Source organism: Micromys minutus (genome assembly GCF_963924665.1).
Source record: "Micromys minutus genome assembly, chromosome: 18".
In the NCBI taxonomy this organism is placed as follows: Eukaryota; Metazoa; Chordata; class Mammalia; order Rodentia; family Muridae; genus Micromys; species Micromys minutus.
The window spans coordinates 23,040,325-23,162,220 of NC_137953.1; the positions used below are offsets into that span (position 1 = coordinate 23,040,325).

Consider the following 121,896-nt stretch of genomic DNA (forward strand, 5'->3'; position numbering starts at 1 on the left):
TACATGCAGAAAAAAAATATTTGACACAATTTATAATGTGCATCTAAACGAAGAAAAGACTGTGTAGGTATTAGCCCTCCTAGAGATTGAAAATATTCAAATATTACATGGACAGGATGTAAGGAGTTTGGGTTGCTTTAAAGAAAAGCTAAATTTTGAGCTGAATCTTGAAAGATAATGATAATTGGAATAGAAAGAAAAGACCAGGATACTTTGACTAGGCCTAGTTATGGAGGAAACTGGGGTGAATAGAAAACCAGGAAAAGCTCAAAGGAAGAGGCTGGGTTGTCTAGGAATTTGACTTCTCTATCCTCCATTCTCTAATCTGATGCTTTCTGGTTCCAGGACCTGCAGCAGATGTTGCTGTAAGTGCACAAAGCTCATCAGGCCCCTGTGGTTTTAAACCTCACAGGCTAGTGGTGAAAGCAATGGAGACACACAGGAGAAAACAGCCCCCAGGAAATGGGAATTCCGTACTCAAAGCATCGAAAACTTACAGCACGTTAACAAAAGGCATACTCAACATCACTTTAGTGAAAGAAAATCTTTAGTCTAGTCAGAAGGCCTGGGCTGAATCATGAAGAGTATAACGAGTCTGTGAGGATCAGGGGACCAGATTCCAGTGGAGATCCTACCTGATGAGGAGGAGATGGGGTGTGAGAAGGTAATCGTTGCCCCACAGGTATCAGGAATCAGCAGAGTATGAGCAGGGTAGGGGTGTGATAGGTACCATGGAGAAATGATGTGTTAAGAAACCCCACTAACTAACCTGGGCCCATAGGGACTCAGGAAGACTAAACCAACAATCACGGAGCCTGCGTGGGTCTGACCTAGGTCCTCTGTGTACAGATTATGGTTGGGTAGTTTGGTCTTCTTGAAGAACACTTAACAGTTGGAACTGGTACTATCTGACTCTTTTGCCTGCTTTTTGGACCCTTTTCCTCCTAACGGGTTGTCTTGTCCAGCCTTAATCTTTACAGAGATCTAATTTTATGCCATTTGTAGAGAAGCTTAAGTCGAATACTTGAGGACAACTTCAAAAGTAGGTGTGGACTCCTATTACCTGCAGCTAGAATATAATAACTGTGGTAATTTTTTTGTCATGGAAGACATACCTGAGAGAATCACCTTTTTTTTTTTTTTTTTTTTTTTTGAAACATATCCTTATTATCTGCTAGGAGCCCAGACTTGCATGCCCTCAGTCCTTGGGGAAGGGTGTCTTTGAGAGTGACGGGAGGTCCTGGGTCACAGCTTCCACATCCCATGAAGGCAGGATGCATCCCGATGGGCAGACACAGTGATGGGGCCACCAGGTTCCCAGAAGAGGCAGATAAGCCTGGGATCATCCTGGACTACTGTGCTCTGGGCAAAGCTAAGGAAGGCAGCGCAGAAGTTCATGCACACAGAGGGATTCCAGCCTTCTCGGTCATTCCTGACATTTTCTAACATCTCCATGGTAGGAAAGGTCTTTTAAGAAACAGACGAAACTTCCTGGGTTCCGGAAGCTGACAATAACATGTGGGACCCCTGGGAGGGACGGCTGAGCCCACCATTTCAGCAGCTTGTCCTCCAATGGCCAGGGCTGCGCATCTCCCTGGACGTCTTGATCTCCATGTAGCAGGAGAGAGGTTGTGTGCAAGGAGCCTGGGGGTTTAGGCAGTCTACCTGCCGGGAGAATAGAAGAGGGTGGTTCCCCAAGTGGCTGCGTAGCACAGAGCAGAAGGCCGCATTGCTACTAACTTCCCCAGAGGGGTCTGTGGAGCCTCCAGGTTTGTCTACACACATGTGTTGCTCAAATTTGTAGCCCATGTACATGAGCTCCCTAAGGAGGGGTGGCTTTGGAAGCCTCTGGTCCCAAGCAGCCGGGGTCTCCTACTCACTTAGATTCAGTGTCCCTTGGAACCCGGAGGCTGCCAGCTGCCAGCCCTCAGGCCTCTCATTGTGCGTGGTCAGCAATTTTGTCAGGTGCCCTGGTCATGTCACTGTGGCCCCTGCCAGTCTGGACCCACCTCCAGCTGGTTTCGGTGTTCCAGGACCCAGCGCAGCAAATGGTTCAACCTCTCTTCGACTTCCTCATTCCGGGACTGGTATCAGTCAAAGTGTCCATCTCTGAGGTCAAAGTCTGAGCCTGGGCTGTTGATGGATGGTGGGCTGTAGTAGCAGAGGGCTGGGGCATCTACATGGTGCTGGCTTTGTGCGTCCAGGGAGAAGCAGCCCAGTCCGGAAGGGCTCGGATAGAAAGAGAATGGTCCTGATTACAGAGAGGGCTCTGTGTGCAGTAAGGGTACTGGCCGGGGAAGTTTGTTCCAAGGCTTTGCCACCTCTGTCTTCTCAACTTTTCCCTTGGTCCTGAGGTCCTGGAGTTGTTGCCCCTAATAACGCAATCATCTAGAAATCAACTTTTAAAGAGAAAATTTCCATATTTTAGTTGAAGCCTAGCACTGGGGAAAGCAGAGGTGGGTAGGTCTCTGAGATCTGAGCAAGGTTGGTCCACACAGAAAATTCCAGACAAGCCAGGTTGGTCTACACAGAGAGTTCCAGACAAGACAAGGCTACATAATGACACCTTGTCTCGATAAAAAATTAATTAATAATGAATTAGGGCTGGAGAGCTGACTTAGAGATTGAGAGTACTCATTGTTTTTTCAGAGGACCCGAGTTTGATTTCCTGCACACACAGGATAGCTAACAATTTAAAACAAAGCTCACAGTTTTATTATCGTGAACGAGGCAAAGGAAGACATATACAATACAAAACAGAATATTACTCAACTGTAAAGAATGAAATCTGTCAGAAAATGGATAGACATAGAAAGTAAACTATTAAGTGAGAAAGATACATAACATTTGGATAAAAATGATAAACACATTCTCCCCTCTATATGGACCATAGTCTATAATACATACATTTATATTTGTAAACAAGTATCTGTGTGGCTGATCAGAAAGAACCAAATGCAGGAAAAACACATGTGTGTCATGACAAAGCAAGCTGTTCTCGCTTCAGTTTTCTCATGCTTTTTCTCCTTTGTGCTGATGATTGAATGCAAAAAGTGGAATTATGATGAAAGTATAAAACCTTAAGCCACACTTTGCTTCACAATGGCCATCTGAATTTTCACTAAACTGGGGGCCAGTGTTTGCTAGAGTGGCTACTGAATTCCAGTTCTGTAATTTTATCTGTCTGTGGGTTTGGTACAATAAACTGATTATTTATTTTTTTAAAAAAAAATGGCTAGATAACAGAGACATTTACATGAAAAAGAAGTATAGTGAAATAAAGGTGCTACTAATGTTCCCAGGAGAATGAATAGTACAGCGTGTGGGGGAGCATTCTTTCACATCTATCTGTGCGCTACTAACATGGCTATTGCCAGGAGAGGTCAGAAGTATGTGTTGCATTTCCTGAGGCTGGAGTTACAGACAGTTGTGAGCCATTGCATTGTGTGGGTACTGGGAACAGGCTCAGGCCCTCTGGAGAAACAGCAGGTGTACATCACTGTTGCCACGGGACCGCACAGGTCCAAAAGAGCATGGCTGGCACCTTGTATAACACCACACATCGCTCTCCTCTTTCAGGGGCACTTACAGAGGGGAAGAGGTTGTTGGACAGTTACCTCTTCTAATGCAAAGTAGGGACATCCCAGCATGGCATTCTTAGTCTTTTAAAGGCATGGTGTTAGGAGCAAACAGGGGTGCAATTACCACAAAAACTAGACTGCGGGTGTTAACTAGTGTGTTAAAAAAGAAACAAAAACAAAACAAGAAAAAAACAAACCAACAAAAACATTTCCAACCTTTACAAGCCACATTAGTTTTAAGATCACTGAAATCCCAGCATTGTAAGCTTCGCTAGCTGCAGAGAGGCAGGTGCCTGTGTCACCTTGGAGGAAAGTTTGTCCCTACTCAGAGTGTCACAGAGGGAAAGGGAAGTACTCCTGAAAGGTACTCCTGCTAGAGAGGGAGAAAGGCCCTTTGTCTTGTCACCCTGGAGGGCTTCCAGCAAGAAGCTTCTTGGGCTACAACCAAATGTTATGGGGTGATCAGTATTCCAGGGGACACACAATCAGAACAGCTGCAGAGTGCAAGGAGTGGCAAACACTCTCTCTCTCTCTCTCTCTCTCTCTCTCTCTCACTCATACCACTCACACACACACTCATACACACTCACTCACACACACACTCACACACACTCACATACACACACACACACACACACACACACTCCTGAGACCACTGCTCTTAAGCATAGGATTGGCCTCTGCTCTGCAGGATTAAAGTGAGCTGTGTGGCTTAGGAAAATGTTCTTAGTTCCCGTGGTTTCCCTCCAAGATGAGACATCTGCAGGCACTAAACAAATAGTAGAAGTTTTGTTCTTGGCACTTACAGAGAGATGTCACATCGTGCAGAGTAAATTATTGGAGAGTCTGCCGTGAGTCTCTAGAGTCTAACTTCTTGAGTTCTTTGTATGGTTATTAGTCCTCTGTCAGAAGTAGAATTGGTAAAGATCTTTTCCCGATCTGTTGATTGCCGTTTTACCCTATTGACAGTGTTCTTTGCCTTACAGAAGCTTTGCAATTTTATGAGGTCCCATTTGTCAATTCTTGACACATGTTCCACTATATTTGTAGCAGACTTATTTATATTAGCCAGAAGCTGGAAAGAAACCAGATGTCTTTCAACAAAGGAATAATACAGAGAATATGATGTATTTACATATTTACACAATGGAGTATTACTCAGCTATTAAAAACAATGATTACATAAAATCCTTAGGCAAATGCTTTGAGCTAAAATATATCATCCTGAGTGAAGTAATCTAGTCTTAAAAGAATACACATATGGTATGCACTTACTGATAAGTGGATACTATCCAAAAGCTCTGGATACCCAAGAACCAATTCACAGACCTTATAAAGCTCAAAAAGAAGGAAGACCAAAATGTGGATGTTTCAGCACTTCTTAGAAGGAAAAACAAAATGCTCACTGGGAGAAATACAGAGACAAATAGAAGAGCGGGGACTGAAGAAAAGATCATCCAGAGACTGCCTCACCCAGAGATCCGTCGCATATGCAGCCACCAAACTCAGTCACTGTTCCTAATGCCAAGAAGTACTTGTTGACAGGAGCCTGTCTCCCGAGAAGCTGTGTCAGAGCTTTACTGATACAGATGAGGAGGATTGCAGCTAACCATCAGACTGAGCAGAGACCCCAATGGAGGAGTTAGACAAAGGACTGAAGAAGCTGAAGGTGTTTGAAACCCCGTGGGAAGAACAACAATATCAACCAACCAAACACCCCAGAATTCGCAGAGCCTAAACCACCAACCAACGAGTACACATGGAGAGACCCTTGGCTCCAGGCACATATGTAGCGGAGGATAGCACTGTCTGGAATCATCGGGAGAAGAAGCTTTTGGTCCTGTGAAGACTTGTTTCCCAGTGTAGGGAAATGCCAGGGATGAGGTGGGAGTGGGTGGGTGAGAGTAGGAGCATCTTCATGGAAGCAAGGGGAGGTTGGATAGGCCAGGGGGAAAGAGGAACAACCCCTGAAATGTAAATACATAAAATATCCAATAAAAAAAGATTTTTAAAAAGTAAGAAAAAAAGTCTGTGGTGATAACATGGTAAATAATGATGTTGGAACACCCTCACATAACCCATAAAAATATACATCATACCTTGTTCTTTTTTACTTTCTCACCATTATTTCATCATGGTAGCTGTCTGTGAGTGCTTTGTGGTTTGTGTTCTTGCTTCTCCTAGAAATTCCTTCCATTTCCTCTCCATCCTGCCTCCTTCCTCATCCACCTAATGCTCCTGCTGCATGTTGTTCCTCTTGTGATGAATTCTGTGTCACAAAATACTTTCAAGTCAGTGTCTAGGACCTCAGCACAGATCCAGATCTCCAGTGCTGGGACCACTCCACCTTAGCCTTTATTACATAGCCACCATGCCCAGCATTCTCCCATCTACCAGCCTCGGGGTTTTTACATCACCAGTTCCCAACAGCCCACTGCATTTCCTCTGAGATGTCTCCAACATCCTTCTCCCATTTTCTCCTTATGATCTCAGAGCTAACTCGGGCCTCATCGCCCTTGCAGCTAGATCATTACTGCTCCATTCATTCTCCATGCCCATGTTCCATGTGTCTGTCTTTTACTCACAACTCTACGCACAGGGGTTCCAGCTCTCTGTGTGGATCTTCTCAGTGCTGTCATGGCCCCGGCTCAACGGTGACTCTGCCTAGCAAATGTGAATCTCTAATTTCTCAGAAAGCAACCCCTTCCCTGCCACTTAGCCCTGCTATATCCTCCCATAACCAGCCAATTCCAGAATGTATTTTCTCACTCCCTCTACCTCTGCAGACCCTTGAATTTAAGTATCTCACTCTGATGTGGAAATTTCTGGTTTCTTTGGAGACTCAGTTGTGTCACGTGATGTTTTTCTGGAAGCTGTCTTATGAGAGTATGTATTGCTGATGGAGACACTTGAGGGGACATGTGATGTTTGGAAAGACCATAAGTAGAACCCAGCAGACAGTGAACACTGGTCTTGCATTTGTTCAACTTGCAACGGTTTGCTGCTCTTTGCTGATCTTCTCTTCTCATAGAAGTCATAAAGTGTAATCTGCCAAAGAACTTCTTGTGGTATTCTGGCTGCTTCTTGCCACTTCCACAGACTTCTGCCAATTTGGTGGAGCCTCTTGGTTTCTTCTGGATCAAGCCACTGCTATTGATTTGTGTTTGGTGTTTGCTGTTGGGACTGGACTGCCACTACTGATTCACATTTGATGTTTTTGACTGGACTGCTAGTATCCTGGAAACAGAGATTGGAATTGCCCCACAGAACTAATTCTAAATAGGTCCACATCCCTTTTCTCCCCTGCTTTTAGCCATGACTAGCAGAAAGGTTGAAGTGTTTCAGAACCCTTATTAAAGTAGATTTTAAAAAATCTAAGCCTACATCACTCTTTATTAGAACTGTGTGTACTGCTTGCTCGTATCAGCCTACATGAGACTTCTTGTCCTCTGCTCATGTTTCCAGCCTGCTTTCCCCTAACACACTTCATTGCTGTAACCAATGAATATCTATTTCCCAAGATAATCAGCTGAAAGGAAGAGAACATTCATTTCCTCCCAGACGTTGTTGGCCTCATTCCAAGCCTGTATTTGCATATCATAGTAGGTAATGTGCACTCACCTCAGGAGGCTAAGCAGCACAGAAAGTGGTATTTCCTAATGATTCTCCCACTTGCATGCACTTCCAACATCCTGAGCAACACATGGGCCATTGGGGAGGCTTTGGTTTGTGCCCTTTGTCCATACCCCAACCAACACATACCATAGGCTTCCCAGGACCGAGTTTGTTTCACACATTCCACTCCAAGATCCAATCATCTATCAGATTTTACTCTTTCTAAGTACTGTAATAACTTCTCTGAGCTATATTGTAGCTTTGTCAGACAGCTCAGTAAAACAATAAAGAATTGTTGGTTTCAAGAGTGACACTGGGTGAGGAAGCCATTATTCTTAGGTCACTGTGTTGACATATGTTTATTAAGTTAGGCAACATATCCAGGATGACCTGTTGACAGGCTTGGACTGAGTGTAGGTCTTCTGATAACCTTACAATTATTTATTGCCAGTCTTCTACCTCCAGGTGCTTTATCCCTTTGTGTCTTTATCTTTGGGTCACTGAATCACTCTTGTGTATTTCTTTCATCTCCATAGCAGCAGCTATTGGCACGTTCACTATTGCTGCCAACTTAGTCATTATGGTTGTGATAATATTACATGAGTCCCATTTGGTCTTACGTTCTTCTGCAAGACCAACGTACCTCTGCCTTCATCTCTCAATCCTATTGGCTTTGTAAAAATTGGGCACTGACTTTAAGATGTGAGAACTGTATGTGCTGGTTTCCCAGTGTAGTCCTTGGAACATCCTGACCCAGAGCAATTTTGCTCTATGCAGCTGGTGATACACAGAAGTGTCCATGGTTGTGCCTGCCTTCCCTGCCCAATTAATCCTGAGCCATCGCCTTGCATTTATATCAGTAATCTGCTTTGTATTTACCTGGGTGGATAGGTTTGCAAATATGCATCTACCCACACTGGCAGAAAGTTTTTATCCTGTGATATTTGCCAAGGAATACCTGGTGCTTTATCAGTGAAACTCATAAGTATCTAACTTATGACAAAATTAATGATGAATTAATATTCAACACTAACTATACTCACTTCCTTCAAATTATCTAAACTACCAATTCCCACTATTAAATATGGTATTATTCCTAAGGTCCAGCCAGCAAAACTACAGTCACAATTGTTCTGTATTTGTGCCCTTTAAGAAGGGAACTCAAATTACTGCCTATACATTCATTTGTTCCCTATAGTCTAACTTCATCCTCCATTACCTAAAACCAGGTTTTAATGTTTTAGACTGGATTTCCTCTAGAATTCATCCTACCTGAATCTACCCACGGGACCCATTCCACCATCTACACTAACCCACTTGATATGCAGCCTTCCAACAGCCTCCTCCAGGGTCTAGCAAGTTCCCCAGACCTCTCCACTCATACCTTTTGGTAATCTGTCAAACTTAGCCAGAGCCTTATAACTACTCTGGTTTCTGAATATAATCTAACAGTTTAGCAAGAAAAGGAGAATTGGGGAAGGGCAAGACCTGCCAGTGACATGATTGCCATGGTCAGACCTACTAGATCCCTTCACCTTTCCTTTAGTAGGGGGAGGTTTCCTTCCTTCATTGTGGAGGAGCTTTAGCAAGAATCTTCCCAATATAGTGACCATACCAATAGGACTCTCCTATGACATATACAACCTAAATAAACCCCAATACAGAGAACTTGAAGGAAAAACCATGCACCTTCTCAAGGAATTCAAGAAGTATAAAGACTCAAAGAAAAAGCTCAATGAAATCAAAGAAAAAGAGCTTAAGGAAAATCAGTGTCTAGGTGATGGTCAAGAACTACATACCTAAGGCAGATGGAAATGACAAAGACAATCAAAGCTTTGGAAATGGAACTCAATAAGGAGATAAAAACATGAAGGAGGAGTTGAGGTAAAATGAAAATGGAATTGAAAAACACATTTACCCAACTAGAAAAATCAAAGGAAAAATCTTTCAAGTATATTGAATCAGAATATCTAATATATAATCAGAAATCTGGAAAATAAAAACAAATAATGTAGATAAAATAAGCAAAGCACAAAAAAAAAAAACAGAAAAAAAAACACATACAGGGAAGAAATACACAGGAAATATGAAACAGTAGATATGGCTTTATTGGAGGACATGTGTCACTAGAAGTGGGCCTTGAGGTTCCAAAAGCCCAAGTTGGCCCCCAGTGGCTCTCTCTTCCTGCCGCCTGTGGATCCAGATGTAGAACTTTCAGCCACTTCTTCAGCACCATGTCTGCCTTCACGCCTCCCTCCCATGATAATAACTGACTAAATCTCTGAAACTGTAAGCAAGCCCCAATTAAAAGCTTTCTTTCATAATAGTTGCTGTGATAATGGTCTCTCTTCACAACAATAGAACACTGACTAAGACGATGTGGGAAAAGAATCTCAAATCAATGGTGTAGACCAGATCTTCAATGAAATTACCGAAGAAAAACTTCCCCTCACTAAAGGAAAGGTGAAAGGTACTGGCAGGTCTTGCTCTTCCTGATTCCCTCTACCTTGCTAAACTGTTAGGCTACATTCTGAAAGCTAGCCACAGTGTCTATTCCCTTATTTGGCCACTTCCTCCTCTGGAGACTGACCATCAAGGTACAGCTCTCAAGGTATTGAGGTCCAGCAATCAAAAGCCTCCTTTTGGCTACCCTAATTAACATGCCCAGCTCATCCTAACAGGGGTTTCCCTCTTCCCCTTCCTTCTCTTCCCCTTCCTTAACCATCATTTGCCTATGGGCCATGTCTATCTTCTCTCTACCCAGAGGCAGTCCTTTGGCGCCCCTTGAGCAAATATCCCTTCTCCCTCTTCCTTGTTTTCTTTCCCTTCTTCCTCATCCACTGTCCCCTGTTTTTGTCTCTTATTATAGCCCTATTGCCTTCTGGGACAAATAAATATCCTTTGTGCTGAGGACTTAGTGTGTCCTGTGCCAACTCTAGTGCCTTCAAAAGGCACAACCATACAAATACATGAAGCATACAGAACACCAAAGAGGAAAAATGAAACAGAAGAAACGTCACCATGCATGTCACAGTAAACACTAAGGATGCATAACAAATAAAATGTGTACTGAAGGCTTCAAGAGAAAACAAAAAGCACAAAAACCCCACAAGCCACATGTGAAAGAACAGCCATCAGACTAACAGGTGATTTTCGATGGAATATTGAAAGCTAGAGGAACCTGGAAAATACTAAAGACGATGATAGCCAGCCTAAATTAATATATTCATGGAAACTATTTGCTGATATTCTAAGAGAATGAACATGTTTCTATCATATGAATAGCCTAAGGAGATATAGGACAATTATTTTGGGCCGAAGAAAGGAAAGAGCACAGAAGAGTGAATATAGAGAGAAATTTAAAGTCATACTTATTAAAACACAAAATACCACGGAGAATACAAACGACACCGTCAAAATTCAGCAACACGGGAACCACAGCTAATGTAGACATTTCATTAACAGCTTTAAATATCAGAAGCCTCTCATCTGCCTCATCAAAAGGCATGGACTGAAGGCATGAATCAAGAAAAAGTCCATCTGCCTGTTGCCTATAAGAAACACATCTTAGTTCTGAAGATGCAAACTGTCTTAGAGTTAGATTTATTTTCCACAGAAGCAAAGAGGGCAGAGAATAAGAGACAGAGACAGGGGTTAGAGGATGAAAGAGAAGGGAAAAGGAACAGGAAGGGGGAGACGGGATATTTGCCCAGGAGGATCAAAAGACTGCCTCTGGGTAGAGAAGAGATAAAAGATAGATAACAGTACTCTAATTCAATAGGACCGGGAAGCAAGTAGGCATCACTGTTCTAATAGCTAATAAAATAAATTTCTAACAAAAACAAGGGAGGACATAAGTCAGCAGAATCAGAAATGAGTAAGGAAATACTACGCAGATACCAAAGTAATTTATAATATCAGAAGGTTACGTTTTAAAAACCAGTACTCCATAAAGCTGGAAAAAAATCTAAATGAAATGATGATTTTCTAGATACAGCCAAACCTCCACAATTAAATTAAGAAGTCAGGAACCTAAGAATACCCATAAGAAATTAATACACTGAAATGATAATAAAAGCCTTCCTGAAAGTCCAGGACCAGGCGAATTAACAACTGAATTGTTACAGACACTCAAATATCTGCCACCAGTCCTTCTTATGCTGTTCAAAGAAGTAGAAAAGGTACGCTCAAAGTCCTTCTGTGAGGCTAGTACCATTCTAACACCCAAACCATGTTAAAGACACAACATCAACAATGAGGGAGAGAGAGAGGGAGAGAGAGAGAGAGAGAGAGAGAGAGAGAGAGAATTGCAGGTCCTCAATTTTCCAATCAAAAGACACAGACTACCTGACTGGATCAAGAAATAAAACCCTTAAAAAACAGGCCAATATCCCTAATGAGTACAGGCTCAAAAATACTCAATAAAATACATGCTAACAAAAATAAATTATACAGCATGACCAAGTGGCTTTATTTCTGAAATGCAGGGATTGTTCAATATATTCAAGTCAATAAATATAATAAACTGTATCAATAGACTTAAAGACAAAAATATAATGATTATCTCAATAAATGGTGGAAATTACGTTTAAAATCTAACATGTTTTTGAGACAAAAGACTTTAGGGAGTATAAGCCGAGGTGGACCGTATCTCAACATAGTAAGCACCACATGTGAGAAACCCATAGCCAGCATCGTTCTAAATAGATGAAAACTAGAAGCAGTGGTTTTTAAAAAAATAAATGGAAGTCAGGAACAAGGCATGGATGCCCACTATCTCTAGGTTTATTTTTTTTTGTTTTGTTTTGTTTTGTTTTGTTTTGTTTTTACATGAATACATTATTTACTTTAGGAAAAGAATTTATAAAATGTGACAGAATCAGGAAACAGGCGTTCTGGGAGGTCTAGGTAACAGAGAGCGATTAGGATCCTCTGGAGTTAGCATGAGGGAGAGGCAGAGTTGAGAAAAGTCGAGCAGTGTGTTAATGTCCATGAGATGGGACAGCCAGTGGCGATTTGGGAAAAGAATGGCATCTGCTTCTTGTACGGAAGCCCTTCCAGTCCACTCTGGACCGGTGTGGCATACAGAACTGCCCTTCCAGTTCACCCTGGGCCAATGGCATACGCAACTATTTAATATACTGGGTCCAATTATCTGATGACTTAAAGAAGAGGTTTTGAAAATCAGATCACTTAAACTAGAGATTTTTGACATTTTAAGACTGATACTGTGATTCTCTTTATGTGCTGCTTTTGCTGGGACCCTCCCCTGTGGCTTTGTGTCTGGTGGCAGTTTTAGGGGGTGATTAATTGGCAGCTGGAATGATGGTTATAGGAGAGAGTAAAGACAGACTGTGCTTTCCAAAGAGGTCCTAACCTGGACTGTGAAATCTGTGTGTTCTATGAATAATGGCCATTTTATCCTGTAGCTCATGCATTTCTCATATTTGCAAGTTTAAATAACATGAAGAGGCTTGGGATGTGTGTCCCCAGCCTTTTGGGGGACAGTCATCCAGTGTGACAACAAGCAGTCCAGCAGAATCATCAATACATTGGGATGTGCAATAAAGGAATTTTTCCTTAAAAAAAAAATGCTGGTCCTGATGTATTTGCTGTACATTCCTGTTAAATATTTTAAGAGATCTGAGAGCAATATCACAGGAACTCAGAAAACAGGTAAAAGGGAAATGTCTTTACTCATGTTGTGAGAATCAATTTTGATACTCAAACTGAACCTAACCATTATAAGAAAAATGAGTAGGAGACAGACTGCGAACAGAGTACTAGCCAGACCAATAAGGTACTAGAAGAAAACCAAAGGAATACAAATAGGAAAAAATGAAGACAAATTGTTCCTACCTTCCAATACTATGCTATAGATTTGAAATCTAAAAAATTCTACACTAGAAACTAAAATTTGACAAGATATAGAATCAACTCGAGAAAATCAATACTTTTTTTTTTTACAGGAACAACAAACATACAGGGTAGATCAATGGATTGGTTTTCACAATAGAAAATAGCCTCAAAGAAAATAGACTATCTAGTAATAAACCCAAGTAAGTGAGTGAACAACCCCTACAATGGAAACTTTAAAGCTCTGAAGAAACAGAGAAAGACACTTGAAAATGGAAAAACCTTTCCATGCTCATAGATTGGTGGAATTAACACTGTTAAAAAAAAAAGTATCGTTTATCAAGAGCTATTTTCAGATTCAGTGCAATACCAATAAAAATTCTCACCTTATTTATTGCAGAAGTAGAAAAAAACCTACCCTAAAATTTATATGGGACCATAAAACACCCAAGATAGCCAAAATAATACTAAACAAAAAGAATAATAATAGAGGAATTATCATTTCATATCTTGAGATATATTGTATAACCATAGTAGTAAAAACAATATATTAATGACACAATGGAACAAAATTGAAGGCAAAAATGTGAATATACATAACTCCAGCCATGACAAATATTTCATTGTCAACATGAACTACTAACTAGAGAGAAAAACGTGGACTAGAGAAAAGGCAGCATCTCCAACAAATGGCTCTGGTAAAACTGGATGTCCACATGTAGAAGAAATAAATAGGACATATATCCATTTCCTGTGTATAAAACTAATTCCAAATTGATAAAGGACATAAACATGAAACACTGATACTGTTAGGAGAAAACATCAATAGTCACCTACATGATGTAAGTGTAGGAAAAGACTTTCTGAATAGGACTCAATTTACCTAAAAATTAAGACCAACAATTGATAACTGAGACCTCCTGAAACTAAAAAGCTTCTACACAGAAATAGAATCAAACAACTAGGTGAAAAGAAGCCCACATAATAGGAGACAGTGTTTGCCAGCTATACACCTGACAGAGGTTTAACGTCAGAACTCAAAAAACAGAGGTTTTTTTAAATGATTCAATTAAAAATACACACACACACACACACACACACACACACACACACACACACCTGAGACCAAAGCAGAGTTCTCAGAAGAAGAAAGAAAAGAATTTCTAGGAAATATCTCAAACAATATTCACCATCACTAACAATTAGGGAAATACAAATCAAAACAATTTTGAGATTTTTATCTTACCTCAATCACAATGACAAAGGTCAACGGAACAGCCAACAACAAATTCTGAGGAGATGGAGGAGAAAGGGAACCCTTTTTTTTTTTTTTTTTTTTTTACTGTTAGTGGGATGGCAAACTAATTCAGGCACTACATATACCCGTGTGAAAAATTCTTACAAAGCTAAAATTAAATCTACCATATGACCCAGATATACCACTTCTTGGCATGTGCCCAAGAGACTTCACATACTCTACAGACACTTACTTGGGCATATAAATTCTATTCACACTAGTTAGGAAATAGAAGCAGCCTAAAGTTTCTTCAAGTAGCAACTGAATAATGAAAATGTGGCATATACGCATTATAGAAGAGAATTCAGCATTAAGAGAAAAAAATTAAATCATAATTTCATAGGTAAATGGGTAGAAAGAGAAAGAACAACATTGAGTGAAGTAACCCAGACACAGAAGTATAAATGTTTCATTTTATTGAAAGCTTCCAAGCTCCAAATTTTCAGATCTGAAAACATCCTGTGGTAACCACAGAAGCAAGAAACTAAAAGATGGACCATTGGCAGCATAGGAAGAAATGGAGAGAGGAATCGTAAGGCACAAGTATTCTGATCAAGAAAATAGAACAAAAGGGGGGCTCCTTGGGGAGGCAAATACAGAGGGAGTAGGAAAATAAAGGGGATTAACAGGATACAATTGGTCTGATAGGAGGAAAGGGAAGGTATTGGAGGCTCCATTGGGAAGGACAAGGACTTAAAATATAGGAGAGGGAGACCGGTGGATAAAAACAATTTGGATGGTTGCAAAGGCCTCAGTGCATTGTACTGTTTATTATTTATTTAAAAACTATAATGCACATAATTCAGTGTAAATGCATGTGTATATTGTATGGTTTTAATGAACCTTTCTTCTTTGGGCAGACAATGTTCCTACCAAGAGCTGGAGACCATCTAAGCAAAACCCCAACACCCAACATTGAGAAATCCGTCTTCTGAGGTGTTGTTCAGGGTTGTCTAAGAGATTCCCAGAACATACAGCCTATCCGTGTGTCCCTGGGTCACCCCTCAGAGGTGGAAGACAAATCCTGTGTGACAGGTCCCAGAGGCCTCTGTGCTGGAACTGACTTAAAGGCCTCTTCTCTAAGGACTAGCCTTTGTGATAGCAGAAGGTGCCATGCAAAGGAGAGAGGAAACCAACAGTCCCGCCCAGCTACGACACATGTGAACTATATCAACAAGCAGCAGGTGCAATGGTGGTATACATACCTTAGTGGTAACCAACAGCTCTCTAACTGGACTTAAGACCCATTCAAAAAGGCACATACGGTGTCTGGTACTGGAAACCCACCCAGCTACATTCTGCACCACCATACTCTTCCCTTCCTGCTAGTATCAGCAAACATCACTGCTTGTTTTCACTTGTAGTTGCTTTTTCCTTCTCCAGGACTCTCAAATTTGAAGAAGCTCTCCCATCTACAGCGTTAAGTTAAGTCTATTTAATTTAGTTAATATTCAACATGTTCACATTAGCGTTCTCTCCCCATCCTCCGTGTTCAACAGCGTGAAATTATCAAATCAATGATGACACTTTATATCTTACTGAATGAAAATAATTATGTGTGACAATCATTTGACATTATGGAAAACATCATTTTCCCCTGTGTATTTCCATCTACTGTATTAGAACTTCAAACAAATTATTTCAAATATGTGTTTATACTGTTTTAAATGAAAATGACTTTAATTTAAAGAAGACCTTTGTATATTATTTTTCAAAATGAAGTGAACACTTCTAAATATTTTCCCAGGACTCTGTTAGCTAATAAGTGGAAGGCAGCTGTGTTAAATCTGCTGTGACATCCTTTGTCTTGTAACCTTTGGAAAGTCCCACTACATACTCCTAGGTAAGTCACAATGAACTAAGCAGGGAGCATCTTAGAATCTCTTGGAAAACCTGGGCTTTTCTGAGCACTTAGACCACAGTTCATGAACTACTGCTGCCTAGCATAGCTGAAAGGTATTGCAGAAGACTGAAAATCTCAAGAGGATACATCCTGAGATACCTTTCAAAGTTGTACATGTTTCATGGCCTCATCTTTTCTGAAATGGTGGCAAAATAACTTAAATTGACCAGCACAACCACACCTAAGTATGCAGTTTAATGGTGTTAGGTCCCATCACAATGTCCCGTCTTTTGTAATTATACTTGATTTTTTTTAAGTTAACAGACAGAGTCTAAATACTGGTCACTATAAGTGGTGGTATGTGTCTGACCTTTATCATCCTGTCTGTTTTTAAATGTTCCTTCAATGAACATATGCCATGGAATCTCCAAGACGAAAGGAAAAATTTAATTTTCAAATGAATAAAACAAACGTTTGAAGGAGGAAATGGTACTCGTCATGCCTTAGAGCTCTCTGCTCACAGATAGATAGTCTGCCTCTGAGGAACTCCATTTGGCTTTCAACTATGACTTAACCAAGAAGGAGGTCAAGGGCCTGAATGTGGAGGCAGAATGGCCCCTCTCAAGAAGCTCGGATGCTGGGTTTTACTGTTGATCCAACATGAGAAGTATTGGTTGGGGCATTGTGCCAAGCGAGAAGAGATGCCTGAGAAAAACATTGTGAAGGGCAAGAGCATAGTGGGCTCGACATTCTGTGACAGAGGTGAGATTCTGCTGAGATGATGCAGAACTTAGATTCTAATCATAGGTGGTGAAGAGAAACCAGAGCTCTTCAGTTAATGGTTAAGAAGGTCATTTCTCTACACTCTGGACCTGAAGTGCGAACACCAGGAAAGTCTGTTAGAAAAATCAGTGCTTGAATCCAAAGGTTGAGCAGTAAGAAGGTAAATAGGAGGGGCAAGAGGAGAGGGGAAAATGGGTGCTCTATGATAAAGGGAAAGAGAATTGAATCTCACTCAAGTTTTCATTCATTCATTCATTCATTCATTCATTCATTCATTCATTTATTGGAACCCAGGTTGAGCTTATCCCATACCGTATATCTATCTCATTATACTTCGAAGTCTATGAAGTACTTGGGAATGTTAATTAGGTTGGTTATGTTTTTAAGTTGTCTACCTGAGCCAGAATTTTGGAGAATTAGTTTTCAGGGCAGTTTCTTCTATTCTTTTTTTTTTTTTTTTATGTTGAAGGTATAAAAATCTGATGTTGGGATCTACAGCAAAATGCCTACTACATTTTCTTTAATAGTGAATTAATATTAATACCTAGATGAATAGCCAGTGGTTTTTATTTGTAAGCCCAGTTTTTTTCTAATGATCAGAATTTTTCTTCTTTACATATTTATTAATCAATATTCAATGGAAAAATGATTCATTGTGAATTATAAGTGCTCCATACATAAGTGTCCCTAAGAGGATGCACACACAACTACTTAATACACAGGGTCCAATTATCTGATGGCTTAAAGAAGAGGTTTTGAAAATCAGATCATTTAAAATAAACAAGAGATTTTTGACACTTTAAAGACTGATACTATGATTCTCTCCATGTGAACTATCCTTGGTAACAGAAGTAACAATTAGTTCCCCTTATTTTCCTTTAAAACATGTGTTTGCTTTTTCATTTATCAGGCTCTTTTAGAACAAAACACTGTGCTTTGTGCTAAAATAAGCATCCCCAGGCAGCACGGTGGCGCTGAGAGTATATGCTTCCTCTCAGCATCTCTTGATGGATACATGCAGTATCCATCTATGTGGGCACAGAGGCCCCCTGCCAGGTACCATACTGCACTTCACAGTGTGGAAGTCCTGCCCAGGCTGCTTCTCCTGGCAGAAGTGTCCTTTAACAGAGCGGAAGGTCCCCGGGAGCCTCAAGCAGTGGTCTCAGGTGTAGTAGCAGCTGCTTGGGGGAGGGGAAGGCACTTCTTCATCTGTGAGCACAGAGTCACCATCGTCTGGAGTCAAGAGATGTGCAGTTAGGCCCAAGGAATGTTCCAAGAAAAATGTGCCTGAAGCACTTATTTATTGGCCGTGCTCAGTGACCGAAGTTCTGTCTGGCAAAAGTGTAGATTTTTTTTTTCCCAGAAAGCTGGGGAACAATTATGTAAGTTGTCTCAAAGAATTTATTTTTAAACCCTCTTAATGCATCCCTTGTGTGTTTTTGTTTGTTTGCTTGCTTTTCCAGGATTTAAGTTCCTTCCTTTTCTGCTGAAAACACATACACACAAAGGGGGGAGGGAATATGGCAATGTACAGGAGCATTGTGCTGACACGAAGACTTAAAATTCTACTAAGACTTTAAACGAACAACTAATGTTTGAAGAAAAAAAATAACTACAAGGAGTCGGTCTGGTTGAGTCTCAAACGTCTTGAGTCTCATTAGGTTCAAAAATATAGGGAAACTTTTTTTTTATTTCCATCCACAGCTGTCAGGCAATGCTACCACATATGGACAAGAGAGTCTCTAGAAAGGGTTCTTTCCTTGAGTCGTGGAGAGATCAGCTAGCTGGCTTTGGCAAGCTTACAACGAAGCAGGTTAGTAGCGTATGGTGAAGAGGCATAGGCACCGGGTTTCGTGTCTGCTGCATTCATTGAATCGTGTCATGCGCTAGCATCTTCCATAACGCCGCTAAGCTCCTTCTCCTCCGTTCTTCTTTCTATTGCCTGGCTGGCTTCCTTCACATGGTGGCATTTTCCAGGTGTCCACATCAGCGGGTCTCTTTCTAATCCCGCCGCTCCTTAGCCCTCTTATCTGTGGCCAACAGAAACAGTTCCCGAAAAGCAAGTGCTATCTTTCTCTTTCCTGAAGATGCCACTGATACCTGACCCTCGAATGAAACCGCTTCTCTCAGCTGTTTTTGGTCCTCCTATAGCCCGGACTTCCACACCTCAGCTGACTACCCTCCTCCTCCATCGCTCTCCAGGGAGAAAGTCCTTAACCCTTTTTCTTTGGCAGGTTAATGGGTGTCCAGCTGAAACAAGAGAAGCACCTTGAAACTTGGGCACCTACCCTTTCTGCGTGTCTTTCCTTTTCCTCTCTTTATGTAACTGACATTCTCTGTCCCAAGAATCAAAGAAAGGGCACATCCATGTGTGCCCATTGCAGCCGGGATTGGGGTCTGTAAGGCACCCCGTAATGTAGTACAGCATGAACTCCCCTTAACTAGCGCTTCTCTAGTTCATCATCTAGCGCTTCTCTAGTGGATATTCATCAGTCCCTCATCTTCCTTGCAGAAGTGGTTGACTAACAGACAGTGTCGAGACAAACTAGAAAAGAAGGCTTCACACTTCATACCTTCCAAGACCTTAGCAGGCCAAGTCTAAAATGGTTTGATCAAATCAAAGGGTTTGATCCTTTGCTGCCTTGTTGGACTCTAGCTTTCGGATTCATGGTCTCCATTTCCGAATTGAATCCAGGTGGTTTCACAAGAGATTTCTTGAACTGGATGAGCCGCTTTCAGGAATTCTAGGGTCAGGTCCCCATGACCTGAATTTTACTACAGCATTTTCTCAAGCTCCTCAATGTGCTCTTTACTGTAGTTCTTTTTATTTTTTAGGACACAGGTCTTGCACACTGTTTGGTTTGCAGGACAGGAATCTGCAGGTCTCTGGAGATCTTGGGCACAGATCTGAATGGAAGGTAACAAGTCAGTCTCCTTACGACTCAGATGGTATCTACTAGGGGTTTATTAGTAAGGGGCGAGGATATATTTCCTATCCTGTTGGTGTCACTCATCGGCAAGAGAATGAAAGGCAGCTGCTCTGGTGACCTGGATCAGGGATGTCTTCACAGGTCGTCCTGCTTCTGTGAGAGGAGTCTTCTTTAACCTCCATCTTTCCCCTGGTACTGCTTGTATCCCTTTCCCTTCCCCAACTCTTCCTCCTCAGTGATAGGTTATTTGTCTGCAGGTAAAATGAACCAGTTCAAGCCAGATTAGATTCTATTAAAGGCCTGTTTCTTTGGAAGCTGCTCTTAGGCAGGTGAGTTCATTGGCCCCAAGGACTGAAGCCAGGGAAGTCACCGTGGCGGGGGAGGGGAAGGAAGAGAGAAAGATAGAAAGGGCTCCTGGGCAGAGAGAGAACGGAGAAGAGGAGGAGGGGGAGGAGGGAAGTGAAGTGAAGGAGAATGAGAAATAGGGCATCTGGGTTATATGGGAGGAGGCTCTAGAGGAAGTACCTCGGCTGAAAAGTTCAAGGTAGGGTCCAGGGTGTGCCTGGAAATGCTGAGGGATGCTAAGAGAGCCTGGAGGTCAGGTTGACTTTGATGTCTAAAATAATCTACTTCAGTCCCTTGTGCCCAGGATGTGAAATCAAACAGTATTTTTCTAGAACTGTCTGTCTTGCAAGTGAAATACTAGGCACAGTGTGTCTCTCTTTGGCTTTCTTTTTCATTCTCTTATGGTTTCTTTCTAGGAGAGACTTATATGTTTTTGGAAGGTGGAAGTTTGCTGATGCCTCATGGGGTAGTACATATTTTTGCTTTCATTCCAACGTGATTTTTTTTCTCTTTCTGCTCCAAATCCTGAGCACAGGTCCTAATGCATCTGTGAGGCTAAACCCTTGTATTTTCTGATCAAGCTCCTCAGCATCCAGGGATGAAGGCTCATTTGCTGAAGTGGGATGTTTGCGTTTTTAGAGTAAGTGCTGTCAAAGGTTTTCCATGGTGTGACACAATCTTACTGAAGATTCACGTCCTTAAGGAAGCTTTGTCCTGCAAAGGTTCTCTTACTCCATTTTGTACAAGAAACTTATTCCCCAAATTGGCTTCTCCCTTAAACCCAGAGTTGCATTTTTCAGCATATCCCTCAGCATCCACACATGAAAAATTGATGAAATCTGTAAAGATACCAAAGGAGTGAAAAGTTAACACCTTCCCCACATGCACGCCAGTCCAGAAGAGCTGGTTTTCCCCAGTGTTTGTCACATTGTTCTCAGAAAGTCACCTGGAACTGACCTGATTCTCCAGTCCACCTCCTACAGCCTTGAGTTTCAGTGAAGACTCTTCTGAATTCCTGAAGTCTCGTAGATACTTCTTATTAAGAGCCTGACTTTCTATTTCCCGTTCCCAGGAGGATTCTTGCACCCACTCCTAAGCCCTCCTTGTCCCTTATCCTCTTGTTTTTAACAGCCAAGTAATACTCCACTGTGGAAATGTGCCACAGTTTTCAAACCCATTGTTCAGTTCAGGGACATCTGGCTCTTAGGAATAAAGCTGCAGTGAACACAGCTGGGCAAATGTCCTTCTGATAGGATGAAGCATTCTTTGTTTTTTTCAGGTGGACTGGGGACAGGTGGGGCTGGTCATAGGAGGAGTCAGGCTGCTGGGGGTGGGTAGAGGGAGACATTACTGAAAGAGACAACTGGAATCAGGGCATTTCGAGGGTGAGGTAGAAACTAGTGCAATGGGAACGCCATGTAATCTTGAGGGTGACAGTAGCAAGGAGAAGCCAGGGACACTACCGTAACAGGGAACATAGAGCCCAAACAGGCCACATCCTCTGCAACCAGGCAAGGCCAACCCAGCCACTAAACCTCTGACCTACAGTTTGTCATGCCTGCAGCATGTGCTGGGACCAGAGCCCAGCAGAACCGTCATCAGAGAGACTTTATCGAGCAACTGATGGGAACAGATGCACAGTCCCACAGCCAAACATCAGGCGGAGCTTGGAGAGTCCTGTGGGGAATGGAGAGAATGGTTGGGGAAACCAGCGGGCACAAAAGAACACAGAATCAACTGACCAGAACACAGTGGGCTCACGGAGTATGGGTCCGATCTAGATCTTCTGCATGTATGGAATGGCGGTGTAGTTCAGTGCTCTTATGGGACTCCTAACAGTGGGAAAATAGCCGTCTCCTGCTCGTTGGCCTGCCTTTTGGGACCCTTTCTTCCAAGGTTGGCTCATCCAACCTTAATGTGAGAATAGTGCCTGATCTTACTGTGTAGCTCATTATGCTGCATTTTGGTTGACCTCCCTGGAAGACTTTCTATCTTCTGTGGGAAGGTGAATAGGGGGATGGGTTTGAAGAAAGGGGGAGATGGGAAGAGAGACTGGGGGTAGGTGGGAGAGAGAATGTAATAGATGAGAGAAGACTGAATAAGTAAGAAGGAAAAAAGAAAAGGCAGCCTACACTTACCTTGCCACAGTCTCTCTCTCTCTCTCTCTCTCTCTCTCTCTCTCTCTCTCTCTGTGTGTGTGTGTGTGTGTGTGTGTGTGTGTGTGTGTGTGTATGTGTGTGTGTGCGCGCATGCATGCACGCGCGTGCTCGCTTTTGTGAGCACCCTCTATCTCATTAACTCTTCTGTTCACTCTGTCTGTACGGCTGTACTGCTTTACCTTCATGATTTGCCGGCAGTCCTTAGTGTTCAAAGTCCTCAGCCGTCAGGGAAATGTAAATCGGAACATCTCTGAGATTCCATCGCATACCCACTGCAATAGCTAAGATCAAAAACTCAGGAGATGGGACATGCTGGTGAGGATGAAGCAAGGGGAATATTCCTCCACTGCTGATGGGTTGCAACGTTTTACAACCACTTTGGAAATCATTTGGGCAGTTTCTCAGAAAACTGAGATTAGTTCTACCTGAAGACCTAGTTATAACCCTTCAGGGTCTACCCAAACGATGCTCCAACATCCCACAAAGACACTTGCTCAACTAAGTTTATGGCAGCTTTATTCGTAAAAGCCAGAAACCAGAGACAACCTAGGTGTCCCTCACCTGAAGAATGGATTTTAAAAGTGTGGTACATCTACACAGTGAAATACTGTTCTGCTATGGAAAACAAATGCATGACAAATTTTGCAAGCAAATAGAACCTGAACATATCATTCTGAGTGAGGTAACCCAGTCCTGAAAGGACATGTGTGGTATGCACTCATTTACAAGTGGATATTAGCCATAAGAGGTAGGTGCTATGTTACACTCCACAGAGCCAAAGAAGCTAAACATGAAGAATGGCCCAATCAAGGAAGCTTCTGTTTTTCTGTTTTGAATCCTACTCTGTGCAGTGATGAGACTAAGAGGCAGAGGTGCTGCATGGAGTGTGGGGACAGGATTTCAGTGCTCCAGTCTCCACAGCTGGTCCCTCACAGCCACCTTCTCCTCCTCTTCTTCCTGGCAGCCCCTTTGGGACTTTCGAACTTGAACAATTAAGCCGTGTGAGACGTCCAAAAGCCCAGCAGGTCTGTTCAGGCATATTCTTATACTTCAAGAAATACCCAGGTTTATTCCCATGAAGCAATTCGCAGTCCACCTACCACTGTGCATGCATTTGAAAGGGGAATGGCATTTTAAAAAATGAAAATAAATAAATGTGACGCTGCGGAGATTGTTCCCAGGTAAGAATGCACACTGCTCTTACCAAAGATTTATTCCCAGCACCCATATCAGGAAGCTCACAGTGGTCCGTGACTCCAGATCCATGAGAATCCCACCTCTGTATTCCAAGGGCACTTGTGCTCACATGAACAAACCCAGCCTTGAGCATGAGCTTACAGACAGACAGACAGACAGACAGACAGACACACACACACACATACACACACATACACACCATATCTCAGAGCACAGTGTTAACTCACAGTAGCACATGTCCATTGAGGAACTGTGAATGTTTTCATATTGAGACAGTCACTAAAAGACTACACAGTTTTTATTTAATATATTATCTTTAAGTCTTCTAAATGTAAAGTTCACACGAGAAGAAAGGATCCATTACAGCTTTTACAGTTGTTTGACATTGTGTAGGAAGCTAGATGAATGGATGGAAGGATGGATATAGAGGTATGTGGAGGTAAACATAATGCTTTACAATTTTAAATGGCTGTGCAATTGGTGGAAAGCTGTGGAAATTGGCATTCAAATAATGAGTTCGTGTCAGCCACTTGCTAGCTGAGCTTTATATCTTCATTTCTACGTCTATTACAATGAACACAGCATGCGTTCTCAGTACATCCTAGCTACCTTTTAAACCTTTTAATACCACCAAACTTCTTCTCTCCATCTTTTATTGAGGGTTTGTCAGTAATAGTGAGGATGATGATGATGATGGTGGTGGTGGTGATCATGATGTTGATGGTGGTGGCATTGTCCTAATCAACTCCAAAACCCACTAGTGGTCCAATAGAAACTGCTAGAGAACTAGTTTTATAAGGGCCTGTACAGCAAGCTTCCAAATTCCTCCAACTACTCATACCCTAAAATGTCAGCCTTGGCCTACTTTTTATATCTCCTGTCAGATTTATTCATTTAGACACACTATGTGAGTATATTGTAGAGAGCATTTCTTTTTAGTTTTTTTTTTTATTATTATTATTCAAAGACTAATTTTAGGATGTTTGTAGGGGACAAGTCTCCCTGAAAAAAAAAAAACAAAACAAATAAACCTTCCTTACCAAACCTCCAATAAAATAATTCATTTTAATATACTGAACATCATAAAGTCTGATTCTGAGGTGATATTTGAAAACAAGCTAATGTAGCCAAGAAATGTTCCTGGCTCCTTAAGTTGTTTTTAATTGATGTTGAAATTAAAGCAAATGTAGCCACATCATTGTTGGAACACTTGTTGATCTTGATAGCACAAGGGCAAACACAGATATTGCTAAATAGTTGGACTCTGCTGGGGAAAAAAAAAGCACTGGAAAAAAAGAAGACATTTGCAGGCCATGTGAAGTGTGGAGAAGCAGACAGGCAGTCGGGGAGAGCTCGGAAGTGAGGGAGCTTGAGGGGGTCCAGAGGTTTCACCCAGCATCTCACTTATTCATCTTCATCCCTGAACTACAGCATGCAAATCATTAACTTACTTCTCAATTACTGGTGGTCCTGAGGGTGATATGCAGAGTCTAATAATTATTAAACACTGTGGAAAGGTGCATGTATCACTGCGCTGGCCTAAATGCGTTCAGGGGCTAAAGAGGTTTCGTCTACTGAGCTGTGTGTGGATGAACTCTGAGTAAAAATTTGCTCAGAGGGAAGAGAACTGAAGAGGAGTGGTCCTAGCTAAAGGTAAGCTTAGAACAAGTTTGAAAACAGTGACCAGGGATAAGTAAGTGGTTTTTTTTTTTGTTGTTGTTGTTGTTGTTTTTTTGTTTTTTTTTTTTTTTTTTTTTTTGAAGAGGTAAAGAAAACTGAACTGGAGGTCAATGGTCAGCTGAGAGTCCTAAATGCCATATTAAAAACATTGGGCTTTAAGTGAAAGGTTGTTGTGAGCTCCTTTGAGTGGTGGCATGAGTGAGCTGTTTAGTCTGGCGAGGAAACGTAGGCTCTGGAGTTACAGTGGACAAGGGAGAAAGACAGGGATCATACTGGGACCAGTTACATGGGCAGACTAAGTAGACCTCGCAGTGGATTGGGCTAAATGGAAGAGTTAAGTTGATTGTGGCTTGACCATGCCTGGGAGAACAGAGACTGATAATCAGAAAAGCAGGAGCAACTGGAGATCAGACGATGGGAGGGCTCGAATGTTTTGGCTGGGATGTTAATAAAATCAGTGTGTGCTGACCCTCTGCCCCACAGTGTCTGTGTTTTTTATGTGTGTGGCCCTACTGCTTCTCCAAGCAACCTCACTACTTCAAGACAAGCCTTTTGGAGCTTGTAGAACCCACAGTGATAGCAACCAAACCAGAATCCGATGCCCCCGGGACAGAACGCCAGGACCCAGGTTGTGGAATAAACCTAAATGAGTTGAGCTTGGAGGCACAGATAAACAGAGAAGGAAGGACAGATGAAATGAATGAACAAGGACTATAAGGAGGTTTTGAGAAATCCCAGGAAAGACTATACAGAAACACAAACCATTCCGGAGAGAAGATCATGTGTCTGTGACAAGATGATAGAGTGCCAGGGGCTTAGTGGCCTAGGAGATTGTTTTTAGGCTAAGGGACACTTACTAATTCCACTTGCAAATGACTGACAAACTTAGAGTGTAGTAGACACCAGGCTTCTCCCTAGAGAACGTGCTTGGGACCAAATGCCCATATGGAGGAGCTGTCCCTGGTGCCTCTTCTTACCTCCTTACCTCCTTACCATTCTCTCTCTAAGTTGTATCCGAGTTTACCATGGCTGCCGGGGGAACCACATAGGAAGGAAGCCAAGAAGACCAAAGGCAACTTGCCCCTACTTAATGATCTAGAGTTTCTCAATTAGGAAGAGGTTGACTGTATGACAACACTTGAAGACGGTGTCACTGGAGAAGAGCCACACACAGCACAGCACAAATCTCTAGTCTAAGTAGCTGCCAGCAGACTGAACATTTCTTTTACATTATTTAGCTATCTGACAAGACCGGGCTGGCAAGCCGGACTTATTGGGGTGAAAGGGCAGAGAGTGCCAGCGAATTCACTTTTAAAACAATAAATGCTGAGGAGAACCAGGAAGTATTTTTGGTTGTTTGGTTGGTTAGTTAGTTAGTTGGTTGGTTGGTTGGTTTTTGCTTTTTATTTTTTGAGACAGGGTTTCTTTGTGTAGCCCTGGCTTTTCTGGAGTTAGCTCTGTAAACCAGGCTAACCTCAAACTAACAGAGATCTGCCTGCCTCTGCCTCCTGAGTGCTCCGACTAAAAGCATGTGCCACTACTGTGCTTTTTAAGGTTGCGTTGCACTCCGTGAGGGTGCAGGTTGAGCTTTACAAACACTTCAGAACAGTAGGAGCTGGTTGGGGCTACGTAAAAAAAGCAGAGGGACCAAGACAGAGGGACACGTGTGGAGAAGTCTGTAGGAGAAGATGCAATCTTTGAGAATTTAGAAGGAACAGCAGACTGAATGGTGCTCTGGCCAGAGTCTGTGGGACCCTGTGCAAAGGGAATTAGATGTTAGAAAGACAAACAATGACAATAGTTAAACAGTACTTGGTAGAGAAAGCAGGAAAGGCTGTGAGAAGGTACTGACCATCACAAGTAATGTCTACAAAATATCCCCAAAAAGAAAGGCTAACACATAAACCGGAAAAAAATGTGAAATGCATGTAATTACCAAGTGCGGATGTGTGTAGACTTTTAAGAAAAACAGCCAACCACTGTAGGATACAAGTGTTAAAAGAATGTTGTTGGGAAGACAGTTTGCCAAAAAGCATACTGAGAACACACAGTAAACGACCTCACACTTTTGTAGAATGTATTTGGAACTTATTGAACATAAATTCTAGTTTAATTTTAAGAATTTTCTAATGCTGGAATTTTTCAATTATTAACCTTTTATGTTAGATTTTTTTAAAATATTGATTAAGTGTGCATGTGTGTGCGTGGATGCGTGTGTGCTCACACACTAGTGTACATGTGCATATGGAAAGCAGAGGACAGTGCTTGGGAGTTGGTTCCATTGTGTGGGGCCTTGAAATCAATCCTAGATTGTAAGGCTTGGAATCAAACAGCATTACCCCTGAGCCATCTTTCCAGCCCTCCTGTTTTATCTAGATGGTATTGATGCCTTCATGAAAAAAAAAATAGGAAAATATTCTAGCAATAAATCTTAACTATTTTTTAAAATATTGGTGTCTTACAAAGTGCTTTAAAAACTTATAAAGGGCTTGGGCTTCCTGGGTTTCCCTCTGCTTTGTGGAGGGTCTTTTTCTCTTTATGTGTTTGTTGTATGTATATATATTCTTGTTCCTAATAAAACTCTTTGTTCAGTTGATTATATCTTTTGTGTTCAAGAATGTCTTTACTGCTACATACATGTCTGGCTCAGACTTTTTTTTCTTTATTTTTATTTTTTTTCCCAGAAAAAAATTTTATTGGAAATTCTTTGCATTTACATTTCAGATTTTATTCCTTTCCCACAACCCCATCACCCCTCCCCATCCCATTGCCTCCATGAAAGTGCTCCCTCTCCCAGCCATGCTCTCCCCCCTCATTCATTGCCTTGGCATTCCCCTACACTGGGAAAATGAGCCTTTTATTTTTTTAACTGGCAGGAAAAAAAAACAAAACAAAACTTAAAAAAACAAGCAAACAAAAAAACTAATTTGATTATGACTCCTAGACAGTAGCATTTTGGGGACATCTCTTGAGTTTTTTTCCAAGGACCCATTCATAATGATGAGTACAATAAACCAGGCCCAACCATGAAAAAAATCAGGTTATAAAGCATGACTGTTGAAGCCACCAGCAGCCACTTCCTCTGTCCTAGAATGGACACCTGTCTTTCTAACCCTAATGGCTGTGTGTCCTAGGAAGCATGTTAAACCGTTGATGACTAACAGACATGTGAGCAGACACTAAAATGCACCACTAACCTAGGGCTGGGCTCCATGGTGAGGTTATCTCTCTCAACTTATGGTGAAACCCAATCCACACACTAGAAGAGAGACATTTTAAGCGTGTTTAGGAAGTTATAGACACATCTTTGCATTTTCCAAAGCTCTACTTTTCCCTGTTTTCCCTACTCTTCTCTTATCCCTTTAGCCACCCTGAGAGATAGACTCACTGTTGATTTGAATTAAAATGAGATGATGGTTAAACCTCTCTCCATCTCTCTAGAGCCTATGAGAGCCTCAAATTCACTCTGGCTACATATATACAGTTCCCTGTAGCTGTGACCATGCAATTTTTCCCTTTGTTTTGTTATTGCTATTTTTGGTGGTGATAGTAGTAGTAGTAGTTGTTGTTGTTGTTATTTGAGGGGAGATGGCTACTTCTATTTCTACACCCCTGTTAACCTAAATAAAGTGTCTTTTTTTTTAAAAAAAAAAAGAAAAGGATGTAACAGTCTCCAATAACGAGATGTGTGGATCCCTCATGGACTTGAGCCCGGATGGGGACTGGGCTTACCCTGACCAGAAAGCAACCATACAGTTTATCACTTTCTTTGCAGGTTATAAAATAAATGGTTGCCTCATTAGGATGGAGGCCACTATGTGGTTTGGTCCACATCCTGCTAATTACCTCATAAAGAGTGCAAATGCCAGTGACTCCACTGACATCTCGGTTAATAAAACCATGTGACATCACCCATAAAACTTTCTGATCTCACTGAGCCCTCTGGAGATCACTGCATTTATTTTCATATTAGACTAGGGAGATAGCATCAGATTTCCAAGGTGATTTATTTTATATTTTATGTTTTGTTTTGTTTTAGTCATAGCACATTGTTTTACATGTCATGTTTGCTGGTTTCTAGAGGAGACCTAAGAGTTTTTCCAACCACATGCCTCCAGCACTGGCTTCCTACAAAGGGACCTGTCACTGAAAGTTGTGGCTATAGGCTTAGAATTTTCAACATCTCTTTTATTTAGGGTTCTTAAATGTTTCAACTTCCCTTCTAGCCCACCAATGTAAGGTAAAGGAGAGAGATGATAAATACGACAAAGGGGTTGTGGATCATCTAGAAGTGGCTCTCTGGGACAATTCCAAACACTAGTCAGCAGTGACAGTCCAGTCCAGTCACCAAACACCAAACTCAAATCAATATCAGTGGTTCTATGCAGAAAAAATCTCGAACCTTGACCAAATTGAGTCCACAGAAGGAGAAAAAGCAGTCAGAACACCACGACAAGTTCTTTGGTGTGTTATCCTCTACAAAGTCATGACAAGTAAAGATCAGCAAAGACCAGCAAAGCATTGCAAAGTGTATTAGTTCAAGAGCATAATCAATGAAGATCAGAGAAACATTGAAAGGTGAACCAATGCAAGAGCATTGTTCACTGTCTGTTGGGTTACACTTATGTTTTTTTTTTTTTTTTTTTTCAACATCATGTGTCTTCTCAAGTGTCTGCCTCAGCAAAACATTCTCAAAAGACAGCTTCTAGAAAATCATCATATGACCTAACTGGTTATCCAAAGAAACCAGAAATTTTCCACTTCATTTGGTGGTCTAGGGTAGATTATGAGTAAAGCATAAAATCCAACAGAAACTCAAGGAATACATTTCTACCCGCTAGACAGGCTGCAGTCAGTGGGGACTTGCCTGCTTGGAGACAGGAGAATGGATAATGCAGATGTAGGCTCTGCTGTGCCTTGTGCCTGCTCTCTCTGCCTGGCATCTCTAGGTCCATTTTCCTCTGACAGAGAATGTTCTTCCTTCCCATACCCCAACATTGCTTTGCTTCATGCTGATGTGCTCTCGTTTCAGTCCCATGGCACTGTGGGTACCCTTACTTTTGCTGTTGCCTCTCAGTTGTAGTCGGAGGGATGAGTTAAGAAGAAAAGAACAGCTTAAGTCATCACCTTCTGTGGCTTGTTGATTTCTGTTCCCAAAGAGTGACCCAGCAGATACAATTTATTTGGACAACTCTATACAGGTTGATAAGGAACACAGGTACCTTTGGTCCAGACAAATTGTGCTATGACCCAACAGCAAATTTACTGGCCTAAGAGAAGAGACTTAGATTTTAGATTCAAGCATGCTTATCTCAATGTCCTCCCAAATCCCTGCCTGGGTCACACTGGCCCCTGACTCGGTGATAAGGAAAAGGAGAAAAACAACACAGCTCAAGAGTCAAGTCATTGTATCTTTAATGACAGCTAAGGGGTGACTTATTTCCAGCATGGGTTACTATTACTTATTTAATGACATAGAGATATGAATGGTGAAGACAGCTGATGAGATGCTCATCTATGAAGAGAACAAAGAGGATGTTCTTTGTAGAAGTCTTCAACCAATAACTCCAGTATTATAGTTCTGACGGGCTTCCTTAGCCAATCTCTAGGGGAGGTTGTACACGTGGGTTTGAGAATATTTTGCTGAGCTCCAGTTTGTCTACTTACATGAATTCAAAACCAAAACATGATCATTTTTCTTGACTATGAAATTATAAAATAACAACAACAACAACAAAGGCTAGTCCTTTTAGCCTTTGAAAATTAAAAGAGTCAGGAGTGCTTTTTATTGGGTCCCACCAGAAACCCTTAATAGATTTCAGAGTAGGACTAGAGAGAAAGAAAATGGATTTCCTAGCCATGGGCTTTACACTAAGTTATCCTAGTTAAATAGAGGAAATGCATGTCCTCTCTTATCTAAGACTATAATAGTTACAAGATAAACATGTAAGGATTTTTGGCTGTTTGTTTGTGCGTGCATGCATGCGTGTGTGTGTGTGTGTGTGTGTGTGTGTGTGTGTGTGTTTCTGCCTTTTGTTATTTGCAGAGGGTATGCCTCCATGTCAAGGTTATTTTAATAAATTATCAAAACTTTGCTAAAATGTCAATATTTTATATAGGCACAGGTAATCGTTATTTGTAATATATCTTAGTTAGGGCTTCTATTGTTGCAATGAAACATCATGACCAAAACAGCAGATTGGGGGAGGGGTTCATTTGGCTTATACTTGCACATTGAATTCATTATTGAAAGACACATGGCAGGAACTCCAAGAGGGCAAGAACCTAGAAGAAGGAGCTGGTCCATGGAACAATGCTGCTTACTGGCTTGCTCATCATGACTTGCTTACCCTGATTTTTTATAGAACCTGGGACCACCAGCCCAGAGTGGCACCATCTCAACAACGGCCTTCCCCATCCAATTGCTAATTAAGAAAATGTCTTAAAGCCAGATCATATAGAGGCTATTCTCAACTGAGATTCTTTCCTTCCATGTAACTCTAGCTTGTATCAGGTTCACATAAGACTAGGCAAAATATTATACTATTTTTACATGTAGTTCGGATTTAGTTTTTCTTTATTAAAGAGATTGCACACAGTGTTTGTCTTCCAAGCTGAACAACTACCATTTTTATGAGTTCGGAAGCACCTGGTTTCAAAAATCCGACACATCAGAACTTTCTGATTGTGTTGTTTTACAGAAGAATAGGGTCACTGTATCCCTACGTGGGTATTCAACCACTCCTCTCAGCCAGCATGTAATTATGCCTTCATTGCACATGGCTCAGTGGTCTTGAGGGTAGGGAAAGGAGGCATCACCTATGCAGTTGTGGGAAAACCACCATCAGTACTAACTACAGACTTTCCAGTGTGGTAGATCTCAGGATGCTCCTGTGAATAACTTCGTACTTGTGTTCTGTAAATAAACCTTACACATTCCCTGGTCTTTCAGGATGAACTTTGGTAAAACCAGAACTTCAGTTTGTCATTGGAGTCTTTTGAAGAAGGGATAGACATTGATTAATTCACACACACACAAACACACACACACAAATTCTTACAACACATGTTTGTTTTATTTGTCGATGTTACTATGTCTCATGGTACTTTAAAAAATAATACTAAGATGTTAGAGTATAAAAAAAACATTCTTAGTCAAAGAAACATATCTAAAGATGAAAGTAGATAGAGATTATTTTTCAAACTAGGAAAAAAACTGAAACGTTTAAAGAAGTTACGTGTGTCCGAATAAGTTACTTAGGGTATGTAAAAGACAAAAGAAATAGGGTACTGGCTTAGTGTACTTAGTTTACTTAAAGTGTTTGATTTCAGTTCAAGCTTTATCTAAATATTGCACAACAATAAAAATAGCAGACTGGTGTAACTAATGAGTGTTCCCAGACTTTTTACCTTACACTGATGTAGTCAAAGTGATTAAAGAGAGACTACCTTCCCCCTTACCGTCCAAAGTCACCTTAGTTCTAGTGAGCTGTGGGGCATCTCTCGAAAGACTGTGGCGAGAGTCACCTGTTCTTTTGTTCAGGGAGGCCATGGAAATACCACTGTGTGGACTCTTACAGTGTTTACAAAGAGGAGGGTCGGCAAGGACAAAATACCTCCCTCACATTTTCAAATGAAATAAAGGTCAAAGGAAGCCTTTGACGTCTCATCTCATAGGTGGACTATCTGGCAAAAGAAAGGCAAGAGGAATCAGAGTTTCCTGCCAAGTCCAGGAAACACATAAGAACCAGATGTTTGACTGACCTTGACATTAAAAAGAAAATGGTTCATTTGAGCCACCTACCTGGTCTTCAGCACCAAGCAGAAAGGCGTAGCCATGATGAAAATGATGAGTAGGTTTCTTTAATAATCCTCAAACATGATACTTTAACCCTATGGGACGATATCTGGAGAACTCTTTGTCATTAATGTGTTTTCTCAATAAAAGACAAAAGGCTACCCAGATATGACCTTACCTCAGTTTAACCCTATGGTGACTATCTGAAACTGAGAAAAAATGAGTCTATATTCTTAAATGCCAAGACCAAATATAAAAGTTATGTTTTTACTGACTGTTAACAGTCTCTTTTTAGAAGAGGGCTTCTAACAACTGTGATATGTCCTGCACCCTAAGCACTCAAGTTTCACAATTTTAAAAGATTCGGTGGTTTTAATGAGAATGACTACTATAGGTTATATATTTGAATGCTTGGTTCCCTGTTGGTGGAATTATTTATAAAAGATTAGGAGGAGTCTCTTTGTTTGAGAAGTTGTGTCATTGGGAATGGGTTTTAATATTTGAAAACCCACACTAGGGCTAGCTGTCTCCCTCCCTCCCTCTCTCCCTCCCTCCCTCCCTTCTTCCCTTCTTTTCTCTTTCTCTCTCCTTCCCCCTCCCCCTCCCCCTCCCTCTCCCTCTCTCCTAGTTCCAAATTTCAGATAAGATGTTGTCTCTCAGCTACTATAACATGCCTGTTGTCATTCTGTGATGGTCATGGACTAAATTCTGAAACTGAAAGCAAGCTCCCAATTAAATGATTTCTTTTAAAAAATTGTCCTGGTCATAATAATGTCTCTTCACAGCAAAAGAAAAGTAACTGAGACATCAAGACTGTTCAAAAATATGATGATGTTGATAATGAGGTTGGTTCTAGGAATAGAAGTGATAATTTAAAAGCAAAAAAGTGTATATATATATATATATATATATATATAATCAAAAGAGAATATAGTGACAATTTCGACTTCCTGAGTGGTCTGAAAAAACAAAGCAAGTTGATAAAAACTACAGGAAAGCCTTTGTGCTGGCATAGTTTTTGAATGTCATTGACTGGGTCTCTGTTCTTTCTTGTAAGGGGCTGCAGCCAACGCCCTGCAAAGATGGCGCTGGTTTCCGGGGCCGTGAGTCAGCTAAAACTGACAAACAACCTAAAAGCGCATGCGTGAAGAGCAAGGCGAGCCAAAGTCACAGCCCATCTCGGGGCGTAATCATCAGACCACCAGCGAGCAGCCAATCAGGTAGAGACACGCTTCCCCCGTCTCCCTCAAGGGTATAAAACTGGGTGCTTTTCCGCCCTTCGGAGTCTTCCTCCATTAAAGTTTTGCTGCAGAAGGATCCTTGTGTACCGCGTCTCGTCCGTTCTTGCTGGCGAGACGGTGGCGGGGAACACTTTCTGCTGCTAAAAGTAATGATTGTGACTGTTAGAACTTGTTCAACTTGCATAATGTGAAATACATGATATGTTTCTTGCATTGTGTGAAACCTATGGCTTGCAATTACTTTCCTAGAAATAGTGCTCCCGAAGAAATAACAGGGGCTGGAGCACTGGCTGCTCTTCCGGAGATCCCAGGTTTGGTTCCAGGCATTGCAACTTAGCCACTTACAACTCTAGTTCCAGAGGATCCTATGCCCCCTTCTGGCCCCCTCTGGCAATAGTCACACATATGGTACATATGTGCTTACGCAGGCAAACATGCATATATACATCTGAAATACAAAATTACAAAAGACAATTGACAAGCACTTTAAAAAACTTTATTGGGAAATTGGTTTTGTAAAACAGAAGGCTGTCATTAAACAAGTCTCTTCCAGGTGCAGTTGACATGTTGGGTAGAAAAAAAAACAATATGCAAGTAGCTACATTAACTCCATATGAATGAAATGTAAACACAACAAAGGGAAGGGTCTGTGGTAGTAGACATTTTGATCTCCTGAGAACCTGAGCCCTCTTAGGGCACCTTGTCCTCCTCCCCTTGAGTGATGTCACCAGGAACTGCTCCCAGCCTAATGTAAATAAGTATCTAGGGAAGAAAATGTGGGTAGGGCAAGGGTCCGGGTTCTTTCCTCTGGAAAAGCCTGGAAAAATCTGGAAAAGCCTTTTCTGGCTACTGTTTGGGTAGCTTTTATTAGTTTGTTTATTTTAGGAAAACAAGGTGCAGTCCAACTCTTCCCTTGGGCTTCAAAAACAGGACCTTAAGGGACGCTGTCTGTCCTTGACAACGCATTTCCTTGCTGGCTTTCTTGCACTTTGAGCCCTGCAGCACTGGGTTCCCCCTGCAGTTACTGGTTGCTCTTCCGCAGACTGACAGACTTGTCTGGAGCCTCTCAGAGGAAAGTTTCAGGTTGCTAGGGCTTGCCAAGCCCACTAAGCAGCAAGCCGAGCAAAGAGGGGTGGGGACACAAGGAGGAGCGGGAGAAGCAGGAGGAGGAGCAGGAGGAGGAGCAGCCGTTCACACTCCACGGCTCCTCCTCTGATTGGCTCTGGCTTTCAGCTGCTTTACTGGAACAAAAGGTCAAAGTGGACTGCAGTGTAAATGTGGAGGCAGCCGATAAATACCCTTGCCTGCAGCTGGAGGTGGAGAGGCAGTGTCAGCTGCAGCAGGTTGTGTGTTCCGCGGGTCCTGCACACAGGGCTCGGCTGGAGGACACTCGGGGATCCCGTGCAGATTCACACCCGAGGATGGCTTGTGAAATCATGCCGCTGAGAAGGTAGTGTTCCCCCCGCTTCTGCTGTTTGGTGTTTTCTGGGCAGCGTACTTGGCCAGTGCTCGGCATCATTAGTAACAGGCTGCAAACCTTGCAGTCTGTTCTGCGCTGTGCTCTTTCCTCAGACCAGATAGAAACATTTGAATAGTGCACTTCTCTTTCACTGACACTTTTGTGTAGTTGCTCATGACTATTGGGTTCAGTTCTATCCTCTTTTAAGGGAAGCGTATTTAAAACAATACCTCTGCAACCCGAAGCAAAGCAAACTGAATGGGCTCCCTCCCCGCCTCCTCCCCCGGATCTCCAGGCTGTTAGGGCACTTCATTTGGGCTCAATAGATGGGTCTGATTGTCTGCTCTGTAGGCAAGGTTCTCTCTTCAAATATATGGTTGTCAACGGAATAAAGGTTTAGGACAATGTTTTTCCTAGGTAGATTCGTTACCCAAATGACGCTTGGGAAAAAAATAACAGAAAACAAAACAACAAAAACGAAGTCCTCCCTCCTCCCAAAATGCTGTGTAAGAGTGATCACAGGGATCTATCTGACTTTGCTGCTGGGGACTGTGATGGGGGGGGGGGTCTCTCTGAGTTTTATAAAAATGAAGAAAGGTAACTAACTGTAAATGGCCCTGGCTGTTAGGAAGCGTGCTGCTGGTTAAGTGCACAGAAGTGCTGTGTCCTGGTATGTTAAAGCCACCACAGAAATGACTGAATCCTGATCCCACAGAAAGTCTGAGCCGCCCAAGGTCACAGTGCATAGGTTAAAAACTTACTTTTGCTTATTACGTGCTCACATCTGAATCGCAGTTATTTAGGGAGTGTGATATTTGACTCTCTCTCTATATATATATATGTGTGTGTGTGTGTGTGTGTGTGTGTGTATGTAATTTAGTTTTCTATGTAAAATGATATTTTCAAAAATCAGACAATGAAGACAAGTTACTGAAAAAACTTAGCTAAAATAAACTTACTTAAAAAAAAAACACTCCCATGGATATTTTGTTTATGCTTTAGCTGCAGAAGTGTGGTGGGAAAAGTAACATTTATGTTAAAAGGGTTCCTGCAGACTGGCTGTGGTGAGAGCCCGAGTGGTCGTTTTTTCTTCTGCTGTCCTGACATGTCCACTGGAATAGGAACTGGATGTGGTATTCAGAGTACCTTATCAGAGAATTGGTACTTAATGCAGGAGGAAGTGTTGTGTAGAGTAATCAATAATTCTATATTGATTTGGTGGAAAAGTCTCCATGCCTGAAATTTCTAAGAAAGCAAAACTAAGGCACACTTTTTTTTGGAGTTTTAATATCTAACTTTCAGGTTGGGAACTTTTCTCCTTACAATGATGTCTGTCCTGAAGAGCTCTAAGCAGGTTGTGTTTTAGATAAGAAGTGTGAGGGCCATTACTAAACTCTGCTGTAGCTTTGTGGGAATAGTAGAATGCTTGCTAATGCAGAGCGGTAAAAAAAGCCCATGTGGTTTCCTGAAAATTATTTTACATTGTTGGTCACTATAGTGAACCTAGAAATACCTCGGTGTGCATTCAAGAATGCTGAGTCACGACTTTTGTCTCTCTGTCACTCCTACCAGCTCACTGTGCACCCAATGTCCCCTACGTCTAAGCTCGGGGAGAGGGGTGATGAATCTTCCCTGTGCAGTTTATTTCTTCTCCTTTTGCTCATAAGCTTCGTGAAGTGGGCAGGTGTGTGTGATGAGGCTCTCTGCACGGAGGTCCCTTGTGGCCTAAGTGTTTATGCCAACTCCACCATCCTCCTGCAGAGTGCGCCTTCAACTCTGAGGCTTTAGCTCATGTTATCTGTCTGTTGCAGAAAGGATACCCATTGCTGAGGATCCCATCCTCAATCTACCCAGAGGAGACTGTGTATAGACTCATGCAGGGTTTCCGGGTGCCCGGGTACTTGGAAGTGAATTGAAATAAATAGGTAAAATACCAGCTTTAAACAACAAATAAAGCAGCTCATGCCGAATATTGCATTGAAAATACTGGTGTAAATTCTAGTTAATGATTATAGCGTGTAGAAAGCTATTGGCAGCTAGTCCGTGTAGTAATCTAACACTGCCTACACTGGCACATAGCACATTTAATATCATGGCCTCATGGGAGATATTCTTTTCAGTTTTGCCTGTTCAAACAAAACTTACCACATTGTTTAATGTTTTCTCCTTGATCAAACACTGCTGCCCTGCCAGTGAGGTAAATTAAGACACAGGTTCTGCTGTCCCACACTGGGGAGGATGCAGAAGTGTCACCAGGCAACTGCAATGCCATGTGGTAAATTCTGCAACACACAACAAGATTAGAGTGATAACAGATTCACCTAGATGGATACGTTTTACCCTGTGTTTTATTCAACCTCATCTACGCGTCTGATGTTATTAGAGGGTACACATGAACTGTAATGCCTACCTAACTTATAATTTTCATAGATGACATTTTAGCCTTCCTTGGTGTACCTTCAAATGGTGTGGAAGATATTTTGGTACTACTAATTTATAACTGAGATGAGATTGCACACTGAGTTACTAAGTGAGAATGATTTAAAGCGCCTCCATTCTCTTGCCAGTCTTCTGGTTTTTGTGGGTTTTTGGCATGGGCTTGACTCAGACATACATGGGCTCTGGTGAAGCCTGTGCGGAGACTGCGTGTTCAAGTTCTGTCCCTTGGTAAACTTCTCATTTCCTACAGTTCATTTCAAATGACCTAAATTGAAAACGGAGTCTTATTAAGTCCTAAAAAAAAATAATTAAAGAGTCTCACATTTTTATTTTTTAAAAATTTCTATTTATACCCCAATTGTGTGGGGACAGAGGTAAGCATGTACCTTTGGTGGTCAAAAAACAAAAACACTGGATCCCCTGGGGCTGGAGTTGCATGTGATTAGGAGCTGATAACTGAACTCTAATCCTCTACAACCTCTTCCCCAGTTATGTTTAAAAATTCTAAAATATGTAAGTCATTCTTACAGTTCATGATAAACAACACACTTCATGGTCTTCCCTATCTGTACGAGTCCCTGACTCATACATAATACGAGGGGGAGTAAGAATTGAGAAGCAAGTGAAATTTTTTTTCACCTTTAGTGACTACTGTGGTTGCATTTTTATCAGATCCCAGGTCAGCTGACAACTCAGCTCTTTGAGTGATTTACCTTCTGTTGGTGTTGCTGTCCCTGCAACAAGTAGCTACGGATCTCCACTGACATATTTCCTGAGAGAGGTACTCCAGTAGCAGGCCCAGAGAGCAAGGCGTTGTCTAGCCCTTGACAGCATCAGCGTTCAGAGCAGTACTTTGATTTGCTAGATCAACTTCCCAGTAGCCCCCTAAGTCAGCTTATCTTCAGAAAGGGTGATGCGGCAGACCTTGAGTGCTAGGATTTAGCTTCCTCTTTTAAATGCACAGGCATCTTCATGCCTGGATAAACATTGAGTGTTGACCTTGTTGATATACTAAGTGAGAAGCAGAGGTTCATGATGTCTGTGGAAGCCTCTTTTTTTCATCATTTTATCCAGAACATAATAGCTAATGTTCTGGAATATTACTTTTCCGATGGTGAAGCACGTAAGAACTCCAAACATCAGTGGACTTCAGTGAAGACTTGGTTAATTAGCATGTACCAATGATGCAACATTTACAAATTTGCTGAAACATCCTATTGGCGGAACATATCTGGCCTGCAAGTGTTGGTCTTAAGAGTATCCTTCAGCAAGGGCATCATCGTTGACAATGGGATGATGCTTGAGTTCACTGGTGGAAACCTAAGTCACATGGGTCTTCCTGCTCCTGGGCTGCTGTGTGGTGTTAGAGAGCCCCCTGCTGCTTGTGGAGGTGATGCCTTACGTGGCTGGTATTACCGCCCTGCCTGCCAGCACAGTATAAGGAGTTAAAGGCCACCACACATCAGACCTGGGTGGGTTGTATATCTGAATTTATTCTTTATTGATGATATTGCCTGTATTTGATAGTGACGAACCTGAAAGAAAAACAGACCTATTCTCACTGTGTGGTGACTTTCTTACCTGTAGAGCAGACATATTTGCCAATTACTCATGTAAAGAAGGTAATTTGGCCACACATAGTGGTACATACCTTTAATCCCAGTACTTGGGAGGTAGAGACGGGAGGGTCTCTGTGAGTTCAAGGCCACCCCGGTCTGGAAAGTGAGCTCCGGGGCACACAGAGATATTAGTGAGATATTTGGACCCTTTCTCAGAAAACAAAACACCTAAAGCAAGGATGTTTTGTTTCAAGGCGTGTTGAGAAGGTGGGGGTATTGAGCATTTAGTGTTGGGCTTCTGCAAGTATGAGGACCTGAGTTAGGAATCTCAGTATTCGTGTTTAAAACAGGGCATGGCAGTGTGTGCACGTAACCCAGGCACTGGCAAATTCTGAGACCCTGATGGCCAGCTAGCTTAATCAAAAACAACCATCTACAGGCCAAGTAAGAAACTCTGCCTCAAAGCAGTAAGTCAGAAAGCGCTGTTGCTACACCCTCACACTCAGCCTCTCTTTCTCTGTCTCTCCTTTCTTTCTGTCTTTGTCTCTGTCACTGTATCTGTCTCTCTCTGTCACACACACATACACACACACACATACACACAAATAACATTAAACTAAATTCATTCCCATGCACATATATTGGCATGTGGCAATGAGAATCAACTGATAATAGTCTGCACTATATGGAAACTTCTTAATGAACTACTAGTCTTTCCCTTAAGAAGAACTAGGGAAAAAAAAAATTAAAGGAGCTAAAAAGAACCTTCAGTCAGATTTGTTAATATAACACTTGCATATCACACGTTTTACCCATCTAGAGCAAGTGACTCGGGAGCTTTCAGCATATCCGCAGAATTGTGCATCAGCTGGAGACATTTTCATCATCTAGAAAGAGACCCACTGCTTAGCTTCAGCCTCATCTTCGTGCTAGGTGCCTTCTCATATCCTTGTTTCTGTGGTCCTCTCTTCTATGGCACATGGACAGCATGGAATGCCTGCATCACCTGTAGCATCATCTTCCTGGCTTCTTTCCCTTCAGTGTTTTCAAACATCATCCACATTATGTATGGCAGGTGCTAGCTCTTAGTTCCTTTTTCTGGCTGAATATTATTCTGCTATGTAGATATATCAAATTTTGATAATCTGTTCTGTAGTTCATGAACCTTTTCTCCCTTTTTTTTAATGTTTAAACACTTATGTTTTAACTATTTGACAGTTTCATATATTTGTATAACAAATTTTACTCATACGCAGAAGTAGCTTAGGAGAATTCGGAAAATGCAGTCTCTACTTTAGGGACAAAGGGATCCTTAGGGGTTTTCTAAATCTCTTTCATTTCCCATGTGGCAAACTCAAACCCATGGAAACAAAATAGTTGCCTAGTCAAAGACATAAAAACAAATGCAAAATTCTTGCCCGGATATGTAAATAAAAATCATTTCCATACAAAACTAATGATTATGGTGTGTGGGGGACTAATACCAGAGTTAAGGGGAGTGGGGAACATTGTTAGCCAAAAGAGAAGACCCACTAAGCAATAAAGGAAAGTGACCTGCTAACCGTGTTCCTGGAAGCTTGTAAGTCTGTGAGACAGACACTCTCTAGACTACTGAGACTGAAAGTAACTCTGGCCATAAATGACTCCCTGTGCCATGCTCAATAAACACTTGAACTAAAGACCATTTTAGTAGATGCATCAGAACATGGTTTTCCACATAATTCCAAATGGTTTTCATCACAAAGGATAGGAATACACCAAACATGTTGCAAATACTGCATTCATTTAATTGTCACGTGCATATACAGGACAAAGGAAAAGCAGTGGAAGGTCACCTCTGTTAGGATGCTCCGGTGTTTTCCTCAGCAGTTTTTAGCCCAGGTCCTATAGCTATTATAACCCTTGATTTAAGAAAAACAAAAGCACCATTTTTACATGCTGATCAAAATGTGAAGTTCTCTTCTAGTTCTTTCTATGTTATAAGATAACAGTGAGTGGCCTTGTGTGGTAGCCAGCCACCTGGAATTATGTGTACCTTGTTGGGTTTTAACATGAAGAAGACTTGTTCAAAAGAGTGAATGAGTGTGAAGGAGCACTTAGAGTCTCTAAATCCTAGTACAGAAGCACTGTTTGGTATTGGGAGAAACTCTTCTTGTCCACATGAATAATCAAGGACAGACCAGGGGACTCTCTGGAGCTGGGTTTCATTTGGACTTCATTCATTCTCCTCAATAGTTGCATCAGACTCCTAATTCCAAATTGTATGAAGTGTTTTCAGAGTGCATACGCAACCTGGTAGGGGTTCACTGGAAGAGACTGCAGCATTCATTTTATGCATAAAGATGACAGATGAACTTTATTGGGACTATGTATATATTCCTACACTTTAAAAGCTCTGAATGATTCTCTTGAGCTAAGAGGGTTTTTGTTGTTGTTGCTTTGCTTATTTTGTTTTTTTGTTTTTGTTTTCTGGTATAGATTTGCTGTATGTCCTCACATTTTATATTTCTTCCAAACCCCACATTGTCACTTTGAGACTACACTCTAAAACCAGTTCGGTTTCCTTCATCGACAACAGATTTATAATTATTACTACCAAACCAGCAAATACTGTATCCCAGGAACAAAAGCAACCATTTCTCAGTAAGACCAGATCTGTTATAATCTCACACAAATCTTCTCCAACACAAGTTGTTTTAGGCTCAGCTTTAAAAGGTGGGTTCATGGGGAGAGTGGGCCTGGTTAACTCTAGTTAAAAGGAGGAACGGAAGCCTTAGAGGGTTGTTTCTTAAGTTAGAGCACCAATGTGATTAAATGGGGATAGAGAGCGGCAGGGGTTGAGAGCTGAGGAGAACTAAAGCAGAAATAAAGAATAAAACTCAGAAACCAGCTTTACCAAGAACTAACATGAAGGGCTGGACAGACCCGGTCACAGCCCACGGAGTGAACGGAGCTAAAGCAAAGGGCAAAAGGCCTTGCAAAGGCGGTGGGCAAAATGGGGGAGTTCCTGTGCTGTCATGGTGAAAAGGAGCCCTGAAACCAACTTAGGAACCAGACGGTGGCCAGCGCATAGCACTCACACCCTCACACGTGGTGCAGAAGGCATGCCCACTGTGGTGTTTTTCTTCCTGACTTTCATTCATTTTCATCTCCTTCACTTAACAACAGTTTAGGTGCTTGTCTCCCATAGGCATCTGCTGCCACTGCCCCAGGCTGTCAGCACTAAACTGCTTCCTTTTGTTGTGGGGGGAACCCATTATCTTGCCACCATGTGAGTCTTTTCCTTCTAGCCACCCCCATTCCCCCTCTGAAGCCTAGGTGGTCATTGGAATTCAGTGTGGCTTGCTTCACAGATCCCACCAAACCTGCCAGGTCACACCGTGCTACAGAGTCCAAGGGTTAGAGACAGGCAGCATCTGAGCTTTCACAGCCTACTGGCCTTCCTTGGCTGAGTTTCTGTCATTTGACTCTGATTGATTTGTGGCAGATCACTCATATTTTCCTTTGAGTATGGCTGAGGATGGAAGGAGACAGTATGTCTAAACTCTTAGCACAAAAGCCTGGCCCGTGATGAGCTTACCGTCAGCAGGAGTGGTTTATCCCTGTCTGCGGAATCGGAGAGGTTGGCCCTTATATCTTAGTAGCCTGTGTGTCTCTAGCACTTGTCAGGGGTTCTAGCAAACAGTGGTCTTTTGGAGTGAGTGCCTGTGCAGGTCAGAGGCACTCCCCTGTGCTGCTCGCCACCTAAACTAGTACAGAATCACAGCAGTGCTTCACATTACCCGGGTGGTCCTCCCCGGGAGGGAGAAGCAGTGGAGGGGTGAGGGATGAGGGGGGCGGCAGTTGGAAAATGATTGGCAGTACCTTCTGCACATCGATCATCATCTCCAAAACTCCTACATGCAGATTTTACCATTTGGGAGATTATATGCCTATTAAAACACTGGTAACAAATCACTCAAGTTTTGTACTAATAGTGAATGTCGGAAGAACCTAGTTACTCTTTCTGTCTTCTCTCTGAAGAATATCTACCTACTGTTTTGTTTCAGTGACCAGAGTTGAATACATTTAACTTAATAACTAACGTAACCAAAAATATGTTTCCATCAACTAAGCTCGGCTGTTGATGATGAACCAGCTACTGGGTTTTGTATTCTGGATGACTGCCTCGCTGAGGGGATCTTCTCCAGAAGAGCAGTAGCCATCGCATGCCTAGATGAGGCCTCAGTAGCACATAAGACCCTCTAGCTGCATTGAAAATCAGTTTGAAATAAACAAAGAATTTCTTTAAGTTCCAAACAACCTTTGGATTTTCAGTGAAGTGAAGTCATTTTCTTTTCCTGTTCTCAAGCCAAAACAAACACCGGTGAGGCCATAGTCAAACATCGCCTTGCCTGAATATACCCTCTTCTGTGTTCTTCACACAGCACAGGGTGTTTACATTACAGGTGTAATGGCAGAACTCCGGCCTCTAATTGTGCAGTTGGAGAAAAGACACTGGATTCTTTTCCTGAAGTAAGAATGGAAGGAAACCAAACTATAGTCCAATCCCACTGACTTTTGTAAAGAAAAAGACGAGATCGTTTAAAGTAGTCAGCCTACAGTTTTCCTGCAAGTGTTCTAATTGTCTAAATTGATCTTAAAAATATTTAACGAAAGTGTTGTTCGAACACTTGGCAAAGTCTTGATGGTCTTTCTATTCTGCAGCCAGTTGCTGGGCACAAAAGGTATAGGAGGGACCTGGCTAGGTGCTGGGGCACCCAGATAAAGCATCTCCTTTTTGAGACAAACTTGAGAACCGACTTACACCACTGTGCACAGCCGTGAAGCTCTGAGCTGTGTCTGGGAACCTGGAGCTGAAGAAGCAGCTCCCTTTCCAGGGGCCTGGCAAAGCCTGTCCAGATTGCGAAATAAGACTCAAAACTTTTACTTAGCAGAGAGAGGTGTGAGGTGGGAGGGAGAAATAATGTGTGCAAGAGGAGAAGGTTACAAAGTCCTGTGAGAGAAGTCTTGCTCCCGAAGCACGTGATGGGGGTGGGGGCGGGGGGAGGCTGAAGTGGGAGGGGTTCAATGTACCAGGCTTCCGCTTTCGGATTTTACCCAAATGCAGAGGGCAATGAGAAATGGCTGAGGGTGGGTTAGTGTGGACAGCAGGAACTGAGCAGTGCCACCATGGTAGAGTGTTGCAGTGAGTCAGGAACAGACAGAAGCAAAAGACATGGAGAGGCGTTCCGAGGAGGGGCGCATGCATGAAGCTTAGGGGCTGAACAAAGAGAGGGGAAAGAGAAACTTGGAAAAGAACATTTGGCGTGTTGATGTGATCTAAAGACTGTACCTAGCGTGAGGGGCCCTGTTGTGTTGTGGCTTCTAAACAAATCTTAGTGCAGACGCCTGGGAGAAAAGAGTGTCAACCAAGTTAGCAGGTGGCTGTGGTTTACTTTCCACCTTCTGGCCGGAAGACCGGAGAAGACAGTTATACCTCCCCACGCCTGGAGAAGAGCTCCACTCCCTTCTCGTCACCCTAACTACCCTCAACCAGCTCAGTTTATTCGACGGTTCAAGGTGTTAAACAGACAACCAGAGCTGAACAGATTGTGTGGGGGATAGAATAGAACCGGAATAGAATGAGACGATTCTTAGTTCCTTATAGAAGTAATAAATAGTTCTTTGATCTTTTCTTTAATGCAACATAACCTGTTGCCCAAGCTGCCCTCAGACCTCTTAGGCAGGACAGTCTTGAGCTGCTGATCCTGACTACGGGTTCCACAGTCATGGAATCGCAGGCCTGTGCTCTCTGTCACACCTGGCTTTGTTCGAGGCCAGGAACTGAACCCCAAGCTTTGTACATGCTAGTCAAGCACTCTACGGACTGAGCCCCATTTCTAACTTGATGGCAGAAGACAGACAGTTTATATAGAATGGTGCAGACATTGAGTAAGGAGTTCCTAAGAAGCACACGAAAGGGCCTCCTTCACGGGCTTCTGAGTCATGCTCCTAACAGTCTTGTGTGCAGTCAAGAGGCTACCGAGAGACTTGGAGTCATCCTGTCTGTCCCCGTGGCCTTCCATAACTATGTCATTATGCTTGCCACTGGGTATATTTGGGCCAGTTTTCTACACTTCTCCTCTCCCTCCATATCCAGTCAACAAATGCTGTTTTGGTTTTTTTTGGCTCAGGATGGTTCTGGCTGAGGGGCTGACAAGGAAGGTGACTTTATGAGCACATTCAGGAGCCTTCCCTTAATGTGCACCCTGCTGGAAAACCTTTCCACACCACGTTTCAAGTGCTTTCAAGTCACATAGTACACAAGGGACCACAGCCTTTCAGAACTTTAGTTCTCTACTCCCAGTCCTAACCCGACAGCACGCATGAGGCCAGTTAACAGGTTAGGATGCTCATTTGCATTCTTCTATTTTATATTTGGGCAACTATTTTACAGCCCATCAACAGGAAACGTCCAGGCAAAGCAACAGCAACCTGATGACTGTTTTGTGCCAGTGTGTGTCTGTGAATCCGTAACAGTAGGAGACGCATAAGAGTAGTTCAGTAGAGGGAGCACTTGGTTGGGGTCTGAAGTACGTGCTTGGAAAAGAAATCTGGTGTCTGCGTGAGCCCATGGAAAGCTATGGTTGTCTTCTAGGGCTGACCTTTTGCAAAGTTGGGCATGTTCAAATTAAGAAGAACTTAAAAACAAACAAGCAAACAAAAAGGACAAAGATTTTTAGTTAGTGTATAGGTGTTTGCAGACTGGCATAACTATCACAGCCCCCCAGGAGCTTAGCAGAACAGAAGTGGATTATCCTAGAGTTGGAAAGATCTGTAGACCTGGGCTTTGCTGGCCTTTCTCTCTGCAGAAGCGAGGCAGTGATGTATGCTGGGTCCTTCTTCCTTACTGCAGGACAACTTCCACATCATGTTTCCAAGTGTTTTCATATCTCCGTTCATATTTCCCCCTCTTTCATAATGACACTGTCATGCTGACTCAAGGCTTAACAACTGTATTTCAGCTTGATTGCCTTCTAATGTCCCAGTTCCTACACATGGTCACATCCTGAAGTTCAGGGGTGTTCGACCTCTGTGTGTATTTTTCAAGTAGTGAATTATGCACACACACACACACACACACACACACACACAAATACCTATAAGATTTCCACTTACAGTAAAGAAAATGGGTCTCTCTCCTTGGAGCTTAGTTAACTGGCAGAGTGCTTTCTGAAATCAGGAACCAAGTTTCTGGGTTTAGATGGAGTACCACCACCAGGAAAGGCAGGGAGAAGGATTAGGGGGAAAGAAAGAGGGGGAAAAAAGATGACTATGAGGAGAAAAAAAAAGAAGAGGAGAAGGAAGAGAAGGAGAAGAAAGTCTTTCTTATGATAATGGAATTTAAAACAAAATCTTAAATGTTGGGACAGTGTTTGTCTCTCCATTTGGCTAGACAGATAATACTATTCAACATTGGTTAAGCTCTTGAATATTTACATCTCTCCTTTGGTCAGAGAAAGCCATTTCTCCTTGGAAGAAGGTAACTTGTGTTTCTAAGGGCTGTGTGTTGCATTCTTAGCAACAAACACAGGCGGAAAATTGCAAAGCAGCTGCTTAGGCTTATAAGACAGAATTGTAAATAGCTCCTCAAATTACAGCCACCAACATTTAGCTACAAACTGATTGTAAACTTTTACACTCATTTTCCAAAAAGCATAGGGGCTTGTGTGTGTGCTTTTGTGTTGTTTGTTTTCTGTTCCTGAGTGGATCAACCACAAAATCTAAACATCAGAACAACACTGGGCGCCTTGCCGCCTGGTTGTCATGGCCCGTGGTCAGAGGACACACAGAGGCCACTCAAGTAAGGACAGCACTTCATAAGAGGATGGAGAGGACTCTAGCATCACTTCCTTCCTGTTCTCAAAGAAGACTTCTAGGACTAGCATTTCGTGCTGTGCTGAGCCTTTGGGAGAATCAGAGTTCCTGAAAGATTTGCTTAGCTCTCTGTTTTCAGTTGTGGCTTGGTTTCTTCCACCTTTGTCCTCACAAAGGTTTTCCTCATTTCTAGAAAGAATGGAACCCAATTTTTATGATTTACTGATTTTTTTTTTGTATTTTCCATATCCAAGAAACACCTTTAAAAAAAAAGTCTTCTGCCTTCAATTTAATTGAGACTACATTTAAAGTGTGAAGATGAATATGTAAATTATGTTAATTTTTTGGTAATCAACCACTTTAAGGGATTAGCAAGTAGAATATATTGGATTGCTTATATTAACTTTCAATTTTGCCATTGAATGGGCCAGCAGTTTGAAACTACATTTGAGTACCCTGTTCTGGGAATGCTCCCAACAGCTTTTAGGTTTTGGTTTGGCTTCTTTATTTGTTTGCTTAGTTTGATTTTGGTTTATTTGTCTGCTTGCTTCCCACATAAAACACCACACTTTTTCTGTTTCTAGTTAGCTTGCTGTAGTGATCTGGATAGGCACTGTACTCTGTGGCTCCAAAGCTCATGAAAAGATTCCAAGGGAAGGTGCCATTTATGTCTAGGATTTATCAATGCTTGCAGTGTTGAGTCCAGAATTATCCGCTAAAACCCTGATATCTAAGTCATTGCTACTTCACTTGTATTAGATGTGGACTTTGGGGGTCTGTGACAAACATTCTTCCCACAGCAGTTGGTTCCAGTTGGTACACACCTCAAGCACCGCCTTGTGTTACATGAGTAGTTAAAACAAAGAGACAAAAAAGCCCAAATGAATCCCAAACACTTAACAGTTTGTCACTGCCCAGATCTCTCTTCTTCGTCCACAGTGGCGTATGTGCTTGCTTTTCAAACTTAAAAGTGAATCAGAATTCTAAGTTTAGAATCCAGGCAAAAGATTATACTTAATTTAGAACTTAAGTGAAGTCATTCAGTGTCTTTGGACATGACGAAGACTGTCTGAAAATGAGCATCAGTCAAAACTAATCTCAGTAGTTTGGGGCCAGGGACATAAATGTATTTGTTTTGACAACTATATAGAAATAATTATCTTTAGAATGTTTCCCATTCTGAACTGTAAATTTTTTGAACCAGTTCATTTTCTTGGTGCTGTTAAAAAGCACTGTCCTGGTGATGTTTGACTTAGAGTGACTTCCAAAATCAACATAGCTAATTATTCTTCACTGTTAACTGATTTGATAATTTAAAATCTGTACTTTGGTTGTTTCAAATCTACAACTTTATCAAAAAAAATCATAAAACTATGTCCCAGGCAAGAGCACTTCTAAATAATGAAAAGGAAGAAATATGTCCATTATTTAATCAATTTGATTTATTTACCCTTATTTTCCTTTTATATTTTGTTTTTCCATACACGGATTCCATTCTGATGTATACTTATTATCCATAAAATGTCATATAAAGTCTACTTCATTTTATTTAAATTTCTGTGTTTTTTTAATAGAACACTTAAAACTGATCAAAATGACAGAGTTATGGTTTGTAGTTTCTGATTTCATGCCTCATTGATGAATTTATCAATTTATCTCTGTGCCAACACAGACTAAAACGATGTTCATTTATGATCTAAACTTGGGTTTTCATCAAGAGACATTCTTGGACCGCCATGATAGTCCACACCTTTAATCTCAGCTCCAGGCAGACATTCAAACATCCAAACCACATCCCTGTCTCATGACAAACTATTTTGATAATTAAAATTAGTTAGAAGGCAATTAAAAACCAAATCAGAATGTGATATAAAAATAAATTGTACTCAGCCCCAGCCAGTTAATGATACGGTAATATTGGGGTGTCTTTGAGAACAGCAAGGTCTTTCTCAAATTCCAGGATCCCAGAAATCAGAATGACCACGTAAGTGGCCCAGGGCTTTCAGGTTCTTGTCTACACACTTCAAAGAATGAACTTTGAGAACCATGGAGGGTAAGTTTTAGAGAGAAGTTTTTAGAGATTCATAGTAGGCACTTAAGAGAACGTGAAAGCAGAGTTGCCGTAAGCAGAAAGAATCTCTGAGCATGGGACACCATCAAGCTGCTAGTTCTGGGGACATCTTTAAAGATCCTATGGTAGACACCAGGCTGAACCATAGGAGAGAATGAACTAGTCAGTCCTGATGACCCAGCATGAGGTTGTGCCGAGTTCTAGTAACATTCTTACATACAGCTTCCAGCCAAGAGATAAAGACAACAAGGAGCCAAGAACTAGGCACCCACCGGAGGACAGTCTCTGCACAGCTGGTTTGGGGTCTTTTCTCTATCTGAGCAGTTTCCATTTCTGTTTTCATCATTGCCTAGATGAGTTATGTCTCTACTTTGAGCCTACTTTTCTGGATAAATAAGGGCAAGTACATAAAGAGTCTCTCTAAGGATCCAAAGGCAATAAGTAATCCATTGTATTTGTGTGGGAGGCATGTACAGGAGGAAAAAGAAGGAGGGAGAGAGAGAGAGGGGAGGGGAAGGAAGAGGAAGAGTAGAAGGAGGAGGAGGAGGAGGAGAAGAAGAAAAAGAAGAAAGAAGGTGGTTTCTGTTTGCTACAAAGTAGTGGTATAGCACTCACCTAACTGCAAAAACATTAGTGAAAGGCACAGGAAGACAACTCTGGCAACATTGCCCAGCACAGCTATGAATGTGGCTGAAAACCAAATCATAAACGTAATTGAGTTTTTCGGTGATGGCTATTTTAACTCCAATGCATTGTTCTTGTGTGAACTTGTAGATGATAGTGTCATAGAGCATTGTCAGAAGGTTTGACATGCCTGCAAACTCTTAGCACTTAAAAAACCAAATATGACTGATTTAATGCCCACAAAAGTACAGCTAACTACACATGTTAATTCACTATAAGTTGTTCTATGCTAGTGTTACAACCTTCACTTTACAACACAAGGCAATATTCCTCATGAAATCATTGCAGGTTTATACTAATAGCTTTCTTGACACAACATTGGCCATACTATGTCTTTGATATAGAGCTCTTGATTAGAGAACAAGCCCAATACATTTGTCAAGTATATTCTAGTAATACTTTGAAACCAAACATTTAAGTTTCTTGTGTGAAGTTAGATTAAAGTAGTTGTTCCCTAGTAAACCATTGCTTCAGATAGTTTTACCCCAGCCATCCCGAATATTTCTCAGAAGTGGTCACCTCTAACTCTTAAATGTTACAGCTAAATGGTACCAGCTTTGCCCTAGCCCATTGACATTTAGTCTGTCATAAAGTGATAGTTCTTCCTCATATGGGAAGAATTAGCATAACTAATTTATGCCTGTACACATAAAGCACAAAGATTCTATGAACATCAGGTATCATTGACAACATGGGCAAAAAGAGGTGAAGAAGATTAAGATTGCAAACCAAAAAAACCACAGGAGATTGAAAAATACTGTGTCAAATTGTATATGCCCAAGTCTAGCTGGAGTGTAACGTTTTTCAACTCGTAGGACAATGTGTGTGTTTGAGTTCATGAGTGTGTGTGTGTGTGTGTGTGTGTGTGTGTGTGTGTGTGTGAGAGGGAGAGAGAGAGAAAGAGAGAGAGAGAGTCAAACAGACTGTGTGCATGAAAGACAGACGGTGTGTGTGTGTGTGTGTGTGTGTGTGAGAGAGAGAGAGAGAGAGAGAGAGAGAGAGAGAGAGAGAGAAGTGTGTATGTGAGAGAGATTATGTCACTGAAGTAAGATCTTGTTTACTTCCTGTTTAATATTGCCACTTGAATCCAACATTTTCATTTCCATGAATTATGCTTAAGAAATTGAGTTAGCAGGAGAAACTCACTTTGTGCTTTTATAATTAAAGGTAGATTATTAGAAGAGAAACATGTTAAAGATAATGTTTGTATGTATTTTACATTTAAATTAAATGTCTTTATATTGAGCTTGCTGTTATCTCCGTGTAGTTTGAGGGACTTGAACTGTGCTGTAGCTACGTCCTCTCTTGTTATCCATAGCAGATTATAGTTGTGGGTCTGAGTCCCACCTCACCACTGGGCATGGCCTCTGGGGAGGCTAAACGGGAGAGTTTGACTGTGCTTAGTCCAAGCCGCCAACAGCCAGGTGCTGGGCTTCAGGGAAGCACCAAGAAACTGCTCCTCTGGGGTGGAAAAATGCAGTCTGAAATGTCACAAAGCCGAAAGCCCTGACTTCTGGGCCCCCAGTCACTGCTCAAGAATGAAATGTTGTGGGGCCACGGGCCCTCTTCAAGGCTGGGACTAGGTGCTCCCAAACTCCTGGACATTCATGCTCCACTGAGTCTCAAGGAGAGTCGGAGGCCCTAGCCCAGGGCTAGAAGTGAGGGGTTGGGGGACGGAATAGGAGCTCTATCTTCACTCATCAGTGAAGGTCCTTAGCTTGACTGCAGTTACGGCTAGGAGCACAGATCTGTCTTCTAAGGAAGATGTAGGCAGCAGCTCTGAAAGCAAAGAACCCCATGGCGGTTCTCAATAAAAGAGACAGTCCTTGGTTCCAAACTGTTTATTGACTATTCATCATGGAACATGGATGCTTACTGCACCAATTTCTCAGGGTGGATTTATTGATTGATTGATTGATTGTGCCTTAATTTAGTCTTTTGGGCTTATCTGAGAATACATTTGATGACCTGGTTTATTTGAAGAAGTTATTGATGTAACATCACTAGGAAGAGTGATTTGTTAACTTGTCTCTAATATAAGATCAGCAGTAATATGTTGAAATTTGTGACAGGTAGAACAGGGTTCTAGTAAAATATAAATATATTAAGAGAAATTCTAATTATTCACGTGTTTTTCCTTTTAGCTCACAAGAAGATGAAAGACCTTTGTCACCTTTCTATCTAAGGTATTTATCGATTGATTGATTGATTGATTGTTCTTAATTTTGATCTGCTGTAAAACATAGAAGTGACTTAAGATTCCTTTGGGATTATTTGCCCAGTTTCTCTTTCTTTCTTTTGTTTTCCTTTCTTTTTTCTTTTCTCTTTGAGACAGCCTGATATGTGCCAGGTTGTTCTACAGCTTACTGTGAAGCTGAAGGTAACCTTAAACTTTTGGTCTTCCTGCTTTTATCTCTGGAGTTCCAAGATCACAAGCACACACCATCACATTCAGTTATAAATGGTGCTTGAGGAGTGTTGTTGTTGTTGTTGTTGTTGTTGTTGTTTTGTTTTGATTTGATTTTTGGTATTTAATACAATTGAAAGACTAAAATGAGACCTTCTGATTTTAAATTCAGAATTTAATTCAACTAATCGATTAGTGGTAGCAACAGGTCAAGTTGACAGACTTCAGGAAAGAAGTTAGTGGAGGTCACGAGTGACTGGGCACCTGCCATGCCCTTGGGATGTTTTTTATTTTCTGTCTGAGCCACCTGACTGAAATCTAGAACTAAGTTTGTTGGGAATCTGTAAGCCCCACCCCTCAGTTACCTGGCAGTAGCCAGGTATACTCCGCCCCCAATGACCTGACACTGTAAAAGAGGCTGCTTGCCCCTCCTCTCTCTATTGCCTCTCTAGGCCTCTCTAGACCTCTTGCAGCACTGCTCTCCCACCCCTACCCCTCCTCTTCTCTTTCCCTTCCCCCCTCTCCCTTCATGTGTTCATGGCCGGCCTCTTCTCCTCTACTCCTCTACTTCTCTACTCCTCTCTTTCTCTCTCTGCCTCTACTACCCTCTTAACTCTCCCATGGCCTGAATAAACTTCATTCTGTACTATACTGTCGTGTGGCTGGTCCCTCAGGGGGAAGGGATTCCCAACATGGGCCCCTCAGAGGCATCTCCCTGCCCCCAGGCCTCACTGCACCTCCATGGGCCATATGCCCGCACCACTTTCTTCCTTCTTTTCCCTAACAAAGTCTTCCTTAGTGCATTTTTTTTCTACACACCCTCCCACTTCAAAGGCCTCTAAAATATGCTAGAACAGTGATTCCCCACATCCCTAATGCTACAACTCTTTAATACAGTTCTTCATGTTGTGGTGACCCCAACCATAAAATTATTTTGTCGCTACTTTATAACAGTTTTCTTCATTTTGCTACTGTTTTGGCTAATGTATCATGTATATATGAATGAATGCATAGTGAATATCGAATAATGTCGATATCGGACAAGTGATCCCTGTGAAAGGGTCATTTGACCCCCAAAGGGGTTTTAAACCATAAATTGAGAACAACTGTAACAAAATATCATGCAACCACACAAACGAAAAATCGTGTCCCTTTTAATCTTGCCTTAATTTTAAAATCTACATTTTTTTTTTAAAAATGAGGACACATAAAACATAGGTTATATTTGTTTACTACTTATTTACCTAGACTAATCTTTTGCAGTGATCACAGAGTTAGAATTTGACTTTATTTTACCACGGAGAGTTTAGAAATGTGGCACAGAATGACTACTTTCCCCAGTGTTCAGCCCTTGATACACTGTGTAGCAGGTTTCAGGCTGAGAGAGCCTAGCAGTCTGTTGTTGTTACTACTTTGTTTTTAAATCCTGGTTTTGTCCAAACTGAAACTGCACATTCTGATCATGGTTAATCTCAGCTGTCGATCACTGTGACCACCATAGGCTTTCCTCCCAGAGTCCATAGCGACTCTGCGATCACTATGTAAACATGGGTGGTGACATCAAAGAAGTGACTGCTGTCTAGCAAGGAAAACTAAGTTTTACGGAGGACAGGACTGAATCTCCTATGCCCCCTTTCTCTGAGTGTCTCGGTTTTGTAACTCTGAGTGAGAATCATCTGTGTTTTAAGTAGTATTTAGTGATATGTTTCATGCCTATTTTATGTAAGGTAAATAGCAAAAATGGGTTGACGTCTTCAAAGATATATACTAGTGTTTGCAATATAAAGCTGTGGACTTTTCTCTCATTATCTGGACTATAATATTTAATACTGTCTGTAAAAAGGAATTTTATATTGGTAGACTGAAGGTAAAATAAAGGGGCTGGGAAGGTGACTTAGTGGTCAAGAGCACTGGCTGCCCTTCCAGAGGGCCTGAGTCTGACTCCGGAGTCTGCATTATGGTTTCAAACAGTCTGTACCCCAATTGCAAGGCACTAGATAACTCCTACTGGCCTCCCAGGGCGCCAGGCATGGGACAGAAACATAAATATGTTTAGGCAAAACATTTACACACATAAACATAAATCCAAAGTGAAAACTTTTAGAAAGAAAGTAAATGAGAGTAAAGGAAAGTTCCTGGTGTATTTGCAGGACTGTCAGTGGACGCTGCTTCCTCTGTTCCATATTAGGAACACAAACACTAAGGCATGAGAACATTGGGAATAAAGCATAAGGCGTGAGGACACTAGGAATAGAGCATGACTGGGCAGAGGCTTGGCTCAGCAGGTAAAAGCTCTTGTTGTGCTTTTGGAGGACCTGAGTTCAGTTCCCATCCCCCACATTAAGGGGCTCAGAACCTCCTGCAACTCCCTTACCAGGGGTTCTGAGGCCTTCTCCTCACCTTCTTCACACACACACACACACACACACACACACACACACACACACACACACACACACTACATCACATGCACATATATATATATATATATATATATATATATATACATGCACACACACACATACACACACAACATCACATACACACACACACACACACACACAAACACAGACACACCACAACATCACATGCATATATATATATATATATATATATATATACACACACATACATAAATACACAAATAATAAAAATAAATCTTCAAGAATGACTATTCCTACAAGACTACATTCACAGTAGAGAAGGAAGACTTAGGTGTGGCTGCTATTTTCAGAAAATGAAAGTTCAAAGTAAGTGGAGCTGTTGTTTCATGGAAGCAAAAATAGTAATTATTTAACCTGTTAATTAAAATTCCAAAAGTATTTTTTTCCTGAGTAACATGATGTGATAGCCTCAAAAATGATATAAGAATTAGTTTGGTATGAGTTTATTTTAACTTTGTTTTACTTTATCACTTGATATGAAACTAAAAAAAAAAAAAACTATTGAGGAAAAATGGACCTACCCCATAATTATTTGCATAGCTAGTTTGGAATCAACTTTGTTGCTGATCTAACAAAGAGTTTAAGTAGGAGAAAGGAAAGAGATTGCCAATTATTATTCATCTCTGCTGGGTATTTTTAGCTAGAAATGCGCCCTAGCTACTCAAGGACAGTTTATAAGTAAGTATACATATTTTTGTGTTATGTCTAGCAAGAGAGACTTGCTTAGCCGTTTTCAATATATCTTCATGCATCTACAACTGCCATTTTTGCTATCATTCTATTACTCAAGAATCCTTTGATTCAATCCCCAAAACAGAGCTATTACAAGACTCCTAAATTCCTCACTGATTTTTTTAAAATATGATTAAAATTTATACTCATTCCTTTACATTGAAAGTAGCACTTTCTGGCTTGATAGTTATGACCTGCTACTTTCCAAAATTGTAAACTTGGGGTACTGAATGCTATATCCTAGATGTTACTGGTATGAATTCACTAGAGTTTTCTTAACAGACCCAACCAATAGCTAAGACATGCCCGCCGAGATAGGTACACTGCACAAGCAGCTCCCTCTTTAAGGAACCAGGCAAAGTGGTTAAGGATGAACAACTGGTCATTAAGTTGGATTGGTTCTGGGAGAGTAGCATAAAGTGGGACAGAAAAGTCAACTGGCTGCAGTCTAGAAGAGGGGTCAGGACAGATGGAAGACAGAGCAAAGCAGTCCTCTGTCTGCAAAGGAAAGGGAGTAGATGATCGACAGAGGCAGATCCCACAGAAAGTCACTGCTGCTCAGCCAGCCGGTGAGGCAGGAGAGTGGATGGAAGGCCTGGAAGGAGGCTGCTGCACACCAATGGAGACCTCGGAGTCTGGATTTAGATGGAGGACAGGGGTTGAGTGCAGGGGCCAAGAAACAAAACAGGCCCACATTCCTCACCTCAGTGCTTCCGCACTCTGAGGTAGAATTTCATCTTCTTTGGCTTCTTGTTCTCCTCACAGTCAGGCTGTGCCCTGTATTTCTCTCTTGTATTTCTTCAGATGTTTCTGCACTGAAGTGGGACTGTTAGCACCCTGGGTCTGAGTAAATACCTTCTGTGGTAACGGGTCAGCCGTCCACTGCAGTCCTTCACCAGCCTGCCCTAAGTCAACAGAGAGCCAGGTGTCTTCCTTTGAAGGGAAAGGAAATAATAGCCCCAGAGCAACACGTGCTCTGTCTCTGGGTCAAGTTTACTGCCCTTACAGTAGCTCAGATAATAGGTGTCATTGTTCTGCAGATTGCTCCCTTGGGATTCACCAGCCCTGCAGAAACAATTAAGGGAACAGAAAGTGAAGCAAAACTTTGGTGAGGCTGAAGCAAAACAAACACAGGCCTGTGCACGTTCCACAGGAAGGTCCTTGGCAAGCAGGTCCATACTCTGTTCTCTTTCAGACTCTAGACTGGAATCCAAACACAGGAACCCCCCCCCCAAGTCCATTGATCAGATTCACATCAAAGCAACTCGCTCTTGTTGGTCTCCCATGCCCCTCTGCCTGTTGCTGTCTGTGTTCTTCCTCCTGGCATCCGCTCAGGTCTGGCTGGGATCTTTGACTAGTTTGTTTCCATCTGTCTGAGTTCTCACTGTCTACAAACCTGGCTTTGGGCTTCTCGAACTGATTTCCACCTGAACCAGAGCTCGCTGCCTTCTCTTTCATCTCCTCGTCTCCTCCTGCTCAACCCCTACCCACCTTCAGGCAACCAGGTGCCTTTCCAACAGATTTTATGCTTGAGTTCCACACAGATTCCTGGACTGCCTGTGTGGCCTGTGTTTCATCAGGTCTGAGCTGTTTGCTTAAGGTCTACCAAGCTGTAGCCAGTCTTACTGAGCTGTTTCCGGCATCTTGGGTTCTCAGGCTTGCACCTGATAAGCAAACTCAACCTGTTTCTAGCAAAGGTCCACTTCTTCCTAGTTTCCCAGCATGGTACAAAGCAAAGCTAAAGTACTGTCTTCAAGTGTGGACTTGCTTAAGTCAGGGTCAGGGTTTTATCTGCCGTCTAATTGTCCTGGGAGGATATTTGATAGATTTAGTTCCTGGTTAGGTCTTTGGGATGCAAGATCGTTCTTTAGGATTTTGTCCATTGATAATTGGTGGAGCCATAAACCTATCATCTTATGAGGCTACATATGTTGCTTAATAGAAAAACGAGAAAAGCCCTGGGTTTGATTTTCTGTACCACAAAAGGAGAGAAATCTAGAAATTATATCATATCATTTCTATCTTTGTCTGTAGAAAACATTAAAACCATCTGTAGACAGATTTTTTTTATGGGAGGGGGAATACCTTCTTAAACAATCTATGCTATAATTTGTATGTTTCTAATGTTTCTGTTATATTTCTTTAATTTTAAATTTTTATTGTTATTAGTTTGATTTTTGCCTTTGAAAGATATGTTTTCAAAAACTCCTTGTTATCGGCCAGGTATGGTGGTGCATGCCTTTAATCCCAGCACTCAGGAGGCAAAGACAAGCTGATATCTGTAAGTTCAAGACCAGCCTGCTTTACACACTGAGTTCCAGGACAGTCAGAGCTACATAGTGAGACCCGTTTCAAAACAAACAAACAAACAAACAAACGAGCTGATTATCATGAAATGATTTACAGAAGTGTGTACCGCATATATTTTACTCGTGACTAAGTTTGTTACAGGTTGTTGAGGTGAACAAACAAGCTGTTTATTTAGTGTATACTTAATTTTTTAACCAGATGAGAAATCGTGTTTGGACAGTTTAAAGTTTTTGAACATTAACTCCTTCTTGACTGGAATAGTGTTTCTAAGATGAACACTATGAAATTAAAATGCTGTGTGTGTGTGTGTGTGTGTGAGAGAGAGAGAGAGAGAGAGAGAGAGAGAGAGAGAGAGAGAGAGAGGGAGGGAGAGAGGGAGGGAGGGAGGGAGGGAAGGAGAGAGAGAGAGAGAGAGAGAGAGAGAGAGAGGAAGAGGGAGAGGGCTTTTTTTCTTCTTCTTGACTGGAATAGTATTCTAAGATGAAGAGACACTATGGAGTTCAGCCTCTCTCTCTCTCTCTCTCTCTCTCTCTCTGTGTGTGTGTGTGTGTGTGTGTGTGTGTGTAATGCTGATAACAAATCAACTTTATTTATTTGTGATGTTTTATAAAAAAATATATAAGTTGAAATTTGCGATTTCCACCATCTTAAATGTACAGTTCAGTGATTGTTTTAAACACATATTCTGTTGGTAGATATCTGTCACTGACATCCATTACTAGAACCGCTTCAGAACTTACAGTATTAAATTAGCTCATGACCCATTAACTCCTCATCTCTTGTTTTTGAAGGCAGGTCCCAAGGAGTGAATTTAGGTCATCAGGCTTGGTAGTAAATGCCTTGACTAGTTAAGCTAACTCACTGGCTCTGGCTATTGTAAACAATCTAAGTTGTGAGTATGATGGGTGTTTAAATTGCCAGCTCAAACCCCTGCTTTTAATTCTATTACATATAGAATTGTAGGCTTTATTTTTGATACTTCCATACTGTTTTGCATACTAGCAGCACCAATTTAGATTTCCAATAATCACAAATTAGAGTTTAGAATTTTTCCATCTTCACTGACAATCATTAATTTTCGTTTCTAATAATATCTATAGATTTGGAATATAGTAGGAATCTTCAGATATTGCTACTTGCTAATTAAGAATCCAAATCTTAATTGGAGGCCAGCCTGGTCTACAGAGGTAGATCCATGGCAACCAAGGCTACACAAAGATACACTGTCTCAAAAATCCAAAACAAAACAAAAAATAAAATAAAAATAAAAAGGAATCTGAATCTTATGTAGGATTGGATGTCTATTTTTGAAATGTGTCATAAGAGATTTTCATATGCATACATAAATATAAACCAGACAGCCAGTCTGATGACCATCAATGAGAAACTAATACTACTCAACAGTTTTTGAGAGACTTCCACCTCAGTTCTTCATATATTTGCATCCTTGCTCAGACTTTTTTGCATAGTAAGGGGTAACTATAGAATCTGAGCTCAAGTCTCTCAATGTTAATAAAACATTAGGCTTTGTGTTCAGTCTTTACTGAACAGGATAGATCCTGCAAAATGTTAGTGCTTCTCTCCCTTGCCTCTTCTTTAGCATACTAAAGCAAAGGTGTGTAAAACAGATACTTTTATACTACTGTGCCTAAATCTCTTACCATTCTGTTCTTCTGCTCCATGATTTCATATTGGCTTCTCTCTGTAGGAGCTTCTGATTGGAATACAATCTGAACACTTGCAGTTAAACAGGTGACTGATGACCTTTCCTGATATTATTACCCCCAAATTTCTTTCTTCCATTCCAAAGATGTTAGAACAGCAGTACACTTAGAGCTAGTGCTTCAAAGAAAGCCAGGGTGTCAAAGACTGCCCATTAATATGTTCCCTGAGGTCTTCTTGTGCTATCTTCTGGTCAAACAGGGATACCCAGAAAAAGAAGAAGAAGAAAAAGCCATTTGAGAAAGGGCAGAATTAGCTTCTTTCTATTTTCTGCTTCACTGACCAGACAAGCAATTGACACTCCCCAAATGGAGCTGAGACTTGAGTCATCAGAACAGAGCTGTGTATTCTTTTCCACCTCTCTGCCCTACTGGCTTCTTAATTTCACTATCTATTCAGAGACTAAAGTACTTAGACTACCAAACAATAGAAAGGAGAGAGGATACCCCTGGGATATTAGCTACTTAACCAAAGCATTTGAAAAAAAAATGGCCTTAAGGGCAGGGGGATTATGGGATTCAGTGTACATCTCAAAGTATATATTGCATATAAACAAACTAATTTTGTATTTGGTTCTCCAGTTTACTTTTTATATTTGAGCAAACATCAAGTCTGCTCGAGAAAGCTTAGCACATGTACTATGGTGGATTCATGCATTGGCTATAGTTACCAAAAGCATTTGCCCACAACTACTTGGACAGTGTTATAAATTAAGAACTAATCTATTCACCCAGCTTATTTGGTGATGACTTCTTGATTCATTGCTGCCCCTTAAGAATGGTTTGACATGAAGAAATGATTTGAGATTTACATAACAAAATTACACAATAAAGGTAAAGATGATCTTCTCTGAATTTTTCATATAAAAACAACTTTTTCTGAGTAAGAGGAAAACTTTATAAGTAATATTTTTATTATCCTCAAACAATTCTCAAAGATCTGACCAACCTCTTTGAAATATTAGCAAGACTGTTGGAAACATGTTTAGATGTGAAATGAAAGATGGAGATGTATAAGAAGAGTACTAGATTAAAACCACTTTAGTCAGTTAATTAAACTGGCATTAGATGTGCATTAAAAAACCGTGAGAAGCAGTGGAGAGCAGATACTTTAGTAAATCAAGTATAAGACATGATCCAACAGATACCCTGGTTCTCTGGCTCTTACAGTCTTCTTACCCGTCTTTCACAACCCTGAGCCTTAGATATAATGATGGAATCATAAATATATCAACTAGAACTGGGCATTTCATGGTCACTTTGTCTTGGCATTTTTAACAACTTATGGATCTCTATAACAGTCTCCATTTGTTGCAAAAAGTTTTGGGTTTGTTTTGGTTTTGTTGTCTGCTTCTCCATTTGTTTGTTTCTTTGTTTTTAATGAAGGATGAAAGTTACACTTTCCTGTGGGTATAAGGTTTAGAATACAGTTTAGGAAATTGGTAGTATCAGGTTCTCCTCCATCCCTAGGTAGTTGATTAGGTTTACAGTACTAGGCATTAATTCTCTGATGTTAAGCAGGGTCTTAAGACCACTTAGATAGCTGTTGGTTACCCTTAGGATAACAGTGTCATTACTGCACCACTGGAGACAGTTTGCTGGGCTGGTCACGATGCACTCACGTAATCTCACCATCATGGTTGCCTAAACAAGACTGTATAATGACAACGCAAGTTGACATGATAATGTAGACAAGAGGAAATTCACAAAGTCCTGGCCCCCCAGATGAATAGCTACAGAGAATCAATGGCTGCTAAGAGAGGGAGAATCAGTTTCTGTAGGATTGAGATTACCGGTGAGTTATCCAATACCAAGTGGTCAGCCCTAGGCAAGTGTTCATAGGGACAACACTAAATGGAGTCATGGGGCTCCAGTTCTGTGAGATCCAGCACCTGATTCTGACGTCCAGAAGGACGAGGCAAGCAAGTGCTGTACATGGAGGCAAACGATCATACACATGAAATAAAATAAAATAAAGAAATCTTTAAGATAATTAAAGAAGAGGTCAGAAATTTGGGGAGAAGTTGAGGGTAATGGGAGGAGGTGGCACGGGGTGGAAATGATGTAACTACAGTACTCATGTATGGAATTCTCAACAAAGAAAGCTGGAGAGATGGCTCAGTGCCTCAAAGTAGTTGCTACTCTTGTAGAGGACCTGGGTTCAGTCCTCAGCACCCACGGGAGGGCTAGCAGCTGCTTGTGACTCCAGTTCCAGGCAATCTCACACCTCTTCTGACCTCTCTGGGTTTCTATATTCATGTAGTACACATGCATTCATTCAGGCACACAAACCCAAGTATAAGTAATATAATATCATTCATACATTTAATCATATATTCAAAAACATATACTAAAATTTAAAGTTGGATATAGAATAAAAATGAGATTTGGGAAATCTTGCCATAATGGAAAAGGAAATAAAAATTAAAACTATGGAAGAAGTAAATATTAGAAGTAATGGTTATAGCTGAAAACTGTAGGGATTCTGAGAAAGAAATCACATTATTGAAGACTGAGCTAGAATATAAAGTTAGTACATAGCCATCTCAATGAGAAGCACATCAAAGATAAAGCAAATGGACCAGGAATAGCCTATTCAGGATGTGAAAGATGCAAACGACTCTGTGTTAAATAACATGGTATCAAAGCATGTCAACTCTTAAAAAACAGTGATGGATTTTTAAGTACGTGGAAACATGGACGCTGTATATAGAGCAATATGTCAGACACAACATTTGCAGAGACGCACTCAGAGAGAAAAGGCACAGACCCTGAACCTCCCCCCTGCAAGTATCTCCAATAATCATGCTTTTACTGCTTCTTGCAAAACACCTCAATCCTCATAAGCATTGTAGAAATATGTTCTAATGGAATTATTATTAATAGATGCATTTGCAGAATTCTCTAGAAATAGCAGATTATTTGAGAATAATGTGTATCTGTACTGAGGACACTACGAAGCCAGACTATTCAGAGTGAGAACAGCATCTCTGAACACTAGTTTCCAATCTGAAAAAAAAAGGGGGGGTTCAGTATTTAATGACCCATCTGTTACATCTAATAATTTTGCCTAATTATGACCTAGTATAAAAACTAGAAAGTTCTAAATTTTTAAAGCACAAATATACTGAGTAAAACTGAGCATTCTTAAAAGAAACCCAAAAGGGAGCTGAACAAAAGACAAGTCTGCTGACTGTTGAGTACTGAGTGGAATACCAAGGTAAAACTGTAAAGAAAATACTCTCTCTTTACATTAGGCCCCTTGAAATTATGCTTAATGTGCAGAAGGATATTAGTGTGACATTGGGGAAACAGAAAGATAAGTATTTTCTTCCTACACAGTAGTATGTACTCCATGTAGTGAGTACAGCATTGTGTATACCACTTTTAAAATCAAATTTGTCTAAAATGTTAATAATGTCAACCATATGCAAATGATTCAGACAATAGCAAAGTTTATTGTCCATAAAGATGCCACAGGAACCCCGTGCATGTGATCACCATGTCTAAATGCACAACAGAGGAAATAAACTTAAGGATGGAATGTGTAAAAGTAAAGACACGAAGTTGGGATAGATCTGACTAAAAATAAATATAGCCAAACATTTCAGAAGGTGTGTTGTGTTACAATTTGTTCATTCACTTTTGTATCCTGGGAAGAAATCCCTATGCCTGGCTCAGATGGCTCAGGGAATTTTTCTTTTAAGTTGTGAAGAAGACCTTAACTGATTTTCATTCAAGAGCGGCATAAGCTAGGCCCTTTAATACATGGTCTCCAGAGGCAGAGGCAGGCAGACCTCTGTGAATTAGAAGCCAGTCTGATTCGCAGAGCAAGTTCTAGGACTGCTAAGGCTATAGAGAGAGACCTGCTGCGGAAAAACAAAACAAAGAAGCAAACAAACAAAAAATAACAAAAAGATTGCCATTTTACATCTTCATTAATTTGTTTACACTGTTTAAAATAGTTACTGTGCTACCTTGATAATAAAATTCTAAAGAAGTTTAGTACAAGGAGGGTAAAGAACCTCCTCAATATATCTTTTACCGGCCCACGATGGCATGGGAGTGACCAGGGAATTCATGAAAACTGCAGTGCAGCTAAGACTTGACAGTAGAGCTTTTGACTAGTTCTACAAAGCAAATTTTAGCACCCCTTCCCCTGGGCCAGATGAATCACCTGTTCTAACAAGGCTTTGGGTCATTCTTGTGCGTGTTGAGGCTCTATTTAGAGAGTTAGAAATGTCAATGTCAAAACTTCCTCTTTTGTTTTTGTGGGGTTCCCCCCTCATGATTTGCTTCTCCTTACACTGGGGAAAAAAAACAAAAGAACATAAAAATACCAGTCTGGAGTTGGACCAGTAGCTGAGTGGAAGGGCAGAGCCTGGCATGTGTCAGACCGTTTATTTTATTCCAACACCACAAAACAAACAAGCAACTGCATCCTCTCCCTTAAGAGGCAAAGAGAACAGCACTACGAACCACATGCATAAGAGAGGAAAGGTAATCTCTCTCCTTCTGGAACCAGCAGCCAGATTGGTTGGCCGTCTGTCTTTGGAATGTTCTTTAGCATTTAGCACATCCGACGCTTTGCTTTTCTAGGTGTTTCCTTAGTCTTTTCATTATGGCTCCCCAAACTGAGATTGTGTAACTGCATTGAGGAACATAGGAGTTAATTATACAGTGTTGGATTTATGGAGGGTTAGCCACAAAACATCCCAAGGGGGACTGCCTGTTCCAGTTCAGGACAGATGCAGCAACAGTTCTTGTTGGTCACAGAGCCTGGGAACCACTGGGAATAACAGGCACTGTAGCCAAAACCCAAAGTCAAATGCTAAGCCTCACCTCTCTGTGCAAAAGTGCCCCAGTCTACATGGTAATGAGCCCAAGTTCAGAGCTGAAATCTTCCTAGCCCTGCCTCATCTGCGACTAGCCTCAGGAGCCATTGTTACAGGGCCTAACCTCTTCACTGGAGACAGGAAAGACAACACACACCTATCAGGTATACATTCTAAGTGAGAAAAATACAAGCAAAAACTACTTAGCACAGTATCTGAAAACAGTAAGCGCCCAGGGTCTTTACTAATGTGTGTGCGCATTTATGTGTTCATGTTTTCATTTTCTTATTCACATCAGTGTTTCTTTGCACAGTGGAATGGTTTGGGAGGGGAGGGGTACCCTATCTGTAGGTATCATTTAGAACTTCACCTCAACTGATGGAAACTAACTGGGAAAGAAGTGTAATTACTGACTCCCTCTGGGATAAGGACTTCCACATAATGGAGTGGTGGGTGGGTGGTGGTGTGTGGGTGGTATGGGTGGTGGATGGTGGTGGGCGGTGGTGGGTAGGTGGTGGTGGGTAGTGTTGGTGGCAGGCAGGTGGTGGGTGGGTGGTGTGGGTGGTGGTGGATGGTGGTAGGTGGGCGGTGGTGGTGGTGGGTGGTGGTGGGTGGGTGGTGGTGGTGGGTGGATGGTGGTAGTGGGTGGTGGGTGGGTAGTAGTGGTGGCAGGTGGTGGTGGCGGGTGATGGTGGGTGGTGATGGTAATGGTGGTGGTGGTGGTGGTGGTAAGGGGTAGAATCTTTCAAGAGGTAGATCCTGACATGAGGCCACTGAAATGCATTATTACACAGGAACAGAAGCTAGCAGATGATGCTGATGTGGTACATACATGTGCTAAGATGGCACCAGATGAATTAGCATTTAGGTTAGTTGAAGTGTAGAGCCACTGGTAAGTGATCTCTTAGACACCTTCATCCTCTTCCTTCATCCTCTTCTTGTGTGTTCTGCAAAGCAGGAAGAAAAAGAAAGGCTATTTTATTAAATCTAGCTTAATACACTTAAAAATCTGCTCAATGCTTAATTTCCTTTTTGGGCACAGGAACGTCAATCTTGACTAAGCTCGGAGTTGGGGGCGGGAGGACTGTGAGAAAGTAGAGACAGGTAGTTTTAAATATCTAAACCTGGACCCTCACCTGGGTTTGTGAGTATAGAGCTCTCCCAGGCGGAAGGAAGTTCTGACGGGGGCAAATCAGTGGGGTGGAATAAGTTTTAATTATTTCAAAAGAATCGGGCTTTATAGGAAATAGAAGAAGCTTATATACATTCAGCCAAAGGCACTAAACCACATGTTACACTGAGCTATCCCAAAGCTTGACAGTCTCCATCTTGGGAGGAAAACTGTGCTGTGGAAATGACCGGTTGGAAATGCCTATGCAGGGAGTTGTGCCTGTTCCTTGGTCTCTGTCCCCTCTGGTCCCTGCTGACCTCCATGAGTTCTGAGCAGCTTAAGAAACATGCCTGGGCCTGCAGGCCTGGGACAACGGATGATAGACTGTCAGCAGCCATCATATTAGCTCTGTGAAGGACGGAAAAGGTCACCAGCTCTGGATGCAGCCTCAGGCTTAGAGCTCGAAGGTGGTTTCTAAGGTCATTGTTCAAAGCAGTAAACAAGCCACCTCTATGTGCTACACAGTGGAAGGACTCCGGCCCTGGTTGGTGATCAAGGATGTAGTGGGACCCGGCTCACTCTTCCTTACCAGCATCCCTTCAGATGTTGATTCCTTTTCTCTGACCCCTCAGCCAACCTCATTATTTTCTCTCTCTGCTTCTTTTCACAGTGCTCATGTATCCCAAGTCAAGGTTTCAACAACTGGAGAGTAAGTCGTTTGTTTTTATAATTTACAGCATGTTATGCCTTTTCCCAATTATTAATATAAAAAAAAACCCCACAATTCTTATGTTGTGAAGAAGTGGGAGACTAGGATAATAAATAACCATTTTTAAGATGCTCATATCCAGAAAGTAGGTATGTCTGTGATTATACACAACCCTCCTCCCCATTTGAAACGACCAAGTGGATTCTTTGTTACTCTCAATGTGTATATTAGGTTAGCCTTAGTTTACTATGTACTTCAGACTCGCCTTTATTTCACAATCTCCTGCCCCAGTGCTAGGGTAACAGGTGTGTTTGCCACTGTGGCTGGCGCTATTAGTTTTTTGTTTATTTAAAATCAATGTCAGGGTGGGTTAATGTTTGCAAAGCTGACTGTTCCCTGGAGGCATCTTGTCATGGAAAAATAAAATAAAATAAAGGCTAAAAAACATTAGCCATGACTTTTCTTCTTGTTTTGTGTCTTTATTGACAGTGTGCCACACACCATTTTAAGTGTGTGATGTTCAATGAGTCTTGGCTCCACCTTTGTGGAATTGTTTGTTGTTGCTGTTTGTTTTTTTTTTTTTTTTGCAGACTTTTTGATTTTGTTGTTATAGGGATGTAGAAAAGAAAGCAAAGCCCTGGTAGCACCAAGTCCTTTCTCCTTACAGCAGTCCTGAGTTACTTCTATCTGGCACATGCTTTTTCCCCCAGAAGCTTCCAGATACATAAAGACTAAGCATAGCCCTGGTTTTCACCCTGCCCGGGGTCTGGGCTTTCTGCAGTTCCTTGCCTCTCTGACCACACTGTGCTTTTGTGTTTGAGCACTTGACTTTGTTGCTGAGATCCCCTTGGCTGTGCCCCAACCAGCCAGCATGTTCATGGTCTGATTTATTCCTTCTAGGAATTGCTTCCTGGCCCATCATCAGACTGCACACTGCCACTCTGTCCTGCCCCATTCGAATGCAAACTCCCCAAGCACAGGATCTTTTCTGCCAAGTTCATAGCTGTCCCCCTGGTGCCATATGAGACATGTATTAGGCGCTATCTGGAGAGTCTTCACTTCGATAGATAAATATGGCCTAAGGCCTTTCTGTCTTCCCTACTGTTTTCTTCTGGAGCTTAGGAAGCCTTTTTATAGCCTGTTCCCTGGGCAATAATCAAGTGTTAGGGACGGGGAAGGTATGGTATGAAGGAAAGAACTTGAAGGAGAAGCCCTGACAGGACAGAACTGGAATCTCAAATGATGGAGTGGGGTTCTTTCCATTAGTTTAGGAAGCAAACAAGGACAGAACTAGCTTTCCTTGGCTTCATCAACTGTAAACATTCCAGAACTGAACCAAGACGGGCCGGTTCTCGCCTTGTAGTGTCTGGTAATCTTTCTTCATGTAGTTGGGAACACTGCGGTTGCTCAGTGTTTTATGCTCATACATTTACACTCTCCTATGCCAGTTAGTCACTAGGGACACAGAAAACAGACCACGCCAATTAGGCTATACTTGCCCCTTGTCTTCAAATAATTTTAATAAAGTATTTTAATAAAATTAATTTAAAAATTTAGTAAAACTGTGTCAATCTGGAAAACTTGAAGTTGAAAATTTAAAGGACTATTTGATGAAACTTGGGCTGGTAGTTTCATAAGATTGTAGGTTTGAGAGTTGTCTATGCTATATAGCAAAACTGTCTCAAAACAAAACAAATACAAACCATTTATTTAATAAAAGATACCTTTCTCTAGATGTTATTTTAAAAAGTGTATGAATCTTTTTCAAGTAAAGAAAAACCTGCTTTGGGGAATATAAATTAAGAATTTTCCATACCAGCTTATTCAGAGTTGAACTGAATGGCAGTTGATTACTTAAATACGCTGAAAGGTTCTGCCGCTGTAAACTGGCATGTCTGTGAGAGACAGACAAAGCAGTGCCAAGAGGCAAAGAGGTGTTATTTGGCATCTTGGTTAAAAACACGCCACCAAGTTAATGAAGCAATCAAAATTACCAGTGATTGTCTTTAAAATATACCCATATTCCAGAAGTCTCTCTATTTCCCATTATTTAGTACTTCATGAACAAAACCAGAAAGGTAGGTTCATCTAAAATAGTTGTGTATTGCATTAAAAACTTGAGTTAAATTACACCAATTTATTTGTTTTGCTTTGTAAACTTATTAAAATTACTTGAAGACAAGAGGAATGTATAGCCTAAGTAAGGTAGTCACTGTGACTTTCATTTTCTGTGTCCCAGCACAGAGAATTTAAATATGTAAATACAGAGCAACTTACAGTTTTACCTACTACACAAAGAAAAGTTATCGGGCAACACAAGGCAAGAACATGCCTGCCCATCTTGGCACTCCTTTGGCCAAGTTTTAATTTATAAATTATACTTTAATTAGAAATGTCAAAATATTATGCTATGGTATTATGAATTATAGTTGTTCTTGTGAGCTGTTAACCCTTACCCCCCAAGAAAAAAATTGGTATTAATTTTTATATAACTTTATCTTAATGAGATTCTAAATATATAGCAGATATTCTAAAATATTTGTGCTTTGTAAATGAGACTGTCATCTTCTTCAGGACTGGTATAAAACCTGGAGACATCAGTCTTGGTAAAGATATTTAATTGTTACTTTATAATGAAAACATTTCTCGTGCCACCTTATGTCAAGTGGCCCTGACTTCCTGACTACCTCACAGTCGTTGCTAGATTTGCTTTGAAAGCTTCAGTCGCTACAGACTCACAAAATGGGACAGATAGCCTGGTATAATTTAACTCAATTTGTTTTTGATATAAAATACAAGTATTTTAGATGAACGTACATACCATTCTGTCTTTGCTTGTTAAGTAGTTTAAAGGCAATCACTGGTAACTTTGATTGCTTCATTAACTTGGTGCTTGCTTTTAACTAGACTCTTAGAAAGAACCATCAGGTCAGCCGTGGAAGAGCATCTTTTTGACGTCAACAGTTCTGGAGATCAAAGTTCAGAGGACTCAGAACCTGGACCATCATCCGCATCTTCTGCTCCCACGAGGCAGCGAGGGCATCAGTTTAAGAAGCAGGATGATGTTTGGCATGGTCGAGACAAGTAAGCTATCACAGGCTCTTACTGCTTGAGGTTTTCTGATTTCGAGTCGGTCACCACATTACAGGAATACCTGCTCCTCTCATTTCATTATCTAGATTAAAACTTACATGTTTTCATTATGATCATTCTTAGCTTAGCAGGCATTCAGGCACACCTATGTGACTTACTGTCTTAGCTAGGCTTTCCATTGCTGTGAAGAGATATCATGATCAAGGCAACTCTTATAAAGAACAACATTTCATTGGGGCTGGCTTACAGGTTCAGAGGTTCAGTTCATTATGATCTTGGTGGGAAGCATGGCAGTGTCCAGATGGGGATGGTGCTGGAGGAGCTGAGAGCTCTACATCTTGTTCTGAAGGCAACTAGGAGATTGGCACCTGCAGGCAGCTAGGAAGAAGCTCTTCCATATTCGATGGACCATGACCATAGGACGTCCAATGTCCACCCCCACAGTGACACGCTTCCTCCAACAAGGTCACACCGAATAACAGTACCACTCCCTATGGGCCAACCATATTCGAATCACCACACTTTGTAGCTCTATTTCATCTGGATCTAGAACACTGATATTTTGAGGGGGAAAGCCAAGTCTTCATTTATATATTCCATAACTTCCTGTTAAATAACTTGTTGAGAGAAATCTCATCCAGAGGCATTTTCTTCTGTATATGTCAACATTTAGTTGATTTATGCAGGCAACATTACATTAGCTTAGTCAGCAGAGTCCCCCCCCCCCACTTTGTTAACAACTAGAGCATCCTTGCAATAACTCTGGTTATGTTTTAGTATTTCTAAAAGTTGAACTTTTTAATTAAAAGAAGAAAAGCTTAAGTTCATGTTATAACATTACCTAACTTTGGTCCTCTCTGATGTCCGTAGGAGAGCCGATAGTATTTTATAGATCGCAAGGACACCAGGGCTCATCACTATAGCCTGTAGGATGTATCTTATTCTAGAATTTAGTTATAACTTATTAAATTAATTAGCTAAGATATGTATCAGGCTTTACCCTTTTTTTAAAAAAAGGAACAATTAGTCTGGATGTTGTACTATTTCACTCCAAACATTAGCCTCTTGGAATCATCACAAAGTACTTAATTACGTTGCTTTACACATCACTACTCACAGCTGTGACAGTTAAGTACTGTCCCCAGCCAGTGATGGTCCGATTGTAGGTATTTCACTGAGGCTGGTGTGAGTTTTTCATATAAGTAACACTGAGCATAAATAAAGACTATGAGTTATCCATCTTCCTGAATATGATTGCTGTTTTTTTTTCAAATTTACAAGAAAAAAATCAAACTCAGACAACTGGTTGCTATAATAAAAGTATAAATGTTTAAGGAATATATTTAGTATATGTTTCAGTCTGATTTGTGTGCTTAATGAATCTGATGACTATCAGGTAAATAGCAGATGCATGTTTATCTCTAGTTCATTATTTTTGAATAGCAATGTATCATTTTTATGTAAAATAGTTTAAACCTTCCTAAACACAATGACCTGGAAATTTAATCCCCATCTTTGTCATATAAATGTTATTTTAAAGGCCCACTGTAAACTAAAAAGGAAAGTATGCTCAGTTGCAAGAATAATAAATTTGACTATTATTAGAATATAATGTATACATGAAGAAGGAAGAAAGAAACGTGGGGGTGAAGGGAACAACCTAGGAAAAGATTTAAGTAATCAAAAGAAAAGGCTCAGAGCTCTAAGTCCAGGTAAATTTTAAACCATGTCAAATATGTCTGTGATGTGTTGTGTGTCTAGGAAAGGAGTGAGTTTCTGTGTTTCACACCCTAACTGTGCAGGTGATAAGGAAAGACAAGATCTGCCTCTGGACAGCTGGTACACGTGAGCACAGCCGTATGCCCATCTTGATACCTATCGCTTTCATCAGTTTCTTCTGCTTATTTTCTCATTGTTCCAAATGACTAAGTAAATCCAGCCTTCGGACTTGATTCTGAAAATATTCTTCAGCTTCTATATTAGTCTCCTGGGCTCCCACAACAAAGTACATAGAAGACTGTCTTAAACAACTGTGTTTATTCATTCACACATCTAGGGGGCTGGCAGGTCTATGAACAAGATGCAGACAGGGCAGGTTTCAGGCACGATCACTGTCCTGGGTCTGCACACGACTGTCTTCTCAGTGTCTTAATGTGATCTTCCTTCAATGTAAGCTTTCCTGATGTCTGTTGCATGGACAGAGCTCACACTGGACATCCTGCTATAATGACCTCCATTTGACTAGATTATTCCCGAGAAGCCTTTCTCTCACTTTGCATATTTGGTATCAGAACATTGACACTGGAACAGTGAAGGGTTACAGATGAGTCTTACCAAACATGACTGAGCTTCCACTAAAAATTATGATTGACACGTCGTAGCTTTGGGAAATGTGCAGGATAAGAAGCAGAATTTGAGGGATCAATCATATTTTGGATTTCCAACCAACCCCCTGCAGCCAGTCACAGAAGACACTGTGCATGGGTGTGACATCTGGATGCTACACCCTCCACTTCCTCTCTCCACTTGGCTTGTCCTTAAGGTGTTTCTGGTAAATGTGTGTAAATCTTCACACAACTTTAATGCACGCACACATACAATGGAGAAAATATATGTATATTCTAAAAATGAACAAATGTTACAGCACTAAAAATACCTAAAAATAGCAAAAGTTTGGAAATAAGATGGCCTCTTAATTCATAATTTTCTTTCTGTTGTGATCTAAAGATATAAATGTATCGCAGAATAAATATTTAATGCTGTCTTTCACCAGGGGTTGTGGTGAAGCTGACAGTAAGATATAGTGTCTGTTTTTAATGGTTCAACTCATTTATTCTCAGAGGCAGTTTTAGGGTTAGGGAGTTACACTAACTCAGCTATGGTGTGGGACTCAATCGTTTCTTACTTACAAAACCTAGTGCTGTGTTGGCAGCTTAATCTGATCCATAATATAGATTAAACCAAAACTTCGAGAAGTCAGTTCTGTGAAAAGTTTGTAGAGTTTAAAATACCAGTGCTTTGAAAGTACAAGTTAATGAAAGCCTGTGATGCTGACATCCCTGAGTGTAAGACATGATACAGTGACTGTATTTAAACGTTTTCCCTTTACGTGTTAAAATTAAATGGTTTCCTTTTCCATTTCAGGGAGCTTATCAATAAGGAGAATATTCCCTATGGCTTCAGCAGTTGTGATGAGTGTCTTTTGAATGGCCAGGAAGCAGAGAGATCGCAGGATGATGTTTGCGAATACGTTGGGGGAAGAAGCAAACCCAAGCGTCAGAGACCCAGTACCAGGCTTGCAGAATTCGGGGAAAACCACGATGGCTTCCTGGTGAGTGAGGGTTTTAGTAAGGTTTCTACTTAAGCCTGTAAAGAAATATTTTTTCTCTTTACTATAGAAAAAAAATGGAGTGCCACAAAATTACAGGAGTTCTGAAAGAGACTACTGGCCCAGAAAGAGCATGAGCTTATATCTCTTTTTAATAAATTTAGTGATTAAGGTAGAGAACCGGGACATTCTGCCCAAAGAGCAGGAGACAGCACTTCGGTGTTGCTTAAACTGGTTTTTAATCTAATTTGTAAGCATCTTTACTTTCTTTGGAACACACAGTCCCTTTCTTTTATCAGTCTTATTTATCCCTGCCCATATGAAGCTTAAACTGGGTGAACCCAAAGCGAGATGGGGAAGGTAGCCGGAGAGGCCTCTATGCTGTGCTCGGGAACCTTTTCCTGTTTGTTGGCATCAAGCCTAAACTCATGCAGTACTCCCCTCCACATTAATCACAAGCAAAAAGGTATCAGTGGCCAACACAGTTACTCATTAGCAGAACTTTGAGACCTTAACTTGATATCTAAGTTTTTGCATTTCTTTCAGCCGGTGGTAATGTCTTTGTAACTAGTTAATGTTCATCTCCCATTTTTACTTATGCTACAACTTCTCTGAAAAAAGAAATGCAGAATCGACTAATTCTTTTAGATATCGTTACTTTTAGTAAAAAAAAAATTAAAAATAACAACCCTGCGGATAAACGATAACAGAACTGTAGTCTGCAGTGGAAAGAGAGATGGTGGGTCTATCAAAAGCTTCATGCTGGAATGTCTATACATTTACTCAATCTACAGATTGGCTCTTTTCCCATTGTTAATTTCTATATGTGCTTAGAAAAAAAATCTACATTTTCCCCTAAGTAAAAGATGCGCACTGCAAACTAGAAAGTTATGTCTGATAGTGTTTTCAAAACAAAGAATCAGGTCACAGTGACTGCTTTTTTTTTTTACATTATTTTTCTATTTTTAACAACTTTATTTTACAAAACAAAGATAAATGTACAGATTTTAAGCATTTTTGCATAAAATTATACAATACATTTTTGTCAGTACTGCTTTTTAAAGTCAACGTTTTCTTTCTTTGTAAAACTGTGTGTGTGTGTGTGTGTGAGAGAGAGAGAGAGAGAGAGAGAGAGAGAGAGAGACAGAGAGACAGAGAGACAGAGAGACAGAGAGAGAGAGAAGGGGGATGGGGGAGGAAGAGAGAAAATGGGACAGTAATAGGACAATGTGTGTATGAGAGAGACAGACAGAGACAGACAGAGACAGAAACAGAGGCAAAGAGACAGAGACAAACAAGGCATTTAACTCAGGCATGTGTTACTACTAACCTACCTCTTTAGCCCCTAGGGAGTAATAATTAAATAAAGTAATCCCGTTAACTCTTTAGTTGACCCGTGATTTGCTTATCTGCCAGAGAGATTCATGGTGATTCAAAGTCTGAAGCTTAGCTTTCTAGCTTGGAAAGAATACACTTCTTAGTTAAAATTGTTTTCTAAAAACATGAGTCGACCCCTCAACTTTCCCACAGGGAATGTTGCTGTGAAGTTTCTAGATGGTAACTAGAAAGAGACGTAGAAAGGAACAATCATTTCTTAAAACACCTGTTTGAACTTCCCATGAAAACATGTCAGTGGGAGGCTCCTTGTTCTAATTCATGTATGGTATGTGAAAGAATTTGCCACTTGGCAGTCACCAGCCTCTGCATGCTAGGACTGCATATGGCATTCACACAAACAATCTCAGTGAACTTTGTTTGCAAAGGACAACTTAATTTATTCTGCCAGCAAGCTTGGCAGGTACACTTGCTCTTCTACAAAGTGGTGGAATTCTCAAAGACCTTTGATTTTTTTTTTTGTATGTGTGTTCTGTAAATTTTAAAGTTTTATTATTATTATTATTTCTAATTATGTGTAGGCGTATGTTTCTGAGGGTAGGTATGTGCTCATGAGTTCAGGTGCCTGTGGAAGCCTGAGGCATTGGATCCACCTAGAGATGGAGCTTTTGATGGTTGTGAGCTGCCTGGTGTGGCTGTTAGGATTTGAACCTCAGTCCTCTGGAAGATCAGCAAATGCTCTTAACTGCTGAGAAATCTATTTACCTGAGAGCCAAAACCGGGACATTAGAAATTTTGGAGGCCAGAGTGTACAATTACAGTAGGAGCTGGACAAGGATCTCCCGTCAGAACATTTTGAGATAAACTTCAGACCTGTATCTCAAGAAATGAGTGTTCCTTTCCACTGCTACTCATGTACTCATAACACTGTTTCCAGTGAGAAAGCTGGTAGTCTAAACTCACGTTTTTAAAACGGTTTTCCAACTTAAAAGTATATTCTAAGCTAGAAAGCCAAGCTTTCTGCTTTGAAACATCATAAATCTCTTTGGCAGTGGTGAGAAAGACCTCCCTTCTACTGTGACTTTGCTTATAAAAATCAGAGGCAATAAAACATGGCATCTAAGTGAAACTACAGGTACAAAGACCCCCACCCCCACCCCCAGCCAGTCGTTTATCTGGTAAGAGGAATTGTGGAGAGCCCCTGTAGAAGAATCTCAGATTGAGCAGCCGTGTGATGAGGGAACAGATTGACTGGATTCTCAAACATTGTCAGATTGTCAGGAGGGTTGACTTTATACTGGGTAAGATGAGAAACCACAGGAATGTCCTTCGCAGAGATGCGGACTGCTTAGATTTGGTGTTGCTGCAATATTGATCATGACACATGTGATCAAGGGCAGAAGCTGGGTCAGCAGTGAGCAGCCCTGGCTGTAATCCCGGTCCTTGATGAGAGTTTAGACTAAGATGATACCAAAGGCCACATACATGGCCTTGCTGGAGACTGGCAAGGCCGAGAAGACACTAACTTTAGGAATGATATCCTAGGCTCCCCTCGAGGAATGATAAAAAATGGGTGCCCTGTTAGATATGACAGAGCAGTAATCAAAGAGGTAATTGCATATCTGGTCCTGGAGTTCAGGCAGGGTGTCTTAGCTAGAGACATGTGTGACAGTTGTCAGAATCAGAGATACTTAAGTGAGGCATTAGCCACACTTCGACAATGGGAAAACATACCCATAAAAAAGCAGCCAGAAAGTAGAGGGAAAATGAACAAGTTCGATGTCTTACAAACCAGGCAACTGTCTTAAGGAGACAAAAGTCAGAGTTGAGGCCAAGAGAGGACCAGATCTGGCCATCTGCATTCGCAAAGCTAAGTTCACTGTTGACCTTAAGAAGAGGCACTCTGGTAGAAATGGAAGCCCTTCTCAAGAGAGAATGGGAGGAGATTAACTACAGGGTAAGCACCAGATCAGCCTAAGAGAAGGACCACGTGCAGAGCTCACCATGCCCTCACAAGCTTGTTGTCCATACAGTAGGAGTGCCTGGGGCTTGGCTGGTGCTGTTGCCTCTCTAGGATGTGATGATGCCACAGAGCTCATCAGAGTCTAGGGTTCAGAGGCAGTGAGCTGACAAGCAGTGTTAGGTTGCTGGGCTCCAGCTCCATGTCACCCGCAGGGATCTTTTCCCTTCCTCCTTGGCTGTAGCTCTATCTGTACCCTCAGTTTCTTTCAGATAAAAAGATAAGCCCTGCTTTATTTAAAGAGCTGGGACAGTGAACTGCTATCCCTACTCTAATCTAAAACAATTCTAAATCTCCAGACATCCCATCTTCTTACCTCAGTCAATGACAAGTGTTTTATTTGTTGCTGTTTTGTTTTCTAATTCTAAGGTTACGTTGTAAGGCACACACACACACACACACACACACACACACACACACACAACTTTTGGAAAAATCATTACTAAGCCCCTTCTGCCTGCTGCACATGGGTAGAATGGATACAGACTATCTCTTATACTCATGGTTTTCATAAACTCCTTTCTATAGGCCTAGAAAATAGTCTCTTTAGTCCCCAAAATGTTCTTTCTGGAGCACAGCCTAACAGTGTAAAGAGAGAGCCACTCTGATACTAACTCACGCATCTTCCTTCTAACCTTGGGGTTAAAAAAATTTAAAAAAACAAACAAACAAGCAAACAAGTAAAAACACAATAGCTTATGTACTGATTTTATCATAAACCTATCATGGAGAATTAGAAGCAAGTTTATTATTTAAAAATATAAGATCAAAGAGATAAGTTATACCTGGATGTGGGGTCAGTAAGATACAATACAAGAAAACCAATACAATATGAATGCCTGGTAATTGTATTGGAAGTAAAGTTATCATTTTAACCCTTCCAGTAGGTAGAAGCACGTTATTAACTTCATTTTAAATACAAAGGCATATAACATTGGTGATTAAATACCTAGGACACAAGTAAGTAAGCTATGGTGTGCATGTGCGTGTGTGTATGTGTGTGTGTGTGTGTGTGTGTGTGTGTGTGTGTGTGTATGAGAGAGAGACAGAGACAGAAACAGACACAGAGATGTGTGTGTAATCCATTCCTAGGATAAATACTGAAAGAAAATTTGTTTGCCCAAAATGTTTACCAGAAAGTGATTGTATAATGCAATGGTATTACTAAAATTAATTGTTACTCTTTAATTTTCTCAATACATCCTATCAGAATATATAATTCTATAGTAAACATTATGTTTAAACTATAAAGCAAAAGACAAGATCCAGTAAATCTCATCTCTGTGAAGAGCTTCCACTTAATGCCTGGACTCTCAGCTGAGGTTCCCAAGAGGAGAATGTGTCTTGCAGTTACTTATATCTTGATATCAGTTTTAGTTTCGTCATTATATATAGTGAGGCAAGTGAGAAGGGTAACTAAAGCTCAATTCTAAAGCACCTGGCTCTCACAGGTGAGGTCCAAAGTTCAATTCCCGGCACTACTGAAGCAAACAGCCACAAGGTCGGTATGTCATGAAGCTTTAGTTACTACCCATGGAAAAGAAAGATGTTGATATCTCTTCTGGCTCTTTAAGTTCTAAATGCAGATAAATGTGTTAAAAGTACGGGTAAAAGTGAGCTCAGTAAAGGCTTTCACTGCAGAGTGTCCCCTGTGTTTGATGCCTCATCTCTGGTTAGAATTGAAACACTTCAGCCACCTATACATGTTAGCCGTGTCCTTTACCTGTCCATCCCTGTAGTCAAACGCACACCTTTCTGCTCTGCAGAAATTCATATTTTGTGTTATGAACTGGCCCTTTAAGACCCCTCTGCTGTGACTTACTATGGTCCTGTATTTCACACACACACACACACACACACACACACACACACACACAGACACACACAGTCTACTATACTAAATATGTGTCTAACTTATAGTCTGTTCTCATAATTATTATAAAGTTTAATGTCAGATACTGTGGGAAAGGTGGGTTAACTCCTCTGCCTTTTATGGATATTTTCAAGTTAGATACAATTGGAAATATAACCTTCAGCGGAAATGAACAAATGTCTTGATACAGCTAGATTTGGACTGGAAATTCTTTTAGATCCCCCTCTGCCCAGCGTTGTCATTGAAAACTAGACACAAAACCTGTTTGACCACAGACTGATGCACTTAGACATTGGAGGAAAATGACTCGGTCTTCAAAAGCTATTCATGCTGACAGAGCCTTTTAGAGGACAAGGGCAGAAGGCCTCCTGTGAATAAACAGGTCACCCTGAAGGTCAGGGCAGTGCTGCCAGTCAAAACAAGTCTATGATTCTGACCTTGAGTTACAGGAAGGAACTGAGATATGGCCTCATTAGTAAAGGATCAGAGGCAGGTTGAAATCCCTTTTTTGTCACTCTTGTAGACTTTATGTTTTATTGCTTAAAATATATTACCTAGAGATAGCAATATAGAACAATAGGTATACACACACTGGCAACCTAAGTGATTACTGAATCTTGAAATATGGCAAAAGAAATCAAGTTATCCTTTAAATTCACACTTATGCATGCACATGTGCATCCTTGTACACATGTCTATACACAGACATGCGCACACACACACACACACACACACACACACACACAGAACTACTGATACCAACATGAGGCCCCATGAAGCACTAGCTCTTCCCATCTTCATCCTTTTCTTCCAGTCATGAAGTAGCCATATACCTAGTACCAGCTCAGTATCCGGTCTCTCTCCTGCTGAAATGTGAGAAGTGAAGTGTGTGGCTTGCAGTCCTGGTTGGTGAGATGTCCCGTTTACTCCCTCCTCCTGTGAGTTGGAATGAAGAAGAAAACTCCCAGGGCATGACTAGAGAGCTTTGTGCTGAAGATAGCAGCTCTTCTGTGCTCCTGTATATCTCCTTCTCCAGCTCTTTGTCTCTCTGTCTCTCTGTCTCTCTCTCTCTCTCTCTCTCTCTCTCTCTCTCTCTCTCTCTCTCTCTCTCTCTCTCTTTCTCTCTCTGTCTCTCTCTCTCTGTCTCTCTCTCTCTCCACTTCTTTGTGTCATTGGGTTTGAGTTCCATGTTAGGGCATCAACTCTCTTGCAAAGTAGCACATTGATAACTCACACTGAGCTATCCTGGGCACCAGTATCCCAGCAGCAAATGTGGCCCAAACACACTTTGTCACAGTGTTTATAATACCTTTGTTTCTATCTTAGGTTTTGAATAGGAAAGTTAAACATTAATTGCCAAGACACATAATTTGGAAGCCAATGCTTTTTTTTTTTTCTGTGTTCAATGGTACAGCAAACAAAAGGAACCTTAGGTTTGTTTATAAACATGGCAAGCCTTGTTGAAAAACCAGAAGTTACTAGCTGTTTTTCAGATGAAAGGTAAGCTGTAGCCCACTTACAAGGATGGTACCGAGGAGAAGCTGCCCAAATTTCTTGTGATGTGGCCTTGGTACTGTGGTGTCTTCTCCATCTCCCTCCTTCCTTTTGCCCTCCACTCCTGTACCCTCCTGTGCACTTTGACGTCACATGACTCCTTTGCTTGCCCCCACTTTCTTCACACTTCTTATTCTCCTCTTGTGGTTTCCTGTCTACTTTCAAAATCTGCACCTACTCTCCAAACTCCTTACTTACTATACACAGATATTTTGTTAGCAGCTGACTAGAATTCCACTGTGTGTACCCCATTCGTTCTCACTATCCGTTCTTCTGTTGTTGGATGTCTACGCTGGCTTCGTAGTCTTGTATCACTGAATCGTGCAGCAACAAACATGAATGTGCAAGTGTCTCTATGGTGGGATATGGAGTACTTTGGTTGTATGGCCAGTGTTAATATAGCTTAGACATCATTGCTCTATTTTTAAGTCTTTAAGAAACTTCCACACTGATTTCCATTGAGGTTACACGAGTTAGCACTGCCCCCAGTAGCAGATCAGTGATGCACAGAACACTTCCTTTCTTCCTTTATGCAGGAAATTGAATCCAGGGCCTTGCTCAAGCTAGGTAGGTGTTCTACTGCTGAACTACATGGCAGCCCATGACATAGACTTTGGACAAATTTGATTTATAATCACACCATTCTTCTCATCCTTGCCTATCCTTTACTCAAGGCCATATTAGCATCATATTCCACAATGGTAATAAATTAAGAAGGTGTGAGGGCACACTGCTGTAACCTATCCCTCTCCTGACGGAGGCGTAAGAATCACCTCAGGGTCGTCCTCCATCCCATGAGACTCTGCCTCAAAAAACAACAAAGATCAAAAAGGAAAAATATAGAATGAGCAGCAACTGAAAGATCAATTTGAAGATCACCCCTTCTCTGTATTTCCCAGCCATCCTGATTTTCTGGCAGTCTGAGTTGTGCATGCTAGACATAAATGCCTTTTTTAGCTAGTGATGGTGTTATGGTGGTCTGGTTCTATGATGCCAGTTGTCTTTGTGAAAGGGATGATAGGGTTCAATATACCTTTCTGCCAATAGTCATTATTTCAACAAACAGGACTGTGTTGCTATCTGTACATCCCCCGATTTGTCTGTTTTAAAGAACGGATAATGTGCTGTTGAGCTTTTCTTTTCCTGCCTCATAGCAACCAACATTTGTGTTCCAGATCACGGAAGAAAGTCTCAGTTCCATGCAGTCTCAAGAGACACCTGAACCTGAAGCTGCTGAACCGATTTCTTCTGAAAGGTAATTTGAGAATTTTCTTCTCACTCTATTTTTTTTAAGGGCATGGAAGATTTTCTTCACCAGGGCAATGTGAGATATAAGAACTAAAAAAAAAAAAAAAAAAAAAAAAAAATAGGAAAAAGATAGGATTGTGTGTGGCCAGAAGTATTTATTATAAGGAGAAAATTTGGGGTGCAGACTCTACACTTTCTACCTGTCCAACTTCATGTTCACCCTTTTATAAAAGACAGACAAGCCCTCGTGTGTTGTCTAAACACTCTTGGTGTGGGAACTACCAGGGAGTGTGGATCACGTCCTTAGATAAAACACTCTTCTCCTTCCAGCTATTGAATTCAGTAGCTTCCTGCTACTCCTGGGACTCGTGCCCCAAACCACTGAAAGCTGGGATTGCATCTGGCTTGAGCATGCGCAGATCTTGTGCATACAGTCACAGTTTGAGCATGCGCAGATCTTGTGCATACAGTCACAGCTGCTACTAGTGCACGTGTGCTACTATCGCTAACATATTAATGCATTTCCTGGGTTCTTTATTACACTTTTAACTTTATGTCGATTTCGTTTTTCTAATTTGCTAAGAATCTGGTTCAGAGATACTCTGACCGCTTGTAAAATAAATAAAATTATAATGTGAATGGATAAGAGAGATTATAAAATGGAAAGGACTGTTCATGTATTTGTTTTTCTTGTTGATAGCAAAGAAACCGAAAGAGGCGGTAGAGACACTCCGCGTTATGAGGTGAGTAGCTAACTAAAGCGGAAGTGGTGGTCAGACTTTGCCCTTGTTGCAGAGTGTGCCTGGCAAATGGTAGTAACCTGTTGGTAAGAGCCAGTGAGGTAACAGACAGGACTGTGATTTGGAAAGGAGGGTAGATAATTTTACCCCTTGTAAAGATAAATTGTAATAGCATAATGATACTGCTCTGGGTTTTCCATTAAGTCACTAGGATGCCCCTTCTATGACTTGATGCATCTTTTAAGTGTATGAAACATAAGCAGTGAGTTTCAACTTCTCCGTTACAAGGATTGCCTAATTCCTTTCAAATGAGCATAAATTCCCATTAAGCTACTTAATGGAGTTCCTTTTGTTTCAGACCAGGTGAACCACTCCCCTCCCCAACGGCCATGTCTTTTCAGTTTCATTCATCTTCCTGCCTTTGTGTATGTCATCTTGGTGGTACCCCGTTGACTCAAGTGCTCAATATCTCTTGGGCCTGTTTCTGGTTCAGCTTACTGTCTGAATTTATATATGTATATCACATCTCCTACATCTAAATGCTTCCAGGTCCAGTGCCAACTTAGTATGTTTCCGGAAAGAATTAATGCTTTTCTCAGAACACTGTTAAATGTAGATATGTTAATAACAGAGAGAGAAGTGTCTTTGTAGATGAGCAGTTATTAACACTTACTGAGTAGTGACCCAGTTTATTAATGGAGTTATTTAATAATGTCTATTAAATTATCTTACGAATGTTCTATTCTCAGAGCATCTAGTGACAGCCAGAAGCACGGCCCCCAAAGAGCACAGAGTCTAGCAGGATCAGGAATCTAAACACTGTACTGGGTAGTAGTGAGTGGTATGGCTGAGTGACCACAGGGTGTGGATAGTATGTAGAAAGCCTTACATACTATCTCTATCAGTGAAAATACAAGGAATCGGAAAACTTGGGACCTTTCTCCTTCGAAAAGTGTACACTCATACAAATCAACTATAAATTAATGAAAACCTCCCCACTAATACTATAGCTTTCTTATATTTTTTTTTTCTGTCTAATTTCTTGTCATGTATAATTCATCAACCTCGACAGAGAGCTGGATATGGTGTCTTGTGCCTGGAACCCCAGCACCCAGGAGGCTAAAACACCAAGAATGACAGTCTGGCTACATAGCAAGACACTGTCTCTCCTCATAAAAAAAAAAAAACTTAGGTAGAAACTGCATTATTTTTCGTCTTGACTTCAAGCTTCTGCCTCTTTATAACTTTTTCATGTTTTATTTTCAACTCAAGTGTCCTTCCTTCCATAGGACCAAAGCAACAGGCTGGGCTGCTGGGCTTCCCTTGTCTCTTAGGGAGACCTCTTAGGGTTCATGTTTCGTCTGTTCTCTGCCATCTTTCTTGGCTCACAGAAAGCCCTTTGACATTGGGCATAAGCTTAAATCTTGCCAGCCTCCTGGAAACGTCTTCTCGCCTTTTCTGGGATAAAGTGGAGCAGAGTAGTCTTGTCAATGGCCTTCATAATAGTAAATCGTAATCCCAAATGGCACTCAAACTCAAAGTGGCCTCCCCGTGTCTATAGTTCAGAGCACAATCATTGGGACAGATCCTAAATTTTTCTCATGAGTGTCAGGTCTGCTTCTTACATGCGCCAATCAGCAACCGACTCACTGTGAGCGTTCACCGTCATGGTCACTTGAGTTAGGAGAAGAAATTAAATGGTGAATGCTGACTGTCCTTTATCATAGCTGCACCGATGTAGAAAAGGATACCCCTTCACAAGATTGGGCTTACAACTATTCAAGGGACTAGTTTTAATACTATTCATTAAAGAATGGGAGATTTGTTTCCCTTTAGTTTTTGTTTTCCATTTTTAACATACTCTCCCATATTTCAGGATGATTTTGCTTTTTCAAATATCAGTTGGCTGCTTTAAATGTACCTCGGGCCGACGACACCTGTTTTCAAAGTGATAATGACCCTACACCTTCACTGCATGTCTTCTTCATTTTTTTTTTTTAATTTTAAAAAGAGAATCTCTGAGAGTCTTGAGTAGGTACCATTCACCATAAGTTACACATTCCTTTCTTCAGAGGTTTGAATTAAAATTTATTTAATGGCACACAATGAAAAAAGTTCAAAGTCACTTGAAAATGTCACAATGAAGTAGCATTCCCTGTGGTGGGCATTGGCGAGGTTGGCACTTTAATAAAAATATTTTCCCTGGGCCGTATGAACAGAGATAACTTAAGAAAGAGATGTTCTATCATACATGGAGCATAGAGTGTTTGCTCTTTCTTTCTGAAACTCATTTAAAATCACAGGTCCTAGAAGAGGAAAGCCTCCTTCCCAATTATGTGTCCCCCTTCTAAGATGCATGACTGAAAATACATTTTCAGAGTTGTGCTTACTAAGGAGGTGTAAGTATTCTTACTTCAGATCTTTCTAGAGTTGGGCTTACTAAGCAGGTGTAAGTATTCTTACTTCAGATCCTTCTAGAAGCTAAGCATTTTTCTTTAAAGGTTTACATGTACTGCTTTATTTATACATATGCTACACATATGTGTGTATCTGCATGTGAGTCTAGATCCCCGTGGAAGCCACAGACATCAGATCTCCCTCCCTACAGATACAGTTACAGGCAGTTGTGCACTGTCTGATGTGAGTACTGGAAACTGAACTTGGGTCCCCTGTAAGAGTCCTAAGCGCTCTAAATCACTGAACCATCTCTCCAAACCCAAGCCAAGGAATTTTACATTGTGAAAATATGTCGCACTTCATGTAAAGTTTAGACTACTCAAACAATAAACTTATGAATCTTCTTGCCACGGAAGAAAGTCAAGTAAAAAAATCATTAGTTGTATGAAAAGGCATTGAATGACCAGAGAGAAATTATTTGATTTCAGAATTCTAAGCCAGGGAAGTGTTAAATTTTCATGTTCTCTATGCCTTGTAAGCCCACCAATTAAGACTGATTGAAAGCATACCTTTGATAACAAACGGGACATTTATCATAAAAGCCTATATGCCTTTTTCTCATCCTGCTTCAGAAAACAGAAAAGTAATTAAGTGAAAGAAAGAAAAGAAAATGAGGAGAAAGGGAGACGTTAAGGCTTGCTATGTAAGACTGAGACTTGATTGTCCCACAGTCTGAAGGCCAAGCTCTCTGTGACCCTGAGAAACAGGACTGTCCTGCTCAGAGCACACTGCTGGAGCCAGTGCACACTTGAACCTTGGGACTGTGTTATGTCTACACCCCTTCATTATCAGGTTAAACAGTACGTGTTGGTGCTTTTCTGTGTCTTCAGCTAATACTGCTTCTTCCTAGGATCGTGGCATTGCCCAGTAGCCTTGAGTATTGCCATTTCCCATTCTAAGTCCTCAGCCACTTAATCTCAGTTCTGTATAGGGAATGGCTCATGAATTCACCTAATGCCCAAAGCCAAGGAAGGGGACAGATTAAAGAAAAGCGGGCTCAGCTGGAGAGGTGCAAGGCTTGGCAGTGAAGAGACTAAGAGACTGAAGGTAATAGTTTGAACCTACAGGTGGAATGTCACCTGAGGCCCAGGTGGGACAAGCTGCCTCCAGCACTCAGATATTCAAAGTTTCTCTTCCACCCAGAATCCTATACCTTATGCATTTGTGAAGTCTACAGCTCAGAACATGCTACATGCTCAGTGAGCCTTTGCTGAAGGAATGGGGAAGGGAGTAGAGGGATAAAGAGAAATCTATGTACTCTTCATGTGAGCAATGTGCTGTATATGTTTTGGATTTGTACCTCAGATTTGTACCTTAAGATGTCTCGATCCAGTATTAGAAAAAGGGAAGCTAATGTTCAAAGGAACTGATCCACAGATCTGAACAAAACAAAGCTGCTCTTACACTCAAGCCTCTACTTCCAGAACCCATCCTTACCTGCCTCCTATACATGAGCCATTCCACCAAGCAAAGGTTCTTTGCATTATCATTTTGACAGAGGCTCCCCGTACTCCACATCACAGCAGGAAAGAGTTCTGAGGTAGAAATTATGCTTTTTGAACTCTCAAGATATTAGATGTGTAAACAACAAAAGTTTAAACCAAAAATATTTCTGTATGTGAGGATGCCCTTGACAACTTGACCTAAATGATCAAAGGGGAGAAACAGACGAGCAAAAGGGAAGTATTTGCCGTGTCTGTAATAAGCATCCCTAGAAAGTATGGACTGCCTAGCCAGGTGCCTCAGCTGAGGCGCCTCTGGGCAGGAAGCACAGTTTGTCTTCTTGAACATGGCTGCAGAGCCTGAGAAGCCACCGAGGAGCAACCCACCCTCATTGTCACCTCCTTTCCAATAGACAGTTGTGCAATCCAAGTCCAGGAAAGACACCAGCTTTATAGACCAACTGGGGCAAAATTAGGACTGAGGCTACTAAGATCAGAGGACAGGTAGAACACCAACTTCAGGGATGGATAAGAGCCTAGCAGGACATTGCCACATTGTGCCTGAGTGCCACTGAAACAGAGCATGCTCAGTGTGCACGTTGGTCCCTGCTTGTACAAGCTGGGGTAGGTTTAGGAAGGAGGGATGTGCCCATTGTTGTTCCAAGAGTCAGCTTCAGTTAACTTAGGGTTCACTATGCAGGATGTCCCGTTCAACACCAAATGGTGCCCACCCTGGTGGCCTGTCCTTACCAGATTTCAGATGCAGTGACAGCTTGCTATGCCTAAACCACATGAAAAACAAGCCAACAGAAAAAAAAAAAAGGCAAGGCTTCATTGAACCAAGCTTCTTCCTTCCTGCAATGTTCTTCGCAGTGACAGCCCATTCCCTCCTTCCTTCACACCTCTGCCCATGTGTCATTATGAAAAGAAGCCATCCAGTCCACAGCCATTCAATATAAAACAAGACACCTCACCCGCTGTCACCAGTCTTTCCTTGTTTTATCTCCACACACTTAATGATGTCTTTATTTCCAAAAGGTATAATGACTTGTTTATTTTTATTTTATATGTAAGGGTGTTTTGGCCACACATATGTCGGTGTACTAAGTGTATGAAGTTCCTATGGAGGTCAGTCCCCTGGAACTGGGTTTACAGACAGTGGGAGCTTCCATGTAGGTTCAGAGAATAGAACCTGGCTTCTCTGCAAGAGCAACAGTGCTTTTGACCAGAGTCTTCTTCCTAGTCCTGCAATAATTTATTTACTGATTCTAGCGTGTAACCCTCACAGGACATTTTGTTTTGTCTAAGGAAATTTTTCTAGTGCCTAAGAAACACCACACTAGACAGCATCTCTGATGTGTGGTAGCCAGCACTGTGGTACACTTAATTGTGCAGAGCTTAGCTTAGCATCTGGGGTTTGTCACCCTTGCCTCTGCTTCTAGCACCCTCATCACCTGCCTTTCCTCTTCCCAATCCCAGTACTGCCCCCTGGAACCCCTTCTCCCACTGTAGCCAGGGTACTCCATGGCTTGCTTGCCTTCACACTAGCCATTTTCTCCTATGCCTAGGTGGTAAGACCTCCTTCTTCTACAAACTCTCTACCCACACCTGCTGCCTGGGTCACCTACTACTTCTGACCGATATCAAGCACACTCGTGGCTGTTTGCTTTCTTTGTTTTCCCCCATGAAGCATAAACACGTCTCATGTTTCCATGTAGTGTGTTTCACCTTCAATCTAGTCATATGTTCTGCGTCTCCTAGTCCTCTTGCTACCAGTTTGGAGACCTGGAATATTACCCATTGGTCTTCACATGGTACCATATACCAACAGAAGGAATGGTGGCTTCCGCTTGGCTGTCTCTCTTTTTTGTGTTGCAGGCCTGCAGGCTTTGGCTATTATGTCTTAGATCTTCACAAGAACTTTAAAAGATTGTTGAGAAATTTGCTATACGTATGTCCATTTCTCTGTCTTACACAATTATAATCATATAAGCCCATACATTCACACACACACACACACACACACACACACACACACACACACACACACACACACACAATTGACTGATTGTCCCTAAAATATCTAAAATCTGAGTAGCAGGTTAAAGCTTCCATCCCTGGTCCACTTAAGGCTAAATTCAAGGAACCAGTTGCTGATGTAATATGACTGTTTCCCAATAGACTGATAACATATTCAGCATATCCTAGAACAGCCCTTGGGGTCATCAGATGTTTACATTATGATTCATAACAGCAGCAAAAATTACAGATAGGAAGTAGTAACAAAATAATGCTGTGGTAGGGGGTCACCACAGTGTGGGGAACTGTACTAAAGGGTCACAGCATCAGGAAGGCTGAGAACCTCTGTCCTAGAGTATAAGGCCTGGGTGTTTCTTGTGATGCTACCGTTCATCAAGAGCAAACTGAAGTTTTGTTTTGTTCCCAATGTTAAAAACCTCCAGTCTTCATGCCTTGCTCAAGAGAAAGAGTAGCAAAAGGGCACCAAGAATTCCCCTGGTGATCTCCAAGTGGGTCGGACAGCTACTGAAAGGAGCTGGGAGGCTTAAAAAGCACTTTAAGTATAATAACATCACCTTCATTAATGAATTCACTTATGGTTTCCAGATGTTCTTGGGTTTTGTGTTGTTGTTAATTAATAATAGGATAACTAAAAATAAATGTCCCTTTACCCCCAAAGAAAATATTTTGCACAGATCTGTGCTTCTTGAAAAGTACATTTTCAAATAAAAATATTGAAGCCTGGTCATTTATGATTTCATGAAAGCTGGAAAGGATATAACAACTTAATTTATAATATGCCAAGAGAACAAGTTAAAAAGACTATTTTATTGCAAAAGGCATAGACACACACACACACACACACACACACACACACTCACTCACTCACACAAACAAGCACTTAGCTTAAATATTTTCATTTTAAGGAAGGTTTTTCCCTTCCACTATTTCCTAGCCAGGTATGGGTGTTACCAATGGCAGAGCCAAATGCAACTTTAGTATTCAAGGTAACTAAAAATGAAAAAGTAAAACAATGACAACTGCATATTTTTAGGCTAAAATTCCGAATCGCCAACTTGCCAGCTCTTACTTTTACTGGGAGGGAAGATTGTTCTCCCTGTATTCTTGGCTTGTTTTCAGGGTCTGTTTCTCACAGCTAGCTGAGATGAAACACCAAACCAGAGCCTTCTGAATTTGCGCAACAATGTTTTAATACCCAGAGTGCCTCCATAAATAGCCTGTTCTCCCCACACTCTAGAGAAAAAAAAAAAAAAAAAAAAAAAAAAAAACCGGCCCCATTTTAATCGATCTAAGCCTCGAGGCTCAGAGGAGTGTGGTGTCCCCAGCCTCTCCCTGCCCTTGCAGGAATGTTTACCTAAGCGGCAAAGACACTGCTTGCCAGACACACCATGTTGCTGCAGCAGCCTTAGCAACCGCCGCCAGCTTTTTGTTGTTGTTTACAGTCCGATGGGCCATGCTCCTTTAAGAAACATAAACTCCTTCTCCTTCCTCCCGGTCTTAAGTCAGTAATCACTCAAGACCTTTCAGCTGCCTGGAGTTATCTGGAGTTGCAGCCTAAAGAAATCATCTTGGCTCTCCCCTCCAAGGAAGAAAAAAGTTAAAGGCTGGCAGATGGACGGTGGCTATGTGCATGAGAGTGGCCAGATAGTGCCCAGGAGGCATGAAGCCCTGGTTTTTATTTCTGCAGTGGAAATGTTAGCAGCTGTGGCTTGGGAGGTTGCATTCAAAAGGCGTGGGACCGGCGCAAAATGTTTTTTACATTTTGGTGAACAGTAGCTATTAGGAACACTGTGCTGTTATTGCAGAACCCCAAGATGAAGATTCAGGAGCATCCCAGTATATCTGACACCAAACAACAGAGGACTCAAGATGCTGAGGATCAGCAGGAGAGCTTTGTCCCAGATATGCCCCAGTTGGACCTGACAGTCTTGTGTGATGAGAAGACCTGGGAAGGTAGGTGATCATCTGCCATTTGGGTTTTTTGCATTGAAAAAAAAAAAAGCATATATGACTAAGTATATGCAAGGCATGTGACCGCATGCCTGTGCAGATTGGAGTATGAGCCATGCATGCAGAAGAAACTGGGTTTCTGTTAATAATAATTTTTTTTTTCAAAAAAGACAAAATCCTCTCCTAGGCATAGGAACATGCCATTTAGTGTTGCCAGGGGTAGTTGCAATACAAGAAAGAAAAATAGGGATGTTCTTTGTCCTAGTGTCACCTGGCAGTGTATTTTTAACCCACCAAGCCCTCCCTGCTTGTGGTATGCTGCAGAAAGCCAGCTAGCTCCCCACCAGCTCATCCACTACCCCTCATGACTTAGCTACCCCCTGCTACCTGGCTGCCACTCCACTAGATTACCCATTTCCTGCAGTATTCATTCCAAGTTTTTAAGAAAGATATTTTTCTTGGCTTCTCTTCTATCTTTTAATATGTACATAAAAAGAAAAGAAATCCGGTCAACACACCATTGGGAAAATTGGTTGAAAGCATTTCTTGGCTGGAGACCTCCGGCAAGGTTTTCTCTTGTTCTTCTCTGGAGCCTTCTGGTGAAAAGATCAGAAATTGCCTTTGAGGAAGGGAGGACTCGAGCTGCCTCCTTTATCCCTCTGCCTACACTCAAACCTGTGTCATTCTGCACAGCGTGTGTCTGAAGTCCGAAGGCCATAGTCAGGGAGAAATGGGCTCCTGGCTTGAGTAAAGCAGCAGAAGGTGACATGACTTGGCAGAGTCACAGCTCTGACAAGCAGCCCTGCTTGTGTGGGTATGCCCTGTCCCTGTGCTGACCCAGCCCTCGGTTCCCATCTCATGATCAAAAGTCCATGTGAAGAGCCCACTTGGTGAAAGGCTATTCTGCTTACTGTGCTGACCTACCAGCCTCTGAGAGAACAAACCACTTAATTTTCAGTTCTTCCCCCTATAATCTAAGGAAACTATTCTTGATTGTTTTCATATAATGAGGCAGCAGATCTAAACTGTTCTCAGATCATTCCAGCTCACAATATTCAGAGGACAAAAGAGGACATGGGTTGACTTGCTTCATGTCAAATTTAACTGAACTATTTCTGGGTATCTACTGGCTTGCCTTTTTTTTTTTTCTTTTTCTTTTTTCTTTTTGGCCATTATTTGAAATAATCATATGTCTTTTTAATCTATAAATTGTCAACAATCTGGCTTCTCTACCCTTAGGAGTCTCAGAGAGGTCACGGTTGCCCAAATTAAAGCAAAAGCAAAAAAGATAAATACTATGTTTGAGTTTCAATGATATGGGCTATCCATGTAGCTTTTAAATAAATTAAAAAAAAAAATCTGGAGCCAAAAATTCAAATGAGCTACAGTCTCTTCCTTGCTCCTCCCCTGAAATAGACTCAGTTTGATTATTTCTCTTGGTTAATCACAAATGTGAATTTCTCTCTCAACACACATAACCTAAAATAATGCTGAGCAAGCTCTCCAGAGCCGTGAGAAGACAATGAAGAGTTTCGTAGAAAACATTCCATTAAAGAATTTTTCTGCAGAGAACAAAAAGTGTGGAGACAGCAGCATTTTATTTAGAAGGCTGGGCAGGATGTTTTCCAAAGGGTTAGAAAAATACACTTTATGGGCTGGCTTGGGCATGCGCCTTGCATTGGCAAATTGCTGTGACTATTCTTTTTTTTTTCCCCCATTACATTTGCATTTCTTGTTAAACTTCTACGGCTCTAAAACTGACAGGGATTTTATTTTTCAAAGTCATGTCGGCTGTTTGGTTCTGCTTTCAGTAAACTTTTATATATCTCATGTGTTTTCATTTCAAACGTGCTTTAGAATAGGAACATGGCCATACGCATAGTCAAAATAAAGGAGCCAGTGCGCACAGCTAGGTTAGATGACAATCAGTTAGATGGCTGGAGTATTATCCGTAGCTTCTGTAAGAAATGGAAAGGTGTTTTTCTAGTAGCCAATGAAATTCACACTACTTTAAACGGTGCCCAGAGAAGCGACAACAAAATACAAAAATGGAAGCAAGAATCAGGAGACTGTACAGACCGGTATCTACCTCAGCCTCCATCCCACGCCAAGCCAGTGCAGAGGGACACTCTGGGGGTGCATGCCTGCTCCTTGGCCTGTGCCATCGATCACAATCTGACGTGGAGCCAGGAAGGGTCACCTGATGTGGGGAGGCCTGCAGGCTATGTTCTCCAAGTTCTTAGGCTTAGGAAAAAGGAAACAATGGAAGGGATTGAAATGGTAAGTAGATTCCATGGTCTAGAGGGGAGCCCCTGAAGAGGAAACACAGGCTCCCTCTCATCCTGCTAGCTGGCCTGCAGTCCACAGCACCTTCACATTTCAAGGCACATTATGTAATCTGTCATGCTGGTAAGCTTTTGGGTGTTAGGGTTTCAACTCTAACAAATGAAAGGCATCGTTCTGATATTGAAAGGTGATTAAAATTGGATAAATAAAATGTTACCACATCCATGCATGTTAATGTGTATGATGTTTAATCGTAACTATATTTTATTTGGCCTGAAATTAGGCTTACAGAGCACTTAGACCTGGGAATGGAAGCTCACACATATAATCCCAGTGTGGGGTGGCTTTTTAATCCCAATATGTGTGAGGCAGCAGAATTACCGTAACTTAGGAAAACATCTTTCCATTTCTTAAAGACACTTACAGAGACTCTAACCCAGGCTGGCTTTGGGATTACCAGTGTGAGCCTCCACAATCAGCTAACAGAACATTCTTTTAAAGGTCCCCAAATGCTTAATTTTTTTTCTCAGTTGTTACTTACAATGGACAACAATTTTGGAGAGAAATTGTGTTTAAGAACCATGAAGAGAAGTTAGTGAGATGGCAGGTACTGTTCATGCCAAGGACCTGAGTTCAACACCCAGCATTCACATCAGACAGCTGACAACTGCTTGCAATCCCGGCTCCAGGGGATGCCCCCTAACCTCAGGCATATGCACACACACACACACACACACACACACACACACACACACACACACACACGTACATGTAAGTAAATAATTTTTTAAAATTTAAAGAATTATGGAGAGGTGCTGGCAAGAAGAAAGGGCAGTTCTCACCCAAGTCTGCCAATCTGAGCTCAGTCCCCAGAAATTACATTGCAGGAGTAGAAAAATAACTGTCACAAGTTGGTCTCTGCCCACCACATGTGCACCAAGGCACACACAAACACAATCAATCAATCAGCCAACCTATCACTTGATCAATATAAAAAATGTATTTTAAGAGAATCACAGAGAAGTGGTCTTAAAAGATCTTCAATTAACCCATCCCATCATATAATTAAGAAAGCCGAGCATCTCCTAATTTCTAGCTCATGGTCTAAACAAGAAAATCAGGCATCCCATCAAACAGGGTAGATAAGAACCAAACTCGTGGGTTCAAATCCTGGCTCCGCTAATTGATACGATCTATCAGAAAATTAAGAAATCTGTCTCCATTTGGCCTTGATTACATTGTCTTTCGATGGGTATAACAAAAACAGCAAATACTACACAATAAATATAATCATTGTTTATCAAGGATCAAATGAATTAATATCTGCTGTCTTCCACATTCTATGGTCACCATGAGTGTTACTGCTTTTCTCTCCCACAAATATCTCTAAATATAGTTTGGGGGAAAATTCAGCAAATATGTTGCATAAAATTCTCAATGAATTAATCATTTTTTAAAGAAAATCAATAATAACTAGCCAGGCCCTCCATATATTTGCCAAGTGTTTTCCATTCATGCCAACTTCTAGTCTTCTTTTTTGTACTAGGCTAGACCTTGGATTGGGAAATGCAGCACTTGAAGGAGAGCAGCTGACCTCCTAGCAGGGTCTTCATGATAGCTTTCTCTAAGACATGTGAGGAATAGGAGACGGGCAGAATAATACATAGTAACTGATTAAGAAACTATGTGTACACCTGCAAGCCCATGGGTCAGGGTCACCTCAAATGGCATTTGTTCTTTTTGGTTGAAGTCAACAGCCCTACTGTGTTCCACACCTTTATCCATAATTCAAGCAGACCTACTTTGCAGAGAGAGGCAAAGAAGATATTGAAGGCTTAAAAATTAAACATGGGATTGATAAAGCTGACTGCTAAGGTTCCTTATAAATTTGGTGGTTTGCAAGACTTTTTTTTTAAACAACTTAGTAAGAGATGAATATTGTTCTAAGGTTGAATTTTGGAATAGAGGAAGAAAGAATTTATGAAAGTGATCCCTCCAGTTTGGCCTCTAACTTTCCATGTCTGGGATGTTCTAGCACCTCTTCGAACAGCTGAGAAGACAGTTATGACATTATGCCAAGCAGTAATGGCTCTAAATAACATAGTTGGGGAAGAACTCTGGAAAACATCATCTCCCTTGATTTTATCCAGTTTCTTATCAAAGACTCACATCAGTAACCACTTTCTTCTATACAGCCAATGGTTGCAGCCCGATACGCAGAGCACCACTGTCTCCATACCCTGTGTCAGCCCTGCTGCAGATGAACTCCCTGTGCTGGCTTGATTCCCTTTAGGACCCTGTGTAATGTGGTGTCTGAATTAAGCTCCCTCAAAACTTATATTTATCAGTCACATAAAAGGAACACAGATTTTAGATTGGTCATTTCTGCTATGGTGTCAAATGATCTAAGTGAATTAATTTTTAATAATAAATCACCTGGTAATATCTAGAGTTCCTTGTGAGTGTACTTCAGGATTCTTATTTGAAAATCACAATGTGCTTCTTTTGTGTCCTGCAGTAGGGGTACAATGTAGTGTGGATCCTTGTGGCTTTTCTGATGTCCCCTTGAATATTTTTCTTGCAGTATTCTTGTTTCAGTGCTCTCGAGTTACTGAACTCAAATACAAACCATTTTTCAGGTATCTCTTTGAAATGGCTGGCAATACATCCTTAAAACTGGTCTCTACAAAGCAATGGAATGTTGTCTCCCGTGTGTCCTTGGTTTCCTAGTAGAATGACAGTAAGCCAATGTAAACCAGGCTGTTTCAGACTAAAACCTGGAAGGGTTGTATTGACTCTTTCGTATGGGAGATGTGCACTGCATGTTAGTTTGTGACTTTCTTAATGGAGTCCTTTAGGTCTGAGAGTGAATAGAAGGGAAAAGGGGGGGGCAACTTGCCTAAGTGTTCCACATTACAGAACTGGAAGCCATCATTTCTGCTCTACCTGTGGGACAGTGATGGAAACGTTGCTCTTTATTTTGTTAGCACTAAAATGCACAATGACTTTATATCACTTACCTTTCAAGAATGGATTCATAGTCCCGACCTACATGGTTTAGTAGGGAAATGCTAGAATTTTCTGAGCTGTCTTATTTCCTATTCAACACTTGGAATACTAGGAAAGGAGCCATTAGGGTGTTTTGTTTGGTTTTTGTTTGTTTGTTTGCCATGGAAATGATTGGTCCAGGACAGAGACAAAATAAAACTGTATTAAACAAGATAGTGGATAGATAGAGTCAGGGTACCTACCAAGACTCTTTTAGTCTTTTTATAATGAGTTCATGACCAATAAAGACCAAATATTTGAAAACTCAAAGATGTTTTCACTTTAGAAAACATATTCTGCTGGATTAAAATTTAAATTGAGGGTGTCAAGATGAAACGTAAGATGTTTTCAAACTATATTTCTTTTTCCTTGATGGATAGAAATCTCAAGCTAACCAGCATGCCCTTGTGCCAATATCTACATCATACTTCATCTTGTCAGATCTTTGGGTCCCCTCCCCTTAGTTGTTCACTCATCTGTAGAAGGGGCCATGGCCAGCAGTGCAGATGCTTAGGCCATCTTAACTCTTTCTCAGTCTGCCTGAGTTGATTTTTGTCTTAGGAAATAGATGTGATCTGGTCAGTCTAACAACCTCATTTTCTACAACGTAACATGGAAGTTTATATTTGTCCCAGAGACTCCTTTCTCCTGCCTCCCTTCTTTCCTGGTGATTTTCATTCTTTCGTGTTGGCAGAGCCTAGCTGCTCAGTTCTAAAGCTGCTACTTAGCACACACGGACAGATACCCTTAGTCCAAAGAATGAGATGTTTGTCTCCAGGCTCAGCCGCGTGCATTGCCCATGTTTTGAGCCTCAATAAATGAGACTTTTTTTCTCCCTTGATCATTTTTATTTTCAAAATATTTATCTATGTTCCCAGATAACGAGTTCCTTTAAACTCTGCAACCCTTCTTCTTTATGGTTTAATATATTAAATGAACGTGTTTGTCTTCTTATTGTCCTGTGAAGTTTTTCCAGTTTTTCGGTAGTTGTCACTGATTTTGTAGCTCTGGCACATTCTAAAGCAAAACATAGAGAAGTTAGAAGGCACAGAGCAGACCCTCTCTTCTCTCACTGACTGACACTTGTTCTTAACTTTCTCACATCTCAGTGACCTTATCTCTTAGCAGCCTGGGATCAGTAGTTCTCAAAGCTGACAATCTTGTGTGCACTTGAACCATGTGGGTAGCTTCTAAGTATGTGCACACTGGTGTGTGTACGTGTAGGTATACATGTGTGTACATTTTTTTTGCCTTCCTGTTAATTATATCTGGACCTTCATTTAGATATACAGTATGTGGGGTAGATTAGGATTTGTGTGTTGATACTTGTTGCTAGTTTCCCTGGGTTACTCTAAGAATGTACCAAGGGGGAGAGGTCTTAAAAGCCTCTGATAGTGTAGGATTATAATCTGGTCTTTCTAGATACAAAGCTTAAGCCCATTTATTCTATAGAGCTATAGACCATTTTACACTTCAGACTGAAGAAGCAACTAGGAGTTCTGTGATTTAGACTTCAAGAATCTCAGAGCCTAGAATCAGAGCAAGTACTAGACGTATGGAAATCATTAATTGGCAAGTGCACTCAAAGACTTCAGTGCAGACTATGGCATGGCATGGAAAACTGTGTGCCATCTGAGATCTACTTTGAAGTCTTTTAGGTAGAGTTGTGAAGCTCTTCTTCACGTTCATTTCGTTATGTCTGATGAGGGGATGTTGCACCTGTGCCACAGTGAATCTGTGGAGCTGAGGAGTTGGTTCTCTCCTCCCAACTTGTGAGTTTCAGGCACTGAGTTCAGGTCATCAGACTTGGTGACAAGGACTTTTACCCACTGAGGTATTTTGCCAGCCCAGTACTTGTTGTTATTTTCCAACTAAGGAAGGGAGTATTTTGAAATGTGGCTTGTGATGAATAGAAATAAATACCACCTACTGGCCTCGTAAAATAAAAGGTCAGGGTTTTATGCTTCTCTCCCCCCCCCCCCCCCCGCTGATTATCTAAAAATAATTTGTATGGGTTTGGCTCTATAAGGCTCTATTTCCTCTCTTCATAATTTATGTGTGCTCCTTCCACCTGCTCTTGGGCAGCTTCTGAAATTACAAGTGCAGAGCACAGTCAGAAGCGTGCTAATCCTGTGTACTCAGCAGAGGGCACAGTCAGAAGCGTGCTTAGGCTGTGTACTAGGCAGAGAGGCTTGCACAGTCAGAAGCGTGCTAATCCTGTATACTAAGCAGAGGCACAGGGAGAAGCATTCTAATCCTACGCACTAGGCAGAGAGGCTTGCACAGTCAGAAGCAAGCTAACCCTGTCTACTAGGCAGAGAGAAACAGGGAGAAATGCTAATCCCATATGCTAGGCAGAGGCACAGGGAGAAGTCTTACTAAATTACCCACACACAAGTTGTACACCCTTAGGAAATAGGGTCTCACAGATCTAACATGGCTCCTTTGTTGTCAGAATAGTCATAGTGCTATGTGCATGCACCTTTCCCCCAAACACTCATGGTTGGAAAGTCGTGCTGCGGCTTGGAAAGGTTTCTATCACTTCTCTATGGGGAAACTGGAATTAGACACAATTGGATATGTGTGGACCTTCCAGGGTATTCCTTGGGGCAGCCCTAGCAAATTTTGGTTTGAAAGCAATTGAGAAAAGAGATAAAGTTAAGTGGTGGCCATGAGATACAATGGTGACTTCAGTTAGATATAATGTCTACTCTGGACCTTAGATATGAAGTAAGAAAAGACTCAACGGGCAATGACCTAAACCATTCAGGAAACAAGGGTGATGATGCTTTCGAGAACAATATTAACCTCTTAAACTGTATCTATTTTCCAGAACCCATCCCTTCCTGGCAGCTAGAGAATGTAGACTCTGATGAAGCCCGCCTCTCCCCACAGGCGGGGCGCCTGATTCACCAGCTTCTGGATGAGGACAGCGACCCCATGCTGTCCCCCAGGTTCTATGCCTACGGGCAGAGCAGGCAGTACCTGGATGACACAGAAGTGCCTCCTTCTCCCCCGAACTCCCACTCTTTCATGAGGTACGTTCTGTGGTATTGATAAGCACCAGCCACATAGCATCAGAACAGACAGAATGGCACTGGTAGCCCAATAAGTAAAAAAACTAAGTTGGGATTTGTGGGGAGCCACACCTAAAGTTCTCCATCCTAGTATGCTGGCTGTGTTGGAGTTTCCACTTGAGCTGTTGCCCAACAGTGGATCTCATTTTGAATTCCAGTTAGCACCTCCTTCCTGAAGCTCTGTGAAATATACCCATCTCAAATTGTTTCGATAATGTAAGTGGAAGTGGAAAAAAAAAACACAAACTTATTTAATAGGTGGCATATACAGAGCTCAGATGCACTCAGAAAATGCATCCATCACTCGGGTTTAATCAAAGGGGCAGGGATGTTTTCACTCCTCTGTGCCGTATACTCTCTTAGCCTGAAGGACCTCCCCCTGGTTATTGGGCATTCATAGAGTGGCTAACCCAGGATATGCTTTTGCAGACGACGAAGCTCCTCCCTGGGGTCCTATGATGATGAGCAAGAGGACCTGACACCCGTGCAACTTACCAGAAGGATCCAGACCCTTAAAAAGAAGATCCGGAAGTTTGAGGACAGGTTTGAAGAAGAAAGAAAGTACAGAGTGAGTTTCCATTAGGATCTCCTCACCCCAGTATACCCTTCGGCTTGTAGAGTTGTTGGTCTCAACCTGTGGGTCTCATGACAGATACCCTGTGTATCTGATATTTATATTATATTTCATACCAGCAGCAAAATTATAGTTATGGCATATCAACAAAATAATTTTATGGTTGAGGGGGTCACTATAACATGAGGAACTGTATTAAAGGGTCACAGCATTAGGAAGGTTGAGAAGCATTGATTTAGAGAATACCAGAAGCTGATTACAGAAGGGAGTTTTATTTATTGGGCCTAATTTTGATTGAAGATTATTTTCTACAGTTTCCTCTATACTGGGTTCCTTCCAGCTTGTTGGCCGTGTCTTAGTTTCCCAAGCCAGTGTCAAGAGGATGTTTTACTTGATGGCTGCAATATTAGCCATAATCTCTTCCACTTCCTGCTTCATTAACTGAAACATAAAAATAGTAGGAAAGGGGATGTGGACCCCACAGAAGTCCATGATCATAAAGATCTAGTATTTTGCTCTTAAGGAAATCGGTGTGAGTATCAGAAATAAGCAGTAAAATATTTACTGTAGAGAGCTGGAGAGATGGCTCAGTAGTTAAGAGCAACATCTGCTCTTCCAAAGGACCTGGGTTCAATTCCCAGTACCCACATGGCAGCTTACAAACTGTCTGTATCTCCAGTCCCAAGGGATCTGGTACTCTCACACCAATGCACATAGAATAAAGTTAAATAAGTCAGTTAAAAAAATACTTACTGTAGACTTTCTTTTCCTAGCCCTCCCACAGTGATAAGGCAGCCAACCCTGAGGTTCTGAAGTGGACAAATGACTTGGCCAAATTCCGGAAACAGCTTAAAGGCAAGTGAAGTTGTGAACTTACTGGGTAGCCTGTGTGTAAGAAACCAGGAGCCAAATCCCTTGTGTCCTGCTGAGCATCAACAGAGTGTCACCAGTCAGGGCTTACCAGGCCTGGAGACACTTCCCAGTCACTCAGTTCTTTTTGGAACACCATCCCAAGACTTTGGAGAGTCTGTGAGATATGAAATGAATTCCTCAACATGCCTCTATTCCCACACACTCCTACAAAGATGGCCTCACATCAGTACTCTTTTCACATGTTTGTTCTCAAGTTGCACATGTGGAGTGTTAGAAGGGATTTCTCAGAGATGAATCTGAAATGGTTAGGCTACCTCCCCTTGAACAGCTTTAGGGATAATCACAGAAACAATTTAACAGAATGAAAATTGGGTATGCAGGAGATTGGACGGAATGCCGTGGTTGGTGTCTGACTTTAGATCAGCACATCTATACGCACCAAGTGCCTTTGAAATACTTCTGCCCATTTCTGACATCAGATCCCAAGCCAAGGGGACCAAAAGTCAGGCGCTAAAAGCTAACATTTTCCCCATTATTAGAGTTTGGGAAATATTCTAAAGATCTAGAAACAATCTATTACAGATTGGTTTATGTGAGGATCCAGGGATTTCCATTTACACTATGTTTTTGTTAGGGTTTTACTGCTGTGAAGAGATACCATGACCAAGGCAACTCTTATAAGGAAAACATTTAGTTGGGGCTGGCTTACAGGTTCCAGGGTTCGGTTCATTATCATTAAATCGAGAACATGGCCACATCCGGGCAGGCATGGTGCAAGAGGAAGGCTGCTAGCATAATACTAACTTCTAAGCCACTAGGAGTAGGTTCTTAAAGCCCATGCCCACGTTGAATCACCTACTTCAACAGGGGTACACCTCCAAATAGTGCTACTGCCTGGGCCCAGCATATACAAACCATCACACACTATAATTCAATTCTCTCTGGGGGGAAAAAGGCCTAGTTAAGTAGGTATTGGCATGACGAAGAAATCTAGGTTCAGCAGACCCCAGTCTCATGGATCTATGTATCCAAATCTAATCGTCTAGAGTCAAAACTGAAGATCTCCGAAGAGGACCTCACCCCCAGGACACGACAACGAAGCAACACACTCCCCAAGAGTTTTGGCTCGCAGCTAGAGAAAGAGGACGAGAAGAAGCAAGAACTGGTGGATAAAGCCCTCAGGCCCAGTGTCGAAGCCACACTGGAAGGGATACTGCGGAAACTCCAAGAGAAGCGAGTGGAGTCCAGCCGTCCTGAGGACATTAAGGTGGGATGCTGTTAGAGAGCCGGAGGGAGTTGCATGGTAAATGCAGGCCATGCCAAGTGAAGTTGGTACCTTTGCCACACTTACTAGCATCTACTCAGCTCGATCTCCAGTCAGGAGACACTCAGCTCTGCTGTCTCTGGGCATTATACTAAGCCAGGTGAAAAGGGGGAAGAGGACAAGGAACATGAGTCACTACAAGTACAATGATACCTTTTAAAGCTCTCACAAGTATAGAGGGGCATTTGAAAAGCTGCAACGTTTTATCTGTAGTACTCTGTTACTGATGGAAAGTTTATTTTGCTAATGTAGAATAACCTTACTGAAGTTAATAGATGGTTTGACTCTCTGAGTTGAGGGATTGCAGGCAAACCTTTAGGAGTGTGCACCCTGTATCTGGAGTATTTCTGGGTCCATTAAGCTCAACCTGTGTCTTCAGTGTGCCTTACCTTCCATGTGGGTGTTCCAGGTAGCTGATGGCAATTCTGTGCTTCTGGTGGGAGGTCAAGAGGCTCTCATTGCTGTGTGAACTTTGAACCCTCTCGTTGGACGAGGCTGACTACATAAAGGAGTTGGAATGTCCACAAATGTTCTCCCCGAATTTCCTTTCTTACCATAGGATATGACCAAGGACCAGATTGCTAATGAGAAAGTGGCTCTGCAGAAAGCCCTGCTATACTACGAAAGCATCCATGGGCGGCCGGTATGTGATTCACCAAACCGTCTCATTGGGGTCAGTTGTCTGGTTCTAGAAAGGTTCTACAGTTCTGTTTTATCCAGGAACTAGGGCCACTGATATATGCTCTATTCTCTAGTACAAGGAAGGGAGCTTAATGAGCATTCACATCATTGCTAAGCGTTTGGAAGGCATGGCCAGTTGACCTTGAACATATCTGAGTTCCAACAAAAGTTAGACTGCAACTAAGCTTAAGTTGCTAGTGTCCTACTGAAAGGGAGGAGAGGTAACAGAGAGGGGAGATCTTATATAGAGTTCATAAAATTTTTAAGTTAGTAGATCTCCTGCCCAAATCAGTTCCCATAAGCTGTAGCTGGCTCTAGGCTTCCATGGGCTTATTATGCAAGGACTGAGCTTGAATGATGGATCATAAACCAGTCACTCTGCATTTCAGGACACCGCCAGCGTTTGGAAAGGACTTATAGTGGCATGTAGCACCCACATTTATGACATGCAAAATGTAGCTCTGCCTTCTTACCAAACTAGTAAGCACCTGAAGTGATCTGGTATCTAACAAGCACATGGGGAATCTTTCTTGATAGCTTTAAGGAAACCAGTAGTGAGACAGGATTCTTTCTGCTCTCTTCTTTGAGGAGCCTAGCCATCCTTGCTGCTTATGACTCTTCATAGTCTCCTGTTCAGATAGTTGACAAGAAAAAAACAATATCACAACAACAGCAATTGCTACAGAAAGTATACAAACGTATGATATTTAGAATCATAGATTTTTATGAAGCCCCCAATACAGGGCTTTTCCACTGTGTTGTAACTATTTATTTGACCAATTAATGCTCTTCAATATAGAAGCTTCCAGAATGATATATAAAACTCCTTTTAAACAAGACACAGAATGAAGCTGTTTTGGGAGGTGGGGAAGCTAGGCAAATGCTCTACCACAGAACTATCACTCCAGTCATGGGTTTTGAGGGGGGGTGAGGATTCTGGGTATTGTTGACCTAATAGTGAACCCAGTCCTCAGTGGCTGGCACAAACCCTGCCATACCGTGTAAGCCCAGGGAATCTCCACAGAAGGCATCCTCTAGTTCTCTCTCTCTCTCTCTCTCTTTTTTTTTTTTTTTTTTTTTTCTTCGAAAAAGTCTGCCCCTGGTGCTAATTCATTTTGCTGGACTCTTTCTACAGTGGAAAAGTACTAGAACTCTGGGAACATGTTCATGCGTCAGCCAAGTTTTGCTTCTTCTCCTCCCCCCCCCCTTAGGCACTGACCCAAATAGTAAGTGCTCCAGAGTTCAAAGATTGTGAAATTTTGTCTTTCTGTTATGGAGTATTCAGGACTGGGGAGACAGAGCTGTTGTGAACAGTGAGACGTCCCTTTGCCACAGAAGTTTGGAGTTCTAAGTGTAGACTGTGTGGTCACCAGGATGCTCTGATGACCCCGTTTCCCCTTCTGCACAGTTCTGCCCTCCACATGGGTTCTAGTTGGAATATGGACAGACGCCTTCCAGGGCTCCCTGGCCTGTGCTTCCCACCCAGGCTGCCTTCCAAGTGATCAGAGTTCATTGCTGGTTCGCCGAGTTGTGTGGTGGAGGTTTGGGGTTTGTTGTTGTGTTTTTAGTTTTTGCTTTTGGGGTGTGTGTGTGTGTGTGTGTGTGTGTGTGTGTGTGTCTTTAAGTTGGCAAGATTTTTTAAAACATCTGTACTTTGCTCCATGGTGCAGACAATGCATGTCTCAGAGTTGTAGGAACTCAGCTTGGCAGACCTGGGACTGCTTAAGTTACCACTTGAACTCTAGGTACTTGGTTGATATTATGGGTTGTCATGGCAGTAAAAAGAAATTATCGACACACAGAGACACTTAGACATATAGTGATGTGTAAGCTCAAAACAGAGGAAGTAAATGCCAGCTCTGGGCTGCCTAGTGAATGACAGGCCTCACCACCGCTACAGTCACATGTTCTCCCTCCTGCCTGCTTGACAACAGATGGTTACAGTGGAGCAAAGAGTGACATCCTTTTACCTGTGTGTTACTAAGAGTACAAAGTATTAGTCCTTTGTCTTGCTTTATTCCCTCAGACAGGTCAAGATTTAAGCATCTCACAGGGTAGTGAACAAGTTGAGAATCAAATATTAGTGACATTTGCTATCAGTCTCAGGTCTTTCTGCCCTTCTCTCTCTAAGGCACAATGGTCTAACCTCCTCAAAAAAAAGCATACTTCCCCTGATAGATGGCCAGTCTGAATATCAAACAAACTAAACTTTGTTTTAACTTTGTTTTTAGATCTGTATTATAATCAACCCCAAACCATAAGAAATATTAGACCAAAAATCATTTCCAATACTAAACTGTCATTCCAAGTCCCTTCACCTCATAAAGCTCAGGACTCATGAGTTTTTCTACACATTCCAATTTAACAGGCTGTTAACCATCATGGTCATAGCTAAACAGTCATTTGCTACACAGTTCTCAGCCAAGTTGTTTGCTTTCATGGAGCACTCTAGATGGACGTGTGTGACATACAGAAACAAGTGGGTTCACCATTCTCTGTGGGCAATTATTTACGTGTATCCTCGCCAGCAAGAGTGTTGACCATCTTTAAAAATGTCACGGCAAAATATAGCAAATGGTTGAAGGCCCACATATCAGCATTCATAATATACCACCATTTCTAATTAAGTGTGCGGGTGGGGGGGGGGGGAGTAGCTTGCTTCTGCCTTCTTCGTATTTCTTTCCCATGCTGGTACATTTTAGTTCTGTGTTTCAAAGCCATGTTGACTAACACAGCATTAATTATAGCCATGTTAACATTTAAATTACATAACCATGTATAAACACTATCCTCTGGTTAGCTGTTGTCTTAGACCTTCTGATCTTTACACAAACATCCTACGGTTCTCATAAAAGAGTTGCCGTTTTCTAAATTAATGGAAGCAGAGTTCAGCAGTTCAAATAACCCACCATCACACTGCTAGGTCCAGCTTCATTCAGGTTTGACTTCTGTGAACAGAAAGAAACCTGGGCCTGGGAGTCAATACATGCACTTCTCATCTGAGCTCTCTTGCCTTGGGAAATGATTACTCTCTCAGTGCTTCAGCCCCTGAAGAATAAGGCTTGTCTAGCTCTCGAAGTCTATGGCTTTAATTTTATCTTTATCATCAAAGTAAATATGTCACCACTTTTGGCATTCCTTTACATCCAGGTAACATCAACCAAATTGCAGAAAAGTTTTGCTGGAGGCTAACAGAAAACCCCTCACAACGTAAGGTCAGACACATGAGGCTGTTTAATCTGGGCTTCATTTCTACCAAGAATTTGCCTCTAGGAATAATTATTGGATAGTGCCTCCTTCTTGAATATTTTATTGTGAGTAATCAAAAGCAGGGTAGTGTCAGTAGAAGTGTCTCTGTGTTGTATTGAACACCACAGTGGGATGCTGCTATACCCCTGATCTTCCCATATCAAGTTTATGGTTTTTTATTTATTTGTTCTGTTTTGAGACAGGGTCTTACTATGAAACCCTACCTGCCTCTGCCTCTCTGCATCTCTGCCTCTCTGCGTTGGCAAGTTCTGGAATATAAAGGCATCTGCCACCATATTGGTGAATATTGCTTTGCATTAAAGAAGTATACCAATAAGAACTCCATTTCCACACACCCAAAGTCATTCAGTACTACCAACTGAATTAAAACTAAGGTTTTGAAAGAGGGGGGAAAGGATTTTGAAGAGATAGAATATACATGTTTTGGCTGAATTTTCAAGTAATTATAGATCAGCTGCTTTCTAAACCAACTTTCTTAGCTTACCTTCAGAAAGTATCACACAGAGGATTCTGGTGGTTTGTTTATTCAGCACATACATGTTTAGGAGTGTGGCTAATGAGCCATAAATTCACTCATGTGCCAAATGGCTCACCAGAATGCACTTACCAGCATCAGAACTGTCATGTTAGCTATTGTGATAAGATTGTGGTAGTCACGTGAAATGACTTCTGATTCACCTTGCTGTCCTAACAGCCATTTTTAACAAAGTAACCAATTGTAAATGAAATGACCAATTTTAAAATTCCATTTCATATGACACATCCTAAAAGCAGAAGCATTTCTGTCCCCCTTACAACTACAATAATGAAGATGAATGAAAAGGCCGTTATTACTGCCAACAGCAGGAAGTAGTGCCCTGTCAGCTTGCAAAAGCTATCCAAAGTGACTCACTGTTGATCATATGGAGAAAGGCAGATGCAAAAGCCATGCAGGACAACATACTGACATAATCCAGAACTGTCTTCGAAGGTGAATCTTCCAAAACCTTTGAGAGAAAAGGTAAAGCCACATGTGTTACAGCAGTCCCTACCTGAGAAACTCTTGCTTTCTCATTCATTGGAATGGTAATTGAATGCAGGAGTATAGCATCTAAGTCTAAAAAGTAAAGTGTTTCCTCATTGTACACTAAGGTAGCCAAAGAAAATACATGCAAACCTATCTGTTGGGCATTCCTAGATAGGTTTAAAATATTCATTGGCTAACATTGCAAATATATATAGGATGTTCCCACTGGTACTTAAGATATGAAAATAGAAGCCCCTGAGTTCAAAGGTTATATTGTAAATCAGAAGATACATATGTGAACATGTATGATACAATGTAAAAGTATTTGAAATTTCAAAGCATTACAAACACAGGTCATGCTGTCTTAGCCTTTCTATTGCTATGATTAATACCAGGACCAAAAGCAACTTGGGAAAGAAGTGGTTTATTTCATTCTATAGCTTAGTCCATCATGAAGGAAGGCACAGCAGGAACCTGGAGGCAGGAGCTAGTGCAGAGACCATGGAGAAATGCCGCTTACTGACTTACTCATCATGAATTACTTAGCCTAGTTTCATATAGCACCAGTGACCACTAGACCAGGGGTGATGTTACCAACAACAAGTTGGCCCTCTGTATTAGTTAAGGTTTTATTTCTGTGAAGAAACACCATGACAATGGCAACTCCTATAAAGGAAAACATTTAGTTGGGGTTGGATTACAGTTTAGAGGTTTAAACTATTATTTTCATGGCAGGAAGCATTGTATTTGCTTGCAGACATGGTGCTGGAAAGATAGCTAAAAGTTTTACATCTGGATCCACAGTCAGCAAGAAGAGAATGCCACACTAGACCTGGCTTGAGCATCGAAGACCTCAAAGCCCACCTCCAGTGACACACTGTCTCCAACAAGGCCACACCTATTCCATCAAGGCTGTATTTCCTAATGGTGCCACTCACTATGAGCATATAGGGGCCATTTTCTTTCATATGCCCATAACTGCCCACATTAATCATCAAGAAAATGTACCACAGGCTTGCCCACATACCAATCTGATGGGGGAATTTTCTCAACTTAGTATCTCTCTTCCAAAACAACAGTGGTTTATGTCAAACCGACATAAAACTAGTTTTATGTCACAGGTGGTGGTGTGCAGGACAGGATCACTTTCGAGTTGGGGCACAAGGAAAAGGGGCTGTGCCAAGCTGCCTTCTGGTCAGCTTCCAAACAAAGCCATTTCAATGCAGAGGGCATCATGCAGAGCAGTACAGTGGGAAGGGGAGATGTCGTGAATGACAAAGGGTTTCAGATCCTGCACAAGGAAACTAAGCTGCATTCCTCCCTGCCGCTTAGAGAGTCTGAGCCTGTTTGCCAGATGAAAATAATGAGGTTGGATCATCCAATGGATTCCAGCAACAAATGTTCCTTAAATACTCCCTATCTGCCAGAATCGTAAGAGGGAACAGTTTCATGTGGGAGAAATTCATCCAAACAAGTTGATTACAGTACCATGTAATAAGCATCATAGTTATAATATAAATGTTGCCTCATCCTTTGTGCCCTTCCTTTCCTTGGAATTTTTTTTTCTCCTTCTACTACCATATGGGGTCATAAGGCTTGGCAAATAAGCAACTTTACCTGCTGAGCCCTCACGCATTGACGAGTTGTTTGTTTCGGAGTGGAAAGTCATTTTAAGTTTCATTTACTTATTTTTATGTGCGTGGGTATTTTGCCTGCATGGATGTTTGTATGCAATGTGGATACCAGGAGTCCACAGAAGCCAAAAGTTGGATCGCCTGTAACTGGCTAAGGTGATTATGATCTATATAGGTATGCTAGGAATTGTGCCCGACTCCTCTAAACCTGCAGTCGGTGTTTTAAACCAACGAGCCATCTCTACTCCCACCCACCCACCCCCTTAGTTTTAAATAGCAGTTTTAGTATTACCGAGTAGGCTAAGGACATAGCACATTATCCAGGTCTAGAAGAAGGTACACTAGTAGGGTGTTCTGTAGTGTAAAGCTGCAGTGTTTTTAGTAATTGACTAAATATTACTATCAGTTTAAATAAGTTTTGTAAAATTGTCCCACTATCTCTGTGTATTCCCATGAGCCATAAAAGCCTAGAGCATGCTGGGGACAACAGCATGACCTGGGAACCAGCTTCTCACTTGTCCTGTTCTTGCTTTTCAGGTGACAAAGACTGAGCGTCAAATTATGAAGCCGCTTTATGATCGGTACCGACTGGTCAAACAGATCCTGTCCCGGGCCAGCACAGTCCCCATCATCGTGAGTACAGTCTTCCCATTCTGTTGGCAGCCCCTGGTTATGCTACAAGCACTTGTCCTTGTTAGATTTCATCTACTGCTATGATGAACACATGACCAGAAAAGCTACTTGGGGAAGAAAGGGTTTATTTCAGTTCATAGTTTTTACAGTGTGTCTTGAAGGGAGGTTGGGCAAGGGATGCACGGGAGGAACCTGGAGGCAAGAATTGGTACAGAGGCCATAGTGGAACTCTGCTTATTGACACGTTTTCCATGAGTTAGTTAGTCTGCTTTCTTATACAACCCAGGACCAAGCTGCCCAAGAGTAATACTTCCCACAATGGCCTACTTTCTCCCACAACAATCAAGAAAATGCCTCCCAGATATGTTCCCAGCCAATCAAATGAGGTGGTTTCTCAATTGAGGTACCCTCTGCTCAGGTGACTCTAAATTGTGTCAAGTTGACAAAATCTCATCAGCCCAGGGCCTTAACCAGTACCTTACTCACAATTGTGAGTATAACCTTTACTTTCTTTTGGAGGAGCCTCGCCTATGCTAATAGGATCCTAACCTGCATCCTCATCAAAGATCAGGTTGTGGTAGTTGCACCAACCATTCATATCCGTGCCCCATGGCTTGAGGAGTGACTTGATCATATATACATTTTTCTGGAACACACAGGGCCAACACCTAAACCTATTCCTTAGAGGCAGAGCTCAAGTCGTAGGGATGGATTTTCATTCCAAAGAGTGCCTCTCTGGTGCTATCTGTTTATGCTCTCTCCCCACTCCCTAAGACTGCTCCCTAAGAAGATGGCCCAAAGAGGATCCTATAAGTGGGAAGGTCATTATTTTGGAGGCTGTGAGGGTAGAGAGGTAGTGTCAAGTAGTTGGGGAAGCTAGTGGTTGGAAAGCTGCCTGGCCATGACCCACATCCTGGGATATAACAGCTGTTAGCATCTGGATTTCATCTTGTCAAGGGGAATAACAGTTTGTCTTTGGTTGTAGGCAGTATTTTAACACTGGCAGAGCTCTACCTACAGCTCAAAAATTTGCTTCCTGGACTCAATATAGTTAAGATATTGGTGCCTGTTCAGCTCTAAGAGAAGCATTACATGATGTAGTTCCCTTATCTTCTCTGCTGTCACAGCCTTGATTTGATATCACTCGTAGGACATTTACTCTCTATAGCTGCTGCTCTTGTCTAGCACTGCACTAAATCTTATGGCTCATTTTTTTATTTCCATGTATGAAGTGTGCCCCCTCATTTTTCACACTTCTTTTAATAATGAACTTATTTTTTTTTTTTTTTTTTTGAATCAGAGACAATCCAGAGACTCTAGGCAGGTGTAATTAAGGAATGTTCCTCTTCTGCAAATTTTCTGCAGAACAGAGTAATAATACGTCATTGCCTTCTACCAGTTAGGAATACTCAGAGTTCCTAAATAGGATGGATGCAGAACAGATAAGTTCATTTAACCTTTACTTGTTTGTTTGAACTTGGGCTTCTTTCTTTTGCTCATCACAAATTGGTGTACATGCTGAGTCTAGGGAGGAGGGTGTGGGAATCAGTGCTTTCCTTAGGAAATTCCTGAGAGCTTGGTTTAAAACAAAATTTCGGGCAAAGAGCCTACTGTGTGCTTTTCCCTTCAGGTTAATGTCGCCATTTTAGCATCATGGCTGAAATCTTACTCTGTACTCTGATTTGTTGGTGTGGGCTTGGAAGGGAAAATGTGTTAGTTTTGGGAGGAGCTTTTTGGTGGGAAATAATTATAAGATATAGTTAAGATAAAGTAGTGAGTATTGACAAGGTCAAAGAGACCAGGAGCTATAAGGCAAGGAGAGAGGCTTTATAATAACCTGTTTGTTAACGCTTGTCACAGGGTTCCCCTTCCAGCAAACGAAGAAGCCCTTCACTGCAGCCGATCATTGAGGGAGAAACAGCTTCCTTCTTCAAGGAGATAAAGGTGAAGAGCTTGGTGCTAACGCTACCTCTCTAAACCCCTTGTCATCCTGCAGGACAGCCCTTGGGGAGCAGTTCTAGTAGAGTTTCCTACAGACCAGTAACTACCTGAGCCAGCTATGGGCAGTCATGGTCTTGTCATCTTTTAACCTAAGTCCCTTTCGTTCCGTGTTGATTTGTTCAGTTCTGCTTTTCCCTTGATTACAGAGACTTGTTTCTCACCTCACCTTGTTTTGTTTTGTTTTTTTTTTTTTAAGTCATGATTACTTTTTAGGAGTTATTTGGAGCCAAAGAGAAAAACTAAGCCCAAAGCAGAAGAAAGTTTTAAAAGAGTCCTTTTGTATTCCTGTGACATTCTAAGCTGATAGTGGTCATTTAGTCCCTATAGTTAGGAAAGATTATCTCAGTAAAACCTATTGAGGCTGACCAATTGAAAGCTTCATTCTCTTGCCTGAGGTAAGGTAAACCACACTACAATACCCAATTTTGATGTATTAGACAGACTGTGCTTGATAATCACGTTGCTAAATAGACTCCGAATTATGAGTACGGCGCTAGAACATTGGGGCTACTGTGCTATATTATAGTTCTTAAAATTACAGCTATTTTCTTACAATGTGCTTTGATATCAGTGAAAGGCAACACGCTTTGTCTGGTAGTTTTACAGATGAACTGAATGTTGATAATTGAAGAAATTTGGATAGTTTGTATATGAAAATTAGCAGGCTTTTCTCAGCAGCATATAATAGACTTATTACCAGGTAAAAAAACATTCTCTTGACTACATGTAGGATGTGACACTTAATAATTGCCTCACTGAATGAATGGTAGATGTCCTAATGATGTTTTTCTTGGATGAGGACATTCTTTCTCCTCATTCTTATTCTTTTCCATTTTTTTTAAGAAGATTTTTTTTTTTTGTTGTTGTGGCTTATTACCCACTGGCTCACATCATGGTCAAAATTACAAGTAATTTTGCAGTGGTTACATTGCTTTTGTAAATGCTGCTGTCTTTTGGTTCGTTTTGTTCTAATAGGGCAAAGTTATTAACGTGCTCTAGATGTGCGGCTAACACAGTAGTTCTAACACAATTCACAACTTTGTGTGTTTGGAGATTAATAAAGACCAACTCTATGTGCTTTCTTTAAAACTTATCCCTCATTCTACTTGCTTTATTTTTTTTTTATTTTATTTTTTTGAAGAAACCAGATTACATGAAATGGAACTAGTTGGAGTTTTGAAGGTTCTGAAGGCCTTCAACCCAAAATAAGCCCAGAGAATCCTCTAATACACTGTGGAATAGGCTTCTCTCCAGACTGAGACTTTCAGAGCAGTGAGTTGTGAGGCTGCCTATTCCCTGAGCTGCGTGTCAGAAGCAGCTAACATCTTAGCAGTACCCCAACCAGCTTTCATGACAATCTAGAACACAATTAATTATAAAGCATATACTTTTAGAATGTTTTGGCTTGGTAAATGCAAAAACAATCACAATGAGAACATTTTGTAGCTGTGTAGCATTGTATAGCTCATCACACACACACACACACACACACACACACACACACACACGGCTTTACTGCCTGGAAGGCCAAGGAACATACATATGGCTTCTTCCCTTTATAGCTCTATCACACATTTATAGGTACATGCCATTTCCATCCCCCTCCCCCCATTCCCATCCCCCATCCTTGCTTAGAAACCTTTTCTTCAAGCTCCTACTGTTCCTGGTGAAATGTGGGTTTCAGGCTCTTCTTCGGCCACTGGCTCTGCTGAAAATGCACAAGTCAGTTTATCTGTTTCTCTCCAGAACTAGGTTTTTTCTTAGCTGTGTCTTAGCCAGGACAGTAGACAAAGCGCCAGGCCTTACTTTACGGGATGGCAGAGGTCCTCTCAGTGTGACTGTCGGTCTACGGCCAGTTCATTTTAGACTTTCACTGGGCAGACTCTCACCTTAACATGTTGGCACTGTATCAGGATAAGTGCTGTGGGATGTTTCCTAGCATTCCTGGCCTCCGCTCACCACTAACTGCCATCCCCTATGTAGTTGTGACCGCCCCAAATGTCTCTAGATATTGCAGATACCTAGGGTATAAAGTCACCCCATTGAGACCTACTGTTCATGACCCACCTCTATGATTTCCACTGTGCTGAGTGGTCATGCAATCTCTTGATGCCTTTTGACCATCTACCCAGTTTTTTTTCCCTTTTCTTACCTTACTTGTAGAAACTTTCCAACTGCTTTTTATACTGCTATCAAGCTATATGAAATAAGCGAAACACAGAGTCATATTCCAGCAACCTAAATATCTTTATCCACTTTGTGATCGGTGAATGTGGTGAACACCCCCTTTATATGACTAATAACATTAATTGGTAGTTTCAGGCAAAGAGCCTACTGTGTGCTTTTTCCTTCAGGTTCATGTCGCCATTTTAGCATCATGGCAGAAATTTTGATAGTCACCTTTCCATTTAATGGATCTGTTTACCTTGTTCTTTATAAAAATCCAGATGTAATAGTTGTTCTCTAGAGGAAAGAAAACTAGTTGATGAAGGAGCCAGCACTAGGGAATTAATCACTGGTCCTTTCCCAACTGCTCTTATCTTGTCTATGCATTATTTGGGGACTATACTCAGTATCTTCTATTTATGATCTTATTTTACATCTGTGTCTGGTATTTCATTTTTTCCCCATGATTTTCCAAGGCCACTGAAAACAGGTTCATCTGAAAACAGTATCATAGTGCTTCATATTCTCTCCAGACATTGGAATGTAGTCAGCCTGTAGAGATTTTATTTACTTTTATTTTATGTATATGAGAGTTTACTGTAATGTATGTCTGTGTACTGTTTGTGTGCAGTGTCTTTGGAGGCCAGAAGGGGACATAGGGTCTCTGAGGACTCATTACCGATGTTTGTGCGCTGATATGTGGGTACTAGGAATTGAACATGGGTGCTCTGGAAGAAGAGCCAATGCTCTTATTCACAGAGCCATCTCTCCAGCCCATTAGTAGAATATTTAAATGAAGAGATGTTACATTCTTATTTGTAGCTTTCTTTGGTATTGTTTGCCAGCTGTGAAATGTTCGTTCACAACCTTCTTTAAAACCTGAATTGCTGCATTGTTCATCAGGTTTGTGGAGAAACAGCACGATACAGGTCCAAGCTCTGCCTGGGCTTCGAGTCTTCGAGAGGGAGGCTAACAGCTGCTGCCTGCCAGCTGTGTCTCCCCAAGTTCCGGCTGTGTGCCATCTCACTTGAGTTTTATAAAAATGACATTGGTGCCGATGTTACCTCTACTTATAAAATGAAACTTTAAAATTGTTGGCTGAAAAATCAACTGTTGTCTGGAGTTTTAAAGTAATTTACGTTGAGAAGAGCACTGAAGCCCTGTTTCTTTGGGCCAAGCAGAGATTAAAAATGTAAAGCAGTGAAGGTAGGAAGTGCCTCCTGGCTTGGTCCAGCTTTGCCTTCCATACTTTGTCTTGTAGTGCCATCATGTTAATAAAAGAGAAGAGAAACCATGTGAATCTGGTTAATTGGGTGCTTGTAAGGGAAGCATTCTCCAAAATATGCTCAGAGTCTTACCGGGGTTGCCATGTGTCTCCAGGAACAAGAGGAGGGGTCAGAAGATGACGGCTGCACAAAGCCAGACTTTACCGTCACTTTGAAAACAGACTGCAGTGCACATTGCTTTCTGGACCAACTTGAGGATGATGCTGATGGATTTATTTCACCAATGGATGATAAGATGCCATCGAAATGCAGCCAGGACTCAGACCTCTCAAACCTCCACTCTGCGTCTATGTACGTTGTTTGGGCAGTGGCATTAAAGTGGTTCAGTTCAAAAAACAGAACAACAACATGAGGGTTAGGTTAGCCAAAAAGCCACAAGTAGCTTACCTATGGTATGTGTGTATAGAGAAAATAATGATTTAAACTAATGAGACAGGCCTAGTGGCTAAATCATAAGGGGTGAGTAAGCTTGAGGCCTGCCTGAGCTAGAGTGAATTCTAGGTCAGTGTAGAGCTATGGAGTACCAGGTGAGGGGTAGGGATAATCAGGGGACAGTCTAGTGGGAGAGGGAGATGGAGAGAGTGTGAAGGAAGGAAGAGAGGGTGGAGGAGAGAAAGGGAGAGGAAAAAGTGCAACGTGCTCATTAGTTTTCTCATGTATTTTAATCCCAGATTTTTTGAGAAGTTTTGAGATCTTGCCTGAACAAGCATAAGGTCTCTGAATGATGCTGGGGCACTTCCCATCACAGCTCAGTTAACCCCGAGTACAGATGTCACTTTGCTTTTTCTGAGAAAGATGTGACAAGGCACCCTGGGCTTCATAAACACCTAATCCCCTAGGAGCCCCTAGAGCCTCACCAGCTTTCAGCATATGGGCAGTCAAGAGAGAGCACCCACAGTGGCTTTTCGATTGCTTTGGTTTCTTTCTCCACAACTGCTATCAAATCACATGCTACTTACATGTAAAACAATCCAATTTCTTTTTTCATTTACCGTTTTTTTAGACCTGAACTCTTAGAATACCTTCAGGAAATGAGAGAAGAAAAGAAAATAATTCGAAAGAAACTTCATGACTTTGAAGACAATTTTTTCAGACAGAATGGGAGGTATGTGTGTGTCTCCCTGTCCCTCGTTCCTCATTTCACATGCCCAGCCCTCTGTTACTGCTCCATCTGTGAGGTGCTTCCAAAGTGGGACATTTGCTACATTCTCCCTGTAGGTCCTCTGGCTTGTGCCCAGGGACTTTAAGAGATTTTCAGTGAGACCGTGAGATGTATAGATAGATGTAGATGCAGATGCAGATGATATAGATAACGATATAGATATCTAAGAAGACCTTCTTGTACAGTGTCCATGCCCTATACTGAGTCTGCTGATAGGCAAAACTAACCCGTCACATCTAATTCTCAGCTAAAATGAGTAGGCTTGGAACTGAGTTTCAAATTGACAGCATCGAGTTTCTTCTCAGGAAGCAAGAGGGAGTAAAATGATACTAGGGGACTTAGTGACAGTTAAAAATCCAAAGCTGGACTGGGGATATGGCTCTGTTTGTACAAAGTCCTAGGTTCACACACACAGGCACTATAAGAACAACCTAAAACAACTAAGATGCTAGTGGCCAAGTCTGAATGAAAATCATGTATGAGAAGCAGTGTTGAATGTATCTGTCTGGTGGATACCTTTTTTTATCCAGTGACGTTTAAGGTGCAAATTGGAGATCTGTTCACTGAATTTGCCTTTGTCACCGAGTCCTGCTCAGATCCTATCTGGAGCTCAGGGACAGGAGCAGAAGTAGATCTGTGTCTGTCTCTCATCCTAAACTTGTTTTACAGTGATCCAAATTAGGTAAAATCTATGTAGTTTCTTTCATGCCCTGGGGTGTAAGGAAATACAAGAACTAGAGCAGTTAACTTTGACACTGGGACTGTGTTACATCCCAAAGTAGTTGAAAGATTACATAAATGTATTTTCTGGATTTCTGACTTGGATCTACTGTAAGGTATATTTCTAAAGAGTTTTTTACACATTTATAGTTAAATGTGTATTTTGTACCTAAATGTGCATTGATATCTAAATGTGTATTTATATCTAAATGTGTATTTATACCTAAATTTGCACGTATACCTAAATGTGTTTGCATTTTCCCTCACCACACACCTACAGACTGTTGAGAAACTTTGGCTGAGAAGACAACAGAAATAATCCTTAAAATAACAATAACCCACAATAGAGTCAATTTAATATTGTTCCGGTGTTGATGTTTCTATCCATAGGCCTTTCATTTTCATCTTATTCTCACATGCTGTGCGTAGAATTCTACACATGAACTATATATTGTGGAGCATAAAGAAGGCTTAAGAAAGTCTAAATTGTGTTGGTGCCACACTGATTTTTTAAAACAAAAAAAACTGTCTTACAGTGGCTTAACCCAAGAGTGAGCACAACTTTGAATTCTCCACTCTTCCCCTTGTTAAGGGCTTTGCTCTATGTTTGCTGAATAGCCCAGAAAATCTGGCATCAGAAGGGGACACTGACTCACTAGTCTTTTTTTTTTTAACTATATAATTATATTGTATATATATTTATAAATACTATGCATACTTCTTTTTTTAAACGACTTTATTTTACAAAACAAAGATAAATGTACAGACATTTTTTGCTTAAAATTATACATTTTTGTCAGTACTGTTTTTTCAGATATTAAAATAATTTTTACATAAAACTATGTGAATATATTTTTTAGTCAGTACTTGATTTTTTCAAGGGCTTGACAGTATGCATTGAAAACCTAATAGTTACAATAAGCGTAAAGTACATGCAAAACAAAACGCAACATGGAAATAGTCAAAGTCTTCTTGTTTTGTAAATATATTTTTTTTTGTTTTCTTTATTTCTTGGACTTCATACAGTCTGTGAGTTGTTTCTGGGGGAGTGCAAGCCTCTGGGGTTAGCATCCCAATATCAGTGACTGCATATTATGTCTGTTCTTTTGTGACTGGGTTATCTCACTCAGGATGACTCACTAGTCTTAATCAATTTTGCATTATAGATTACAAGGGAACAATTTACTCTATGAACCCTAGTGACCCAGAATAGTAATCAAATCCACAAACAGATATTATTATACCCACATATTGATGCCAGTATTTATGGTAGATGCTTGTTTTCCTCAAGTTTGCTTTCAACCTATTGGCTGCTTTCAGTCAATGATTCCCATCACACCCACACAATCACTCGCAAACACACACACTCACACACTCACACATGCACACATAGACACACATTCAGACACACATACAATTCTGAGTTGGGATGGAGAACACACAATTTAAGATTAAAGCTGTGCCTTTGGCTTCTTGTGTAAAAGCTGACTAAGAGGGATCTGCAAGGCACGGTTAGTTTAAAGACTTAATGCTTTCTTAAGGGGAAGTTAAACTTAAAACAGACTGAATTCACTGTAGGGAACCAGATGGAGAACAGTGTTTTAAATGGCCTCAGGGCATACCATTAACTTGCAAATCTGGCCAAAGTTCGGCTTCTGAAGGCTCGAGGCATTTTTAGAAAAAGCTATTTTCACAATGAACGGTAGAAATTGACCAGTCGTCACACCAAGTTCAGAGCAATGAAGGCCTAATCAAAGCCCCTCACAGAGCAAGATGGTGAGTGGGTGGAGATATTCTTCTTAGGCCTCATTCCTGCCTTCTTCTGAAGAGCTACTTAAAACCCTTCAGCAAAGCAAGGCAGACAAGAATGAAACCAGTTCTGTTTGTTAATGAAGCCTCCTGATGACACCCTTGCCCATTATTTTTCTCTGTTATGAAGAGAAAAGGAAGCATGGTGTTGGAATGCTTGCTCTATGTATTCTATAGTGGTCACTGGTCTAGAGAGGTCATTCTTCCCGGACTGTCACTGCCTGCCCTGACGACATCATGTATACAAGAATATAGACAGTAGATCCTTGTGGTCCAGCTGTTGTGAGAGGTGTGTTTGATCATGGCTATAAAGTATCGTGGACCTCACAGCAAGCTTTAAACTAATACTATTGCATGTGAGTTTGCATGTACAATTACCTCTCAAACTACAAATGCTTAGCACCGTGTGACCAGTTGCTGCATTTCCAAAGCAAGTATTTAAGTAGGGATATTAACTCTTCTCGAAATCTCTGAAAATTGTGGGTGTGTTGATTGCTGATTGGACATTTAATTGGGTGAGCAGTTAAGGGCACTGGCTGCCTTTGCAGAGGACTCAGGTCTGGTTCCCACATGGCAGCTCATAATCATCCATAATCCCAGTTGTAGGGGACTCAGCTTCCTCTTCTGGCCTCTGTGCATACTGAGCATGCAGGTGGGTGTACTCGTTCATATACATACACAGGCAAAACACTGATGCATGTAAAATAAAAATCAATAACCCTTAAAATAAGAGAATTTCGTGGTTTATTGGATAGAAGATATACAAATAAGGAAATATTAAGAATTGTGTGGCTTAGTGTCATGTCAACTTGTTACAAGCTAAAGTCATTTGAGATGAGAGATCCTCAGTTGAGAAAATGCCCCCACCAGACCTGTAAACATGCTTGCATTTTCTTGATTGATGATTGGTATGGAAGGGTCCAGCCCAATATGGGCATGATGCCCCTGGGCTAATGGTTCTGGGTATTATAAGATACCAGTTGAGCAAGCCAAGAAGAGCAAGCTACTAAGTTCAGTCCTTCCTGGATGGCCTCTTTAATTCCTACCTCTGTTCTTGCCTTTACTCCCTACCCTTAGTCCCTACCCTGACTTCCCTTCATGATGGGCTGAAATAAAACTTTTTCTCTCCAAGTTGCTTTTGGTCATAGTGTTTTATCACATCAATAGAGATTCTAATTAATCCCCAAGTAAGTCAAGAATGAAATATTTTTTGTTTATTCTGAATAAACTATTACTGTGAGATCATACTTTAAAATCAATAGAAAATTCCTGAATTTCTTAGTCATTTGTGATCTCCTAGTAGATCCTAGATTAACTTTATAGGATCCCCCGAATTGCATGGCATCCCTAGAAAAGAACCTCTTTACACTTGTCTGCATCCAGCCTTAGATACCAAGAGCCAATTATCAGCACTGACTTTAGGTTGATAGAATATGTAATTTCCAAATGATGATTCTTGATGCATAATATCCTTTAGAACCGGCAGAAAGTGATCCTCGGTTTCTCTTTCCTTTGTCTCCCCTAGAAATGTCCAGAAGGAGGACCGTGCTCCACTGGCTGAAGAATACACTGAATACAAGCACATCAAGGCGAAGCTGCGTTTGCTGGAGGTGCTCATCAGCAAACGAGATGCTGATTCCAAATCCATGTGAAGGGCTGGCGGTGTGGAGGACAGTTCTCCCAGGAAAGAAGAGCTCTGGAAGGCAGCCCTGGAGCTGTACTTACAAAGCAGGCAATCCCCTGCCTCTGACCCATTAGATTATCTCCTGCTTCCACTGCCTGCCTTAGAAACTGCCTGCATGGAAGATGCCAGTGTGACCTGACTCTAGGGTCTTGTGCTGGGCGAGTCCAGAACTCCTACACATGTCAACACACACTGCAGTAGGAGCGTCACTGACATGAGCAGTGATTAGACATCAGACTCGGCAGATGAACTGCTGTTCTTCCCTGACAGCTGAGAAACATGAGGCCGTTCTAAAACTGTGACAGACACAAGCTCAGGACTTCCCTTGCAGAACCTGCTTGTCGTGGAGGTCTGTGTTCTCCCGGGACCCCACCACAGGGTTGACCATGCGTTGGCACATTGTTTGCCGCCTTGGCCATTCTCCAAGCTGTACCTACCCCCGCATATCCATTTTCCCACTAGCTCTCAGGTAGACAGAGGCTGCATCCGCCCAGTGACAGGGCAGTCATTTTGTTGATCCGATCTGTCAGCTGACAGACGTTAAGTCCCTGCCTCATACCTGTGTATGCTGAGGACAGAGTGCCTATACAAGTAGCTATGCAGATGGTATTCTAAAATCAGGGGGCAGCAGAAGAGTCTGAAAACTCTTCAAGACACTGACTGCACTTTCCAGTCTCAGACTTCGATGTCGAACACAGAATGAGGCTGGCTTTCCTATGATAACCTGTTTAGGGCTCGATTTTCTTGTTGCACTAGCCAAACACAGGAGTCTTGCTTCATTATTAGACTAGGTATAGAGCATCGTGGGAGAGGGGAGCCTGTATCAGTCTCCTAAACTTACCAGAGCATAATTTTTCTACGAAAGTAAATCTGCACTAAAAAAAAAAAAAAAAAAAAAAAAAAAAAAAAAAAAAAAAAAAAATCCCTAAATGGGTGGGTAACATGTAGCCCTAAGAGCTCAGCTCATTCACAAGGCAGAATCTAGATCACCCTGTTTTCAAGGTGATACATAAAATGGTGTGTGGCCAATTTTGATGCTGTGGTTTGGTTTATTTTTTTTTCCCAAAACTATGTCATGAAGCTGTCTATATTAGACATTTTGGAGGGACCAGGGAACTTAAGACGCCCCTCCCTCATCATTCATCTCTTCTGTGTGCTTGCTGTCACTTTTGTGATGTGTTCTTTGTTTTCATCTACCATGTCTGCCTGAAAGACTGCAGTGTGGGCTGGGCAGACAGCAGGGGGCCCCTGTTCTGTTTGGAGCATCACCTACCTCATCACCTCCGACAGGGCATGGTGTTGATGAGGGGAATGGAAAACTGTATCACCAGTTGCAATGATAAAATAGGTTTGGGGGTCTCCAGTCAGGTAATTTTCAGCATTGCTCCCCCACGGTGACTCTGTCACCGGGAGGGTCTTTCAGTGTCAGGGGTGGGTGGGGTGGGTAGAGAATTCCTTCCTTTGGTTCTGCTTTTACAAATAATCCCAATAGAAGCATGAGCTATGTGTTGGAAATACTCTGTTTCTATCCACACACTTAAAGACGATACATAGTCCTGCAAATTTCAATGTACGTGGAGACATAGTTTGATATTCTTTGTGCTGCTGTTTATATTTGCTTTGATTTCAAGGAGTTATACTATGAATGAAATATGTAATGTAGGATGTTTTCTATTTTCGAGGCCTGAACATGAATCACTCACATGACCAAAAAAATGTATTTTTCAAAAGAAATCCATATCTAGTCTGTAATTTTTAAGAACTTAGTCTCCTAAGGAAACTGGAATAACTCAGATCAGCACCAGGTAACTTTTAAAGCACATCTGCTTAAGAGTATTGTTTTGAAAAAAATACACTGAAGACTTCTTTCTTAAAGCTGCACACGAATGAGAAGCTATTAGATGCTCTGAAATTCATCATTTGCACCAAAGGTAAATGAACAAAGATTTATTCAGGACTTCCCATTCAGTTTTATGTGATCAATAAAATACCAAGTTATTGGAAAATAAATCATGTATGGAATATCGTGGCTTCCTTCATAATTTCTAACTTATTTTCCTCATAAAATGGAGCCCAGATGAAGATGGGCGCCCTGTTTAAAGCCAAGTCTTCTCAGAAGGCAAGTTACTCAGCAGTTTCTGGCTCTGCAGGAATTGTGGGGGGAAATGGTTTCCATGGCAACCGTCTCTGCAGTTCTTTATCTCCTAGAACTAGAGGCAGCATCTTAATTGGCCTCACACAAACAGAATGCTATAGTCTGGGGATTCTCTCTGGGCTCTTGGGAGTGTGCCTGTATATGAGCACATCGCCACAGAAATACCGAGGGTTATGTAAGAATAGGCTTGACTGTGATCACAGCGTAGCAGGGGTGTGTAATGTTCGGAAATAATTGCCTTAATCATGTTCGGTCTGCAGTAAACATTGAAATAGATTTGTATATTATTCAGTATGTTGCTGTTACGGCATTTAATCTTCTTATCATTCAAATCCAATTTTACTTTTTTTAAGAAACAGTAGCTCAATGTTTCAGATAAAGGCCCATTTTGAAGTTTTCCAAACCTTTGTAGACGTCTTTTAGTACAAGCTTAGCGGTCTCCGTGCAAGATCAAGTCAGATCTCAAATCAAAGAGCTAGGGTTTTGTTTTCCTTTTCTAGACTTCACTGTGAGTCCTGGATTTCTTCTGAATGGTTGCCAGTTTTTAAAGCTTAACCTTACGTTCAGTCAAAAGATTAATATTCACAGCAGATCTGCTATCAGCCATGACTGTAACAAAGAGCAATTTCTGTTTTGTCTCATCCTGATGCAACACTTAGGAAGCAGGAAATGCCTCTTGCAGGCTGGGTCTGCTCTCTGTCTTACCTAGACCAGGACCAATAGAACCAGTTCCTGCTGGTGTTCTCAATATCATTGGTCTT

At 41.4% G+C, this 121,896-nt stretch overlaps 1 protein-coding gene and 1 pseudogene across 2 annotated transcripts; one reads left to right on the forward strand and one right to left on the reverse strand.

Moving 5' to 3' along the window:
* Positions 1-1,198: 1,198 nt before the first annotated feature.
* LOC308432752 (decapping and exoribonuclease protein-like) lies at positions 1,199-2,176 on the reverse strand (annotated as a pseudogene). Its single transcript has one exon. The product of its transcript is annotated as a decapping and exoribonuclease protein-like (transcript).
* A 33,444-nt stretch (positions 2,177-35,620) lies between these two features.
* On the forward strand, positions 35,621-121,002 carry FAM13A (family with sequence similarity 13 member A). The gene is made up of 18 exons (XM_080932203.1): positions 35,621-35,775; positions 52,542-52,583; positions 66,628-66,666; positions 69,574-69,750; positions 72,904-73,090; positions 81,045-81,124; positions 81,818-81,860; positions 89,602-89,749; positions 97,914-98,118; positions 98,587-98,725; positions 99,505-99,586; positions 100,651-100,871; positions 101,488-101,571; positions 108,057-108,152; positions 110,013-110,096; positions 113,700-113,896; positions 114,609-114,710; positions 118,822-121,002. The coding sequence occupies exons 1-18, from the start codon at positions 35,747-35,749 to the stop codon at positions 118,946-118,948; spliced, it is 2,082 nt and encodes a 693-aa protein (XP_080788329.1). The 5' UTR covers positions 35,621-35,746; the 3' UTR covers positions 118,949-121,002.
* Positions 121,003-121,896: the final 894 nt, after the last annotated feature.

Excerpts from the sequence above, each read along its gene's own strand:
- FAM13A (XM_080932203.1), top strand. The coding sequence starts at position 35,747 with ATGGCTTGTGAAATCATGCCGCTGAGAAG. Across the intron at positions 73,091-81,044 it reads AAAACCACGATGGCTTCCTG|ATCACGGAAGAAAGTCTCAG; the intron begins GTGAGTGAGGGT and ends TTTGTGTTCCAG. Across the intron at positions 98,119-98,586 it reads AACTCCCACTCTTTCATGAG|ACGACGAAGCTCCTCCCTGG; the intron begins GTACGTTCTGTG and ends ATGCTTTTGCAG.